The sequence below is a fragment of the Amblyomma americanum genome, chromosome 5, assembly GCF_052857255.1.
Source record: "Amblyomma americanum isolate KBUSLIRL-KWMA chromosome 5, ASM5285725v1, whole genome shotgun sequence".
Taxonomy (NCBI): domain Eukaryota; kingdom Metazoa; phylum Arthropoda; class Arachnida; order Ixodida; family Ixodidae; genus Amblyomma; species Amblyomma americanum.
Window position 1 is genome coordinate 47,465,930 of NC_135501.1, and position 144,179 is coordinate 47,610,108.

At 46.3% G+C, this 144,179-nt stretch overlaps 2 protein-coding genes across 2 annotated transcripts; one reads left to right on the forward strand and one right to left on the reverse strand.

The window, feature by feature from the left end:
- Nucleotides 1–71,087: 71,087 nt before the first annotated feature.
- LOC144132412 (uncharacterized) lies at nucleotides 71,088–88,926 on the forward strand. Its single transcript, XM_077664811.1, has 10 exons — nucleotides 71,088–71,251; nucleotides 79,875–79,918; nucleotides 80,737–80,775; nucleotides 80,906–80,941; nucleotides 82,091–82,187; nucleotides 83,381–83,487; nucleotides 84,569–84,616; nucleotides 84,775–84,810; nucleotides 85,359–85,515; nucleotides 88,813–88,926. The coding sequence occupies exons 1-10, from the start codon at nucleotides 71,170–71,172 to the stop codon at nucleotides 88,815–88,817; spliced, it is 651 nt and encodes a 216-aa protein (XP_077520937.1). The 5' UTR covers nucleotides 71,088–71,169; the 3' UTR covers nucleotides 88,818–88,926.
- Nucleotides 88,927–115,763: 26,837 nt separating this feature from the next.
- LOC144133840 (uncharacterized) lies at nucleotides 115,764–120,216 on the reverse strand. Its single transcript, XM_077666920.1, has one exon. It carries the CDS (start codon nucleotides 120,177–120,179, stop codon nucleotides 115,764–115,766), a length of 4,416 nt encoding a protein of 1,471 aa, XP_077523046.1. The 5' UTR covers nucleotides 120,180–120,216.
- Nucleotides 120,217–144,179: the final 23,963 nt, after the last annotated feature.

The following is a 144,179-nucleotide window of genomic DNA, read 5'->3' on the forward strand; positions in this document are numbered from 1 at the left end:
ACGCTGCCGCATCACTTTTGTAGATAACTCGACCCTGCGCATATGGAAAATCTGCCGAAGCAGCCGAATCGCTTGCGCATGAAAGCGACATCACGTTAAACGGATTCGAATCCAAGGTGGAAGGGTCACTGATTACTGAGTCCGTTGCTCCATGCAGGGGAGCAGCTTACGGCGCTGTCAAAACAAAACCAGGGCCCTTACTTGGGCAACTAGACGTTACTGCTGGTTCGCTGCTAAAAAGCTGCGAGGCATTGTGGGCAAAATAAAGGAGAAATCACTCCTTTTTCATACTCATATCTTCCGGAAAAATTGTTAAATCCGGTTAACTGATTGTTTCGTAACTTAAGGTTCACGAGAACAATGAACCCTGTGAGCACTTGCCGGGGAATCAAAATTTGTTCTTAAAATTCTAACTTCATAAAACGGGTAATCTTTAGATCGAGTTCTAACTGTATTGCGAAATGATTGCAGGTCTGACAACTATTGACTACTGACATCACGAGAGCATACACACTACGTGTCCGGAAAGGATGCAAGCAGCTTGACTTGCATGAGATTCGATTCAAAATCGCCAGTACATCAGGCACGTGTCAACAGGCAAGTGTCATACGTCGAAAATAAAGTCATCGCTATAGCAGGCAAAAGTTAGCATTTACAATGAAGGTAACAATTTTCCTTAGATGACCGCGCTGCATAGGGAGTACTGATACAATCATCTGAGGTCCTAGCTATCAGGTGGGCTTCTATTATTTCTATTGAAGCCCACCTGATAGCTAGGACCTCAGACGAATGTATTAGTACTCCCTCTGCAGAGCTGTAATATAAGGAAAACCGTTATCTTGCTTGTGAATGTTAACTTCTGCCTGCTGTAGCGGCGACTATTTCCCAGTTATGACACCTGCCTCTCGACACGTGCCTGATGTACTGGCTATTTTGAATCTCATGCAAGTCAAGCGTGCTTGTATCCTTTCCCGCCACCACAGGAGAATTTATACTGGCTGGTGGCCGATAAACTTTTTAGTTGTGAGTCAGCGCTCTGTCTTGTGTCCCTTCTTCTCAGTCCTGTCGGTGGGGCTGTTATGAATCACCCTGATTATCACGAAATCGCGAGACACTAATCGAAAAACGGGGGCTTTTGGGGCGAAATGCCCCATTTTACTCCACGTACGTAATAAGCTCGTCTATTTTTCCGCTACTTAACCGCAAGAACGTTGCCTCTACATATTATTTCAACGAAGCTCAAGATATTCGTATCACTGCAGAGTTTAACGGTCGACATTCGTAGCGAAGCTGCACAGCAGCGGTCCGCACTGCGCACCAATGCTCTTAACGATGGCTCCGAAGGCCAGGAATAGGAGCTGTCCTAGGGGTGCCAACTATAGTGCACAAATGAAAAAGCTCTCAGTGCACGGTCTATAAGCTAAACGCAGTAAAAATGCTAGATTACCCTAAAAGACAGATAACGGCTAGAGGATCTTCTTTCTTGTGGCATATGAGAGCAGTAACGAAAACGAGTCCCAATCGCCAATCATGTTCGAGATATTTTTCATAAAGCTCGAAACTTTTCATTTCTTTATGAAATCATTTGTAGCGCCCACAGCTTAGGCACGGATATAGATGATAAATGGAAACTCGTAATTGTGAAGTTCGCTTCCTCAAAACTGAAGTAGAACATTTTTCCTCACGATCCAAATATAAAAGTTCTGTTTACCAAACTAACCGAATTTGCCAAAGTCACACAATATTCGTGTTCTGTTTGATCGAACAAGCTTTATGCGAACCATGTATGCTACATGTATTTCTTCGCCACGGGACGTGCCTGCCAGTTGGATTGTAAGCTTGATCGCACCGCCACTACTGCCAGATCTACATTGAAGCCGCTTACAGTTTGCGGAACTCTCACCCATAACAACCCAAAAGCCCATCCTGAAATCCAATTTCCGTCGTCTTCTCATTAGAATACCTGTTGCATTGTTAAAGGTTTAAGTTTAAGGAAGCTTAACGTCCAAAAGCGACTCGGGCTATGAGAGACGTCGTAGTGAAGGGCTTCGGAAATTTCTGCCGCCTGGGTTTGTTTAACGGGCACTGACATCGCGCAGAACACGCGCCTCTAGAATTTTACCTGCATCGAAATTCTGCCGCCACGAATGCGGATCGAACCCGCGTCCTTCGGCTTAGCAACTGAGCGCCGTAGCAACTGAGCCATCGAGGTGGCTGCGCATTGCTAAGTGCAAGGTGTGAAAGGTTTGTTCAGCCTACGCAGCTTGCGCGTTTTTTATAGAAATTCTGTGCATGCGTGGCAGTAATGGTCCTTTTTCTCTAATATCAAGTTACGGGAGAGTACTTCCTTGACTCAGTCAGAATTAATTAAAAATCCTCACCCTGTACTGCTACAAATGTCCAAATAATCGCCACAAGCAGCAGTGGTTCGGATCTATCTCCCTCCCTCCAGGCAAACGATCACCCCAAGCTGCTAGAAGTAGCGGTGAACTTCTTTTATGGTAACTTATTCTAGGGTAGATGCGTGGCCAGAATCAATGAAGATTACGCTGCTTCTTCGGCGTCTTGACACAGCAGACGATGCGGATTTTCAAACCATTCTAACGAAACCAGTCACACAGCTTGGTATTAGTGAAAAAAGCACCGTTAAATGTCTCGTCCTGCGTTCAGTTCCAGCACGAATAAAGAAGCGATGTAACCGAGAGAGCGATTAATTATTGATGACGAAGTATTTGAGTTCGAACGTGCTTAAACGTTTTATCGCTGTCACCGGAGCTCGAAGTCAGGTGATGGTGCACTGATAGCTGTGCGTGAATCTGTTTACAGCAGTGAATATTACGTCACTTCCGGAACTTGTATGCAGACGTGTAGGTAGTGAATGTAAGAGTTTTATCTTCTGTGTTGACCTTGACATTCGCTTGATTCCTCTTGACGTGGCCAACGTGATGTACTCAATGACCTCGTCACGCGACTTCCTTCAGCGCCTCTTTTTGTTCTTGGTGGTTTTAACTTCACGAATTCAGCTGATACAACTATTTTCCGCATACGTGTGATACGTCATCTGGGCGCCCTTCTTTAATCAGGATTTTTCTCGACTTTACCCTGAAGCACCTTTATCTTCAACCGACTCGCCGCACCTAACATTTAGCTAATGTCTTTGTTACAGTTTTGAAGACTGGACCTGATTTAATTTTTATTACATTTCTAACCTGCGTTCAGTTGCCAATGTAAAATTGCCTTCGACATTCGACCTTCCGCCTTTGCCACGAATTCACCGACATTCATTCGCGATTATAGAAATCCTGGATATATTGCTATCAACAGCGAAGCGAAAAAGTTTATTTGTGACAATTTCGCAGTCTCCTCTTAACTACCGCCCTATGCTCTTAACCAGCGTGCCAAGCAAATTCGTGGACCATATCATCCATTCTCACTGAATGAATTTTCTTGAATTTGAACAGTTTTTTCATTATTCCCAGCACAGGCTCCGGAAGGGCCTATCCTGCGAAACGCAGTTAGCTATTTTCGTCCATCACCTGCATGCGAATCTCGATTTTATCCTTCAAACTGACGCATTTTCCCTGAACTTTGCAAAAGCGTTTAAAAAATTACCTCACAAACGCTTTCTACAAACGTTTTCTTGTTCGAATCTACATCCTAACATATTGCACCAGAGAAAAAAATTGCTGCCTAGCCGTACCCAGTTTGTTTGTGTTAATAACAAAGCCTCTTGTTCACTTCATGTAACATCTGGCGTCCCACAAGTTTGCGTCCTTGGTCTTCTTCTATATTTAATATATATTACCGACCTACCCATACGTGCCTTACCTAACATCCACTTGTTCATTGATGACTGTGTTATTTATCGCGAAGTTCATAACCCCTGCGATCAACCAGCTCTACAAACTAATAAATTAGGTACACGACTGGAGCAATCAGTGGCTGATGGAGCTTAAAACTCGTAAGTGCAAACTTGTGTCTTCTACTAACAAACGTAGTCCTCTGATTTTCCCATTTGTAATCCCGCACGTCACGATTGAATTAACTGACTCGTACAAATACCTTGGCGTAACCTTGAGCAATGATTCAACCTGGAACGTGCATGTAAGAAAAGTCATACCATCAGCTAACAAAAATCTAGGATTTCTCAAACATCATCTACGCCATGAGCCAAAATACCTAGAATAGCCTGCCTAGAAGTTACTTCTCCACCATAACCTGGAAATTGCTCGGCCATCTTGAACCCTACTCAAGTATGTCTGACCAAATTCTTAGAATCTGTACATAATCGAGGCACTAGATCCATTCACTCCTGCCATTCATACAACATAAGCATATCATTATTAAAAGCACAATCTGGCCAGACAACCATTCTTTGTCGCAGTCGAAACGCGAGTATGTGTCTGTTTCATAAATGTTTTTAAAGCTCACTTAATGTGGCGATTTACACCTGTCCTACAGCACGCATTTTGTCTCGCAATGGTCATTCCCTTCAAATTGCCTGTTCATGCACACGTACTGCAAAATATCACTCTTTCCCCGATCAGTATCGGACTGGAACGGTCTTTCACAAGATATCGGCGCAGTTACTTGCTCACCCGCATTTTGCGGCGAAAGCTACATTGGCCATGAACTTGCGATTTGGCTGTGGCACTTATGAGGAGGAGGCACAGAGCCGTTGCCTAGCAACAGCTGCAGCTGGCGGACGCTGCGCGCTCGCCGCGCTGTCTGGCATGACGTTACACTGCGCGCTTCGCCGCGGAGCCGCCCTCACCCGCCCTTAGGCGCTTAACCCCTAACCAACGTATTCAGTGGCGCTGTCTATGGGAGCCACTGAAACCCCTGCACACTCACTGAATAAAAACAAAACCTGTGTCATGGCTGGGAATCTAACCAGAGCCTTTGGCGCTTAAGGCGGAGACGCTACCACCTCGCCATGAGGGCTGAGTGTTTATTATGAATAAAGGCGCATCTAGTGAATGCATGGGTTTCATATGTTAACTCTTTCAATCCTGAAGTCGCCGCGCTTTCGCTACGTATATCCCGGCTTTACAGAGCTCGGCCATAAGCAAATATTTTCAAGTGTATAGCTCCCACATTTATTTGCGAAGACATGCCAATTTGACAAGTTTTTTCTTTATTAAACTGCCCCGCTACATGTAAACCTCACCTTATGTAATAGAGCAAAGCATACGGGCCTTTAAAGTAATAAAGTGGTGTGAAGTCATCAAAAGAAAATTGGATCATTTTCAAATAAAAAAGTTGATGCACACTTTGCTCTGTACAATCTAAAAAGACTCATCCAAATGAACTCTGACGCTCCGTTATTTATTGCATGCTTAGAACATTTTTTCAAATATCATAAAGATTATTTCGTCGAGCTAAGATGCCACATGCATCTTGTGGTCGTCGGGATCCTTACTTTGCTGCGAATGCAGCATATCAGGAAGCCATCACGGAAAGTACAGGTGAGCTTTACTAGCAAGCCTTACTAACTCTCCTTAAAGATGGTGTAAAATGTTTTTAGAATGCGGTCAGTGGTAATCAAACTAATGCTATAGTTTAGTTAGTGCAGGTTTTACGAAGCCTGTAAATAATCCTGACAGCTGCAGTGGTATGAATGGTGAAATTGATTGGTGCTTTTGAACCGCTTTCACTACCCTTGACCCCTTTGTTAGCACTTCTGAATCTGTTTCAACATATCCTGTACTTATTGATGTTGTTAGCATTGCTTCTCTCATTCAAAAGAGCTCTCTTCTGCGCATTCATTGACGCAGTTATAGGAGGCTGTGTGGCTCAACCCACAAAGACCATAGTAGCTGGGTAACGTGGTTGCGGCGTGCTCCCGAGGCCAGGTCATGGACACTTTTGTTGCACGTGAGGATGATACTTTTGGGACGAATTTCTGGGCCCTGTTGCATACCTGCGATTCTCGCCTTCCTGAAGAGGCTGTAGTAACCGGACCTTTGTGCGCTCACAGTTCTTCGAAACGGCTTTTTTTTTCGAACCTGGGTTGCCCATGGAATTACATCTCTCGGAAATTATGGGGCCGGGGCGAATTACCAGAAGAAACTAACGCCATCAGGACACACACCTTGTATCGTTTCGTTTCTCACAGCAGTATATTTCATCATCACCGCCGCTCGCACCATTCATTACATGTGTGCCATTACCAGCAGACATTCATGACAGGTTCCTGCTATAAAACAAGTGGCTCTGTCTCCCGCGCCTAAACCGCGACATCCGTGTTTGTTGCATTCAGAAACTTTAGGTAAAAACTTAGCGAGCACTTTTGTGACTTGGTCCTGAAATTGGACACAAAAATCGACCCATCAGGGAGAAGACACAAGTGTAGACTGCATTGTTTCTTGCACCTTCATTCTCTTCTTGAGTGTGGAGCCTTCTTTTCTCTCCTTTTGCGCCCATTGCCTCGGCTCCTCTCCTCAGCACAGTAACGAGAAATGTTGGAAGATTATCGCCGATTAGCCAAGGTTCCAAGTGTGCGCAATACACGCTAAGACTCAACCCGGGTCTTTATTTTTGAAATATGCAATTGCATGTAGCAGCCTGCGCATTGACCAACTGTTTCTCGAGCTCTTGGTGTGCCTGAACTGTGTGTTGTGGCTAGTCTCGAAATGTACGGACATATTTCCCCACAGTGGAGCTCGAAGGGTGTGAATGAAATTTTCGGTTGTCTTTTTTTTCTTTCCGAAATTCCCCCATAACAGAAGAGGCTTTAAAAAGGAAGCGGTGGGCAACACCACCTTCGGCCATATGCGAGAAATTTTGTTTAAATGAGCAATCGCCCCTATTTTTTCTTTGACAAAAAAGGTCAAGGACTACATTGTGCTAAAAAGACTAGGCACATCCAACAGACTCCTCTCTGACGCATGTTTGCTTGCTTTTATTCTTAAGTCTCCCCAGAAGGACTATCACAGAAAAGCAGTCAGAGGGGTGCAAAAATATGTTTGATCATGCTTTCACGCTGTGCATATCTGTAATGAGCGAATGGCGTGATATGCACCGATATGCCTTTTGGTAAAACTTGATACAAGCGATCATTCCATAATCATAAGGGACCGGTTTTACTGCAAACAGCTTAGTGGTGTTCAGTGAGTTTTCTGGTCGTGTATGACGCCAACGCCTCGTGCATCGAGCCTTTGCCGATGTGTGCATGGTAATGTCTGCCCCAAAGTCGGGCCACATGTCCGATACTTTGCTGCTAGCTCGCAGGAGGCGAACGTGTTAGTCATCCCGGTGACGCTAGGTGGAATCTTGTAGGTGCATTTTGTCAAAGTGTGTCGTCTTTCCCACTATATCGCCTTCCAAGGATGTAAGAGATTAATTTATCGAAAATTTCTACTAGCATGCATCCAAACGGCTGTAACGAAAGCGTCCAAAAAAACCCCCTAAGCACACTGGCTAGAGGTCCTTTTACAGAGCATTACACTTGTATAGCCCATTGAGTTGCCCCCGGCGTAGACAAGTGCGCATGCAAGATTATTTGCGTCGGCTTCCGTTCTACGGGGCTGTAATGTGTCTCGAATGGCTGTAGGTTGTTTTCTGAATAGTCTTCGATGATCCACATAAAACTATATATTGCCGCGAATATTTGCAGTGTTTGTACGTTTTTTAAATCTGCCGCCCCACCACTTTATCGCTTTGTTTGCGACGCAAGACGCGACTAGATTTATCTCGATTGATCGCAGCCAGGCAGAGCTGATTCTACGTTCTTCCGGAATGTTCTAGTAACTTTGCGCTCTTTATCTCGAAAGTTCGCTATCAGCATTAAATTCAGCACGGCCGACAGCGGCGGCCATTCTGTTCGACGACCGCCGAGCACGCTTGTCGCTTCGCCGCCGCCGAGTAATTCAGTCCATTTTGGGTGCAAGTCAGACCAATAAACAGTTTTCTTTTAGAAGACCCTTCTGTCCGTCATCGCTGCTTGGACTGCCATCACCACTACGTCACAATGTTATAAGCTTGCCATGCGAATTGAAAGAAGAGAGCATTTTGAAGATGGACGCATCGGCGTATCATATAAGCGCCGACGAGGCTGCGGAGCGTATGTGAATCGGTTTACTACCTTCCTATACTATACAACGTTTTAAAAACAGCTAAGATAATTTGAATTGTGTACACAATGGCTTCATACAATGTTACGCAAATGAAGAACCACTTACATCCAGAATACATTGTATACAGTCATGACAGTGGGATATCAGGACGCTTCTAAAATTACATAATTATTAACTGAAAAGACAAATTTGTTTTCTGATATGTAGGAAGGCTAGTTACAAAATCTGAAATTTTTAAAATTTTCGTCCGAAATGATCACAATTCATGGCTGAACGGGATAGATACGCCGTGTGGTGATCGAATAAATTGCGACAGAAAGCCCTGTTTACGACCATTCATGGCACATGCGTAGTCCTTAATTGTGTCGCAACGCTTGCTCAATAGTATTTCGCAGCCCAGCTGCTATGATGCGCTCTTTTCGGCTCTCTCGCCAACCTGCTCCATCCGCTCTTGTTATCTCTAATGCTGGGCAGGAACTTTATGTCGGGTCAGGAACACTCTCTCAGGATAAGCTATTAATGGCGAGTTAGATGAGAAGGCATAAGTGCGCCCTATCTCGCTGTTTTTGATAACGGCATTTCTGCGCGCGAATGGCAAATACACCAAGCTTCATTTAACGCTGGATATCGAAATCATTGGGAACTGAAAATCTTCAGTACTGAAATACACAGAGCCATTGAGAAATGGTGGGCTAGAGCCCTGAAACGCCTACCTTCTTATGTAGGAATCGAATCTGCTTAATGACTGTCTACAAATCCAAGGTGTTAAGTTACAGCGGGCCACAACTTGGCGTTGTAAGATCACAAAAGAGACATGTGTTATTCCTACGGCACTGCTAAACACATTTGGTTCTTTGTGTGTGCGATGCCGTTCTTAAGTGCGGACATTCAGAAAAATGTATCATAATTAAGCCCTTCATTCGTGATCTTAGCGCAGAACAAGTATATGGCACAAATACAGACGCAAATCACGGTTTCCACGTTTACGGGACGTGTAATTGCACGATAGCGAGTGTGTGTCGCGCTCGAGCAATCACTGCACCATACTTTGCACACTTCTTGGGGTTTTGGGGTTTTATGCTTTCCTGTGGTGAGGCAAAGCCTCAGCCGTAGCGCGCGTAAACGACGCAAGCTTGTGTTGAGTGAAACATACAGCTTCTTTCACAGCATGGCTTTACGTAACGCGTGGACCATTGTCGGCCAGCTACGTGTTGAAAGCAAGCTCCTGGAACATCAAATGATAGTAGTATGTGGGATGTAACACTTCGAAGCGGCACATTGGCTGTGTAGGATTCCATAGTGTGTTGCTCTGTTTTGATATGATCCCCTTCGGGGTCCTTTACATGCGCTGACATCGCACATCACGGGTTTGTGAATATATATATATATATATATATATATATATATATATATATATATATATATATATATATATATATATATATATATATATATATATATATATATATATATAGTGATTATTTATTTATAATAACAAAAAGGAAGGTAAAAGATGTTTGCTCACCCCGGCATCTGCCATCACTAATCGGCGGCACCTGAGCTGGGGTAGCGGAAATATAGGATAGCAGGCAGTTTGAAGAAGTGAAACAAAAGAGGTGAGGGGATAGCAGGAAAGATTGTGAATTTCACCTCAATCGAAATGCGGCCATCAAGACCAGGATCGAGCCCTTCGACATTAAGAAGAGCAGCCGAATGCCAAAGACACTGCGCTATTGCGGTGAATAGACATTCAGCTCTTTGTCTAAAAACAGCCTTTTAGCTTTAAAATAAAAGGTGATTGTCATCCATGACTTGTCAGTGAGTATTACTTGCACTCATCCATGACTTGTCAGTGAGTATTACTTGCACTCTATAAAACTCCTTTCAAAAAGTGAAAAATTCATCAAGCCCGCCGTTGCCTCCAAGAAACTGTGCACCTTCGCAGAACCGCCCTACCGGCCAAGTATGCCTGGGCTCACGCTGGACTAGGGCGCGTAGATGCTTTATCTGACCTGTTGGGATTTATAACATCGACTTCAGGAGCCAGCACCCCAGCAAAAGTTTTTTCTGAAGATAAAGCGACTCACTTTTCGTAGTTGGGCGACATGTCACCCAAGATCTTCTGGTGCTTTTTGGAGTACCTCCTGTGACGCCTCTTGTGTCCACTGTGCCCAAATCTGCTCGTTGGTATGACACCCGCTGCAATGGTTGAGTCCGCTGCATTGCAATCATAGAGGTTCTTTTCTGCAGATTCCATTGCCCGAGAACTCCTCATAGAAGGTTGGCCAAAGGCTGAGCACGGAATACAGAGTCCACTTAGGTTAGCCCGACACTCATTCACTCTCTCACTTCGATTTCTTCTTCTCTTGCTCAGAGTGCCAGCGGCGGGTATGGTATGGTCTTGGCTAATGCAACTTGGAAGCAACGCTTGGTTAACCCTCGAATGATTATAGTCAGTTTTATATCTTATTTTAAATGATCTGCGCAAATAATTTGTCTAGGAGCTCGTTCAATTTATTGGAACAGCATGGAACCTCCTTTCCTCAAGTCCTGCGTTTTGAGAGCAAAGAGGTCTTCTCTTCTTCATCATCTTTCTATCTGATGGCCTTTGACTACTACAATATCTAGTGTAGTCATTAAAACAGAGTCCCGCGCACCGCCATACCTATGTGATGCTTTCGGTACTTGCTGGGTCCTATTTATTACATAAACGGTGCGAACGCCCAATTGATGGCACAAGCACCAACTACAAGAAGCTTGGTAGCTATCAACAGTAGAAGCGAATGGGTAATAATTTATATGTGCGGCAGATATTGCAACTTCTTCGCCTCTTATTACCCGTAAGCGCTTTCGAGCTTTCCTGGCCTCGGCCCTTCGCAGCAAAATTTAGGTCCACTCACAAACGTTTCACTCATGCGTTGCAAAGGCGGTACATTAAATAATTGACGTACACTTCAAAAAACCCACCAGTTTAATTTGGTCGGACGGCAAATCACACACGAAAGTTGTAAGATGAATCCCCAAGTTAAGTTTTATGTGTAGAGTATTGGTCCAAAATGAACGCACCTAAACTGTTACAATGCATTCATTTTAATTCTTACGTTCTAATATACTTCTTTGAATGCTGCAATGATTCTCTAGAAGCGCGAAAGATTACCTGTTAGTAATGCTAAGCACGGTAGCCTGTATTCCATGTTTACATTTATGTTCGCCTCATTGACAGCGTCGTAGAAATCGGCTTCTTTTGTATCGTGCTCACTTCTCCGCCTGCCACGGCGTCTTAATCTAAGAAGGCAAGGATAACAACGCGCGTTCCTTGTTTGACCTTGAAACTTTTACTTCGCGGACAACGCATGCGTTCGTTCCCTTTTTACGTCACGTCTAACCTTTCAGCCTGTGCGATCGCTAATCAGAACAGTTCATAAGCCTTAGTGACGCCGTGTCTTCAAAAGCAAAATATGTAAAGCCATCAGGCTTAGCGATGCCGTGTCCTCGAAAGCAATATATGCATAGCCTGAAATCAACTCGCCCACGATGCCTGCACATCTCCGACGGTGGACAATAATAGCAGCAATTTTTGCCATTTTAATGCTTGAAAAAGCGGCAGTTGAAGTCGAAACTTGCCAAACGCAAACTTATTCATCGCTCCCTGAGAATGAGATCGCTAGGCGTGCAACAGTTTGGTCAGTCCGTGTAAGAGCAGCCCATTTGTCAAGGACTTCACCCAGCTGTTGTCCACCACCGTTTCCAAAATTACAAAAGTGGAACCCGGAATGTGCCCGCCACATTTTTAACTTTCAGCTGCCGTTCACAATTTCACACATATTCAGTAGTGTAGAAAAATCACACCAGGTTTGAGGCATTGGTCGAGGCCTCAGAGGAAACGACCAAGAAGGTTCGGAATCGTGCATGAATGTAGACCTCTGCGTACACCGGGTGGTCTAGAAGAAACTTTCGAAAAAAAAGGCACTAAATATAGAATGCTGTGAACGTAAATAAAATCATTTTAAGAATAAACTGCCAACCTTGACGAATGAAAGCAACTGTGAATGGATAATAATCAGCCAAGTCCCATAACCTAATAATTAAACATTTAATTGCCCCCCACTGGTTCTTACGGCCAATTATCAGATCGTAGCAGCGGACAAGACCATGTCACATCAGCTTTCAAAGGACAAAAAAGTAATTGAACAACTTGGTGCGAGCAAATCTGCTGTTTTTGATACAATCCCATTCAGAGCACCTCAGCTGTGCAGAGAGGTCAGTGTACATACTAGGGGTGTGTAATTAGTATGCGTGTAATTAGAATCATTGTGGCATAACTACCGTTTCGAGTAATGGGAAGCAGCGAACTGCTAGTGGTGCCTCAGTGGTAGGGGCTTTATGTTATATGGTTTTAGCTATAGCTATCAAAGACGCAACACTGGTCTGCATTGGAGGGTACCGTGCTGTAAGGCAGTGTGACGTCATGCCATAGGTAAATGAAAGAGGACATGACGTCACACTGCCTTATTGCACCATACCCTCCAGTTCAGACCAGTGTTGCGTCTTTGATAGCTATAGCTAAAACTGTATAACACAAAGCGCCATTTTCTTGTGAACCTGACCACGGCGGCCGCGTTTCGATGGAGGCGAAACGCAAAGGCGCTCGTGTGCTGTGTGATGTCAGTGCACGTTAAAGATCCCCAGGTGGTCGAAATTATTCCGGAGCCCTCCACTACGGCACCTCTTTCTTCCTCTCTTCTCTCAGTCCCTCCTTTATCGCTTCCCTTACTCCGTGGTTCAGGTGTCCGTCTAGATGTGAGACAGGTACTGCGTCATTTCCTTTCCGCAACAAGCAATTACTTATTTATTCATTTATTTCCTTATTTATTTTGTTGTGACGACGGGAGCAAATAAACAACAGCCACACCTTATTAAACGAGGAGGGTGAGAGTACGAATGACCGAAAGCCTCCTAGATAATGTATTGAGGCACTGCCTGCTGACCCGTTTGCTGCTTAAGCACTGTCGAGTGGCGAAAGCGTGAAGGTGACGAAAGAGCATTATGCACGCCCGGTTTTGGAACACTCGTTGAAGAAGTCTACGGCGTGCCGTGATCCCACTTCGGTCCAATTATTCTTAGTAGGTACGGAAACTTGAAATCCATTTCGAAGCGTGTCTAATACTGTTAACGCGTGCGCTGTTTCATTCGTTCCAGGAATTGAATACGAGGATGTTCGATTCGGTAATTTCGAATCATTTACTCCCCTAGAGGAAACGAAGCTTTCATTGGTGACGTGTTTTAATGTTCGCCGCCAAGTTCGAACTAGCTGCGCTGCTTTACAATAACATGAGCTTTGGCTTTCTTGCTGGTTTGCAGTGACAAACCACGCTGTCCAAGTTTTCATAGATTAAGTTGAGAAGAGTTGCAGACAAGAACTGATAATGAAATTCATAATAATATGCGAATCGCTGGTGACATTGCCTTGATGCGTAAATGAGGACGAATTTCTGGGCATGAGCAACATTTGAGCAGGAGCAACGATAGTTTCCCATAGGCATCGAAGAACTGAAAGTGTTAAGAGAATAACACGCTGAATACGGCCCCGGTTTCTGAAGAAGACCCCAACTTAGGACCCGAAACGTCCTTTTTTAACTGAGTGAGCTTCTTTATATCCTCTAATGCGTTTCCTTTCCAAGACGAGATTGTTTCATACATTTCAGTTCACTGAACTTCCTGCGCGCCTTATGCGCTGTTTAACTTTTATCCGGGGAAGTGCAACGCAATTCCTCCCGCTCCAGTCTTTTAAGCGACTACTTCTTGTGAGTTTTAAAAGCTCAGTTTGCATAATCCTCTGTGGGGCCTCAACAAACAGGCTGTGTTAATTAAAAGAATAAGATGATAATTCGAAGTTCTTGCTTCACCATGGTTTTCAAATCTACTTATGTAAGCTGGCGGTTCACAGCTCTTTTTTTCCTAGGAGGTTGTCCCGTTTTTTTTTTTTTGAGCACACCTATTTCCAGGAAATTAGTGTTCGATATGAGGGTTTGTATAAGCGAACATCTTCGTCTCAAGCTTCGCTCACTAAGAACTTATTGTAGAGGGTAACATCTCACCTTTCTGGAAACGTTCGGAAAGCGGTATTTTATGCTGCCTTCCATTTGTACTCCTGGAGCATCAGGTGCTTCGATAGATTGCCGGGAACACCCGAACACTAGACGATTTGCCATGGGACTTTCTCGCAACGACTCAAGTGTACTTAAAAGTATTATTTTGGAAATGTGGCAACTTCGATGGAAGTAGCCGTAATGTCTTCACCTCTCCTTTCATTTTCGGTCGAGCAGGGTTGGACAAGAAGACCTCGCGGTATGCTTTACTTGTCATGAGACTGAGGGAGATATCTGGCTGCAGTGCTCTTCGCGGCAGAAAATTATTTTTCATGTGAAGTCTGTCTGCAATGGACAGAAAGAAATCATAACAATGTTAGGGATTGTTTTAGATTCACATGGTACCGCTGCAGGCGCTACTTATATGCGCTCATTTCATTTCTGCTAATGCCGGCTTTGTTTGAATGTAGTGCGAAGACATTTCGCCGATAAGGAGCGACGCAACGATGAGCGTGTCCCAGCCTGAAGCTAAAAAAAATTGATGTGTTATCGACCAGAGAAGGAGCAATTATTTCACGGAATGAACTTCGGCATTGCAATTGGTCTACACAGCAGACCAGTGTATGGTAATTTTAACAGACTTGATCGCCACGAGTGATTCCTTGATTTAGCAAGCTCATCGGACCTAGGATTCCCTTGGGCAGTTAGAAGTGCGTAAGAGTCTTAAACGTGTTGCTTAATGTGTGTTTCTCTGCGCTCCTGGCATTCTAATAGACAGGACCTTAAGGTCGAGGGCTAAACAACAAGCCAGAATAACGATATCCTGGCTGCATTGAAAATAAGAGAACTCAGTGGTGCATAAGAAAAAAAACAAATGATCCATGGCCAGTTTTATAAGAAAGTGAACTCCAAGGGAAAAAAATTGCTGAGGAACAAAAAAGATATAGGGAGATGCGATGTGAAGACGTGCTAGAGGAGGACTGGGTGCGCTGCTGGTGTAAGAGAAGGAAAAATGTATATCACTGGTGCAGGAAAGTCACACAATGGGCGCAGTACAGATGAGGATGACAACGAATATGTTAGAATATAGGCCTTGACACGTGCGCCTGCTTTTCTTTATTTCCGAAAGGGTTTTTGTATTTTGATGTTCACCTTCGAAAGAAAGGGAAGCAAAAAAAACTATACAGCCAAACCAAGGGGAACAAAGCAAAGCGTGAAGGTTACCATACAAAAATACGTTTTTGACCTTGTGCGAATTTATAGTTTTTTTCTTTCAGGTCACGTGGTGCTGCACACGTGCGGCATTGTGAGCCAAGTGCACAGTCCTTAGAACGCAGCAGCAAATATGTTTTACTGTTCCATACGCGTGGAACATATCGCGCAGAGAAGCGTATAGTTGAGCTAGTTGTTACATTTTTCGACTACATAAACTGCGCTGCGACAGGGGACGAAGGAACTACACACGTAGCGCACAAACGAATTTTGAACGGAAAAGACGTGCATAATATATGCTCGAAATATACAACCAGGAACGCATGCGCTTCCCCAAAAAATGAATATCTGGAATCCGATCAGCAACATTTACGCTGTATATTTTTCGGTAAGTGCACGCGCTACTGGTTGTAGATTGAGAGTGTATATTATACATGCATTTTACAATACAGTTTAAATTTGTTTGCAGCACTTGCCCTTCGTTCTTCTTCCCCTGCAGCAGCGCTTTTTTCTGTAGTCAAATGGTGGCACAAATCATGTACTACTGCCTGCAGGAAAAGCATACTGTGCGCAAAGAACGTTAGTTACCTCTTGCTCCGCAGCGGTACACGTAAGTCCGAAGGGGCACGAGCCTTTTGCTGGCAGAATCTCTTCCACCACAACTGTCGTAGTAGCAAGAGTCGAAACGAATATCATGATAATAGCTGTTCGAATATGTAGATATTTCTGATTTTTTTCCATCAACCGCGGTCTTCGCCAGCGCTTACAAAAAAATAGGTTTGTTTTGATTTAGAGGTTACAAAATGCCTTGAAACGACTTTGTAGCGCACATTTTACAACGGGTAGGAATAAAAGGAAAAAAGGTTTAAATAGGTACACTCAAATTCAAATAGGTCTCCCAGAGGAACTGCCGTGTATTCGAGTCCGCAGTTCTTATCTACCTCGTTTTCACTTACCTTTTGTCCTGCTCTTCTTCAGCATGAAACGTTGCATTCTCGTTGTTAAGTGTTTTCATTTCCCTGGTAACAGAAGTAGGCCTCTAGAGAAGCGGCTTATTCTTTAAACAAATACCTTTGCCACAAAGGCTGTCTTAAGCGTTTATTATCACCTCATTTCAGTTTCGTTAGTGCTACTCGTGCAGAAAATACCACGGCTGATTTATCAGAAAACAAGTATTTGTAACGCCATACTTTTACTGGATGGGCTCCCTAAAAATCACAGAAACAAATTCTGGCAAGCAGTATTTTGATCTGATACTTATTGGCTTATAGATGTAATGGAGGCTTATAAATGTAGGCATAGGCGAGCAAGAAATTCCACACACGGTTTTTGCAACAGCAGCTCTTTATGGTGTCAAGCGCCTTCAAATTGTGCTCCCATAAAGAAAGCAGAAATTCAGAAATTCAGCTGTTGCGGAAATTTTTCAGCGATTGCCTAAGAGGTTGCTGACGGGTAACCTCACCATTCCTTCCAGGTCACCTCATCATTCCTTCCGGGTCACCTCAACATTGGGACAGAAGGCACCGTAGGACGCCATCGACGTTAAAGAGGTCCTCTTGTTCTTCTCTCAATACTTCCCCTCTATCATTTACCCGTCTTTCATGTTTGCCTAGATAGCATGAATGAGTAATCTTCTTATCTAAACGCCCGCGAATCCAGTGCACACTCTGCGAAGACTTGTGCACATTGTACGCTCACTCAGATTTTATTGTTGCTTCTTGCTTTCCAGGCCACCTCTAAAATAATCCTACTGCTTAATACCTGCGGTGCGCAGGCAAACGTTGGTCCGCAAAAGATTTTATTTTATTTTGTTTAAAATATCTGTCAATCCCTTTTTCAGGAATTTTTACAGGAGTGGGTAGAAGACTGCAGATTTTTGGTAGAGTCATTCAGATAAGCGTACAAAATGACGACGAGATATGTTAAGCAAATATATTTGATCAATGTAAACAGAATTGAATGGGGCAAAAAGGCAACGAACAATCAACTGGTTTCGGATATATATGATGGCACAGCAATAGAGACTAGCACGTGAAATATAAAAACAATAACATCATACACAATTTCACATCGCAGATTACATCATACATGGCAAACAAAAAAACCATAGGCACAGTAACAATAGCATCACTTTCTGGATGCGGACAGCAAAGTTTGACCAGCAATTTCAACACATTTGTCAACAGTAGGTGGTGCGACCACCGTCTTGGCTAAATCATTCCACTTGCGAACAGCTCGGGAGAAGAACGAAGAACTGAATGTGTTATTAGTGCAAAAATATTCTTGGAGTGTTAGGTAATGCTTATGACGGGTTTCTCTGCCTGTGTAATAGGAAATGCATGTGTTAGAATCCACTTTAATCTTATTATCTTGGATGAGATACAAAAATTTGAGCCGGTGTAACTTCGCACCGCTGGTTAAAGTATGAAGGTTAATCTTGGGCAGCATCTGTGTAGGCGAGTCAGTGCGCCTGTATCTACTGCAGATAAAACTCGCGGCTTTCCGCTGGACAGCATCCAGAGCAGCTATTTGATTTTGGGCATACGGAAACCACGCCACGTTCGCATATTCTAGGAAAGGACGTATAATTGTCACATATGCCAAGAGCTTGACTACTTTTGTAGAATATTTTAGGGCCCGCTTTTAAAACATAAACTTTCGCATCGCCTTGCCTGCCACGAGCAATTACATGAGCCCACTATCCAAGATCTGATGTTATGACGACTCCAAGGTACTTATATTGAGTGACAGTTTTGAGGATGGTACTATGATAGCCGTAAGGAAAACGAAGTTTTGATTTCTTTTTTGTTATTGACATTGAAACTGTTTTATCAAGGTTTATGACCATTTGCCAGGTTTCACATCATTGGGCTATCAAGGCGAAGTCTTTATTAAAGCTAATTTGGTCTTGTTGGTTTTGAGTTTCTCTATACAGGACGTAGTTGTCTGCAAACAACCTAATCTTGTATTCGATCTGACCAGCTATGTCGTTTATAAACAACAGGAAGAAAATAGAAGCTAAAACGGAAGCCTGGGGTACACCAGACAGAACTGGCAGAATATCAGAAGTTTGGGAGCCGAACTGAATAAACTGGCGGCGGTCAGATAGGTAACAGCTGATCCAACGAAAAACTGGTCCATCTCCTAGCACATGTTTACGCTTTAGAAGTAGTTTAGTATGGGATACGCGGTCAAATGCCTTGGAAAAGTCTAAGCAAAGTACAGCTATTTGTGCTTGGTTGTTAATTGCTTTGGCGAAATCGTGTAGAGTCTCAACAAGTTGAGTGACGGTAGACAAACAAGCCCTAAAGCCATGTTGACAGGGACGGATTTTTGTATAATATGTTCCAGTATTTTTGCAGCAAGTACACGTGAGAGAGATAGGCCTATAATTTGACTGACAAGAAGTATCACCCGATTTGTAAACGGGCACTATTTTTGCTTTTTTCCATCCTGCTGTAAGGCATTGTTCCGTGATTGATTTATTGTACACAAGGCATAGACACCTGCTCACATCCTCAGCATAGCGTTTCAGGAAGCAGTTCGGGATTCCGTCGGGACCGCTGCACTTTTTATCGTCTAAATTTAATTACAGTGAAAACACTCCGGCTTGAGTTACAGCTGGTGCGCTTAGCGCCTCGTTTGATGTATATTTTCTGATCTGTAAGCATGCGTAATGTCATTGTCTGTGGCATAGACAGAATGGAAAAATACATTAAACGCTTCTGCTTGTTTGTTTTCTTCAATCGGCAGCAACTGTTTGGCAGCGTAATCATTGTGACTTAGATAATGCCAGAATTTCTGGGGTGAGTCTTTGATAAAATTGGAAAGCGTTGAACTGCAGAAGCGCTGTATTTCTGCTTTGTTTTTTTTCTTTTAGCAGTCTGTTTAAAGAGTTTATTTTTTTACAGAAGTCTGAAACTGGGCATGATTTGTTAGATTTCCTCAACCTTTCAATTCTACGTTTCAAATAAATTAGTTCGCGTGTTATTCATGGGTTATGCTTATGAGTGGTCTTTCCTGTCTGTGGGACAAATTTCCTCAAGCAGTGGATAACATGTGCCTTGAATAGCAGCCAGATTTCATCAATGTTGGCCGAGCCCTCCGAGACTAGTTCGTGGAAGTCGTACTACTCGTGGGCAAGGTAGGCCATAATAGTGTCATCGTCTGCTTTGTTAAATGCATACACGGAATTTGTAGTACTACTTTGACGGACACGATTTGCAATAGTTAGCGTGCAAAGAACCGTTTGGTGGTCAGATAAACCTTCAAGAATATCGACGTTATTTTTTCCTTTCAAGAAGAAATCTCTTACAAAAATAAGGTCTAAGATATACCTAGAAGTGCCCTGTACACGGGTACGTTCCGAAACAATTTGAGCCAGGTTGGAGGTAAACAGAAAACTCAGTAGGATATTGTTAGTTAGATTCGGTGGACTCGGAGAGCGCCAGTTGACGTCTGGGGGATTGAAATCCCCTCCCATTTTTATGGGGCTCCCCATCATGTGCTAATGCATGAATTCCAGAATTTGTTCTATATAAGACACTTCGACCTTGAGGGGGGGGGGGGGGGGGGGGTTCTGTATACTGCGCCAACACACAGCTGACTCTGGCCCAACTGATTCTTGCACCAGACGGCCTCTACACCTGGGACATCTGGCATCACTGAAAAGTTTATGCCTTGTCTTATGAGCAAAGCAACACCACCGCCTCTAGTTGTATCTTTCGGGATGATGGAGTAGCCCGGTAGAGCAACTTTATGATTTCCAACGTCTGTGTGGAGCCATGTCTCTGTCACGCAAATAATGTCAGGTTCAAGGGCGACCAGAATCGCCTCCAACTGTTCAATTTTGTTCAGAAGGCTCCGTGCGTTAATTTTGAGGACAATTAGGGCCGACGGCAATTTCGAGTACGCGTGGCGGTGCCGTTGTCCATGTTTTCGTTTTTTGCAACTTCAGCTAAATCATTTTGTGCATAATCCCATGTGTAAAGCCGGCTATTTATTTTAACTTTATCGTAAGACAAAAAAACTTTGTGTTTCTGGTCACGGTGCACTTTAGTTCTGTCCCACAGCTTCTTTCTGATTTGTCTTACTACAGGCGAAAAATCCTCGCTAATAGAGTATTCCGTTCCCTTTAGCTTTTTGCAATTAGTAAGTATATTGGCTTTATCCAGGTAGTCCAATAATGTCAGAACAACGGGTCTATACTTCTAACTGTCAGACATTTGTTTCCGCCCAAGACGGTGGATTCTTTCCATGCCAGTAGTTTTTATTCCTATCATAACTTCGAAGATTTTTTTGTCAATAGTATCGAGTAGATCTTGGTACGTCACATCTTCGAGTTCCTTAACACCGTATACGATAAGGGCAGACCTGCGGCCTCTGTTGTCTAATCCTTCGACTTTTTTAGTCAACGACAGAACCAGTTGTTCGAGTTTTTTAACCCTTTCTACGCATTCGAAGACCTGTTTTTCCATTTTGCTTATTTTTCCATCTTTTTATGTATTTCTCCTAGTTTTTATTCGTCACCGTTTTTTCGTTCTTTATCTCCTGGATGTCTTTTGCAATCACTTTGAGTGTCTCCTCAATCGTAACGCCACCAGGGCCAGGATTAGTTTCAACATCCCCGGCTAAGAGCAACAGAAACCGCAAGGAAGCCGAAAGATCACAGAACCATTCAAGCAAAGCGCGTGGGTACGGCAGCAAAACTAGGAAGACATTACTACTACGAAAGGTTTTGCCGAAACGCTTCTTCACCTGGATGGCAAATGGAATGGGTTTGAGCGATGCATCATGGCGTTGCCGCCGCGCCCACGGGAAAGAGCTGTAATGCTTTTCTGCATTAAATAAATGCGTTTCAAAGATTTCTACGGTCACAGGCGTAAATACAGGCGAACGTATTCGTACTTTGACGACATAAGGAGCGTCTGTGAAGATATAAAACTTCAATTCAGCGAAATTGTTTCGTCCCAAAAATGAAGGCTTTACATAGCATATTTATAGTGTGTGTGTCAAAGAAGTACAAATTTTCTAAAGAAACGCTCGTCGAGGACTAAAGAAACTTTCTTTAAGAACAAATTCTCAGGCGCAGTGCAGTTAGCTAAATTTAAAAACTCATTTGCTCATTACGAACTGAATTCTCAGTGAACTTACAAATTAGCACTTTGGTAGCCAGCGCACAGTTTTAGTTGCGTACAACGCAATGCTGGGTCGTTTTTTTGAAGCACAGAAAATGTTCCCTAAAGCTCTTCAGTGCAAGGAAAAAGGGTAAACATTTTCCACAAAGCAGAAACAGAAAGCCTGAAGTGCGAAGGAAGTTCATCTCAACGGCAACATCTTCTGAAGGTGTGTTGTTACATACATATCCTCCAATTCTAACCTTCAGTGCTATCGCACCACAGCTTGAAACAGCAGACAAACTCTAACGGCGTACTGCACCGAATACTAAAAAAAACTGAGCACCAGCTTAGTAAACGAACCGTTAAGCAATGTGCTATCAAACGCATACTGTCAGTTTCGGAATGAGTATAGTACTCAAAAGCAATATATATATATATATATATATATATATATATATATATATATATATATATATATATATATATATATATATATATATATATATATATATATATATATATATATATATATATATATCTTTAGTGAGTGAACCTGCAGTCTTTATCCTGCGCGCTTCACAGCGCTCTCCTGGCTTGGAAAGTTCATGGCGTTCATTGAAGCGCGTTTATTCGAAAATAGAACAGCCATACTACAATTTTGGAGCACATGTGCTTTTATTAGTGGTCTTTATCATAAAAATCCAAAGCAGCGTGTTGAAGTTGTGTGGTAAACTTAGGAAATAATCACACTGCTCGCTGAGTATGGAGGCAAAAAAAAAAAATGCCGCTGGGAGATAAAACACTCCGAAACTCTACATGGAAAAAAACAACAAGATTGGAAAAGCAGGATATGTACTTGTTGAGCATTCAATGTAAGATAGAATTTAAAGATTTGTTGAAGTTGTTGAAGCGCTCAAAGAACAGACACTCGCAACTGTAAAATTGCCCCAGTTAAGCAGCCACAAAAGTAACAAAACGCCTCTGGCGACTATGGGGGAACAAGGCATTGCTTGTTATGCGCAGAATTTGCAAGCAGAAATAGAACGACTGCAGAGCGAATAACAGGTCTGCTATGAAATAAAAACAAATGGAAACAAAGAAAGTAAACAACCTGTACTGATTTGAGCACTCTTCATGGCATCAAATTCAATGCTGCCGTAGGAGCAGAAACTCCGCCTCTGACTCATATTCTCTACGCGACGCTGAGCCTTGATAAGTACTGGAAATGGTTTGCGCATTGAAAAAAAAAGTATTTTCTTGTTATACACTCGGAGTGCACAACAACTGTTGAAAAGGTTGCCGAAAAAAAAAAGCCTGCGTTTTACGCCTGAAACAAACATCCCAAAATCGCATACAGCGCTGTCCAGATGAAAAATTACCTGCACTTCAGATGGGATTATCGAAACGAAAAGTACGATGACTAAGGATATGAACGGCGAAAATTGATGTTCTATTCAAGAGCCTTGTAATGAAGCACTGCCAGTGATAGGTGCTGAGTTCCAAGAGTAATCAGGACTTATATCTACCTGAACCTTGCTTTTCACGACAGACCTGGATCGTGAATAAGGACGAGGCGAATAAGAATCTGTTGATCATTAAAGGGGGCGCTCTGCAGCCCTCCGCAAGCAATAATAAACGAATAAAAAATCAGTGGCGAATACACCTGCGGTAATCAGGGGGGTCAGTGCTAGTTTGTCTACTTTGTACTTTTGCAAATGTTGCATTTTCCTTGACTGGCGCTGCCATACATGAGTGTGCGGCGATAGTTTCTTTCTTGGGATAGTTACATTCATCCCCAGGTTTCTGGCCCATGCGCTTCGAAAAACCGGTCGCGCCATCTCGCGACAGCTGGCAGCGTGACTGTGCGTAACTCAAAGGCAATGAAAAATAAAAATAAATACCTAGTCGCGCATAAAAGTTAGAGATTAGCTCTCTCGCCTATATGTTAAATGCTTCTCAAAGTTTCTTTTAACAGAGTTTCATCAATGTAGCTTACATATTGCGTTTACCATGCGCAATGAACTACGAGAGCATGGAGCCTATGGCGAGGTCCCGAAAAATACCCCACTTGACTTCACTTCGTCGCTCACCAAAGCCCTCATTAAAATTACATCGACAAACTCTCAGAGCTTCAGGTAACGTAATGCCCTACATTAAAATAACTGTAAAGTATTTTACATTTGAGTGGAGCAAAATATTTCCTGCGCTGTTTTTCTTTTGATTATGAATCCCCCGCACGGGCAAGAAACGCGTGGCGCCCTCTCTCGGTGTGTTGGCAAGGCGCACGTCCCTGCTACAGTAGCCCTGCTACAGTGTCCCTACTACAGTGCCCCTGTTTTGGTAGGTTCCTCTGGGAGGTTGAGCCGTGCCGTACGAACGCGCACTTCTATGAAAAGTTCTATCGGAGTGAGGCTACGACCATGGGCTGCTACATAAAGTCGTACAAGAAAGCGCGTGCCTACTATGAGGTGTATAGAGGAAACTATAAGGAGACTCTTTTACTTGGCAGGTATATTTATTTAGGCGCATACAGTGACCCCACGACACGGGCATATGTGATAGTGCAATTGCGCGCATTAACAGTGCAAAGCAATGAAACTTCCTGGTACTTTCGTTCAAGCAGTGAAATGCGTAATTTCCGGACGCTCTTACTTAGAGCTCACTCACCAGTACTTGTATATGGTTATTGCACTGTGCATGAAAAATTTTAAATCGTGTATTAATGACTACATTTTAACACTCCAGTTATTAGCCTCAATAGCAGACAGCTCTTCGAAAGTTTCGTCGATGTGGTGAAAGTGCTGCACGGACGCGTTTAAGTGACTGAGTGCTGCACTATAAGAGGCAGCAAACCTGATGCTGCGTTTTATGGCAGTAGGCAATTTGTCCAATGTAAAAATTAGTGTGTGGCAGCTCACAACATTTTTTTCTACGTTGGTACAGTGCCTCTCACGATTCAATTGTTCGCCGTCGATAAGGGCTTTACCATCGCTGTAATCGATGCTAGTTTCCGCAATTATGTCAAAGGTGTACGTAAACCATGAACCGCTAACGAAGATTTCATAGAATGGCATGCTGGGAACTATTCTGAAGAAACACGGTTGTTTGGATCAGTTGGTTGCAGTTCATAATGGAGACAAGTTTCGCAGCATGAATAAAACGCACACAGAAGACAAGGAACAAACAAGACAGGACTGTGCTGCACTCTCAATTGATTTTATTTGGAAAAGCTCGACGTTTAAACACATCCAGTTATCATGAGGTGAAACCTAATCACAATCATCCAAAAAAGCCATTTCATTCTCCACCAATCACAGTGAAGGCATGCTGACGCAATTGTCACTGGCTTTTCTAATAAAAAAGGCTTCGATAACTTCACGCTGAAGCTTGTCCTTGGCGTGACCCAGAAACCGCGCCTTCTTAAACATAGGTTTGCATTTGCACGACCGGCAGTGTATGGCAAGATGGCCGCTGATACCATCTTTTACAAGATTGAAGTGTTCTAGCGCTATTTCATTAAAACAACGCCCTGTTTGGCCAATGCACACTTTTTTACACGTAACCAAGCACTCGAAGGACGGTATATATCGCATCATGACCACGCCTTAGGCATTTTCTTTAGGATGACTGTCCTTGAAGGGGCAGAGGAGGAGTGCGATAATGGTGGCCGTATTGTGTGTAGTTTGCATCCCTTCCTTTCAGAGAATACTGGCCAAGGTTTCGATGATACTTTGTATAAGCTGCATACGCGATTTTGCCCCCGTCGGGTCCTTAGCATATAAGCATATACAGTTGTTTTTGTTGCATTCTTTTCGCTTTTGGATGATACATCGAGTGAAGAATCTCGGGTATCCATTTCTTAGAAATGTTTTCTTTTGCTGATGATGAGTTTTAACAGTGCAATGGCAACCTCGCACCAAGCGCAATGGGATGAAGTGTTTTCTTCAACACAAGGTTTGGTGAAAGACCATTTTCCGAGCGCTTCAGCTCAAAGAAACCAAGCGCCAGGCTTCGAGAGAACTTGTACCCATTGGAAACCAGTGGCTAAACGGCGGCACTGGGGAACGAATCACACACCGTCCTCGAGCCGCATGCTTAAAGCGATATGCCATTCCTGTTATTGCTTCTTTTTAAAATAAATAAGCAAGAATTGGGAATCGTCTTAACCAAAACTTCCTTGAATTTCCCTCTACCCTTCGGGCAAAATTTTTGGCAGTGTTCCTACCACAAAGGCTACGAGAACAAGACGCACGGCTCGCAGCATCAAACGGTGAAGAAGTGGGAGAGGCGGTAACACGAAGTGTCAAGGATGTGAGCAGGTGCTTAGGTAGGGCGAAATTCTTTTTCAAGAGGTACACGGTCACCCGGTTGCAGATTGTAAGAGGGAGGAAGAAAAGAACCATGGGGAGGAGTCTCCTGCTGTGCCTTTGCCTGCCTTTCTTTTTTCCTTTTTTTATTTTTTCTCGAATTGTGGAGCGCAGTCCGTGGTTGCTTATTGAATGCGCTGTGTTTCTGCCCTTACGGTGTGAAGCATGATGTAGTCGGCGCCTCTCTGAAAACGGCCCGGAACGGTCATGGATGGACATTTGTCTCCAGGCTGTCATAAAAAAAACACAACCGCTAATGGGCTAGTCCTGGCAAAGGGTCTCTCCAGACGCTGACGAAAATATGCCAGAGAGAACATCAGAGTTTCTGCTGAAGATCAGTTACATTCTTTAATGCCTTCCACCAACCTAAGGAATTCCACCAGCATTGTTAAAAGCACAGCGCATGGCACAGGTAAAGAGCGGCACAAAAACAAATGTCGGATGACTTAGCGTGGTTTCGCCGAATGCAATTAGGAGTGCTAGCACTTCTGTTTTCAGTGCTGTTTCGGTGTTCGGTCCTGTTGCGCACGGATGCAGTTGATGAAGACGATGATATCCAAAACACAGCGCAAGAGACTAGTATTTTAGGACGCAGAATTTTCGGCTGCGGTGATGTTGCACTTTTCTAATGCAGTAACCAGCAAAACTGATGTGTTCTCGCCGCCCCGGGTTCGAAACTCACTCGCGGCCGTAAAACGTTTCCGATTATTTTATTGCAGGTCAAGTACATTTCAGACATACAAACAGACCACTTAGAAATCCAAAATTTAAGCCTCAGTGCCACAATAAAAATGCTACCCCGTTAGCCCGCTGTTGTTCTACTAGCGTGTGGAGGCAGCGATTGGTACCAATGCGGCCGCTCGACGGAACCGCATCATCGAGTGGCCGTGGTGGTTCTCATCTGCTCACTCACTGAAAAAGACGGCACACTGAAAGGCTTTTCCTTAGAGCCTTTACTTCGTTCCTTGTCATGCAACGTGAGTGCACTGTGTTCTTATGGCCTCTGTACAGTACAAAATAAAGCCGACTTTGTGAATGGGCGAGACCCTTCTGCGACCGCGTAATTGGTGACAGCATCAAAAGCACGTGTTTTCGCTTTGTGTGGCAAGAAATGAGTCGAATGGAGCAAACTGTCCATTTCGCCAGAGATCACTTGGCGACGAAAGGAGTCGAGCACGGTGCATTGAGTCTCCAACGCCACTATATCAAAGACAAAAGAACACCGCTAAAGAGAGCACAAAAAATCAGGAGACTGGGTTGACACATTTGCCTGTCTGGTTGGGTTTGAAGACTTATAGTAAACTGCGCATCTCAGTCTCATCTGCACAACAAGCACAGAACTTGGCAGAAAAAAGAAGAACGCACGATACTCAAAAAAACTCATCATGAAAGGCTACCCAAAAAACTTTATTCAAAAAACCATTCGACGACCAAAACACGACACATGCGCCAAGAAATCAAAGCACAAAGGCCAACGCCGCCACCAAAATACGTCACTCTACCTGATGCCGGAGGTGTCAGTGAAACCATCGCCCGATTCTCGAAAGAAGGGTGTCTCCAGGTTCCGCACAAGCCCACAAACACTGTTGCGCTTTGCCTACCTGTTCATAAAGTCCGGCCGCGGAGAAAAGGAGCCCAAGGCATTGTCTACAAAATTCCTTGCGCTGACTGCGACGCAAGCTACATCGGCGGAACCAAAAACCTCAAAGAAAGAATTTGGCAGCATAAAAACGACGTCCGCAACTTCGCAAGAAATTGCAATCCTGTAGCCGAAAATTCCGAGGAATCAGAGCACAGAATCAACTTCGAAGGAACCAGCATCCTATTAACCGAAACAAATTACCACAAAAGGCTCCTTCTGGAATCCTGGCACATCCAAACCACCCCGAACATCAGCCGCACAAAAGGAAACCTGCTCCTAGTGTATGCCCAGGGACTTCAAAGAAAAAAAAAGTCGCCATTGACAGCCTCCCCACAGTGCGACAACGTGACTAACAGCCTTAAACCCCCTCCCATGCTCACCCTCCCCCACGCATTTCGCATCACAGCTTTCGTTCCTTTGACCCCTTCGTCCCCATCCATACTTAAGAGACGCTAGCTACTGCCCTCAGTAACCCCTCATGAAGGAGCTGAGTCGGCTTTGAAACGTTCGGTTAAACAAATATTTTTGGTTGGAGATGTGTAGTTTATTATGAGACTCGCTCACCACTGGAGAACGGCAGATATCTTTTTATTTATTGTAATTTATTTTAGTATTGCTTTGAGTACGCATGGCGTCACTATTCTTTTCTTCTTTTAGTCGTGATGTCACTGTGCTCGTATACCTCTCAGCGGGGAAACGTGAGCGCGCGCACTGAGAATGCGGACAACGCTTTTTCAAAGACACATGATCTCATCTACCTCGCGTCACTGCAGCCTAACTCACCCAAACGCAAATATTTATCGACAGGTTACTCCCGATGTGCAGCATTCATTTTCTCAGAAGTGAATGGAAAACTTGCAGAATTGCCGACTTATAAGAAGGTTGCTTCCAACCAGCAACCCACGTTAGCAAATCGCGTTTTCGCTTCCTCTCTGCTGACTGAAAGAGTTAGCATGAGGAGAGATGGTTTTCGGCTGCAAAACTGTAGAGGACGCTCGATATTCTGCAAGTGTGCTCCAAGGGCCGTTTTTTTTTTTTTGGTGCACGCGCCCAAAGTCGGCGCTCTTAACATACGACAGAACTGGTCTACGCATGCCGACTGCAGGAGAAGCCGCCGAACCTCGGCGAGGCGCCGATATATGTCCGTGCTAGACATCGGCGCCAGCTAACAACGGGCGCTCAAGCACGTGTTGGAAGCGGGTCCGGTTTACAACAATGGGAGCACAGAGGCGCTCTCGGTGACTTTTCTTCATGGCTTGAAGCTCTTCCAGGTTCCCAAAACTTTTCTTCGCGGTTTAAGTTGTCCTTTCAGCGCCCCCCAACCTATTTTCTTCAGGGCTCGAAATTCTATCTGTCCGCAGAAAGAAGCACCAGATTACAATGAAGTTTTCTCCTCTTCCTCCATCTGCTCGAGAGGGGACCCAGCCAGCACCAAGAACATGGACTGCCAAACATGCCTCTGACGCCGTTCTGGTCTGCTTAGGGCCCTGTCACACTAGACCAAAACGCCGCCGACGCCGACCCTACAAAGACACCAAAGATCGGCCAACCCGTTCGGCAGACCTTGTCTGTGGCAGGCCAAGCTATCACACTAGGCCGACAACGACACCAACGCGTCCGACGACCAAATGTCTTCGTAGTTTGGCATGCTTTGACGCCTGCGACGCCGACAAAACCAGTCTGCCGACTGTGTAGCCGCGAGATCGGGCGCCGAGCAAAAAGATTGACCAGACCTGAACACGATTCCGCTATAGTGCTGTTTCTTTTACGCTCATAACAAGCTCTGGGATAGATGAATGTCAAAAAAGGTATCATTACTGAGGATCGTTTACCAATGCCAAGGTGCTACGATACAAGAAAATTTCATACTATGGCCGCCTGCTGCTGCTGCTGCTTCCTGCGGCTCACCTGACTCCTGCAAGATCGGCTGCTGAAGCCGCCGCGGAAATCGAGCATAACTATTTTATTATGGGACTGGTTGGCAGTAAAGGAGTGACGAGAGAAGTTTCTTTATAACGGCACTGGCTAGTTCCAAAGCGCCCTAAGCTGCGGCATCGATGCGAAACCAGCTAGGCTTAGCGAGGAGTACGGCAGCCGGCAAGCAACGCAGTTCGTCGCCCTGGCGCTCCCGCAGGCGGCGTCGTTGCCAACAGCGTGGCTGCTGCGTAGGCACGCTGTCGTTGCCCGAATATAGCATGCGGCCTATCTGATAGTAGGCATGTTTTGTCTTTTTTGTTGCGAACATGAAGTAAACCGAGCCTGCTCGCCGGCAGGACACCCTGGATCCCGTCCGCTGCCGTAATAAACATCAGCTTAAGATTGTTTTTGACTTAAGCACTAAACGCTGAGACAGAAAAGTGTGACAAATGTATCATTTCTGAGGATCGTTGATCAACACCGAGTTGATGGTAAAAGCAACAACTTTGATACGAGCAAAATTTCTCGCCAGAATCGCCTCGCAAGCTGCCGCTGGCCCGCTGTTGCGCTCCGGCTCGCCTGTCGCCCGCAGCGGTCCGCTAGCTCCGCAGCCGAAGGTGTCGCGGAAATTGAATACAATTTTAGTTGTTTATGGTGCGATTATACTGTTAACAGCAAAGAGATAATAATAGATATTATACTTTATACGATACGATATTATACGATATTGTCACGTAGTGGTGACGGCAGTCGAAGCAGCGATGAAGACGGACGAAAGGGTCTTCTAAACGAACGGTTTATTGGGCTGACTTGCACCCAAAATGGACTGAATCACTCGGCGGCGGCGAAGCGACAAGCGTGCTCGGCGGTCGTTGAACAGAATGCCGGCCGCTGTCGGCCGTGCTCAATTTAAAGCTGATAGCGAACTTTCTAGATAAAGAGCGCAAAGTTACTTGAACATTCCGGAACAACGTAGAATCAGCTCTGCCTGGCTGCGGCCAATCGAGATAAATCTAGTCGCGTCTTGCGTAGCAAACAAAGCGATAAAGTGATGTGGCGGCAGACTTGAAAAACGAACACACTGCCAATATTCGCGGCATTACTCCCCTCTCAAAGAAGCATCGACCCGATGCATTAAAACAAATAATGCGACTAGTAAGGAAAAAAGAAACGGATCTAGCGAAAATAAAGCATGGAAATGCAGCGGCTTTTAGCGCGCATAATACGGCTTCAGACGGACTACATGGACAACTTCTGGTCGTACGCGGCGTCGCTGGGATGCAGTCATTGCGTCAGGGATGACTTCATAATCCAGTTCACCCAGCCGACGAAGAACCTTGTACGGGCCGAAATAGCGGCGCAAAAGCTTTTCACTCTATCCATGGCGGCGAATGGGCGTCCACACCCAGACTTGGTCTCCTGGCTTGTATTCCGCATTGCGTCTTCGTAGGTGGTAGCGTCTGGCGTCGGACCGCTGCTGATCTTTGGTCCGTAACCGGGCAAGCCTTCGAGCTTCTTCTGCGCGTTGAAGGTAGGCGGCAACGTCGACGTTCTCTTCTTCTGTAACGTTGGGCAGCATGGTGTCTAGCGTGGTCGTGGCCTCCCTGCCATGGACGAGCCTAAAAGGCGTCATCTGGGTGCTCTCCTGCACTGCGGTGTTGTAGGCGAATCGACGTAAGGCAGGATGACATCCCAGGTTGTGTTCGGCATCGACATACATAGCGAGCATATCGGCGATGGTTTTGTTAAGGCGCTCGGTCAGTCCGTTGGTCTGCGGATGGTATGCAGTTGTCCCCCGGTGGCTGGTTTGGCTGTAGCGCAGGATGACTTGCGTTAGTTCCGCCGTGAAGGCTGTTCCTCTGTCCGTAATGAGCACATCGGGGGCGCCGTGTTGAAGAAGAATGCACTTCACGAAAAATTTGGTGACTTCTGCTGCTGTTCCGTTCGGTAGGGCTTTCGCCTCGGCGTAGAGTGGTCAGGTAGTCGGTCGCTATGATGATCCAATTATTTCCAGATGTTGACGTTGGAAAAGGGCCAAGCAAGTCCATGCCAATCTGCTGAAAGGGCCCTGAGGGAGGTTCAATGGGGCTCAAAAATCCTGCTGGTCGTGTGGGAGGAGTCTTTCGTCGCTGACAATCTCGGCAGGTTTTCACATAGTGTGCGACATCGGCAGACAGTCGGGGTCAGTAATACTTGTCTTGAATGCGGCGGAGGGTGCGAGTAACCCGAGATGTCCAGCTGTCGGCTCGTCGTGTGAAGCCTGTAGAACTTTTTCGCGGAGAAAAGTAGGTACAACAAGGAGGTAGACTGTTTTGTTCGCTGAAAAGTTCTTCACAAGGACCTCAATCTGCACACCGAAGGAAGACAGTCCTCGCTTGAATGAAGCGGGGTGTGAAGAAACCTTGCCTTCCAGGTACTCGATGAGGCCTTTTAGGTCAGGGTCCGAGCGTTGCTGCTGAGCAAAAGAGCTGGGGCTGATGGGTCCCAGGAAGGCGTCCTCATCGTCGTCCGGCGGCGGTGCATCTACAGGGGCTCGTGAGAGGCAATCGGCGTCAGAGTGCTTGCGTCCGGACTTGCAAACGACGGTGACGTCAAACTCCTGGAGACGCAGACTCCGTCGAGCGAGTCGGCCAGAGGGGTCCTTCAAATTGGCAAGCCAGCAGAGCGCGTGGTGGTCGCTGATCACCTTGAACGGCCGTCCGTAGAGGTAGGGCGGAATTTTGACGTAGCCCAGATGATGGCAAGGCACTCCTCAGTTGTCAAATAGTTAGCCTCGGCCTTGGAAAGGGAACGGCTAGCGTATGCGATGACTTTCTCCAGCCTGTCGCTTTTTTTGAACGTGGACGGCGCCTAGTCCCACGCTGCTTGCGTCGGTATGAACTTCTGTATCGTTTTTTTCATCAAAATGCGCAAGGATCGGAGGGAACTGTAATCGACGCTGAAGTTCCTTGAAGGCTTCTGCTTGCTGCGCTTCCCATTTAAACGGCACGTCTGCCTTCGTCAGTTGGGTCAGGGGCTCGGCGATGCGCGAAAATTTTTTCACAAATCGTCGCTAGTATGCGCACAGTCCGAGAAATCTGCGCACTGCTTTCTTATCGGCCGGCGGTGGAAACTGTTCAATAGCAGCTGTTTGCTGCGGGTCTGGGCGTACTCCCTCCTTGCTAACGATGTGGCCTAGAAAGAGCAGCTCTTCGTAGGCAAAGTGGCATTTCTCTGCTTTCAAGGTTAGGCCAGACGACTTGATTGCGTGTAGTACTGTTCGAAGCATTTGAGGTGCTCTTCAAAGTTCGAGGCGAAGACAACGACGTCATCTAAATATACCAGACAAATTTGCCACTTAAGGCCTGCCAGCACAGTTTCCATTACTCGCTCAAACGTCGCTGGTGCGGAACAGAGACCAAATGACATCACCTTGAGCTAAAACAGCCCATCCGGAGTGATGAATGCTGTCTTCTCGCGATCTCTTTCGTCGACCTCAATTTGCCAGTAGCCGCTCTTGAGGTCCATCGATGAGAAATATTTGGCGTTGCAGAGGCGGTCCAGTGTGTCGTCGATGCGGGGGAGAGGGTAGACGTCCTTCTTTGTTATGTTGTTCAAGCGGCGGTAATCCACGCAGAATCGAAGTGAGCCGTCTTTCTTTCTCACTAGAACAACCGGTGCCGCCCATGGGCTGTTTGAAGGCTGGATGACGTCGTCGCGAAGCATTTCTTCGACTTGGTCCCGGATGGCCTGTCGTTCTCGCGGTGACACACGGTAGGGGCTTTGACGGAGAGGTCGGATGTGTTGATCCATTATAATGCGATGCTTGGCAATTGGCGTCTGTCGCACGTTCGGCGATGTCGAAAAACACTCACTGTAGCTTTGAAGCAGATTGCAGATCTGGTCTTGTCTGTTCCGGTGCAGGGCTGGGTTGATATCGAAAGTGGGCGAGTTCTCTTGGTCAGGCGAGTCTTCTGCGGAGAGGTCAGAGAGGGCGAAGGAGTCTTGTACGTCAGATACTTCGTCGAAGAATGCAATCGTCGTTCCTCTGTTAATGTGCCGGTGTTCTTCGCTGAAGTCAGCAGTACTTCGGCCTGGCCATTGCGCAAATGTGCGATGCCTCTTGCGATGCTGATTGCTCGGTCTAGGAGCAACTGCATGTTGCCCTCGATGATCCCTTCAGCGTTAATGGCTTTCGTGGCGCCTACGGTCAGGATAACGCTTGATCGGGGTGGGACGCTCACTTCTTCCTCCAGGACACTTAGGTAAACGTGATTTTCCCGAGTTTTCATCGAAGCGATGGCTTCGTCCGTCAAAAGCGTGATCAGCTTGGATCTCAGGTCGATGATCGCCTGATGTTCATTAAGGACATCCATACCCAAGATCACTTCGCGGGAGCATTGCGGTAGGACAACAAATGTTGCAGGATAGGTATGTCCTTTGACAGTCACTCGCGCTGTGCATCGTCCTGATGGCGTAATGAGGTTGCCCCCTGCGGTGCGAATTTTTGGGCCGTCCCAAGCCGTTGTGACTTTTCTCAGCTGCGCAGCGAATGTTCCATTCATCACCGAGTAATCGGCTCCTGTGTCGACTAGAGCGGTAACGTTCCGGCCGTCGATAGTCACTTCTAAGTCAGAGGTCCTGGCTCTTGCATTGCACGTCGCTCTTGGCGTTGGGTCACGGCTTTGCCGCGTATGCGAGCCGCTGGTGGGGCGTGTGGTCGAAGCTCTTTTGGGTGGCGCCGTCGTTTTCAAGGCAGCCTGCGTCGTGGTCGGGGTTGCCATTGTGTGCGGCGTCGGTGCAGCGAGTGCCGGTTCTTCATGCGGCGTCGCGGGTGCTGCATCTTCATGGGGCGTGGTCAGTGGAGGATCTTCGGCGTTTCGCTCTTGAGCAACCTCACCTCCAGAGGTTGCTGCCTTCAGTTTCCCCTACGGGGGCTGGGAAACCTTCCTCGTATCGCGGCTGCGTAGCTGCGGCGTGGCGACGCAAAGCGCGAGGTTGACGCGATGGCGAGCGCGAAAAGCGGTTAGGGGTGTGCTCTTCTCGACGCATGTACTCGTCGATTTCCTGCGGCCGTTGCCCGAAGCGTGGTCGTGAAGCGTTAATGGCAAATCCTCGAAGACCAATACGTAGGTACGGGCAGTGACGAAGAATATGGCCGGCCTCACCGCAATGGAAGCACAACGGCCGGTTGTCGGAAGTCCTCCAGGCGTGGCATTTCCTGGGGCTTGAGCGTCGGTCATAGGCTGGGCGGGCGGGCGCTGGGAGGCGGCGTTGTGGAACAAGTGGCTCATCTCGGGGAGGACGTGGGGGTTGTCGTTGGTGCTGGGCAGTCCTTACTGCAGCGGCGTAGGTCATGGCCTCGGGTTCTGTGGCCGTCGGGGTGCCAAGTGCCGTTGCACTTCTTCCCGTACCACGTCCATCAGAGTCGCTGCTTGTGGCTGTGGGGAGGATGGCAGTAATCGGCGTAGCTCCTCTCGGACGATTTCGCGGTTAACTTCCCGCAAGCTGTCGCTGGTGGTGGCAGGCGTGTCCGAACGGATTGCACAGGCAGAGGAAGGGCGATTGTACTGCTGAGCTCGGACGTCGAGGGTCTTCTCAATCGTGCAGGCTTCTTGCATGAATTCCTCGACTGTTTTTGGCAGCTGGCCGACGAGGCTTGCAAAGAGTTGTTCTTTTACGCCGCGCATTAAAAACTGAACTTTCTTTTCCTCGGTCATCCCGGGGTCAGCGCGGTGAAATAGGTGTTTCATCTCCTCGACGTAACCGCGGACGGGCTCATTCGTAAGCTGGATCCTGGACTCGAGGAGTCGTTCGGCTCTTTCTTTCCCCACGACACTGGTGAATACTTTCAATAGTTCTCTCTTGAATAGCTCCCATGTCGTAAGGAATGACTCGTAGTTTTCGTACCACGTGCGTGCGGAGCCATCCAATGAGAACACGTGTCCAATTTTTGCCGCATCATTCCACTTGTTGAATGACGCCACGCGCTCAAATTGATCCAACCATTCTTCAGGATCTTCGCCTAGGGATCCATTGAAAGTTGGCGGAACCCGCGGCTGGTGCAGTATGATCAGTGTCGACATCTTCGGCGAGGTTGCGGTGCTCGTAGCCGCGTCTTTTCTCTGTCTTGTGCGGTCCGGCAGTTTCCAGAACTCAGGCTCCTCTCCCCGGAGACGTCGGCTGGCTCGCTGAGCTGCTGGCTCGTCCTCGGGTGCGAAGCGCCCAGGGCTGGCTTCATGACTTGAAGGGGGCGTCCGGAACATGGGCGGCTACCCCGCACCTCCACCAAATGTCACCTAGTGGTGACGGCAGTCGAAGCAGCGATGAAGACGGACGAAAGGGTCTTCTAAAAAGAGCGGTTTATTGGGCTGACTTGCACCCAAAATGAAATAAATCACTCAGCGGCGGCGAAGCGACAAGCGTGCTCGGCGGTCGTCGAACAGAATGCCGGCCGCTGTCGGCCGTGCTCAATTTAAAGCTGATAGCGAACTTTCGAGATCAAGAGCGCCAAGCTACTACAACATTCCGGAACAACATAGAATCAGCTCTGCCTGGTTGCGGTCAATCGAGATAAATCTAGTCGCGTCTTGCGTAGCAAACAAAGCGATAAAGTGATGTGGCGGCAGATTTGAAAAACGAACACACTGCAAATATTCGCAGCAATATTATACCGCTACTTGCGAAGCGGAGTCCGCTGCACCAGGCAGCAGCGCAGTTCGTCGCCTGGCTGTACCGCGGGCGGTGCCGTTGCCGAAAGCTCGCTACTAGCGCAAGCATGATTTGTCGCTCCTCGTGTATAGCAGACAGTATTTCTGATAATATGGCTATTTTGTCTTTTCTGGTGCGAACTTCAAGACCAAGCCAGTCAGTAATCACACCGCTGCGGGTGGCAAAGCGTACGATTTGAGCTATAGTACCTAAGTCGAGCGGCGCAGCGATGCTTGCTGCTCCACGTGTCCCTACTTGCAGTGGGGCTGCGATTCGTAAGCAGCGACCGGTGCAGCGCGCCGGCCGAGGTTTCGCACATGGGTCGCCTACTTTACTTCTGTCGCGAGTGTCACACTGGGGAGTGCTTATCAGCACCTCTGAACGCAGCGAAGTGCGCTGTTCTCCATGGCGTCGTGGGTATAGCAGTAGCTTCGCATTCCACAGGTTCCTAGATCGAATCCGCGTGGGCGGGAATGTATTTTTTCTTTGTAATGATTTGCCTTAAATAATCTCTTCCGTCCTGTTTACCCGCGAGCGACTGGATTTATTTTTCGAGCCATGCCTTTCTGACACAGCAAGGAGCGCCACTCACTACTGGGCTGCACTCAGCCTAGGTTCATAATCACGATGGTTAATGAGTTTGTTTTACTATGGTGGGATTTATCTAAAAAAGCTAAAAATGAAGCGTCCCGGCCCATGAATTTCGCATAGAGGAAACGACAAAACAGGAGTGAGAACGAGAAAGGGCCAAGTTGGCGGGAGGTCTCGCACGTTGTCTCGCTAGTGTGACATGGGAGTTGGCGAACCATCGGCCAACTGCCGTCTTGTGGGAGACCTGGCGCTGACGCCGACAGTCGGCCGACTGTTTTAGTCGGCGCAGTGTGACATAGAGCTAGACATCACGACGACATGGTTTTGGCAGACAAAATCGGCCGACTGTTGGCCTGCTGTGACAGACCCATAATACTCGATCCACGTGGTCTCGGCCGGCCTTCACAGGGCGTATTGACGCCTGAGAGGCTAGGCAAGGACTAAATTCGTTTTAATAACAATGGTTGTTGGGCAAACGAAGAGAGGAGGGTTACAAAAAAAGCGAGACTTGTTCTTCTTGAGCAAGAACCTCAGGATGTGCGGGTATCAGATATTTGCTTGCGAACTGAATATTTTCGAACCACTTTGAATTAGGGCAAACAAAAATACATGTTGCTGGTAACGGCTGAAATGCGCTAACAGACGGGAGAGAAAAGAACACATACACATGCGCTTGTGTCTGTGCTCTCTTCCGTACCGTTGGCTCTGTCCAGTCGTTTGCATCAACATTCAGCAACCAGCCCGACTTAGCCATCTTCATTGAACAAAATATCGACAGTCTTAAAAAAGTTTCCCACAACAGAACCAAGAATGGAAATAAGTATCAGACCATAACATTACCTCGTTATTGTGGTGGGGGAATACACACGCTTGGTTTTACGGGATTTAACGTCTTAAAGTGACTCAGGCTATGAGGGACGTCGCAGTGGAGAGCTCCGAATATTTTCGAGTATCTGGGATTCTTTCATGTGCACTGACATTGCACAGTACATAGGCCTCAAGAATTTCGTGTCTGTCGAAATGCGATCAGCGCATCCGGGATCGAAGCCTCGTTTTTCGGGCCAGCTGCCGAGCACAACTACTCAGCTACCGCGGCGGCTCCGGGATGGTTTGAGTAATGGCAGCAATAAACTTTAATTTGTATTGCAGTGCTATGAAAACAACTCGTCGGATAAAATTACTCGGTTCTGTTAAAAATTTAAACAGTCCCGTTCAAATAATGCCTACATCACAAAGCTCACGGAATTCTGAGCTACTATTATGGACTGAATGTTGAGAAAGCATTGTAAGGTGCTGAAATAATTTATTACTAGCGGAGCGACGTCAAATGGTGGTACCTGAATAGCACGACAAAACTCAAAAACATGCCTCTGAAAATAAAACGAACAGAATTGCGGTTGCAGCGCGGACAGAACCATTCCCTCGATGCTCCCCCACGACCCCTATCTATAATCGACCACCTCCGCGCCTGCGACAAAAGTGAAAAAGCAAGCCGCGCAACTACGATGCCCAATTTCTGGCTCACCTCTTAACTCCAATATCTATCACCTCCGGTATTCACTTTCTCCGGCCTGTTATCTATCCACTGACAGCAGCTCAATGTGCTGCCAGCTGTCATAGCCTCATAGGGACGAAACTGCATGTTTCCAAAACATCAGACTTAAAGAGAAAACTTATTTGAAAAGGCACTAGAGCTATTTCTGGGAATACTAGCATTGAATGAGTGTCGACAAATTCAGTCAGGCGTGACTGCGTGCAGGCATGACACATACCCGTGTGGCGGCACGTCGCATGTGACCTTACATATCAGGTGACAGGTGAGGTCCACCGAGACAACACATTTTGTGCAGCGTCAAGTCTAAGTGGAATTTTCGAGACACACCCACTAGCAGTGTTGTGCATATTGCCAGCCACTTCACCCACCCAAGTATATTCTTCTAAAGAACGAAAGCAAACGCCATTTGTCCAGGTTAAGTAACAAGCGGTCACGTATGCCTTTCAGTCACGAAGTGCTATGTATAAGCTATGGTTTAGGTACATTTAAATTACTCTTTCTGTCTGAGGCAGGTGTGAATTATTTTAGCTGGTTAGCTGTGAGAATGTGAATGTGGAACTCAGGCATAGAAGCTGCCGTGCTCGATAGAGAAAAGGATGAAATAATTTTGGCTCAGCATTGCAGATAACGTCGGATTAACGAAATTCATCCAACAAATACACAGAAGATGGAGAAAGCCGCCAAACGATTTCGTTAATATTGCCATGAAGAGCCTTTCAAAAGTCAGCAAAACATAGCAAACGGTTGGAAACTATTTTATGCTAAGCAATAATTCGAAACGCCTGGCGATGTCCAGGCTACATCTGACAAGAAAAATCTGCAGAGATTGTTTTCATCCCCATCATTGCGAAAGCAAGGATCTGTGCTACGCAGAAGACGACAATGCGCGGGCAGGGCCACGGGACGTAGCGGATAGAACTTGGCGAAGACGACGCTCTACAATGTACAGAGCAAGATTGCGGTGGAGTTTAATACGAGGCGTGTTCGGCTGCCGCGATAGCCTCAGTTGTAGCATCACAGGCTACAACTTAGGACGTTTATGACAGAACAGACTTTCTACCGGACTGGTTTCAGCTCTTGAGGCCATGTCTATATTTGCCGCCCTTTTAATTGTGTTGCCTTTTATGAAACTAGTGCTGTGCAGCCACTAGCTGAGTGCTTAGTAAATAATCTGTATATGTCCCCTTTATATACATGCATAACCTCGTGCAGTATGTGCCATGTTGAAAACAAAACGGCCATCAATATCCACGTAGTCTTGCTCAGCGGCCTTTGTTTGCGTCTCCGCGGGCTCTACTCCCATTCTTGAATACTTTTTTATTTCCTTTTCTTCCCATTTTTACTATGCTTGGGACAGAGTAGGCAAATATCGGCAAGAGACGGTCCTTCTAGGCTCTGAACCTCCAGATTAGTGATTTTGCACTCATACATTCCGACGGAGTAATTTTAGACAGCCCAAAGGACAGCTCAAACTAAGCATGCATTTGTAACAAAGTACCTTAATTCCCTGCTCCTTATGAGTGATAGAGTTATATATGCTGCATTCCTCGTTGATAAAATCTAGTTGTAACGAGGCTGAAAACGAGGAAGCTATGGTTGACTGCAAGCGAAGGCAAGCGAAGTTAACTATTTTCTTTTCTAGTTGATCGATTCACAAATAACTTGTCACGTATGATGTAATCGAAACAAACTGATGATGTAGCCATGACATTTCTTTTTATTTTAAATTTCTATAAATTAGCTACTAATGAGCATAGTTTGTTACGACGCGGTTGCGTCTGAGCCCTGCCAACATGAATGTGTTCGGCGGAAAAAGGGAAGACAATTTATTGCAGATTTCAGTATATTTCAGTTTCTTGCAGGATTGCTATGACTCAGAGAGTCAAAGAAAACTGTTACCAAGATATGAAAACCATTTGATCAAGAGCCGGCCAAAATTGATAGTTGCAGATGAAATGAATTCATCTGTTAGAGTGAAGACACGGAGCGGGTGGTAGGCCCTCGGTGAAGATCTACATCTCCAGTTAGCAGCAGCAAGCAAACCATTCAAAAATATTGAAATAATTCATAGCAACCGTTTTGATGGCTGGTGGGTACTGGAAACGAAACCAGTAAGAAGAAAACGGTTTTCGCTTTTCAGATTTAGTAGGAATCTAAGCGCATACTAAGCCGTAAGCACTGACCTGAAAGACATGTAACCAATAACGTTTTAATCTTCTCACGTTTTCCGCTTCGGTTCTATTTTATATATTATATGGGCTTGCTATTTGTTTTTTTTTCTTTTGTCAGTGTTACAGTACGTTTCTCCTAGTTTTCTGGCACGGCTCTGCCTTGAGGCTCCTACTTTATCACCACCCTTTCCTTTTCTTGACGCGTCGGGCATTCTCCCGGACGTTTGCATAGAGCATGCCTCGATTGCGCCGTTTATCGTTTGTAGCAATTTATTTATGTCTTCTTAATGTTGTATTTTCGCCTCTTAAGTGCACTTGGCTTTGACGTTTAGGGGCCTTCTCATCTGTGCATAATTTTGACCGAGAGCTTGTGCTCATGTTGATTCGTATCTGCTGAGCTGCTGTTTTTTGTAAATCGTCCCTGACTCCTACGTGTTTTATGGAAAAGCCTGTGATCAATACGGCAGTCTTGCAATAAAGGAAGTTGGCGCTGCTTGTGTGTTGTCTATAGTCTTCACTGAAGCATGTCTCTCTACGGTGACGAAGCTATAGCACGCGAAGATAAAAATCTAGCATGTGCTCTAGAACGCTTCGAGGACAAGTGGTAATTCAGGAAGAGTTTTGTTGGGATTCAAGGCACAGATTTAAAACTTGGACCTAAGTCTTACTTGGTTGTCTGGGCTAGTTTAGTGAACTCACAAAGAAAATTATTCGGTGGTCATAAACATCTCCTTGGAAATCAGCGTCGAAGGCGCAGCTAGGGTGTCTGCATTGGTAGAAGGGAGGCAATTTTCCTATCTTTTTTCAATCTAAGAAAGTAAGAATGGTTGGCTAGGGCGCACAAGCATGTGCATGGAACTACACTTAGAGAACTGTTAACAACTTAGAAAACCAGGCTAACATGGCCGAGAGGTGAGACCCCATCGCTTTGTCTCCCTGAGCTGACTGCCTCCCCGAGCTGACTTCTCGTGGACGCAGGAAGCGTTTGTGACATGTGAACAACATACCCTCGAGATTGCTGGAATTCTTGCTCTGTGAATTCCGCATAGCAAGAGAAGAAAGACTGCAATGCATAACGAGGTCCCTTTAAACGGGAGAACAGAGGTGGTGGAGGAGTGTTTTCTAACCGGCTCCGTGGAGGAAGCACTTTTGCACCTTCAGTTGCAATCCCTTGACGTCGCGTTGTTTCGACTGGTGGAAGGTCTTCCTGAAAGCACATGTGCCCTAGGAACTGCGCTGAGCAATGTTCGAACAAGGATACAGGCTCGCTATCTTGTTAGGTTAAGATTTGTGCAAGAAAATGCGGTGTTTTAAGAAAAATTAAAGGAAAGGATTGACACGTCATGTGTGTGTACACAGGCTGACTCATTCCCATGTGCAGGTGTGTAACAGAGTGGCTTCCTGGCTAACAAAACTAGGAAGGATAACCGATTCATCAAGCATAAAATGTCTCTTTTTTATAAGGACATGACCTAATGTCGGATCGAAATGGTAGTGTTTCCTTGAGGTGTCGGCGTCGGAGGAAAACCGAGTCCCTGGTGGCGTTTGCGGCTGGGCGGGCAACGCAAGATAGGCCTGCTTCGTTCAATCGAACACGCTAATTCTTTTAGATAACTATGCCCGCATCTATATAGATAGTGTAGCGGTGCCGAAATCAACTTTTGCCACTTTAACAAAAGGATCACCGTCGCTGCTTTGACAGGCCTTCTCGCTTAGCAGTGCTTGCCCCTCGTTGATGAAATTCAGCTTTAGCATTGAGCGATAACGCACATTCATTTTTTGCTTTATGTACCTCCAGCTGATCGTCGATGCGTGCGGCGCTCTCTGCCTCGAAACTTTTGTCGAAAAAACCGTCCCAGTCTTGCAGCGTCCCGATATTTCATTTTTTTAACAATGACCATAATGAGCTTCCGAATACAGTTGTAGCGCAAAAATCATCTAGCTCCCACATTCAGCAGAATGAAGCGAAACCTTCCGAAATTCGTTTGACGGTACTAAGAAAAAGTAAACTTTGCAACTAAGAGCGCAGAGAGGGATTGAGACCGACGCTGCCAAAAATGGGCATTCGTTGTTTTCGTACGCTTCATACCAGTGAGCCAGAGCCGTGGCATCCCGCGCTATGATAAATGCTTGTTGGTAGGAGTTACCTTATATAGTCGTCATCGTCATCTTTCATCGCTTCGTTCTATGGTTCGCAGGGGTCGTGCAGTGAAAGCGCACGAATGATCAACGATAAAGTAAGACTTGTCTTTGTCACCCACAGCAGCTTTTATGTAGCCGTAAAAAAAGGCCAGAAGCGAACCATTTCTTGTGTGACGTGCATACTTGCAGTAGATCTAAGAGCGTTAGCTCTTACTCATCGTGTTTCTCGATTTCCTGGGGAATTTTCTAAGTCCGAGGAATTCAAGATGGCAGCCTTCTTAGTAAATCAATTTTGCAACCCGTTTTGTGATTAACTGGCAACATCATGAGTATATCGAATTCGTGATTGATTGGTTACGTCAATTAGAAATGCAGGATGTCAAATTTGTATTTTCATTGCTGTCCCCTCACTTTAATCTCATTCATATCAATTCTAGTAAACCACACAGCTAAAGCCCCAACTCGATGCACACATCCTAGGCGTACGGCGGAGCGCCTACGCGCCCAGCTCCGCGGTGCGGCGGGCGTCGAAAATGGCATCCACGTCCCTGCTCCCTGTGCTGGCGCGTTCCCCCTCTCGAGCCGACCGAAGGAATTTCAAGCGATAGAAAGTGGATTTGGGGGGCGCTGAAAGGACAACTTAAACCGCGAAGAAAAATTCCAGGAACCTGAAAGAGCCTCAAGCCACGAAGAAAAGAGTCCCCGAGAGCCCCGCGGTCCTGCTATTGTTGTAAATCGGACCGCGCTTCCGACGCGCGCAAACGCGCGCACTCAGGCGCGGATATCTGACATGTCCAGATAACCGCGCTGCTCGGACCTGCGTGCGCATCGCGCTTTGCGCATGCGCAGACAGGTTCCAGCGTACGCCCGTGCGCGTAGGCGCTCCGCCGGTACGCGTAGGATGTGTCGATCGAGTTGGGGCTTTAAGCCCAACTCGATGGACACATCCCACTGCATCTTGGCTGGACATCCAAATCTGGACATAAAAAAATCAAGCTGGCGCAGAGGTTGAAGAGACATGTAGGGAGACATCCGCATGTTTCGTTTCACCTCAAAAATCTTGCTTTAATCGACCGCCAGGAAGAAGGTGTTTAGATATTCCAGCGGGAGATCCAGTTCACAGACCAACTCCACTGACTGCCAGTATGCTGGTGGAGCACGGTGAAGTGTTCGGACAAAGAGATTCGGTGTAGCGGGACACTGGGAGTAACTGCATCGTGGTGCGCCAAGCCCTCGTGCCCGAGGGACAGTACACTGGCGACAAAGTAACTTTCGTTTTGGCAGATGCTTTCACCAATCAAGCACCTGAGGCGGATGTGACCCTCACATGTCACCGTACGCTACAGGCAAGGCTACTGCAAGGCGCCTGCGGGCGCTTTAACGCCCTTTAATTGGGAGTTTCCTTGGTCCGCACGTTTTATTCTCGCATGGTTCAACAGACTTGGCGGACCAGGGGACCACTTCGACCCAGGATGAGAAAACCGACGTTCATTGGCAGCTGTAACGGCGAAAGCTTCCGAGCCTAGCCTGGATTCCTATTAAAGCACGTTCCACGTGTGTCGATCGACGTTCCGCAAGCAACAAGAAGACAGCAGCTTAGAAGGGTTTCGGAAAAAACTGGGGCAAACCTTCCCAGGGAAGACACGGATGGCGCACACCTTCCATATGGTTGACCGCCTGCTGTTCCGTACTTATGAAGTATACGCTGGAAAATTGATTGAACAAGCGGTTGTTCCAAGGAACTTGCGCTCCCAGGTCCTTGTGCAGGTGCATGAGAGTGCGCTTGCCGGTCATCAAGGTGTAATAAAGCTACTGCAAGAGTATTAGGCGAATATTACTGGCCAGAGGTACAGGGCGACATCAAGAGATTTGTGAGATTCATGCGATGCATGCCAGCAAACTGTCCCTAAAGGAAAGTTGAGCATCGCCCCACTAGGACGCATGCCTACTGTTACCACACCATTTGAGAGGGTGGCTATAGACATCAATGGGCCTTTAACTCCCACCTTATCTTGAGGGCACCGGCACATATTTACGTTGGTGGAATTTCCTACCAGGTTTTCTGATGCGGTAGCCCTACCTGCCATCGACTCAGCAGCCACTGTGGCTGGAGGCCTTCTCGAAATGTTCTCCCGGTTTGGGTTTCTACTGGAGGTGATTTGCGAACCGGCTTCGTGCTTCACATCTACACTGATCCAGAAAGTAACGATGTGCTAGCTATCCAAAACTTGAGTTCGGCACCATAACATTCCATGTGCAACGGGTTGGTGGAGTGGCTTAATGGCACCTTGAGAAGTATCCTACGGAAGTTGTTCCTAGACCACTCCAAGGCATGGGACCGTTACCTTCCTCCACTGCTCTTTGCTTACCGAGCAGCACCCCAAGCTATCATGGGGTTTTACCTGTTTGAGTATATATATAGTCGCCAAGTCCGAGGGCCAGTTTTCATTCTAAAAGAACTCTGGACGGCGGAAAATATACCTGACACCGTCAGAATAACGTATGCCTAGGCGCTTGATTTGAGAGAGCGTCTAGAAGGCACGCTGTAGCTCACACACCAAAATTTCATGAAGGCACAAAGGTCGCAAAAGATGTACTATGATATGCGTGCCCCTGGTAAGAAACTGGAGGTAGGGGATCCAGCGCTCATCCTTCTACCGACATCGCATAATAAGCTCATTATGCACTGGAAAGGACACTCTGTCGCCACATGCAAGGAAAACAAAGTCGATTACTGGCTTGACTCGCGCTCCATTAAGCAGTTATTCCACATTAATATGCTGAAGCGGTACGAAGAGCGCAACCCGGTGAATGCCCTCCAAACGTCATCGTTCGTGGTCATTGAGGAAGTTGAGTCACAGACCCCTCTGCCAACCTTCAGTGCAACACTTCTTCCTAGTACTGGAGTCATCAGGCGAGCTGTAAGTTTGAATGATGCGCAGTTAGTCGAACTACACACCTTGCTGGAAGCCACGGCGACGTTTTTTCAGAGGTGCCGGGCCATACTATTTTAATTGAGGGTCACTTGGAATTAACAACGAGTGCACCCATCAACAACCAGCAGTATTCATTAGCATATGCATTGCGTCAGGGTGCCGAGAAGGAGGTTGCAGACATGCTGAAGCTTGGGCTTATCGAGCGCTCACATTCCTCTTGCAACTCTCGGCCTGTCTTAGTCAAGAAACCTGACAAAACTTTATGTGCGTGTATGCACTTTCGTTGGATAAACAGCGTTTTGGTGGATGATGGTGAGCCCATCTCATGGACTGATGTCATGTTTGGCGAGGTCGGCACCAGGACGATTTTTTCAAAACTAGATCGCACCAAAGGTTAATGACAGGTGCCCCTCAGCGACGCGTCCAGGCCTGTGACTGCTTTTTCCACCCAATCGGGAACTATCAATTCACATTCACGGCTTTTGGGAACACGATTTTTTCCGCAATCTTTACTCGGCTCATGGCAACCCTTCTCGCAGGTCTACCTGACGTGGTTCACAACATTGATGATGTCCTGATTGCTACCTCAACGTGGGTGGAGCACTTAAATACTCTCTAAGAGTTATTTAAGTGCATCAGAAAGGCAGTTCACACCTTCAAAGCGCAGGAATTCCAGCTTGGTATCAACAGCCTTGTCTTCTTAAGGAATTTCTTTAAAGAGGGTGGGATTCGCAAAGAGCTATCAATTGTCGTTAGATTGGATCAGGCAGCTAAACCTGAAACTAAGAAACAGATTAGATCTTCTTTCGGCTTGGCCGGGTACTACTGATACCTGATTCCTCACTACGCCGCCAAGGTCCAGCCCATGGTTGAACTGACACGCAAAACAGAGCGTAGCCGTGTGAGCTGGTCTCCCGAGTGTGAAAAGGCATTCGAAACGCTTATATGCGCTCTCGCATCAGGACCAGTGGTGCGGGTGCCAGATCATTAAGCGTTCAGTCTCCGTACCGATGTTTCTGGGAAGGGCTTAGGTGCGATTCCGTTACAAGAACACGTACCCTGCATACCCTATCATATGCCAGCAGACAGCTTCTTCAGCGCGAAACACACTATTCCACCACAAAAAGACAATATCTGGCACTAGTGTGGGCGGTCAGCAAATTTCACATTTTCTTGTATGGTCACACTTTAACAGTTCAGAGAGACCACCAGCCTTTTCAGTACTTGACACAGGTGAAGCACTTAAATAGCCGCGTCCTCCAATGGAGTCTGGTGTGAGAAAATCATTCGTTCCGGGTTCAACTCATGAAAGGCTCTGAAATGTTGTTGCCGATTATCGAAGCCGGTCATGACCTTGTGAAGACTTTGTCGTCCTAAAATTCTTTTTCAATAGTGCGGTTCCGATCTTTGTGTATCAACATCCCTTGCTGTGACTGTGAAATTAGGTTCTGTGTGTGTGGGGGGGGGGGGAATTCCAACAGCCAGTGGTCAGTGGTGTGTGTGCAGTTGGCCAGTGATGTGGGGCGCGGTTTTCCGACAGTGCATCGGCGCTTCATGCAAAAGATTTTCGTCGGAAAAAAGCTTAAAACAGGGAGTAGGGGTAGGAGGCGGGGAGACATTTTTGCGAAGACACTAGCGCCTCCTACATTAATAGTGGCTGCATCACGCTCGGAAAAAAAGAGGAAGAACGGAGGACAGAACGGGATGGTTGGAACGGCGCGAGCAGCAGAGCACGAGAGGAGAGCGGGGAGGGCCGCGGAAGTTCGGCAACTGATGACCCGAGCGACCAGACTTTGGAAGCCGTCTCCGCATGGTTTAGCGCAACCGGGAGCCTGCCGTCACCCTCCTTCCTCCTGCTGCTTCAGATGGTGGTCGCCGTATCGGGCGAAGCCAGCTGCTTACCACCGGCAGTTCCTGTCCGCACTGCAGGCTCTTCGTGCTTGCCGATCCGTGATCACAGCCTGTTGCCTCGAGGCAAAGTCTCTCGCTTGCCGTTCATGGGCAAACCAGACCTCAGCTGCGTCTCCTCTCTTGCGCGACTAGGCATGAGTAGTATCGTGGCCACTGCTGCGTGAGCTCCATGCCCCGTATCCGGCCGCAGCAAGGTTAGGCCTGCGGCAGCGTTTCACTCCGCCGCATCTCCAGCAAAGGACAGCTCTTTCTCGCACTGCCCTCACGCCACCGCTGCACCACGTTCTGCCCGCTGGCCTGGACTCCACAGATTAGTGAAGTTCTTTTCTATCAGCTTATTTCTAGTGTTCAGTTGTCTCTCAATGTGCTGTGTGTGAATGCCTGGGTAGCATCTTTGGTTGGTAACAACTTTATTCAGAAGCCCTGGAGAGCTTTCGCCGACGGGGCCTTCGGTCTCCCACGTGGGGACGTCGAGGTGTTGCCTCGCCGTCGCCTCGCGGGCCTGCTGGACGGCCCAGAGTTGGTCACCGAGACTGGGGCTGCGCAAGGCAGCGGCCCACCGCGGCGGGAGGGTTCCGGAGTTAGCACCTTCAGGGTTTTTGCTACAGTCCCAGAGCATGTGGGGTAAAGTTGCTATAGCAGTGTGGCAGACCTTGCTTATATTCGTCGGTTATGTTCGGGGGTAGAGTCTGTGGTATTGTTCCGGGTTGGATTAGGTGAGCGTCTGCAGTTGTCTGAGGGCCACCGCGTGCGCCCTGTCCAGCTTGCCGTTGGGCGGAGGCAAGGTTCGGCGGGCCAGGCAGAGGGCCTTAGTAATTTCGTTGTATATGGTCAAACAGTCTTTCGTGTTGTCCCATGGATGACGGTCGCCGGTGCGGTTCGCGAGCTCACGCGCCTTGGCGTGTGCCGTCTCGTTTCGGTTGCGATATGTGTTCGATACTGCTCTCATGTGCGCCGGGAACCACTGGATTCTGGTTTGAAAAGCCTCCTCCCACTGGACTTTTCGATTGCTCAGGATTCGGGCCGCTGTCTGCGAGATCCATCCTTTGGCGTAGTTTTTGATCGTTTGTCGCGAGTCGCAGAGAACTGTGGTGCACGTCGGATCCGTGAGGGCGAGGGCCACCGCCGCTTCCTCCGCTTCTTCTGCGCGCTCGCACGCTACACTTGCTGTTATGCGCGTTTCGCCACTCGAATCCACGGCCGCAACCGCGAATCGCGAGCGTTCTGCGTATTCCGCGACGTCAACGTACCTTGTCCCCGTTTCGTCTGCGTGGCTGTGTAGGAAAGCTCTGGCCCTGGGCACTCTTCTTCCCCGGTTGTGTTCTGGGTGGAAGTTCCGTGGAATCGGGTCGACTCTTAGGGTTTGTTTGATCGCGTCCGGGACAGCGATTTTCTGGCCTTGTTGTGCATGGTAACGGATGCCGACACTTTCCATGATCTGGCGTCCTGCACTCGTGCCCGCTAATCATTCTAGTTGTGAAGTGCGCTGCGCCTCGGCGATTTCGGTAAGCGTGTTGTGAAGCCCGAGCTGACGCAAGCGTTGCGTGCTGGATCACTCGGGTAGACCCAGTCCTATCTTGTACACCCTGCGGATTAGGACGTTGATCTTGGCTTCTTCTCCCTTGTACCATTTGTGGAATGCCGTGACGTACGCTATATGGCTAATGACTAAAGAGTGTATGAGTCGTGTGAGACTCGTCTCCCTCATTCCGTTTCTTCTGCTGGTGACCCTTTGAGGATTCGCATGGCGTTGGCCGTCTTGTGGTGTAATTTAGTGATCTTTTCGCCGTTGACGCCATTGGCTTCGATTATCATGCCAAGAACCCTAATTCTGTGCACTACCGGTATGGTTGCTCCGTTGCTCTTGCGTAGTCTGATCTCTTCGTATTGTCGTCTGGTCGTTGCCGCATTCCGACCACACCCGGGTGGTCTGCCAGTCTGCGTAGGGCGGTAGAATAGGAGTTCCGACTTTGTAGGCGAACATCGTAATCCCGTACCCACAAGGTATTCCTCTATTGTCTCGATTGCTAGTTGCAGTGCCGTTTCGATGTGACCGTCGCTGCCTTCGTGCACCCATTGTGTTATGTCGTCGGCGTATATGGTGTGCCGGACGTATTCGAGTTCTTGTAGCTTTTCTGCTAGCCCGATCATGAAGAGGTTGAAGAGCATGGGTGAGATGACGGAGCCCTGCGAAGTGCCAGTGCTTCCCGGCGTTTGCCCTTCTAGCTGGATATCCCCTGCCAGTAAAATAGCTCCCCTGTCCGTCAAAAAATCTTTAATGTAGTTGTACGAGCGTACACCTAGGTTTTGCCGCGATATCTGGTGTAAGATCGCCGAGTGCGCGATTCTATCGAACGCGCTTTCAAGGTCGAGGCCGAGAATTGCTCTGGTGCCTCTCGTCTTGCCGTCAAGCACCTGGTGCTTCAGTTGTAAGATTGCGTCTTGTGTGGATAATTGGGGGCGGAAACCTATTATGGATGGTGGGTATGCCCTTTTCTGCACTAAGTGGGCTTGCCAGCGGTTAAGCAGTGCGTGCTCCTTGATCCTGCCGACGCATGACGTTAGGGATATGGGGCGAAGGTTTTCGAGGCTCGGCGGTTTTCCGGGTTTTGGGATTAGTATCATTCTCGCAATTTCCCACTGTTGAGGGAGGCTGCCGCGCTGCCAGCACTTATTGATGAATGCTGTTAAATGTTCTACGGATCGGTGGTCGAGATCCTTTAGGGCGCTATTCGACACCCCGTCGGGGCCCGGCGCCGATCTGCTGTGGAAGTTGTGCGGCGCAGTCCTGATCTCTTCTACGTTAAAGTCCTTATCCAATTCAGCGTTCGGATCCCCCTCATATGGGCCGTGTTGTACGGTCGAAGTGGGCGGCAAGTACTTCGCTCGTAACCGGACGGTCACTGCATCTTCACCGTGCTTCTCGAGCTCCTTGTGTAATAGACGTGCGAGGCAGTTCCTCTGGTTGGACTTGGTCTTCGTTCCGTCCAACAGATGCCTGAGCATGTTCCACGATTTCCCGTTCTGTATTTGGCCGTGGACTGCATTGCATAACTAATCCCATTGCTGGCGGTTGAGCTTTCGGCAGTGCTCCTCGATGTTGCGGTTGATCTCCGCTATATTCTTTCTGGGTCTCCAATTGAGTCTCTGTCCCTTCCACCTGGCCAGGACAGAGTTCTTCGCCTCGATGAGATGCGCCAGGCGGCTGTCCATCTTGTCCGTTTCAACCTCGGTTTCGACGGTCTTGGTTGACGCTTTGGCGTCAGCAACCAGCGAGCGGGTCCAGGCTTCGATGTCCGTGACCGTATCTGCTGAAGACTCTTGTTGGTCTCGTTTATTTCATAAATCTTCCCAATCGGTCCATTTGAAATTTCGCTTGCTGCCGTGCGCCTTGTCCGGAGTCTGTACATGTATTTCGATGATCATGGGGTCACTACCCAGGTCAGTCGACGTGCTCTTCCTCGTGGTAGCCGTCGTCCCGGCATTTTCGGACGAACGTCAGGTCCGGTGTCGTGTCTCTGGTAGTGGAGGTACCGATTCTTGTCGGGTGCGCCGGATCCGTAAGTAACGTGAAGTGGAGTTCCTGCGCATCTTTCCCAAGTTGTCTTCCCTTGGTCGTGCTGTAGCCGTAACCCCATGCCCTTGTCTGCCGCGTTGAAATCTCCCCCTGCAATCAGCGTCCGGGACCCAGCAATCTTTAGCGTCTTCTGAAACAGCGCTCGGAAGCGTTGGCGGCGTTTCGATGGGCTGCTGTATACGTTCAGCATGAATACACTTTGTTTCCTCTGCTTCGTGGGTATCATTTTGATGTGATTTCGTGGTCAACGAATGTGCATACACCCCTCCCCTAACGAGAGTGCATACACCCCTCCCCTCGATTTTGCTGCCTTGCGTTTTGTAGCCTGTTAACGTAGCGCGTTTGTGACCGTTTCTTGGAGTAATATATCGTCCGGTTTACGTGTTGCGTGCCTGATGTGTTGCTGTAGAATGTCCTTTTTTCCGGCGAAGCCGCGGCAGTTCCACGGCCATATAACTATCCCTTGGTTATCGTTGGCCATGCTGCTGCTGATGCAACTTACCCGGCTGCCCTTGGTGGTGGCTCGGTCCCGCATCACTGCTCGCCGGTGCGTGTCCGTGTTGCGTGAATACGGAGTGATTCAGTATTATCTGCATGTTTCCTTCAAGGTTAGTGGTCCTGTTTTCGAGGCCGAGGAATGTTGCGTGTAGGGTCTCAATGATACTTTGCATGGTGCATAGCATTTTCTTGATGTCTGTAATTTCCACTCGCACCTGGCTCTCGAAAGCGCCCTCGTGATGTTGTTGTATCGCTTGTTTCTTGGCGGGCGCGTCCGCGTCAGGTACGCTCGCCAGTACCTGCTGTTGTGCGTTCTGTTTGTTTTGTTCCATCCCGGCGCGCTCGCGTCTGAGTTCTCGCATCTCTTGCATTAGCTTTTGGACTTGTTCGCGCATTACCGCGTTCTCTTTTCGCATTTCTGCGTTCTCTTTCCTTAGCGCCTCTAAAATATCTTTTTCGGCTTTTTGATTCTGCTCTGGGACTGCAGGTGCTGTTAAGACCCCCTCCCGCGCAATGCCCCGGACAGTGTCCGCCCAGCTCACCTTGTGTCCGGCAGTTGGCGTCCTGGATCTCTATCTTGTCGGAGCGCGGTTGTGCCTTTGACGACTGCGGGACCGGGACCGGCCACGCGATCGCGACGTGGATCTGGGTCTGTGTGCCTGGATGGGCGGGAAGTCTTGCTGTGTCAATTGGGCATGTGCGTTTTAGCGCTCCCATCGTCGCCTGCAAATCACATACGGAGTCTTGTGCCTTGCTTTGCAGGCCTTATTGGCCGTCATGTGAGCGCCGCCGCAAATGTTACACTTGTGCAAGCATTGGTGCCCCTGGTCTGGGTTGCGGCCTCGGCAACCCCTGAAAATGCGGTTGGCGGGATTTGGGAAAGCATCCATTCGGTTGCCGAGGCGACCGCACTTGTAACAGATGTCAATTTGCTTGCGATACAACGTGCAACGAACGAGTGTTGCGCCTTACCTGACGAGGTTGGGCAATTTGAGTGCGTCGAAGGCAATTACAACCGTGGTCGTAGTGCCTATGCGTTTGGCCGCCAGTGCCAGTGGGTTTCTCGGGTTTACGGTGTTCTCGTCCAGTGCTCGGTGTCCGTCCTCAATGGGGATGCCACGAATCACTCCCTTGGTTGTATTATCGGGTGCCGTTTCGTACGCGTTGACTTCGTGCGGTTTTCCTTGGATGTGAATTTCCCGCAATTTGGCATAGCGGTCCGCGTTCGCTCGTTTCGGTGTGCTGACGACGACGATGTTCTGGTGCGAGTTCGCACAGACCGTGTCTTCCGCACTTTTGTCTCCCGTTATGTCGGCGGCCGCGAAGATTGCGGCGGTGACCGTCGGGGCGCCGACCTTAGTGATGTCGAGGCCGCCTTTTGGTCGAACCACGATTTTAATTTTCTCCTTCGGTAGTCTGGGCATGCGTCCCGCTTTCATAACCTTTCCTTTGACATGCTTGGGGTTCGTACCTTGCTGGCCGGTGCCCGGCGCGTTCGCTCTTGCATCGATGTCGTGCGTCGAATTCGCACCGTGGTCTCGGGGTCTCGAACGCCGCGCTCCGCCGGTCTTCCATCCGGCTTCTTCGGTAATTTCGTCGGCGGAAATGTCTTCCCCCATTACTTGCACGTTCATTCTTGAGTCACGTTCGTAAGATTGTGCCGTTTCGATGGAGAGAGCCCGTATAAGTGGCGCCGCGTCTGTCAGCGGCGCGCAGCGGTTGCGGCGGCTAGGCCTAGCGTCTGGCGTACACGCCTAGACCTAGCGAGGCTGTGGCGGTGTCGGAGCGCAGAAAGTGCAATATCTCTGCGAATAATGGTGGCCCATCTCAAAACTGGGTATCCGTCGATGCCTCTCGACTTCACGGATCCGTTGGTGAAAGGTTGGCGATGAAATGCAGTTCAAATCGCTGCGAAATCATTTGTAGAAGACAGAGCCGATGTGAACGCGTCCGCTCACCTCGGCGATCGTAGCGCCCTTCAGTAGCATTTTTCATTATAATTTTTCTCTCTCTGTTCGTGCCCATGATCAGCCTGGGACAGTTTTCTTGATATTCCGGTGTGATAGGTACCCCAACACAGGCTCGAACATTCTCCGGGGTGGGTCTCCTCCGAGGATCAAGAAAACTTCACCAGACTGAGCATGGGCGCGAACACAGAAAGAAAAGTTATAATGAAAGATTCTACACAAACATTCACTCAAAACACAATCACAGACAATGGAACACTAGAAATGTGCTGAGAGAAAAGAAGTTCACTAATCTGTGGAGTCCAGCCCAGCTGGGAGAACGTGGCTGCAGCGGTGGCGTGAGGGTAGTGCGGCAGATGGTCGTGGTGAAGCCCTGGTGGTTATAGCTGTCCTTTGCTGGAGATGCGATGGGGTCCAGCACTGCGGCAGGTCTGACGTTGCGATGGCAGGATACGGAGCGCGGAGCTCACGCAGCAATGGCTACGACACTACTCATGCCTAGTCGCACCAGAGAGGAGACGGCTGCCCAGGTCTAGTCACCCGTTAACAGCAAGGGAGAGACTTTGTCCCGAAGCAGCAGGCCCTGATCACAGATCGGCGAGCGCGAAGTGTCTGCAGCACCGGTAGGAATCCCCAGTTGGCAGCAACTGCTGTGCCCAACATGGCGCGCTTCATCTGAAGCAGCAAGAGGCAGGAGGGGGATGGCAGGCCACCGGTTGCTCTAAACCGGGCTGAGACGGCTTCCCAAGTGTGGTCGCTCGCATCCTCCGCAGCCGAACATCCGCAGCCCTCCCCGCTCTCCTCTCGTGCTCTGCTCCTCACGCCGTTCCAACCGTCACGCTCTGTCTTCGGTCTTTCCTCTTTTTTTACGAGTGTGATGAAGCCGCATTTAATGTAGGAGGCGCTGGTGTCTTCGCAGTCATTATACGCTCCTGCAATATGTACTGGCACAGCGCAGGCAATTCAGCGGTCGTTAGGGAAGATGCCAGATCCATACACACTGTCCTATTATAAGTGAAAGCCCAAAAATTGTTTATGAAGCGGCTTACACAGGAACCGCTTTTTTAAAATAGAGCTAGCTGCTGCTCTTTGTCAAGCAAACATTGAAGAGAATTTGCTTAAACGTGAGTGTAAGGGCAAGCAAAATTATATTTCAAACGTGCAGGCTAATGTGCTCTCCTAAATCATCACCCAGATATGAAGGACGCCCAGACTTCAAGTGACTGCGTCCACAAAATGAGTGTAAAATAATTTTCTAACGATTTTTCGTAGTAGCGTGTGCTATCAGTTTCAAACTTCGATGCTTTAACTTTAGTATCATTTGGTCGCAACTAAAAGAATTGTTTTCAAGGTCTGTGAGGGTTATGGAAGAGTTATGAAATGCGCTATGCCGATATTCAGTTTTTTTTAGGTCCACAATTCTGTATTTCGGTATCTTGCTTTAAATGCTAACACATAGAAAGACACCACGGCTGAATCATCATCCGGGACGCAATGCGAAGGGAAAGAAGGAAACGGTGGAGGTTACTGCACCAAGATACCTCTGACATTTAAGCTGATCGCACGTGGCGATGTATTGTTTTTTATCTATTTTTCATTGCGTACGGAGCAAAGCACGTCCGGCATAAAAAGATCGGTGCGCAGTGGCTACAGTGCTGCAGCAACTATGATTTACCGTTTTTTGCACGTGGAGCATGACGTACACTAGTGTCTGCAGGAAATGAGCACAACGTGCTATCAAGGTTAGCAACCTGTTTAGACGGTATAAGCAGAGGTTTGTCTACATAAAGCCCAAGCGCGTTGCTCGTATAATCCCTTCTGTCTGAGTTACCGCGGGACAAAAATCCACACAGTCGTGATGATAATAGCCGTTTATAAACGTTGTTTCTGTTTTTTTTCTTCGGACCAGTCAGATGCACGCTCACCAAGAAATTTATTATGGTTTAGAAACTGCAAAAACCTTCAAGCCACCTTCACGTGTAGCTTTGGCGAACAAATATAGGAAAAACTAAAATACTCCCAATAAGTCTCGCAGAAAAACTACAGTTTATTAGACCGCACCAATTTTATGTAGCCGTTCTTCGTCTACCTCTTGTCCTGCTCTTCCTCGCTTGGGAAGTTACATTATGATGTTGATGGATTTTTATGGCGCAAGGGCATCAATGGCCAAATAGAGCCATGGTACAAAGTATTTTCGAATTCTCAACGTGCGGTCAAAGACCCATTTCCCAAGTATTTCACCCTAAATAAGCCGAGCACCAGACCAGGAAAAAAACTGTACCCATTGTATCACCGGTGGGTACCCGGAGGCACTGGGGATCGAACCCCGCACCTCCCGCAAGCAAGGCGGATGCTTAACTACTTGCCCCCGCGGCGGTGGGAAGTTACATTATCCGTGTGAGACGTTTTCATGAAGTACATCACCGTTCAAGGAAACATCTTTGTCATAAAGGGAAAATTGTGACCATATTCAGTTGTGTTAGCGGCATGCTCCAAGGAGCTAGCATGACTATACTCTATCAGAAAGCTACCATTTCACATGACCGACATTTAGCAGATGCGCTCGCTAACATTCCGGATGCATTTTTAGCTCACAAGGGTGTGTAGAAGTTCTTGGCGGCCTTATTTGTGTTCATGTGTGATAAGCAAAACTACCGACAAATTCTGCCCCACCGCAATGCCTGAAGTTATCAACACCCTTCAGTTGGTGCTCTTAGAGAGAACCAAAAGAATTTAGGAACACCCTGCAAACACAGCTTGCTGCTGCTGCGGAAATTTATTTAGACCTATTTCACTTGCGACCGCTGCATGGCTACACACCGTTCCTCAGTTCACCTGACAGAAGACCTAGTAGGAGGCTATGCCCTTAATAGAGGTTCATCTTTCCCTTCTATAAATCTATGCGTAAAATGAATAACGTATAATTCTCACTTAACGCCCGCGCACACATGTAGACATGCACGCTTTCCACTCTGACAAAGACTTCACTGCTCCTTATTGCTTTCCAGATGGCTTCTCCGCTTCTCATTCTTTCAAAACTCTGCGGTGATTATTAAAGCGTTGGTGCGCAAAAAGCGAGCCGGCATGCTTATAATGCATTTATGTCTTCCAATAATTGTTTCAGTGATAAATGCAATTATAAGTATTGATCGTTGGGACGCTATCCGAAGTAGGTTTCTGGTTCTGAGGCCACTGGCTAGTTAAAAACCGCGGAGAAGTCGGTATCAGAACAATTATTAAATCCCCAAAGCTTTCTCTTGTGGAAGAATATCCGGTGCATTGTTCAGCAAAGAATTGAAACACAATTCCTGAATCTCAAAGGAGGGTCAGTACAAAGGCAATGCTCTCTGGGGATGTGTTGAAATGCATTTGCCGTCCATTTCGAACTGTCTGTGCTATCGTACAAGGCTGGTGGCAGCACGTAATCTACCATGCCATAAAAGAATAATCCTACTAGAGGTTGGCGGGAGCTTCTACACAAGCGTGCCACCGACCAGACATTGGACACACACTGGTAGCTCATTGGTGAGTTCAGTACTTAAAAGATAGAGAGACAAAACCTCTGCAGCGGGTGAAACGGTATTTTGTATGATGACCACTTGATAGCAACGCGTACTCGCGAAATGCTTCGGGACCTTCAAAGCAGCTATAAAAGGGCTATGCTAAACGACAAAGGATACACTATACCACCTGTGATGCATGTGAAAGGCGATAACCTAGTCCGACAGCTTTATCTCATTGCAGCAGTTAAGCGCTATTGTTTGGAGACCCGTATTAAAATCCAACATTAGACGCTAATTTTTTTTCCGCTTAATAATAAATAATTATTGGTTTTGGGGGAAAGGAAATGGCGCAGTATCTGTCTCATATATCGTTGGACACCTGAACCGCGCCGTAAGGGAAGGGATAAAGGAGGGAGTGAAAAAAGAAAGGAAGAAGAGGTGCCGTAGTGGAGGGCTCGAGAATAATTTCGACCACCTGGGGATCTTTAACGTGCACTGACATCGCACAGCACACGGGCGCCATAGCGTTTTTCATCCATAAAAACGCAGTCGCCGCGGTCGGGTTCGAACCCGGGAACTCCGGATCAGTAGTCGAGCGCTTTAACCACTGAGCCACCGCGGCGGGGCTTTTTTCGCTTCGCGATGTTAAGGTTGCTACCACTTCGTCGGGATCACATATTTAGTTGTAAATATAGTGGATGTTGAGTTAACACTTGCCCGAGTTGTAACAGTAATGTAGGAGATAATTCGTGCCAGTCATTTACGCACTTCATCACATTGTTTTTTTTTAAGAAATATTTTCCGATAAAAAAAAAGGTTGTGGAAGGATTGTCGCCAACCCTTTCTGCTATGACATAGGAATGCGTTGGGATGGCGGTCTACTTTTCTCACGGTTACCCTTGCTTAAAGTACATTGCAGGGTGCAGCACAAAGCAACACGAGTGCATGCAGCTGGTAGAAAGTGGCACATTCCTGTGCACTGGTCTTCGTTGTAATCGACGAAGCGCAAGGAGAAACAGAAAAATGACTTAGAACATTTCAGACGAAATTCAAACATGTTACACACTGCTCCAGGGGAAAAAACAACTAAAAACACATATTTTTGGCCTAAGGTCATTACAGGCCGCAGAATTCCTTGCGAGAGAAGCAGCCGAACAAGTGCTTTATCAGGTTTCTGAAAATGGTGCTGACGATCCAGTATTACCACTAGGTGGTGGGCGTATATAAGAGGAAATATAGGGATAATATAAACACAGAGAACCAAAGTAGTCGGAATTAAAACAAGGCAAGTTGTTGGGCGTGTTGGTTACGATTTTCCTTTACTGCAGCGCAACGAACGGGATATAGAAGGACACAGTCAGGGACACAACAAAGAGCTGTGTGTGTTCCTGCATGTGTCCGGTGTTCTGTCCCTGTGTGTGTCATTTAATGTCCCGTAGTCATGGACCAGAATGAAAAACAAACTCAAGTTAACGATGTAATGTATGAATTCAAAAGACGGGAATGGACTCGGATGCTACACGAAATACAAACAGATAATCAGCGGCCAGGTGTTATAAAAACGCGGATTCTAATAGAAAACAATGTAGCTGCATAGCAGAAAGAGAGTTTGTATGAAGAAATTGGGAGATTTTCTTGGAGGAGAGCGCATACTTTGATGCAGGAGTGGTATGGATGTATATTACTGGTAGAAGCAGGAGACACGCAATACGATCAACATGTTGGATGATGACGACAGTGATTGTAACGGTGATGTTGAAATATACCCTGACCCGTGGATCTGCTGTTTCCTTTGTTTCCGCTCCTGCTTCGGCGTTTCTACATACGTCGTGAAATTCACAGGTAGGTAGAAAATCAATGTAGCTGGATCATTATTCGGCCTGTAATGCATGGGAGCGAGGAGCGTATAGTTGGTTCCTAGATAACGGCGCCGCAATGACGATGTCAGAAGAAAACGAACAGTACATGCGTTCATTTAACACATTCGTATATTACACATGCGCATGCTTTGTCGATCTAGTACTCTCATTCTCTAGCAACATTCATCACCTCGCCCAACATTTTATTCATGGTAAGTTATCAAATAAAAATATCTCTAAGTTAAATGACGTTGCCAGCATGTGGACATATGTTTTCATCTCAGTGCATGTAGGGGCTTCGGCACGCACGGTGAGCCAGGTGCGCAGTCGCTAGAACGCAGCAACAATTAGGTAGTACGGTTACGTGCATATGTAATATAGTGTACACTAGGTCATGCAGTAATTGCACACTATGCTAGTAGCGGTTAGGAATGTGTTTCGCTTGTACTGACGCACGTTTATCTAAATGGAGCACCAGCCTATTGCTGATAGAATTACTTCTGCAAAATGCTTGTAGCGCAGAAACTCGAAACAGGTGTAAAGTTATTTTTTTGTGGTTTTGCGGGATTAGCGTCCCAATGCAACTCAGCCTTTGAGGGACGCAGTAGTGGAGGGCTCCGGAAATTTAAGCCACCTGGGGTTCTTCAATGTGCACTCATTTAAACAATACATGGACCTCATAAATTTCGCCTCCATTGGGATTTTACCACCGCGGTCGGGATGGAGCCCACGTCTTTAGGGTAAGCAGCCAAGCGCCATAGACACTAAGCTACCGCGCCGGCCTCAAGTTAATAGTTGCTTAGTTTAGTTTGCCAGCCTTTTAATTGGGTTAGTTTAATTCCCAGAGTCACATGACCTGGAATGGTCGAGTGGAGTCTCTTAACACCCATCTGTCAAGGTGTGTTGGTTTTCTCGCCAAATTCTTGTACTTTCTTCCAATATCAGTGAAGCTAATGTTCAATAACAGCCTTTATGTGTCGCATTTGGTGTAGAGTTTTTTGATGTGGGGCGCCACTACAGAAACAAAAATACGTGCAATCCACAGGTTGCAAATGAAAGCAGTCCGTTATATTTCCAACGTTGATTTCCATGCTCCCACATATCACTTATTTTCATATTGTCAGATTATTACGGCTAACGGCGTGTATGATTACAATTAGCCAACAAGACAAAAATTCTCTGCGGTATGGTCACAGAGGGTTTCTAAACTTAACTTGCTTCACACAAACTATACCGGCCTACACTTCCTCAAAAGATTGCCTCCTATCTAAAACCGCAGATCCTGTAAAGATTACAAAATAGCCTTCAGTTGTGAGTCAGCGCTCGTCCTGTGTTTCTTCAGCTCCGGTCTTCGTATTTGAGCTGTTTTCCTTTCAGTAAAGATTACTTTGCCAGCAATTCGGAGCGCATTTACCTTAGATGAAACTTCATAGTAATATTGCTAAAATCTATTTTTTGTGAACATATGGCATATGCTTCATGTATATGCAATAATTTTGTAAGTATCACTTCATGAAAGGTTTATGGTTCATCGAGGTTTAACGTCCCAAAGCAACTCAGCCTTTGAGGGACGCCGTAGTGAAAGGATCCGGAAATTTCGACCGCCTGGGGTTCTTTAACGTGCACTGACATTGCACAGTACGCCGGCCTCTACATTTCCGCCTCCACCGAAATTCGACCGCCGCGGCCGAGATGGAACCCGCGTCTTTCGGGCAGCAGCTGATCACCGTACCCACTGGCCACCATGGCGGCACTTTATAAAATTTTGTAATCTATTGATACCTGCGATTCTACAAATGAACTGCACATATTTATTTCCTTCTGCGTGCCGTGTAAAAGGGGCTCCGGGAGTCGCTGAAGCAATTTAGACCACTTTCGACGCGAACCTGCCCACCTCTATGATGTAAATAAACGGCTTTAATTCACATGATTCGCTGAACCGCATACATCACGTGATCCTTCTCAAAGAAATTTAGTGTGGTTAAGACGATGAAAGAAGCCTGCACACTCCTTAAGAGCCCAGGTGTTCGAAATGCATTGAAGAAAAATGCTGCCCATTGCTTTACTCGAGAAGAGTATAATGCACACGACCATTCATACCTTCGTCTACGTCATCTATATTTTGTTCATGTGTTCTTCAAAGTTGCATCCTATGTGTTGCCGGTTCCTCTTCTTGTGGAGATAGCACTACACAAGGCGACAAGTAACTCACTGTGTAAACAAACATCTTAAGGAGCGCTTACATGGGAAGTAATAACTTCCCTTCATATTTGTTACCACTACGCTCCCGAGAGCTGGCGTGATTAACAGGTTAGAAAATTTTCGACACAGCTGACTTATATTTAATACACTTCCCAACATTCAAGAAATTGAATTCAAGCATGCCACTTTCTTATCAGACATGGCCTCTTCAGCGTGCTTGAGGCTAATATTTACATATTGGCCTGGACATGTAAATACCCACAGGTTGTATGCAACGGCAGTGTTTAATGATGTCAAAATCATCCATTGACGCACCATTAAGACGTAAAAAATTTCATGCACAGCCTGTAGACTCCATGCAGCTGCTGCCGAAACTGATTTTTATCAAGTACTCATGCGGTTCCTGTCGAGTTACTGCATCGTTGCTCTCTTGTTCAGGCAGGAGGACTCATAATTTTTCGCCTTCAAGTTCTTTCAGTTCTTCATCGTCCCCTTCCAAGTTCCTCTCTATAACACTAGTGATTTGCCTCTCTCACTAAACGCCCACGTATTGACTGTACCCCTTGCGATGACAAGCACTAATTGTACCCCTATACCGACTCGACTGCTCCATATTGCTCTCCATGTAAGCATTAAGTTTTTCAATCTTCCAGAACTCTGCTGAGCTAAGCAAAAATGGGTCCATAAAACTTGTTGGCAAGCACTGCAGTTCCTGCCTTCATTACGTGAACCCGTTGCAGTCGTAAGTGCTGCCAGCGGTATTAATACATGGAACTTTATGGCTTTTTACAGATTTATACAATCCCTGTAGAGTACGAAAGTTTAAATGTAATCATTTTTTTATTTCTTGAGGAAAATTATAGCAATATATGGCACTTGATATAAAGGTTCTGTCAGCGAAGTTTTGAAAATTTTAGATGCCTCATCGAAAAATAAATACAATTTCTGAAAAACCGAATTGAACTAGCCGTTGACGTACGCAATTGCGAAAATAATATTTATTTGCTACTTAAGAGCTCCAGTTTTCTCATTGAGGCTATTCATTATCCATCTCGAAGCTGGACCACTGGCGACTTCGTAGACGATGGAGGTGCAGGTGCAGTTGCAATCTTTAAGAGAAAGAAAACTTCCTGGAAACGGTGCATCACGGGAACATCTTGCGCATTTTAGTGCACAAAACTGAAACTATACGCACGAAGTGTTAAGCAAGTCCAGCACCAACCCAACGTCCTCTGGGGTGTGCTGGAATGAATACGGAGTAAATTCGAAACACCGCGCTATCGTACCACACCTATCGGCAGCAGATAGTCGCGAATTCCACATAGCACAATATCATCGGATAGCTCAGAGGGAGTTCAGAAGCAAGCGTTCCACCAATTTGCCAATGCACTCATGTTGCCAGTTTAGAAGTGAGATTTGTACTTGAAAGAAAGATATGTCAAACATTTACACAGCGAGAAAGTGTAGGTTTCATGCTGAACGCTTGTTAGAGCGGCATATTCGGGAATCGGGACAGGCTTGACAAGGTTCACGGAGACTCTGTAAGAGTTTTCCCAAACTCCGAATTAACATGATGACATTCAATGCTGATGGTCGCTATAATCCTCGTCAGCCGCTGAGTTGTTTTTCCTGCCCTCGGAAACACTTGTTTTCTCTGAAAATTCACTCTATTACCCTTAAAGCATTCGGTTAACTTGAGCTCGCATGACATGCCCTGCCCATGACCATTTCTTTTTCTTGATGTCGACATGGGTACCATTTACTCAAGATTGTTCGATGACCCACAGTGCACACTGCCTGTCTCTTATGGTCGCACCTGTCATTTTTCTCTTCAAAGATAACTGAGGTGTCATAAGTTCAAGTGAAACCTTTTTCGCCAGAGTCTGAATTGCGCCGTAGTTTGTTCCCCGTAAAATAGAGCTTGTTTATTCTTCTCTATGTATAGATGCTGTTAAACTGCTTTAAGAGATCTACGAATAATGATATGTTACGAAATTATTCACGGACAGCGCTACGCATCGGGGCAGAAATTAGCTCACCTAGTACATAAACCACTGCAGAACCTAATTAGAATTATAAGACCGCACTGAAGGCGCAGCGCGTGAAAAGTTAAGATGGAACGATAAGAACTAACGAAATTGAGGAATAAGCTCAAATAATGTACATTAAAACGGCGGAGAACGCAAATGAGCATTCACGATGCTTATAGGGAGACGAAAAGATTTCCTTGAAGCCAGGCGCGCGCAGTCTTGAAAAGCATGGCAGAGTCGTAGACGATTCTGTCAAAAATAACTATAGCGGAGGAGCCCTATAGCAATTGTACTATGGCAATGGGAATTAATATGAAGACCGCTTAGAACAAAAACTTCCGGCTCTATTTAAATCGTTCTGCGTCATAAATGTTCATATTCGTAATGCAAAAAGGAAAATCATAAATGGTGCCAAGCATTGAGGCCAAATACTTTGTTCTTATGCACTACATGTGTAGAAAGGTACTGAAAAGGTTGTCCTTGACAAAGGAATAATTTTACAAAACACCCCAGAAATGTGCGATTCGCTTGAGGAACTGTCGAAATCAATTATTTATTAGTTATCTTCACCTCCCATTTCACTACTTACATCAATTATACAGGTCGAGCAACTAATTATACGCAAAAAACAGTAATTGTAGTCATGGAATAATAAAGAAGTGAATCCACTCAGGCAATGGGGTTGACTGTGCACCCATATCATGAGAAACTGATTCCAAAATAATATTAATAACAATCTGATGCCCGTATGAGGGAGGCGCTGCCCAGCACTCTGAATCACATATTCTGCTAACAAATATAATTAAATCTTGAATACACCACCGGAAATTCGGGTGATCATCACTTGTTGGCTCAGCTCTTTTTATTCTGTAGTAGTTTTTCGCAAAAAGAAATCGTGAAGTAATTTCTTCACACCACGGTGGACAGCGGAACCACGCATTTTTGCAGCATACCACATCTTGTTTCCTTTTTTTCCTGGCACCATGTTTGGGTGTGTAAATCTTGCAATGTTGTTTTCAGGAGGGTTACAGCCATTCGTTTTTTTTTTTGTTTGAAATGTGCTGGCATGGACCGAAGCATTTGAAGTGCACTTCGAGAGCGGGCAGCGCTCAGAGTCTGACGTACTTCCTTGACTGTGTCCATGGACTTCTCAACGCACCTCATGTGCGGGGTCACCGCTGGCTGCTTCATCATAACTGTCGAGGGTACTACTGCCAGGCACGCAAGAGGCTGCACCATGCCGCGACTTGATTTTAGTTGTTTGCCTTGAATGCGGTTTCATGGCATTTTACGCTGTTCTGCTGTGCCGCCGTGCCTCATCTAAAAACATTATTAGCACGAAGCCCCGGCTGTGTGAGCAATGTGCTCACATGGTCGCGGACGGTGAAACTTGACAAATCGGTGACTACTAATGCAACACAGTGGTCGGAAGCTTTGGCTTTAACAGCTAACGCTGTAAGCTAACCTACATGGATGATTCGGGATCGTCGAGTGATTTCTTTACATGCTCAGATATTTAACTCACACATGAATGGTGATGACGCATATTTATGGCGCAAGGGCATTTGTGGCCAAAGGGCACCATGGCACAATCTATTTTTTATCAACTGAAAGTGGGTTCCGAGACCCATTTCCCAAGCATTTCACCCTAAATAAGCCGAACACCAAGCAGGGAAAGCTTGCACTCATTGTACCATCGATACGTACCCGGCCGTACTGGGGATCGAACACGACATGCGAGGCGGGTGCTCAGACCACTAGACCACTGCTGCGGTAACTCAGACAGGAAGCTTGAAAATTGAAGCAAAAATGGTTTTCGTAGAGATCACCCAAGCATTGCACCTAGCTCACACAAAAATTAAAAAAAAACAATTTTAATACCACTTGACCGTTGATGGTGTGACTGCGAAGTTTCAGTTACTAGACGTCAACACTTACATGCACCCAAATCACTTGTGGGTGAACTCTGCCAATGAAATGAACGAGAGGTGGTGGGTTGTTACCTACCGCATTAATCTTTAAAAAATTCCCTGTCTCTCTAGGTCGTGAGCAGAGGTCAGCATGAATTGCTTTGTAGTATCGGCTTAGCACATTTTAGGGACTGAACCTCGCTACAAGGACTCGTATCGGTAATGCAACGATCTGTTCTCAGCTTCGCTCGGGTGGCAGTGTGCAATGTCAAGAATTCTATTTTCGCTTGCACTCTCTGCCTACAGCGGGATTCGCGCCGCGCCGGAGAATAACGCCAGGACCCGCACGAGCTTAGAGTGCCTTGTCGTTCGCAATACTCCGCTTTCAGGGTGGGGACACCCTTTGTGCCACCCCTCGCCACAGTTTCTCTCTCGCAGCGGTATGTTCGGTCCCAAACGCCGGTCGCGTACTGCGCGCTATGCGTGTGGCATGGTTAGTATGCAGTTTCCTGGCGAAAGTAATAATGCGACTGAACTGCAAATAGGCAGTACATAGCTGCTTCGCTCGTGGAAATAATATACTGGCACTTTTGAGTGTGTATTATGCATGGTGCAGTCACTCAGAATACACGGCAATCGAAAAGTTGACGGACTGCTGTGTGCCCCAGTGACTGTCTGCTATAAAAAAGGACAGCTGTTATTTGGGCTTCTTTTGTAGTCATAACTTATAGTTCTGTGGTCACCTAGTTTCGTATAATTATGCTGCATTCTTTGTTCGAACGTAAGGACTGTTCACGAGGCATCAATTTTCTCAAATATCCCAACAACGCATAGGATGACCTGCGAAATATAACAATTTGCTTTGCAGTTAACACCCGCTTTTCCAACACTCTCTGGGATCCTTCTCTCTTATTACTGCACCGTAAGTGGAGAATTTTACACAGCAACCAAAAATTTCTCTTCAGTACGGTCCCTCGCTACACTACTCTGGGGTTTACAGCTGAGAACCGCTTCCCTTAGTGGCTAGCTGCAGAACGAAATCACACAGATGGTTGAGTTTCTCTGTGAACGGTGTTAACTGCTCGTAGAAAATAATAAACCATGGCCCGCTGTGTGAATGTTATAACTATTGAAAAGGTGCCGAGTTCCTCGGCAGGTTACCTGTGCAATATGATGTACTTTTGACGCGCGAAAGCTTTTTGGACTTTGTGGAATGTATCTTTGTCAAATTTTCATTTATGTACACATCATGGGAGGCGAGTTCTTCGGAAGAGAGATTAGTGTGGTTGATTAATTGGTCTTTTTTGTATTTGTTATTGATTTAGGGCTGGTTCGTGGCGATCTAAAGCACACCTAAATTCCAAAGCAGCCGTTGCTGATATGCTTTCCCATTTTTCTGTGTTGACGCTAGACAGTTAACACATTGCTGGTTTGACAGTGACGGTGCCGAAAAACACATCTTTCACTGCCGATTCATAATAAGGTGTGTGGCGCTGCGTTCCGCCAACCGAAATTTTTCCTCAACGCGTACGGGTGCAGGTGCAACAGAAAAAAAACGGAGCACATGAGTGGTGTCCAACCTTGGAAAAACTACATGCCGGCGAGCTCTACGAGCAGATGCGCAGCAGAGAGCGAGGGTGCATCGCACATCCGGCTTACCTGTTTCAATGACTTGACCCCCCGCCTTATCGCCAGTTCGCGCGAAGCCGCCCTGCTGCTATCACTGCTCGCTAGGGGCGGTTTCAATACTTCAAGCAAAAGTTCATTGTTTTCACGCGCCTTCCAGGAAAGTTGGCATTGGCGGCATGCGCCTTCTGCTTCGTCAGGAATCGCACCATTTTCAGTCTCCGTGACCGCCATGGTTCACGCTTCACATGGCGGCAAGTTTGTTGCGCTTTGGATTATGAACGCTCGTGTTTGGCTAGTACGGTTAAAATTTTGATTGGCTGAAAGGAACCCATGAAATAAAAAAAATATGGATTTATTCACTCCGTTGTGTATATGATACAAACAGCTGCTCAACGACATAGCAAATTCGCTAATTGAAGACCGCTTGCTTAAAAAAAATTGGCTTTGTTGCACGGGAGAAACTAAGTGAAACCAATTTTCATAGAAAACAACTTAAGGTTTTATCTGAATGAGTAGTCCGCGATCGGTTATATATTGCAAACATGCAGGGAGAAGTCAAGGGTCGGGCGGAATCCCGTCTGGTCGGGATGGTGCAGGACAAAAGTGGAAGACACCGACCAAAAGAACGGAGAAGAAAAGACGTTAGGGCCCCGGCACGGGACCAGTGTTCAAAATACGCGTTTCGGTGCGGAGCTGAGACTTCTTCCCGTCTCCATTCTTTTGGTCGATGGCATCTACTGTTATGCAGGAAGAAATTAGTTGCAGGTTAGAGACAATTAAAAAATAAAAAAACATTAGAGAATGTTTACTTACTGGAAAAAGTGGGGAAGCACGGATTTTTGCTACGCAGAAGAATACGATGAGCGGGCAGTGCCTCGGTACGGAGGGTTCAAGCTAGGCCAGCTGCGGACACGCAGAAGACGATTTTGCTCGGGTCAGAAGCAGATTATTAAAGCCGCGTAGAAGACGACGAAGAGCGAGCAGAGCTATGTGACGGAGCACTCGTGCTGGGCGAAAAGACAACGAAACAAACAACACTAGATTTTTGGTCGAGGTTGCTACCCATCGGATTAGTGCTGGCGCACTAAAAAACATACCTTCCAAAGGTGTGTTTTCACGCAAAGTCAAAGTTTAATAACGGGTGAAGCACCCGCTCACACTAATGACATTTCCCATGCGCAAAAGAACACACCCGTACAGAGGGTCGACGTATCCGGGTCTCTGTCCGACGTTGCCCCACTCCTTTTTTGCAGCCTCCTAAAGGTCATGTGAACTCGAGCTGTGGTTGATACGAGCTAAATTGGTCTTCAACGTTGCCCAAACGTTCTTATTTATGTTCCTATCGGCGTGCTTTGACGTTGACTCCAGTAAACGCATAGCTCGTTCTTGTAGCAAAGCTTTCACTAGTAGAGCAGTCTGGACAGGGCTGAAATCTCGCTGCAGAAAGAAAAACATTAGCGTGAAAATGCCTGTCCGAAGCAAACGGAATGAAGCAATGATCGAACACGTCGCAGTAGCTGGATTCGTTGAAGTGTCATGAGAGTGTAACGAGACAGCCGAGGCCTTCTCAGCTGATAGCTCCCCTGATAAATCAATCAATTTATTTTCTCTTCTTACAATACTGATGGAGGAGGGGGGTCTAGAAAAAAGCCGCCAATGAGCAGCTTGATGAGTCTACAAACCTCATGTTCAGCAGGGAGGCAGAGCTAGAAGTTACACAATTTTAGAACGAAGACAAAGACATCAAGGAATCACCAAAGAACACTCATCGCTGGTCCTGTCGTGTTTGTTTCTTTTTCATACCCGTATTTTGCACCGTTTTCTTTCAGAATACTGAACCAACTAGCCTAATCTAGAGTTCTCTTTGAATAAAAAACAGAAATGCGTACACAGAAGTAAACATAAGCCATGTTATTTAAATACACGCGGTGAAGTTCTCGCCGCGGACAGGAAAACAAATCGAAATTAATAAGAGGATAACTGTTAATGAGGGATAGAAGAGTGTAATAAAGGCATTCTTTTGTTAGGTTCAGTCGAAGTATCGGCACTATCCATTCGTCGCCATCTCTTCTTGGATAGACTAATGCTTTTTCCTTAGTTAAGCTAATTTCCTGAGGTTGGTTATATTTTTTCTAATTTGTGTTTTAAAGATGACACTGGGGCGATATTTATGCAGAACATGTAGTTTTATCTCTCTAGAACGACTAAAGAGGGTTGTGCTCAGATGTCGGATTATAGCTGTTGGAGATAACTTTATTAGATTAAATGAATACGTTCAAGATTAGTGAATGTTGCAGTACCCAACATTAACTGGCAATAATTTAAATGTGAGCTGAAGATTGAGTTGTCAATTATCGTTTTAGCTTGTGTAGGAAGGAAATATTTAAACGACGTATTGCACCAGTGATTTCAGCAATTTTTTTACCACGTGATTAACATGACAGTTCCATGCCATACTTAAAGAAAATATTACCCCGATGTATTTTAACTGCTCGAATATTTCTAAACCACGCAAGTTTAAAATAATACCTTCGTGCGGAGGCATGAGTTTATTTTTCGACCTGAATATGACCGCTTTAGGCTTGCACACGTTTATCTGCATTAAATTTTCTGTAGACCAATCCTCCAGAGCTTTCATTGTGCGTATTACACTCATAGATAAGGTCATGAATGTCATTACCAGCGAAAAATACGCTCGTATCTTCAGCATCAATGACAAACTTCGCATTATGGCTAATATGGACAATATCACTTATGTTAATATTAAACAGCGAAGGCCCCAGTGTACTCCCTTGAGTGACACCACATAAAAGAAGTTTCGATTCAGATTGCATACCATCAATCAATACCATTTGCTGCATAAATGATAAATAACAGTTCATTATTGATAGTGCTCTTCCTGTTATACCATAGCACTGCAATGTGTTTAGCAAGATTTTGTGATCTACCAGTTCAAAAGCCTTCAAAAATCCACAAAAATACAACGAAAATGACTTTGTTTTCGAGCTGTGTTATTATGTATTCTTTACGTTGTAGTAAGGCAAGCTCTGTTGATTTGCCTTTGCAGAAAACAAACCGAAATGGAGTTAGCAGGATAATATTATTAAGGAACTTTGACATTCTTTGAAAAAATATTTTTTCAAAGAAATTTTAGAACACTGGCTGAATCGAAATTTGTCTTTAGTTTCCAAGGACATCTCTATAACATCTTTTGCAAAGGACAACAAATTTTGCTAATTGCATTCTTACGGGAAAGACTGCAGAGGTAGAAGACAGAGGTTGAAGACAGGAAAGACACAGGTTGAAGGTATGAGCTAGTATGGGCGCGATTATATCAGCTGTATGCTTAACTGGCCGTATTTCAATGTCGTCAATGTCCCCTACATATTGTCATCAATGTCATCTGTATGTGTCATCAATGTCGCATTTATATTTGCATGTTCATGGCACGACTGCCGATGATTACATGCGTAGTGAAGTCGGGCAGTTATCTGATTTGCGAAAGAAACATGTAGAGGTAATCACCCCCAACGGAATATACAATTCGGAAAGGTATTTCACTCAAAACCTTTATGGACAGAGCAAAAACAAAAAGACAAATAATTTGCGGCTTACACATCTTAAATAACTGCTGCGAGAGAACTAGCCAAAAAAAAAATAGTTTGCTCTTTCCACTCAGCGGGCGAAAGGTGGTGAGAACGGTTCAAAAACCTAAGCGGGACAATGCCGGACGCTTTTCCTTTACGGTGGAGGTTTTGAAGCTAATGCATTCTAAAACTCCCTGAACATCGGCCGCATTCTGGGGTGAAGTATATACACATCAGTTTTGTTGTCCAGTCCACTGGCATCGTACACACTGTGTGGTAAGTCTGGACGGTACAAATATCGCAGGACTTGCACCGCTGTCAAGTACAACTTATTCTGTGCCACCTGTAAAGCGTAGTACAGAGTATAACTATTACTGAATGTGTACTGGACATTGTAGTGTCGACTGAACTACCACGGGCAGGTTCCCACAAGAACCGCGCCCTCCCTCCTACGCGCCCAGTCACACTGCCTGCTCCAGGATGGATATCAACCTAATATTTGTTAACAGGTCACGACACAAATTAGTTACACTACCAACACGTGAGCGCCAATTGAACGCCTTCGTTAGGTTGCGAACATGTACAATATTATTGATGAAGTATCATGATCGCAACACTGATGGATGCGTCAGCCCTGTTTATCACGGGAAAGAGGACGGAAATGCGTCACCGTTCCAGGAAAGCAAAACTCGCTCATCCGTGCTGCCTGTTTTGAACAGCTCATTTATGATAACGCGAAGGGAAAACGCCGAAACTTGAACGCAGGCTACCCTCTGTAGAAAAGCGGATGCGCTGACACAAATGACCGAGGCAACCTTGGCACGTGTGGCTCGTGGCACCAGCTGCAGTTTGCGGCATCACTTCGTTGAGCGTATTAAAAATGCCTAGCCATTCAGGCTATATAAAGCGATCACAGCAGTCTTGTACAAACAGACACCATAGCTCGGCTAGACCTGTATTTAGGATTTTTTAAATTAAAATCTCAGGATGAGTTGCCCAGAGGCATTTACTGTTGCCGCCGTCGCACTGCTTGTCCTTGCACCTGCATCGACCCTTTCTGCTAAACCAAGTAAGGAATCTTTTTTATGCCTGGTTGAATGTTCAGAAAGCGTGAGACGTCTTCCAGTTTTATATGCGTACTATTTCATGTTTTTCGTTGTAACGGAACGACCGGACTTCTCTTAATCACTATTAAAAGGGGTGTAAAGTGTGTCATTTCCATACTCTCCAAAGGCACAGAAGCTCAGTATCACACTATAAATTATGTAGCTCGAGGTTTAAGCTGGAGAATTTCTTCAGATAACAGCATTCGAGCCCGCCTTGCGTGTCTGTTCTATAGCGCATCAAGATTGCGGTGGATTTTGGTCGCGGCAGACTTCAGTTAATATACCGAAGCCATATTTAACGTTCATTTGTTATTTGCCGCTGTAAATGACCTCATAAAGGTATTTTACGATCTCCTTCTGCGTGTAACCCATTACATGTAATGATCAGTGGCTTATGGGTCTATATAGGCTAATGAAAACCTGCGAGTGATCTGGAAGACAATATAGGAATTGTGTCGCTGTGCCTTGTAGCGACCAGCAATTGCGCACTATAGTGAGAAAGAGAGCTTCAGAGCACTGAAAAATTACCTGGCATCAAGTTTAGGCCCGATCACTCATGTTCTGGACACCCTCTGCTCCAAATATATTGAAGCTCGACAGCCACTTGCCTCATCTACCACTTACACCGGCCATACCAACCTGGAACTCGATGCGCCAATAAATTATGATAAGGTCTTCGCGACTGCCCGCGGTTGTAGCCACTCTAGAACCCCAGGTGCCAAAAAAATCCCTAACGCAATGCTACGCAAACTGTCCAATGATCCTCTCAAGCACTTACCCAATACATCAATGATGAACTGTGGACCCAAGGCAAAATACCCCCTCATTCAAAACACGCAGAAGTTATACTCATCCCGACACCAAAAAGCCACCATCCCTCTCTGCTCTCAGGCCCATATCGCTCACCTCCTGCTTTGGCGGGATCTCACCATCGAAATTCAGGCGAATCATCAAAACACGCCTCCAAAACTATATTGAAGATCATCTCTTGCCCCCTTTTATGCCCGGCATTCTACCAGGTCTTTCTACGCAAGACGCCTTTCTTCTTCTCAAACACGAGGTCCGCACAGGGATACCTCCTTTCGGAGAGCTCCTTCTTCTAACACTTGATATTATGGGCGTCTTCGACAAGGTTTCGTATTCTGCAATCCTAGAAGGTGAAAATTAGATACACTGTGGATCTCATATCTTCTAACATATATCCACCTTCCTCACTGCCCGCACACCCCACAATAGGTATCGGATGTAATAGATCATGCCCCTTTCAAGCACCTGACAAAGGCACTCCACAATGTACTGTCCTATCACCACTTATATTCAATATATATCCATGGCCCCTCTCGCCCAACCTCTCCGACATCCGATATACCATCCATGCGGATGACATTACCTCATCAAGTAGAGGATCCCTCGCTGCCAAAGAGCTAGCCCTCAAAACAGCCATTACTGTGGTTAAGCAATTTGTTCAGGCCAGCGGGATGCAGTGTGCGCCGGAAAATTGGAAAACATGTGTATTCATGGTCACCGCTATCGTTCCCTCCGCCCAATCAGCTCGAAATTCACAACCACCCTATAGAAAAATTACCACTCATCCGAGCGCTTGGTCTCTAGGTACAGCATGACGGCAAGCCCACCCGCGCCTTTGCCAGACTACGCACGTCTGGGCTCAATATCGCACGTATGATACGACGTATCACTGGACATCGCAAGGGCACGTGCGAGGATGACACAATCCGCCTCGTCACGGCCCTGGCCGTGAGTCGAATCCAGTAAATTCTCCCATACCACAATATTGATCACACCACCGAGAGTAGGATCGATATCCTTTTCCGTGCCCTCTTTAAAACAGCTCTGGCCTTTTCCATGTGTACATCCACTACTAGACTGCTTGCACTCAGGATTTACAACACGTTTGCGGAAATCCAGGAATCTGTTCTGAACTCCTACAGACTCGTCTCCTCACCACCTTGGCAGGTAGGGCCATCCTTTCAAGGATAGGCGACGCGCAAGCCACCAGGACCATGGCCCTGACCGGACTTCTTACAAAGGCTGTCCGCTCACGCCTTTACATGGGCCCTATCTCTCGCCTTATATGAACCACTAGTAACAGGCCCTGCGCCGTCAGGCCCGTCTTCGCAGCCTCCGCAGGCAATACAGCCAGGACTCCTCGTCTATGTATGTGGATATCGGCTTCCTCTGCACAACCCAATAATATGCTTGCGCTTCTGTCAACCACGCCAACACCCCTTACCTTAGAGAGTCCTTCACGGCACCGGATCCGGCGGCCGTAGAAGCCATTGCAAGAGCCATTACCATCAAAATGAGCGACACCCAACATCACGGCAACCATATTTTTACAGACTCTCAAGCCACCTGTAGAGCCTATATGAGTGGACGTGTCCTGCGCACGGTTCTCCGCGTACTGGGCGGCCATCCCCAGTATCATCCCGTTAATTATCACCTGGGTCCCAGGGCATGCAGGCCTCGATGGCAATATTAGGGCAGATGCCCTATATCGAGGTTATACCACCCGAGCGGGGCACACTGACTCTACTCTCTACCCCTCTCAACCTATTTTACAACCCGCCTAGAGACCCTCCGCCTAAACAGGCGTCTGCAGCCCCCCGCCACATAAGGCACTTTTTCCGGAGGACTCCTACCACCTAAGACGCACCTACCGCGCACTTTCCTCAATCTCCAGCAAATACACCGCATTCCCCCAATATTATACGCAGATACATGTCCCTGGTATGGCGAACTTCCCACATTCACGCACATTACATGGACATGCTCAGCTAAACCGAACCACTTAAAGCCGCACAACACGGAGCTGGAGCAGTGGGACGTGACGCTGGCCGGCGGCGCCCTGGAAGACCAGGAGACGTTAGTCGCCATCGCCAAAGAATCGTCGGAAGCCACTGGTGTCTTGGACTGAGTGCCCCACACCCAATCCGCTCCGGTCTCTTTTCTAGAAAGAAATGTTAATTCTCTCTCTCTCTCTCCAGTCCACTCGGAGCGCACATTCGAAGCCGAAAACCTGGCAAGGACTACTCCATGGCACTAAAATGCATTGTGTATTAGATAACGCTACGCATTGTCACTAGACATGTGAAATATGTATTTTTTAAAGAAAAGAATGTATTCGTATGTTTTAAAACGTGGCAGACATGATTAAAAAACACAGCACTGAGCAGGGGACAAGACACAAGAGAGAAGCAAACAGGACGAGCTCTTCCTATTTGCTTTTCTCCTGTGTCTTGTGCCGTGCTCAGTTTTATGTCTTGTAATCGTGTCATACGAACTATTCCCTTATCGTTCACTCGTGGCAGACATAACTTATACCAATGCTTCCGTGTTTTTTTCGTATTTAATAAGTTAAGAAAATATTACACGAAGTCTACAACAATATCAGTCCGGAACCAGCAGAGCAGTGCATGCCGCTGATATCAAAAACGTAAAGGCCATGAAATTTGCAAGCATAGGACAAATATTTAAATTAATGTTTGTCGTTCAAGAATCTTCACAATTTCGTACATATATGCAACGGCCAGGGAAAAATCTCAATGACGCTGTCCTTCATTCGAGAGTACTCCGCAGCAGCAGCTGTCACCGGTCATGTATTGCGAGTAATTTTACCTAAATGTTAGTCGCAACAACGAGCCATCGATAGGACCATGAAAATTTGTGCTAGGATGAGACCCCTTGCGTTACATCACTCCAGGAGCATGGACATTGTCACGAAATTCAACACGAGTTAGCAATGTTCGCGTCTTTTCTGTTCTAGAAAAGACACTGTAGGTGACAAAATCCAGAATGACTTGCGGCGTCGGCGGTTGTTTTGGTGAGCGGTGCGCGACAGTTCGAAAAAATTCCGGGTTGAAGGCTGAAGCCCCATAAGCCCCCCCCCCCCCCCCCCCCCCCTCCGCGCCCTGGCTTAAAGGGACTTCTTTTGGGTTCACCATCAGCGTTTTTGTAGTAATATTAGTAGGCGGCTTAACCGGAGGGAGCTCACCGTTAAAAAGGACGGTTTGGCGACAGCGCAGGGAAGCGTAACGGGCGGGTGTTTTGCGTGGAACGATGTGGGTATAAAGAGACTAGACCTATAGTCAACTGGAGGGTCCTTAACGTTTAGGGAGACGGATATGCGGGGAGCGGAAAAATGTGCCACTCTAGATCTCCTGCTATTCCTGCGAAACGCTCCGCCAGAGGAGAAGCTCACTTTCGCGGGGACTAGAGAGGGCTGCTAGTTGAAGAAAGTATATATGGTCTAAAGAGTTGTCTATAGATTTCGCTTATCAGTGTCTCTATGAAGTTATTTACCTCTCTATATATAAATGAGGATACCTCCACAGATGTCGCTGAGTCTTGCGCTACACAATATTAACCTGCCAGTAAGGTTCTTCGTTCTGCACAATCAAGAATCCGAATCTCAAATGACGTATTTATAGGAGGTGTCAAGCTGCTTTCTGAAATGTCCATAGAATGTCAAGAATATCATGTTTCTTGAAGCAGCACTGATCCATGCCTCTATTCTTCTGTAAAATGGTGCACAAAAAATAAGGAATTTGCTCTACGATTAGTTCATGAATGCTAAAGAGAAGGAAACGCATCCGCTGCGGTGTCTCAGTGGTTAATACGCTCAGCTACTGATCCGGAGGGCCGGGATTGTATCCCGGCCCCAGTGAGCGCGATTCCATGCAAGCAAAGAGCAAAAATCAACCGTGGGCAGTGCGTGGTCACTGCAAGTCCTCCTCCACTATACGACGTTCCTCATATCTCTTGTGCCACTTTGCACGTTAAACACCATACAGCATACCATATAGCATACTACAAAAAACAAAAAGTGCGGAACACAACATAAAAGACCAAGGAAAGCGCAGAAAGTAGCGTTATCCTACAAGCGCTTGTAGTTTTTGTATTCCATATTATCGGTAATAAAACGAAACTCATAATAGAGTGACCCCGTCAAAACAGTAACCTGTCGCCTTGCATGCTTAGCATAATTTTCTCCTTGAATATGCCAGATATTAGCGTCCTGCGGACTGCACTGTGTTTCGTGTGAGTCAATATGGCTTCAAAAGCGAGTCATGGCGGTGCTATGTGCATCTGCAACCAGCAGAGACAGTGAATGCATCCAGCTTTGAACACATAGCGAAGAGTATAATGAACTCAAAAACAGAGACCCACTCGCCTGCGCGCCCCGCACTTCGCCTATCCGACAATAGCGTTTTAGATACGCGCCAACAAGAGTTATTGCGTTTTCATTTCTTTTTTGCACTCTTACGCTTATCATATTTACTGCAACTGCGGTTTGGATATCAGCAGCTGTAAACCAACGCTGCTGTCTGAATGTTTCCTGCGGCTTGCGTCCTTTTTTCAAGCACTGGTGTTTCCTTTTTTTTTCATCCGTAACATTTCCAATGAATGTGCTGAAGCACAAACGTAGATCAAGGAACGAAGAACCAGGCTGGCGCCGAACACGAAGTCCTTGCGCTCGATTGTGCACACAAAGCATAGAAGTGCTCACACTGAACCCACCGTTGTGGCTCAGTGGTTAGACTGCTCAGCTACTCATCTGGGTGCCCAGTTTCGAACCCGACCGCGGCGTCCACAATTCGATGAATGCGAAACACAAAGGTCCCCCTTGTATTGTGCGATATCAGTGCACGTTAAAGATCCCCAGGTCGTCGAAATTATTCCGGAGCCCTCCACTTCGGCACCTCTTTCTTGCTTTCTTCTTTCACTCCCACGTTCCTCTCTTACCTTACGGCGCGGTTCGGGTGCACACTAAGATGTGAGACAATCACTGCGCAATTGTTTTGGCTTAAAAACCAAACTCAAATTTTCACTGACATTAAAACTCGGCATCTGCGACAGCAGGAATGGACTGAACTGACCTTGATATCCGAATGTCCCCGGCGAACATCAATCGTTACATTTGCTGCAACCTTTAACCAGTGTTTTTGTTTGTCAATTCGCTAATGCCGCACGTACAGACAGGAATCTAATTGTCAACTTATTTTACTGTGCGTAAAATTAAATTTATACGAACCGTTAAGAAATGAAGAAAAATGACACAGGAAAAATAGTGACCCCCCTGTGCTGAGCTAAGGATTGTTCGCCTGTGGTTTGTGTGCATGCGCGAAGGCTCTAGGGTTTGCGCTTCCTCAAGAAGTCGACTCCCGCTAAGTCAAAGTGCCTGATAAACCATAGACGCAGACGCCTTCATTTTTGACACCGTTCAATAGGCTTCAAACATGTCTTTGCTCATCTTAGCCACCTACGGAAGCAAGACAGCGGTGTTATGGAACACATCTGCGTTTAGCCGGCTTCCCTTGGGTTGTTTTATCGCCTGTTGGTCGGAACATGTCGAAGACAAAAGCAGTAAAATGCAACAATAGGACTGAACAGACATTTGGAAAGAGCAAGCTCACGATTGTACCTTATGTGCACAAAGTTTCCCACAATATACAGAACGTGTCAAAAAGGCATGGCATCCATGTGGTGTTTTCAGCACCAGCGAAGATCGCAGGGCTCTGCCCCAGGATCAGTGGCGAGGGAACTCGACCGCGTGGATGCGGAAGGAAGGATGCCGGAAAATTGGTGAAATATGCCAGGTCGGTCGTCTACTAAATTCCGCTGAAGTGTAGACGAACCTACATAGGGCTGAAAGACTGCTGTGTAATTGGCTGCGTAAGGGAGCATTCAGAACATATAAAAAAATGATAGGGGTTTAGCGTAGTAAAACCGAGTAGACGTGCGAAAGCAACAGTTCATTCTTCAATTAGAGGGGGCAATTTATCTCCGCCTTAATTGTTTGGCGTGTTATCTTCGGTGTGTTAATGCGCATATATGCCGATTTAGTCACTTTAGATTTACATTCAGAGATGGCGACGAGTCCTTAGACCACTACAGGTGCAGTGGCGCAGCGGTTAAGAGATGCCCCACTGCACTGGCAGGTGGCTGTCTCCGTCGCAGCCACAGGTGCGAATTGTGCGACCCATGTTGTTCTTCCCATGAAATCTCTCGCGCAGCTGGCGCGACGCTCCTCCAAACTAACTTGCCCGAACTCAGCCGAGTTACTATCCGAGCTCCGGTAAGCTCGGGTAGTAACTCCGGCCACCTAGCAACGGCACAAGATTGCAAGCTCGTAAAGCCGAGAGGAATAAAAGCACGAACAGACTTTTCACAAAATTGTAAATTTTCTGATTATTTCCTCACTGAATTTGAAAACCATTCTTGGGCATTATACGTCAAGAGAAAAATTAGTTGAAAACAAAAAATCTCTGGTTGTTGCACACAATCATGAAGTAATCATAAACTCAATCCTCCTACGTTGTTGCCTCTGATATTGCTCGCGACTGTAAGCACAGCGAACGTATCTATGGTGACAAGGTTCTTGGTACGTTTTGGTTAGCGTATAAGTGTTTTCGCTCTAATAAAGAAGGGGCGATCTCACCCGCTCATTGCAATGCATGCAAGGATTGCGAGCGACAACCTACGAACATCAAGTTATATGCAGAAGCAGGAGCACAATAGAACGTGAGGTGTAGGAATCATACCACGTTAAGAGAAAGGCTGATGCTCCTACGTGACACTCAAGTTTCTTTGTATATTTTGATTAGAAAAATTGCCCTGCGTTTTTCAGGACACGCCCGCTGGCGTGACTAGTATTCCTCTTTTTTTGGTGTGTGTATTTTCCTCACTGCCTATATAAGCTCCCACTTTCAAAGCAATAAAATCCGTTGGAAGTTCGCAATGTCTGGTCGATTTGGTCTTCTGTGTCAGAAATTTGTTTTAGAGCAATCCGCTGTCGATTTGAGAGACTTTGAGAAAAAAAGGGCATGGCAAAGTAAGAGACGGAAAAGGATTTTATTCTTATTAGCAGCAGGTAGGGCTAGCATGTAGGAATAAAATCTCACAGGGCAGGTGTTTTTGCCATGTCTCAATACTTCACGCAGGGCTTAGTATCAAAGATCAATAACCAAGTCACCCAATCTGCAGCATTGAGACAGCGGCTGCGCTGCGTGGGTGTAGAATGTGTGTCCCTTCTGCGTTTACATCCCAAAAGCTCGGAGCGTGAGCTGTGCCACGCCAGCTGGAGTTATATAGCATTAGTGCCGGGAGTTTGAACCACCCTCGCTCATCTCCACTCGAAACTAAGCCATAAAATAGTACAGATCTTCAGTAATGTTTTCACTAATGCAAGTATACACAAAAAAAGATGCAAGCAATGCAATAACTGATTCCAGTTTGGTGCACATCCGGTTCAAAAAGCGCGCTACAACGCCGACACTACAACAGACAAACGGCGGGAAAAGAAACGAAGCTCGGCAATACAGAGCTCGTCATCTTGTAAGACGCTTAGCTGCGCACGCAAACGAGCCTTCTATAAGGCGCCGAATGAGAAAGCATCATGAATAAGAGGTCTCAATTTAAAAAAGTAATGATCGCACTGTTGGTTCGGCACACAATATCAATCCCCTTTTTGTATTAAATTTAGGTTGTTCGTTTTTTTTATTATGCCCCGTATTTCAATAATCTGATGTCATATGAGTGTTAAAACACATTTTCCTTGTCCTACAGAATGCATCAATATCACCTTGAACAACGTACTCGACATAGCAGATGTAAGTATAGTATAGCAGCTCATATTTCTTTCATAGAGACGTTAACAGTAATTTCGGCGAATCCAGGCGACAAAGAAAACTGTCTTTCAAAGCGCTGTTTTTCGAGCTTCTAATTTTATAGCACCTCAAATTTATATTCATATGGACCTCAGTACCTCATTATTAACTTTGGTGCGTTGCATTTCGCAATGTTTTATCTCTTTGCACTTTGTGACTTCAGCTGGAAAATGTCATCTCTAAACATATAAAAAGTTGTTATTGGCGGAATCATACAGTGGAAGAACCGTAGCGTCCTCGACGCTATCCAAGATTCAGAAAGCTAGCGTCGCGTCTGCACTTGTTTCTCGATGTTTTCTGCTAAACTTTGTAAAAAAAGATCACAGCGAAAAAAATTGCTGCCATTCTCTTAATTACCTATGCTTGACAAACTTGCAGTTTTAAAGGAAAGATCTTGCAGCGCACAGATTTGTGCGTATGAATTATCCTAAAGCGAGAAGGGCTGAAAGGAGAAGCGCACATGCGCAATTTCAAGATGATTACTTTTTAGGCGGACCAGTACTGAAACATAAATGATGCTCATGACATGCGGCCGCGAATGCAGTCAGACGAACCGTACACAACATTCGCACCTTTTGTGCTCCCGTGGATGTCGGCCATTTTAAACCTCTGCAAAGCTCGTCTCTTGTTGCGCGCAGTGAATTTCAGCAGCTTAGAACAGACGGCCCTGTGCAGAAACGTTTACCTTCTCAAGCACTTTGCACTAGTGCTCGCCATACTGTGGTTAACTTATTGAATGCATTTATTCACTAAACTTTCAGTGTCTGGGCGGAAACACCGATTACTGCGACAACCCACTGGTAAGGGTATTTGCCTTTACACGAAGAGCGTAGTTTCTTGATATTCTGAATAAGGCGATAACCCTTCAATCCTATTTTTGTATTATCTGCCTGATCAGCATAAGCGCATTTATGTGATTTTCTTTTGCAGACTCCCGTAACAACAGTTGTTAACAAGTTCACTAGCGTAAGTGCAATTAACCTTTGATTTTTGTTGCTACAGTGCTGTTTTTGCGATTGGAACCGTTAATTTTATTCTCAACAAATTTATTATTGCTGTTTATTTTTTTCTTTTCGGACATAAATTTCTATACTCGTATTTAAGCGAGAATATTGTGATTAATAACTTGCACGCCTACTGCAATTAAAGCAGCGGAGGCGGATGTGGTTGATTATGTTTTTTCTATAACAGTGTGGCATAGGAAGACAGAACGCACATGTATTCCTCCGCATTGCACTCAGACTGTTGTCCGGCTGTTCACTGGACCAGTCCTCCACTCTCTCTTTGTTTTCCGTCGTGAGACTCGGAGGGTTTTTTTGCATCTTTCTCCAACACTGTTACGAATGTAATGCGCGTACTATTGGCGAGGCAATGTTTTATAGGAATTGTAAACAATAATAATTAGGACTTATACACGCAACCTAAGTCGAGGATACGGCCTACGGCATAAAACAATCCAAGGGCGCTCGGCTACTGATCCGGAGTACCCGGGTTCGAACCTGACCGCGGCAGCGTTTCGATGGAGGCGGAACGCTGAGGTGGCCGTTTTCTTTGCGATTTCAGTGCATGGTAAATTAGTTGGTTCTACCGTGCACTGCCATCCGAAAGAACACGGCCGCCTTAGCGTTTCGGCACCATGTGGTCGAAATTATTTCGGAGCCCTCTACTACGGCCCCTCTTTCTTTTTTTTTTTTATCTGAATCCCTTCTTTATCCTTCCGCTCACGGCGCAGTTCAGGTGTCGGCCGATATGTGAGACAGATACTGCGCCGTCTCCCTTCCAAAAAAACAAATTTTAATTTCAATAATAAAAAAAGGATCTGCAAAAACCTTAGACAACCTGTCTGGTGACTTATGGGTCCAGCGTGGGGGTGTCATCAAACTCGTAGTCTTTCTTGCAAAGAAATAGACTGTATGTTCTGCATAAGATGTTGCAAAATTTCATCGTTTGACTTGCTCCTCTTCATGGCACTATATGCTTAACGACGTTTAACTTTTACTTTTTTGTTTCCAAAGAAAGCAAATAAGTAAAACTGAGGCTTGCCTTAAAGGTACAATCTTTTCAGAAGAAATGAAAAATTTTCTTGTGGCCTAAAGTGGCGTCGATTTCCTGCAGTGCGCTTTGCAAGGTATCATTAAGTACGGATCAACAGACGGCATTCTGTCAGCACTTCAAGGCGTCGGAGCAATTCTCCTCAACAGCCTTGGTTTAAGTAAGTGTTTCTTCGTTTCCTTTGTCTCAATTCTTTTTTTCAATTTTCGTACTCAGTTGACTTGTAGCACACACAAAATAGAGTTTTACTGCAAGTAGGTTTTGTTACATTACACCCGACAGGAAAACTTTCATTTGTTTTTTGAGCAATTTACATCATGGTGACATTCGGAAGTAATTAAATCCGGCTTCACTTCCCGCATTCATGCCGTCGGTGCAACGAGTGTTCTTTCAAAAGTCAACGTCGAAAGCGCATGAGTTAGAAAGGCTAACCGGATTTTATTCTCTAGCGGCCATTTAGTCACCTTGGAAATCATTATTTATTTTATTTCGATTTGCGGCAACCCCAACCGGGGTTTTTACAGAGCTGGGCGCACTTAAAAACATAGACAACTTCCAGATAAAACAGTTATAGACCAGTAAGCAGTAATGCAATGAAAAGGGTGGGTACATTTAATGCAAAGACAAGAACAAACAAATTCGATGTCATCAGTTATAGAATGCAAGGTATATATCACCAACATTTTAACAATATATAGACAGTTTTGTAGCGATATACTCAGGACGGCAAGCTCCAAAAATTTGACTACTGTCGGCACATAGAGGCATGTATGAAACAATGGCTGCTCTTCTATATATAGTTTACTTTTCATTATAAAATAAGTACAGCTGTCTCCAATGAGGGAAAAGTTCACTGAATGCAAGACTTAATTCTCAGAATTATGCAACGAAAAGCTAAAGCTCCAACGTCACGAAAAATGTGTTTGGATATAAGGAAGAGTCCCTATTTCTTGTCTATGATTTCTAACCCGTATTTATTTTCATCTATCACGACGTGACACTAACACCACCTAATACTACAAAGTTCTCAATGTGACTGCAATTGAAAGTATTCACGGTGTGGAACACAGTGCGAAAGATGTTTGCCCTCCATCACATCCTGTTTTTTTTTTGCAAATTGCTTGTCGTTATGCAGTTTTCTCTCTCTTATATTATCCGCAACTACCTAAAGAATGTCTGAGAGGGCGTGATTATATCACACGCTCAGAAAAAGAAGAGAGTGTGTCGGTTACGCAATTAAATAAGATAAATTGCCTCTCCGAAGTTTAACATCATTTCGAAATATTGCCAGCAACTGGTGTGAATTTTGCTGTACTCGGTTTATATTTTAAGTAATTTGTTTGTGAAACGCAGGCGACGTCGTTCCGAGTACGACGACAAGTGGACCCTGGTTAGCTACCAGCGAAACGTGTAAGGATCCCATCCACATTAACACTGGCGACATTGGACTGCTTGGCAAGGTATGAGAACCGAATAGTTCTTCAAAACATAACGAAAATAATCATGAATGTTTGGTCTGATCTTGTTCAGTCTCGGAAAATTATTGGGTTATTTTTTAAAGGTAGAAAGAGACCAGTATCGCTAATCCAAAAATTGTGAGCTCAAGTGTACTCTTCCTAAAACCACAGGAATCAAATGGCCATGGGCTCTTTGTGGAGTTCGTGCGTTCACTTATTCAGAACTCACAGGAAAGGATGCACAGGGGGCGTCGCAGAAGCTTTTAAACACTTGTCGTCCAGGTTCTCTATAAAGTAAAAAATCAAAAAGGCAAAGTAATGCGAAAGGAAGGCAAGCGATGGTGATTAGGGGTAACGGAGTGCATTCTAAGAGAAGGCGAACATAGGAGGCAGCGGCAGAAAGCGAAGTGCATAGGTAAAGTTTGCAAGTTTGGACCGATCTCAGCTTCTGAGAGACTCAGAGGATGTCTGTCAGTTTTATAAAAGACGTTTCCCCTATTGCTCTTGAGCGCGCGTTTAAACTTCAGCACGAAAAATTTCCGAGTTACTCTGAGCGTTACTGACATTTAGAGATGCCGCTTTCCTCCAGCCGACATAATCTGGCTGCACATGAAGATTAGGGGAAACAGTCTTGCTGATGGATATTGCAAAATTGTTCGCTTTTCTGCTCAGCAGAGAAGTCCGAGCAAAATTAAAGGGAACACCGATGTGTAGCCATCGATTTCCGGGCTTGCTCCTGTTATTTTCGCTGCGCTGAAAGCCATGTGCGATGATGAATGCTTGCGGGGTGTATTACGCCGTGTTCACGCTTTCCTGCGCATTCACTATACTAAACCTCTGCAGAGTGCATGGAAGGTGTAGAGTGGTTTATACGTTTTGTAGACGACTGCAAAACGAGTGTTGCAATGAATAAAACCATCGACACCATAACAAGCTGGTGATATGCGCTATGACGCGCTTTTAGAGTAGCTATGTACTAGTGTTAAGGTAAACGTGATTTTAAGGCTGACGCACGTTTCCAAAATGGGTATTGTTGCTTTGTGAGAGGCCATACATTTCGTGTGATCATTTTTTTCTTTTCTAGTGCGTTGACGACTTGGCTGTGCTATGTCAAGGAGGTGAAGTTGCCGAGGTAAACTTTTCACTGCTTATTTATAATGCCACTATTTTTTTTTACCGGAATGTTTTTAAAAAAATAAACTGCACAACAATTATTTTTCTTATAGATATTGTGCGCTTTTCTCCACTCACAAGTACAATTTTTGTTTTATTTCCCTCTCTTGCTTAAAGGATGATGTTTATCAGGAGCTGTTTGAGACTCTGGAGGTGAGTGATGAAGCAACCTTTACCCCCCCCCCCCCCCCCCCAAACTGCGAGGGGATGGATGGCTGTATAGTACTGTGCGATACACTCTTACCGTTCTCTAGACCATAAGCAACTCTAAATTATCGGCACAATTTGCTGCGATCGAATCTATCTTTAAAATTTATAAGTAATGAACCAAGTTTTCTATAAGCATATATCTTATTATAAGTTATTTGTTTTAAATAAATTACTGCGAAATTGAACTCCGAAAAGAAGCCAAAACTTGTTTTGCAGAGAAGACATATCACAACGCTCCCAGATTTCTCACCACGGTTTAAAAAAACGCTGCTCCTTAAGGTAAACACGCCGCCGTGAATCTGCTAGTCTGTATTCTTAACGCTGCTTTTAGGTTCACCTCAAATACAAATACGCGATTGCATCGCGAGTACCAGTTCAGCACTGTGTTATCAGCTAAGTTCGCGCCGTTTTCTGATGTCCAACTTTCTAAACCCTTGAAAGCAATATGTAGGGTTAAAATAAAGGTGTTTGCTCTCAAAAAAATTTTGCAGTGCTTGTTAAACACGCTTTCGAAGCGAGACCTGAGGAAAATCGCCTTGGGCCAAATATGCACCATTGTTGAGGGGTTTGAAGAGCTCGACATCGGTATTGATATCGTGACACTTTTGACAAGTTCGGCAACAGGTCTGCTAGGAGGAATCACTTGTGGTAAGTTCACATTTTGCTTTCAACAGCCTTTTTTTACTAATATCCTTGTCTTACTAATGTATGAACATAGCCAGTATATTTTTGATGCCCGGTCACTGGTTCAAAAGTGGCCGTTCAAGCAAAATCAATACTAAAAGCGCTCCTTGTGGGCGAAGTGTGAAGAGGTCAAAAGAGGGTTTGACTACATGCCAATGGGAGCGTGCTGCTGATTCGCACGCACTTCAATCTCTCTGCCCCGAGGGGGTAGTCTGCGATGCGAACGCTTTATCATAGCCAGCGGCAACACTAGACGAGCTGCAATGAACCATGCGATTAACGACGTTTTAGGTATTTTGTGATGCGAGCACCCCTTCGTGGCAAGCGCCTCATTCATTGGCGCAGGCGTACTTTTGCCGATGGCCTAGCAACGGCGCTCTCAGCACAAAAAGTGGGACGGTCGGTATCTTTTGATCTTGGCGCCGATGACCAGGCTTAGAAAATATAGGATGATATTTTATTAAACAGCAGCAATACAGCGATTTTGTATGGCTGAAAGTCCAGTCTTTTCAAGAAGAAGATTGCTTTTCAAAAGCTGAGACGCCACAACAGTGTAAGGTCCTGTTTTGAGCCATCCTATAAATTTAATTCTGACTAGTCGCATGTACTATATTTTTCTTGCTTTGAGCAGCCTGTTTTTTGTGTACTCTCCAGGCCACAAGCTGATACGTTAGTATATACGCGGATGCTTAGCGTGTTTTGCGTCGAATTTTTCCAGTTCGTGACCTCTAGCTCTTTGTCGTCGCTTAGAGTGTTTTTTATCCTTTTCTGCTATTCAGAGCACTGTATCGTGAGTTTTCTAGTCCTCTTTCGTCAACGTGAGCGAAACCTCTTCTAGTTTGGTTTATGCGGGTTTAACATATCAGAGCTACTCAGGCTATGAAGGGCGCCGTAGTGAACGGCTCCGGAAATTTCGACCACCTGGAGTTGTTCAACGTGCACAGACATAGCACAGTACGCAAGCCTCTAGAATCTCACTTGCATCTAAATTCGACCGCAGCCGGGATCGAGCCCGCGTCTTTGGGGTCACCCCTGAGAGACCCAACGCTCTTCTGCAGAAATGCCTTGAAAAAACTTAGCTGCCCATCGATGTTAATCAGTCTTCTGCAGCTGTACTTCACTCAAGATTGTACTCTGCAAATCTCAAGTTTCAATCAATGTCAGTTCCACGCCCAGTTGCGCTCTCTCATTTCTAGTTTCATGTGAGCACCTAATGTTGATCTCCCAGTCACTATCTTGTTTATTCTCTTCATTCATCATTCCTAGCATGCTTTAAACACTGAACTGGATTTCCAAGAGAATATTCCCGCGCACAAGCAGTTCTTTCCAGTTACCTCTTCGCACTTGACCCATGGTGTATCCGCCCTGCGCTTCCTCGCCACGGAATTTATCTTCCTTTTCACTGCAGTACGCTCTTCATTCTCTTGCACGTTTCCCATGTTTTCCTAATTCCTCCTTACTCAAAAAGAACGACTTCCGTGACCCAACTAATTGTTCCTCGAACCGCAGACCGCCGAGAGGAGCAGGGCTCCCCCAGACACCTACGGCAGCAGCCCTGCTCTAATGTACAGCGTAAAACACATTACAAGACAGCGACAACATACACAGCACAGGGGCTTGTGACGTTTCAGTTCTTTGTGCGGCACCGCATGTTTTGCCGTATAGAAAGAAAGGGATGAAGCCACGAGGATCTATAGTGACAGGCTTCTGGACATAAGCTCTGCAGCCGCATTCTAGCCCCCACCCCCCCCCCCCCCGCCACACAAAAAAATAAACACCCTTTGAAGGCCCACTAAGCAGGCCGAGGAAAAAGAACTATATATCGCTTTGCTGTCAAACTATGTACGTAGCCCGTAGAGAGTCCTCATTTTCGCTTTCCTATGTTTGCAAGAACTCAAAATTGAAGTTTCGCGCCATCGAAGTTGTTCACTCATTCCAAACGACCAAAATTTTAACGCACAATGCTGACCTTCTTTACACCAAGCATTTTTTATACACTCATCTCCTATTCTTTTGAAGTTCTCACGGCATTATGCTGATAGAATCTTACTTATCTCCGCGGTAGAGACGGGGTTCATAACCTTACGGGTTTCCGTAACTGCAGCTGCACGGTGACCCAAGTACCTTTTGGTCTTGACTTGGTCACGTCATGTTAGCGGCTTTAAGCCTCTGCATAAAACGTGCCTGCTGAGTAACGTAACCCCTTTTCTTCTTATACTACACTTACCTCGTAGGTTGTCTGCCAATTGGCATGAGGTCACCTACTTCGATGCCCTTAGACTTACCCTAAAGCATCACGCCGGAAATGAGCGCAATGCTTATTTTAAAGCGTTGGCTCTTATTTGCTCGTTCCTTACTTCACGGAGTTGTCGTCCGCTGCACCCCATGCACATTGCCTGGGTTCGCAAGTGCGGAAGTCAACAGGGAAAAAAAATTTTCTTCTCCATTTTTAAAGGACAGGAGGAATACGGAAAGAGGGTGGGAGGAAACGAGTGGCATGGTGATTTGGGCGTACGCCTCGGCGGCGGGAGGTGGTTGGTTCATAGCCCACCACCGGACAAGGATTAATGCAAGTGTCGCCAGGCTCAGTGCACGGATTTCTTAGCCCAGTGCTCTTCAAAGAGGCTCCATACAGCAAAATGCGCCATTTAGGGGGCGAACCTATTCTCGAACATCTTATCCTGCTAAAATGGTTCGTGTTACCGTGTTCAAAAGGAGGTTGAAGTTCGTACGCTGTATCCAGGGTCCTTTTCCTGCTGTAAGCAATCTTTCCAAAGACGTTCACTACAGAACATCGCTGTAGTACTGGGCAATTAAGTCCGGATCCACCTCCGGATGTGTGACATTGCTAGAAATAAAAAACGTTTCTGAAAGATCATCTGCTGTTACACGGCAGCTAATGAGCAAACTTCTGAGTTGCGTACTCGTTATCGTCGTTTTTTTTTTTTTGCTTGAGACATGTGACCGCGTGTACTGTTCGACACTACACAGACTACAAAGTCTTAAATTTATGCGTTTCACTGCCGCATTTGTCTATTTGTAAGCAGAATGTAATAAATGTACGCTCAATGCAGGAATCATGCTGCCATGTGCACCAGCGAAGAAATGTTCACACAACACCCGAAACATTTAATTTTTTTTGAACAAAGTCTGCAAGTTTGGCTTTTTAGTTGTTTAATTTAATTGTCGCTATTTTAAACACTACATCACTGCTGCTATTTTATGTTCTTTCTAATACAATTCTCTCTTAAAACAATTTAGGTTAGAAGAAAGACTGATCCTTCCAGACAGACAGCTGGTCTTAAGGCGTGAGCATCGACGGCTTGGACGCATGGATATTCGTATGTTGCCAAATAAACCATCGTTTTTTTACCACAGTGCGTGTCTACGTGGTTTCCTTTCGCCGAGACGTATTTTTGAAGAACTATGACACTCTCTTTATACGTGGTCTTATCTTTTCTAGCGTGCAAGAGTTTCACTTGTTTCAGGGGCTCGAAAGATGATGGGAGCATTAAGATGGACACCGAGGCAGTAAATTGAGCTCAAATTGTGCTATCTGTCAATGTGTAAGGGGCTATTTTGACAATCAGATGAATTGAGTTAAGAAAAATTAAGCTAGGTACGTTTTGCACGAATAGATGGATGGATACGGCTGAACCCTTTAAATCGGGCGGGGGCTCAAGCCACCTAGCTATGACATGAAATTTTACTTTTCTCTTGATTTTAGCCACCAATAAGACAACCTTCGCTTGGTTATTTCTACCCGCTTAAAATCTACTTTCCCTTCACTGTAATTAAACCCCAATGCCTTGGATAAAGCAGCCCCGCTGCTTTCCACGGTAGAGTGAAGCCCTTTACAGAAAATTACAAGAGTTCAGCCATTTCCTCCTCCTCTCCGCACGCAACGCACAACGTGTCTATCTCGTGGTACCTGACTCTACATGTCTTAGTCCGCAAAACTCCCGTACGGGCCTCCAACAACAAAGAGCTTCTCCTACAATTATTACAGATATTTTCTATGGCAATTTCCTTCTTAAAAATTCTGTATGTTCCCAGTGCTGATTTCTTCAGCGTCCCTGTTTTCCACAGAGCTCTCTCTGTTACTTTAACTTTTTTCTTAACCGATAATTTCTGACTTGCCCCCTACTGCTGTCCAGATATTTGCTTGTCAATTTTCTAGTTCGTTTTCTCAATTTCGCATCAACATTCCTTATATACAGGTATATGAAAACTTTCCTAGCTCACTGATTTTCCCACATTTTTCTCAATCGCTCCCCAAATGCTATCTTACTGCTAGCTTCTCTGCTCCCAAACGACGCCCATCCCATATCACCCTGTACCCCCTGATTTGATGTATTGCCATGTGCTCCTAAAGCTAGCCTCCCTATGCGACGTTGTTTAATTTCTAACCTTGCTTGAACATCTGGTCTCACGCACAGGACCGTATTACCGAAAGTCAGGCTAAGAACCATCACCCCTTTCCAGATCCCTCTAGCCACTTCATACCTTTGTAACTCTACAGTTCCCTATTTTTCATGACAGCTGCATTCCTACTAGCTTTATTCATTGCATATTTTTCATGCTCTGGCAGATACTCAGAACCGTTATTTATCCACACCCCAAGATACTTGTACTCCTCCACTACTTCTAGCGTGAACTCCTGTATTCTATACTCGCCGGCCTCATCTTTAAATATCATGACTGCAGACTTTTCTTACTAAACTTGAAACCTAATCTATCTCCCTCTGTACCACATATGTCTATCAAATTCTGTAAATCTTCCTTGTTGGCAGCAATTATCACTCTATCATCGGCGTATATTAGTCCCGGTAATGACTGTTTAATCAATTCTCCTTGCTTGAAAAAAGAAAGGTTGAAGCCTAGTCTTCTCCTCTCTAGCATGGCCTCCAACTCTTGCACATACAACATGAACAACAAAGGAGACAGAGGACATCCTTGCCTAAGCCCCCGCTGTATCTCTACAGGCTCTGATAAATTTTTCTCCCATTTTACAAGCACTCTGGTACATTTATATATATCTTTTAAAAGATGAATTACTCCCTCTTCCACATCCAATGTGCCCAGTATGTCCCACAGATACTCTTGATTAACGTTGTCGTAGGTTTCCTTAGTATCCAGAAATGCTAGACATAGGGGCCTGTGTTGCTTTTCAGCGATCTCTATACACTGCGTCAATGAAAACAGATTGTCCTCCAACCTCCTTTGTTTCCGGAGCCCATTTCGTAGCTCCCCTAGCACCCCTCGTTCTCCACTCAAGCTTGCAATCTGTCCTTTATAATTGTATCACCACCCTGTAAACCCCAGATGTCAATGTTATGGGACGGTAGTTACGTCAGCTTTGTCCCGCTTTCCCTTATATATCATGTTCATTCTACTCAATCACCATTCATCGGGGACTTTCCCATCCACTATCATTTTATTCACTACCTGCATTAATGTTTGCTTGTATTTTGGTCCTAGCTTCTTTAATAACGTAATCAGAATACCATCTGGCCCTGTTGACGTGCCACTAGGAACCTTCTTCTCTGCCCTTTCCCACTCGCTTTCTTCAAGTGAAGCGATTGCAGTAACCGGTCTATCCTCCTTTCGATAAATTATGTGCAACATTTGTTTCTTTAAATTTTTCTGTCATCCTTGTTCCTATGTGTTTTATCGCTTCATCCCCTTCTAGTCGAATACCCTGATCTGTAACAATAAACCTTTGCTCGAGCCTAGTCTTATTACTCATTGCATTTAGATGCTTCCGTAATTTTTGAGCTGCTTTTATATCCTTTTTATTTACTTTTGACATCGATTGGGCAGCTTTTCTTTTCATTTTCTCATTAATCAAATAGTATGCTTCTCTTCTACACGTTATGAAGGTATCTCATTTTCTGTCTACTTCAACTTCTGGTTCCCCCCTCTTCTTAGAATATCTGTGTTCCCTGGATGCTTCCTAACGTTTCTATATCGCCCTCTTGACCTCCTGATCCCACCAACTATTGGGTTTGCGTCTTTTCCCTTTTAGCTTTACTCGCACCTTAGCTAGCTCTAGCTCCAGTAACCGAGTTAATTTGGTATAAGTCCATACTGTTTCACTAACCTCAAGAATTACTTTCTCAATTTGTTTGGCTGCTGCTTACAATTGCATTTCGGAGTAAAAATTCCCCTCTGAATGTTCATCTCGCTTCAGTCCTACTTTGGTTTCTCTTCTGAAACTCAGCTTAATACGCTTGTGGTCACTACCTAGACTTCTGGAACCATGTTCATCTATGCTCATTACCCCTAATCTATTATACATCCTCTGTGACAGTGCATAATCTATCGTCGAGTGCAGACTCCCTGCCTCCCATGTTATGAGCCCTTCACACTTCTCTGTACTGTTGCATAAAACTAAATCATGCCTGTCTCACATGTCCTGCAGCATGTTTCCTGTCGAATCTGTGTACCCATCCAGGTCTTCAATATGTGCGATCATGTCGCCTAATATAATTATCTCGCCCTGTCCTCCTGGCTCATCAAGGTCGCTTGCAATACATTCTAACATTTTCCTGTTTTCCTCTTTGGCATTAGCTCCTGTCCACAGGTATACAAAGCCAAGGAGTGTTTGCTCCCCTGCCACTTTTCCTTTTAGCCATAAATGTTCCTTGCATGCCCGTTTATCCCAATAGAAATTCTTACTTTTATGAATGAATGCCCCAATTCCACCTTCCTTTCTGCTGCCCTCTGTTCAAATGCAATATTCCCATGTGTAGTCTGGGTTACAGGGTGGTTGTTCCATGTCTCTAAGATGCGTTTCCACATAACCATATACTATTATTCCTCCTGCCTTAACTGTTCTTCTATTTCCTCCCATTTCAGTTTATTCTTGCCACCTTTCATGTTAATGAAACATATATCTGAATTAACTTGTCCCTGGCGTATTTGTCTATTACTTCTCCTATAGTTCCATCGTCCCTTTGATCTCGCTTCTTTCTTCTCTTCCATCTTGTAAAACAGCGCCGCAGACGGCACAGAGCTTCATATAAAGCTGAAGCCGTGTATTAAGAAAGGAGCGCCGACATAAGGTTGTTGTTAATACGAAGACGTTTTGACTTCCATACGGAAGCCTTGATTATTTCCATACGGAAGTGATCAAGGCTTCCGCATGTAACCCGAAACGCCTTCGTATTAACAACAACGTTTAGCCCGCGCTCTTTTCTTAATACATAAATTTTCTACTCGACCAAACGAGTTTTTGTCAAATGTTTGATTTCAAAGCTGAAGTCAGAGCAAATTTTTGGCATTGGCAACAACAAATGCGCTCATTAATCCTGATTTCAGTAGTGCAATCTTTGTTTTTGTTTATTATTATATTCTTACGATAATTACTGGAAACAGGCAGTGGTGACATCCCATAAGAGGCACCAGTAGAAGAAATGCAATCTCTACAAAGATTACTACTACCACTGCTACTACTCCTATTGCTTAATGTTCTTGATCCCATCCAAAGATCAGAGATGTTCGTTGCCATGATATTTATTTTATGTTTTCAGAGGTGAGGTATCAAGGAAGTTTCCGTGTATTTAGGGAACGAGGCGTAAATGAGAGATGCTCTTCATATGCTAGCAAACCCAGTAAGTCGGCTTCGCGATTATCACACCGGTTTGCAAACATACTCAGGCAAGGAAAAAAAATGATATCCCTTTGTCGTACGTCTCTCCGCTAAGCTGGAAAAACAAAACGGAAAGAAATGGTCTCGTTAACGAGAGAAACGAATTAAAAAATCCGCCAAGATAAGAACGAGTGCAAACGAGGATGGAACTTTTTTTATTACATAACACCATTGATGTCGTAATCATAGACCGCTTTCACAAGAATGATGTGTGCGTCTCGACAGGTTTCAACGTGGATCCCTCAGGCATCGATATCTACTGTCAACATAATACGTTAGCAGTACAAATTAACAGGCCGAAGCTAGTTTCTTTTTATGAATTGCAAATTTCAGAGCAACAAATAAGCTTTTTGTTTCGAAACGAAATTGAGGAGAGCAATGAAAAGCAAAAACATCGAATTTTACTAACAACGAAAAATGAATATAGCAGTTGTTAGTGTCCCTTCAAGGCTGATGTAGATAGAGTAGTACAGCGACGACATAACAAGCTTTGATATCAATTCATTGTAGAGGTTTAAGACCAAAAGGGAATGCACGTACTGATTACAGAGGCGGAATGTAATATTAAAGAACAACGTTCAAAAATTTTCTATCCAGTTTTTGTTAAGCCTACACTGACTTCCCTTATGACAACCGACCTTTAATTAGGTAGTTATTGACTGCCTTTTTTGAGCTTGGAACAGAAATTGAACACCGAGATGCAATGGCAGCTACGGTAGCTTGAAGCTTCGGTAGCGGACACGACGGCCTGCTATATGTTCTGCCAATATTTTACAGCATCGGTTTCTACCAGACGGTCTGCAGCTCCTGTGGCCAGTCTTAGTTCTGAGAGCAGCTGCACCTGTTGCGCAATCTCGGCCACCTGTGAGAGAAGCCATTACCCATTCGATGGCCATGAGTACCGTAACATGGACTGGGGCTACATATTTCACGACCACATCGCCTACCCTTATTCGGCAGCTTCTAGAGTGGAGACGATGGATCTGCTATATCTTCTGCCTATATTTTACAGCATCGGTTTCTACCTCAAGGTCTGCAGCTCCTGTGGACAGTCTTTGTTCTTAGTGCAGCTGCGCGTGTTGCGCGATCTCGGCCATCTATGAAACAAGCCATTACCCATTCGATGACCATGAATGCTGTAACTTGGACTGGGGCTACATATTCTACGACTACATCGACTAGCTTTATTTGGCAGCTTCGGTAGCAGAGACGACGGCCCTGCTATATCTTCTGCCAATATTTTACAGCATCGGTTTTTACCAGAAGGTGTGCAGCTCCTGAGGCCTGTCTTCGTTCTGAGTGCATCTGCACCGGTTGCGCCATCTCGGCCATCTGTGAAAGAAGCCATTAAACATGAGTGCCGTAAAATAGACTGGGGCTACATATTCACGAACACATCGCCTAGATTTATTTGGCAGCGTCAATAGCAGAGACGACGGCCCTGGTATATCTTCTGCCTATATTTCACAGCATCGATTTCTACCAGAAGGTCTGCAGCTCCTGTGGATAGTCTTCATTCTGAGTGCAGCTGCACCAGTTGCGCCATTTCGGCCACCTGTGAAAGAAGCCATTACACATTCGATGACCATGCGTGCCGTAACATGAACTGGGGCTATATATACCACGACAACATCGTCTAGCGTTATTCGGCAGCTTCTGCAGCGGAGACGACGGCCCTGCTATATCTTGTTCCTTTATTTTACAGCACCTGTTTCTATCGGAAGCTCTGCAGCTCCTGTGGCCAGCCTTCTTTCCCAGTGCAACTGCACCGGCTGCGCCATCTCAGCCGTCTGTGAAAAAGGCCATTACCTACTCGATGACCCGGCATGAAGTCCAATCGACCGGGGCTACATATTCCACGAGAACATCGTCCAGCGTTATTCGGAAGCTTCTAGAGCGGAGACGACGACCCTGCTATATCTTCTGTCTATATTTTACAGCATCGGTTTCTACCTGAAGGTCCGCAGCTCCTGCTTCCAGTATTCGTTCTGAGTGCAACTGCAGCTGTCGCGCCATCTAGGCCGTCTGTGAAAGAGGCCAATATCCATTCGACGACCCGGCGTAGCGTCCCATCGACTGTGGCTACAAATTCCACGACAACATCGTCTAGCGTTATATGGCAGCTTCGGCAGCCGTTCTTCGGTAGCTACGGACCTCCCATCATAATCATCCTCCATCGTAACTGTTTTTTCTCGTCTTCCCGATCCTCAGTGCTGAGTAGCAGGCAAGATAGTCATTTTCCGGTTTTACCTCTCTGCTTTCCCGTCAATAGGTCTTCTCTCTTTCTCTCCCTCTCTCTCGCTCGTTAGTGCAGACGGCTACCCTGGTATATCTGCTGCCTATATTTTCCAGGTTTGTTAACGGAAAATTATTACCTGTTCATTTTGTTGCCACCTTGCTTTAGAGCTAGTGCCTATTTTCATTAGCATGTTTTCAATTTTAGAGCCTTAGAAATGGAGAAATAACGTCAAAAATTCTTTGAAGAATTTAAACGTGACATGAAGCAAGAGTTTCGCGATATGATAGAGTATCGAGCTAGACTTCTGGAAAGATATCAGATGAATTACGACCGGCGTGAGCTATATTAACGACAGCTGTGAAGAAATGAAAAGTTCTGCGTAAAGAATTGCAACAGACAACAAAGAGCTGAAGGAAGCAATAAGAACGCTGGAAGAGGAACGTGAAGCTCTGTGTGCAAAAGTAGAGGAACAGGAGTCCGGACTGATGCAGAGTTAGCAGCACTCACAGTCTTTCAACAGTGAAATTAAAGGAGTGCCACAGCTATGCGATGAAAATTTGCTAGAGGTAACGAAATAAATAAAGGAAAATTGGCATCCCTCTGACTGACCCTGACATTGAAATTTGAAACCTCCTAAAAACAGCAGAGAACGCAACCTCCCCTAGCATAATTGTACAGTTTCAACGCCGAGCTCAGCTTAATTCTTTCCTGGAAGAAGCAAAAAAAAGAGTCTTACGGCAAAAGACATGGCTGGAACCGGCCAACCATATTTTTTTTGAACACCTGCGTCAGGCAATGAAACGCCTCTTTGGCGCTACAAATGCTGCAAAAAAAACTCAAGGATGAAAATACGCTGGGATGCGTAATATAAAAATCTTTGCTAGAAAACCTTACACCTCACAAGTCATTCCCACCACCCGCGAAGATAACCTGTCCACGATATTGTAGAGTGCCTAAACTTATCTGTGCAGCTTTTTAGCCATGAAAATCGGTTTTCTACAGCATGATATTCATAACTTCGTTATCACGGAAGAACCAGCATTCTCCTATTTTCACGTGATCGTTCGCTCCTTACGAAATAAAGATGGCGAAATTATTGCTATGCTAGACATTTTCGGAGGATCATTCACGGTGTTAAAGCTTACATGAACATGGTATGAACACGAATCGGCTCAATTTCTCCCACCAGGTTTTCAGCGTTTCTGTCGCAAACTTCAGGACAAGAGAGGTGGTGGTGTCTCTATTCTAGTAAAAGGTAATGCTCTCTGTGATACCCACCACCGATTCTGTGTAATCCCACCTGATTTCCGAGTACTCATTTTGCGCCATTCTGAGAATTTATTTTGCCTGGTGTACAGGCCACCATCTGGCACATATATATATATATATATATATATATATATATATATATATATATATATATATATATATATATATATATATATATATATATATATATATATATATATATATATATATATATATATATATATAGTCAATTTGTAAGTTTCTTAGACGAGCTTATTGAATACGTTACGGAAAAGAAAGTGAACATCTTTTTGGGGAGATCTGAATGTGAACATGCTTGTGCCTACGCCTACCCGGAAAAAACTGAGCCTTGGTCTTGCTGCATATAGACTACGCAATGTAAGCACACATCCAACACGCATCACAGAACAAACCCCTACTCTATTAGATGTATTTTTACGAATGTTAACACTGACACAATATGCGATGATATTTATACTGGAATCTTCGGCTTTAGAAAGCGTAGTCTACTGAAACGGCTCTTCTAACACAGAAATAAATTATAATAAAAGCATTCATAGAAAATAATATCACCATGGGCATTTATATTAATTTTGCCAAGGCAATTGATCGCATTATTTTTACTATTCTACTTTTTAAATTAAAGAGGTATGGGGTCCGTGGCTTTGTGCTAACTTTAATAGAATCCTATTTGTCAAACAGAGCTCAGTGTGTAGACGTACATAAGGCAACTTATTTTCTCCCTAGAATTGTGAGGTGAAATTGCGTTATGTTAGAAATTGCGCGCTTGAATATTACGCCGCGTATCGAGTAAATGTCTGGTGTAGAAAAAAGTAATTTTCCGATCGAGCAGTCATGATAGCTCCTGAGAGTATAGAGACTGGGCTCATAGCGGGGTAGATGCCACAGGCTTTACAAAATTATTAGCATCAAAGGGACACTACGGTGGAGCAATTGCCGGCAGAATAGCAAGGCTAACCCCACCTGTAGCATTCAACACCTCAACTCTACTCAACTCATAGCGCTAACACAAATGAACAGAGCCATCATTGGCAACATTGGTGCCCCTTTTAATCAAAATAATTTGTTTAGACATCAACCTTCTTCATGAAAACCTGCAATACAGAGCGGCACTCAAAGTGACACTTTTGAGGTTTGAGGGAGAGGTTAGCAGATCTAATGGCTTAAAGGACAGTTTTGAGGCGGTGCAGATGTTCCGTGAATGTTGCGGAAGAAGTGATCACGTCTTCAATGTCAGCAAGGCATGTCTGGCCCTTCAGACCTGGGAGCGCGGTGCCCATCATTCATCGGAATGTTTGCAGGAGCGCAGCAGACCCCGAATGGCAGGACGCGGAATTCATAGACTCCGTCCAGTGTGACGATGGCGGTTTTGTCACGGCCCGTGTCATCTTCTATTTGCCAGTAACCGCTCTTGAGGTCGACCAAAGAGCAGTATTTGGCTCGCCAAATTCGGTAGAGGGAGTCGTCGATATGCGGCAGTGTATATAAGAAGTGTTGGAGTTGCCGAAAAAAAAACTAATTAAATACGTTACTCCATTCGCTAAAAAAAAAATGAACACGTAGGTACCCTATGTTTGCTAGAAAAAAGGGGAAGCGTTACCATTACCTCTACTGAAAAAAGTGCCGCACGTTACTTCGCCGTTAATCCATGGCCATCAAATATTATCAGTGCGTGTTCGCTGCAAAAGCTTACGATAACAATTTGATTAAGCTCATATGTCGCATAAATATTCTAGCCCAAAGAATTATTTTAGCTGAAATCTCGTTTTAACAAGAATATCTCGCAGAAATGTGCAGGAGCTTAGCAATGTTATAGCGGCGTAAAATTCCCTGTAGAGTTATATACGACATCTTCTAAGTTTGTGGCACACTGTGAAGCCATTTTCTGAATGTGACACTAAACATAACATGACACTTTATCATCAATTCTAACTCCACAAATAAAGCATCACTAAACTCTCAACAAATTTACAGTTATTCTGAAAAATGTGATGCTCCAATATGCTCGGCAAGCTTCCATTATTTAGAGCTGTGCTTCTAAGTGGTTTGGGAAGGGCAGGTAGGAGACGGCAAGTTTTTGAATGCGTGTTCGCGCACGTGTTTCGTACTTTATGAGTATCCTGCCTTTTCTTTTAGTTGGGTGCGTCGTGAAGGGTAGATGTTTTTTGGCATGCATGTGAGCCGCAACGAGGGTCGTCGAGAGCACCTGCAGATTTTGTTTATTTGCAACATGACTTTAGGGGCTCTGCGCTTTTTTTTCTAAAAAAGGGAGTGGAGGGGGCAAAATTGCAATAAAAAGCAACTAGAAACGTGACACCTAACGTTAACGAAAAATGTTAACGTAAGTACGTTACCCGTTCCAGTGCCGAAATGCTAACAAGTACGTTATTAAGTTCCCGAAAAACAGTGACGCGTTACCGGTAACGCCGTCACTTTAACGCGTTACCGCCAACACTGGTTATAAGTTTTTCCTTGTAACACTGTTAAGCTTCCCGTAGTCGATGCAGAAGAGCAGTGTTCCGTCTTTCTTGTTCACGAGGACGACCGGAGACGACCACGGACTGCCTGATGGTTGGATGACGCCGTCTGCGAGCCTCTCGCTGACGAGCCATTGGATAGCATCTCTCTCCCGAGGGCGCAGACCATGGGGCTGCTGATAAATGGGCCGAGCGACGGCATGCGTAATAATGTGGTGTTTAACTATCGACGTTTGTAAGCCTCGGGTACAACTCTGGAACGGATGGTGCCGGTTGCGGCTCTAGAACGAACGTAGCGACCAGTACCCTGAGTGCGCGCTGCACTTCCTCGCGGATGACGGAATGGCCAGGGAGTCGACGCCAAGGGCAGTCGTTGCTTGGAGTTGTGGAAGCGCCTCGCTGACCACGGAGCGGATGAATTCACGAAGGGAGCTAGGATTAGTCCCGGTATCATAGTCGACCTGGTCCAAGCTGGTCTGAGACCGCGAATCTGGTGCCGGAGCATCTTTTCTTCACTCATGGCCGGGTCGGCGCGATGGCAAAGACGCGTCACATCGTCGACGTACATTGCGACACCCTCTTACAAAATTTTAAATAATTCATGATGCAGCTTTGTTTTCGTTGCTTTGTTGTTGTTTTTTTAGAGCATGTACGCAATATTCAGTGCCTGAAACCTAAGCAGAAATGTTTGCGTAGGATAGCCAAAAGTGGAAGTACAAATCAGTATACAAAATAGTCGTTTCCGCGGACGCAAACTTCCAGAACTCTGCAGGCAATTTTACGGACGGCGTTATGAGTAAATAGGCGCAACACCGCTGACTTCACAGCGTAATATATTGTGGGTAAAATATATGAGATACTGCGAGACGTATCGCAGAGTAACTGCTGCTACAGCCCACACCAATTCGAACTTTTCGTGCGAGCGAACAGCTCGTTTTAGCGGCCTGTGTTTTTCCAGTGCCCCCTAGATAGAGAAGGCCTGGTCACTATTTGTGACGAAAACATAGTCGTTGCGGAAAATTGAGTCACGGCTAGGGAACGACCGGCCCTACAGCTTGCCAGTAGCTGCCGGCTGTGTCGTATCGTACCGTACGCTCTTATTCAGTGCTTTTTATGCTGGAAAGACTTGTGTGCAGAAAGTCTTCCAGTTGTCATGGAGAAATAAGGACCCAGTGCATATTTAAGGGCTGCCCGTTCGGAAATGACGCGCGCACTTCACGAAAGCAAGCGACGAAGTAATATGGAATTAGGCCTACTGCACGCCACACGACGCCAGCGGTGTTGTGTGCGCGTTTGTGTGTGCGAGTAGTTATGAAAGCGCAGAAAGGAAGTGCATTATTTGCCGCTGTGAATTAATTCCATTTCGCGACGACACAAGCACTCCACGTTTCACGTTTTAGGCAATTACTTCAGAATGAAGGAAAAAGCAGCCTGACTGCACCGGTGTCTGCCCGCTGGCTTAGGCTACTGTTGACCGCGTAAATTAACGAATTCTTTGAAACAAGTTTGTAGACAAATTACCAAGGTGTGAATGGTGTTACGTGCATTCGGCGTTAATGTACATTGCGTGCAGTGCTTGTGGCTTCGAAACTGCCCTGCTTGTTTTTTGAAGTATGAGGCGAGCTTCAACACTCCGCAGTTTTCGTCCGTACGCTTGTTAGGTACTCTACTCGGGCTTTGTGTTGCGTTGGGATATGCGAAACTCGCATGTTTTCTATTTCCTGTGTGATGAATATCTGAATAATGATAGCCGTTGCAATAACTGACGCGAACGCATATTTTGTTGCTTTTTTTTCGTTTATCGCCCGTTTACAACCTGGTTTGGGAGTGCTACACTTGGGCATTTTGTTTGCTTGCGTTATCCACGTCCTTCCCAATGCACATACCTTCAAAATTGAGACGCAAAGCGGAGTAACGCAAAGGCTCTTCGTTGTTAATATAAGAATGCGTGATACCCGTGAAACTGTGCTTATATTTCTATGTACGTCCTGAAAACGCTTCTATCTTCCTAATCACGCTCCTACTTGTCACAGAGAGGGTTAATTGCATATCTTGTGGTTTAAGCGTACCTGTTGAGTTGTGGCAGGAGGTCTTTAATTATGTCACGTGATTTGTTGCTGTCTTTAATTTTTTTCAATACCCTGAAGGCCCAATGCGGGAATTACATAGGGGGGGGGGGGGGGGAGGGGGATTCATCAAAGAAAACTTGACAAATATACAATACAGCATATAAACGGCTGAAGACCGAACAGAAATAAACAAATCAAGAAGCCAGGTACAAGTTAATAGGAGGGGTGGGGGGAATGGCTAGGAACATGTACTGAAAAATGCACATGAAGCAAATCAACGAAACAAAAATCGCACCTTCAGAAGTTACAAAACATGGCATCTAACATTTCATGGAACATTACGGCCGACACGCACATACTGAAGCAAACGAAAAAAAACGCACATCATTCCACATTGGAATTTTCTAATTATGACCAAAGAGCTGTTCAAAATGATGGTTTTCCAGTGATAGCCGTATTCCTAGAAGGAAACGAATTCCACTCTTCAATAGCTAGTACCAAAGGTGAGTATTTCTGTCGCTCTGTCCGAGCGAAAATGGTTGTAAGCTTCTTCATATGATGTACCCGAGCCGATGTTTGTGGTGCCGGGAGATGTGAGCTTATAAATGATGTGTTGCTGTGGTAAAGATTATGGAAAAAAGATAAACAGCTGAATTTTCTGCGCATGACCACAGGCGGGAGATGGAGCAATATTTTCAGTGCTGTTACACTTTGATACCGAGAGAAACGGGAAAGGATGAATCGAGCAGCCTTGTTTTGCTCAGAATCCAACATCTTAAGAAGATAGCTATAATGAGGGTTCCAGATCACTGACGCCTATTCTATTGCAGGCCTGATTAGCATGTTGTATGCATGTAGTTTTGCGTCCTGGTTGGCTTGGTGTAGTCGGCGTTTCAGAAGACCAAGTTTTTTTAAGGCTTTAGTAGTGATCAGTTCAATTTGAGAGCTCCAGAATAAATTTCAGCGAAAATTAACACCGAGGTATTTTACCGACGCTGCAGTTTCAATGATAGTATTATTAACTGCGTAAAAAGCAGAGAATAGCTAAGTTGAAGAAGCAGAGAATAACTAAGTGATTCTTGCAGTTGGTATTAGACCGAGCTTTTCAGCGCAGATGATTGAACGGGTTTGTACAAGATAACTTTTCAGATTCCTAAAGAAGGCACAAGCAGAGAAGTGTGTGGAATGGCTTTTCCGCACTTCTTGAGCTGTCCCGTCTCGTTTGCCATGCCGGGAGAAATGAGGGCCAGACAATTGTCGGCGAAAGCGACGAGCTATTGCGAAACCGGTAGCTACATTCATATTCCGCATCACGGGATATGGCGATAAGATTGAGCCTCGAGAAGCGTTTCGTCGCAGCAACGGTATACCGTCTTTTTTCGCATGACGTGGTGCAAAACGCGGCTCAGGTCGTTTTAATAGCGAGATGCGATAACCATCCGCGGTAAATATAGTCTTCAAGATGGTTGACGCTTAAGCCGCGGCCGAGCAAACTACGCACGCTCGCCACCACGAGCAACGACTACCTCTGTTACGTCAGCCGCGTGGAGAGGAAGATATGATCAGGCCTTCGCTATCTGGGGTCCATTGGTTTTTCCCTATGACATTGCTATAAGTAAAGCACCGCAATGAAATAGGTTCATTGCAACTAAGGAGCTAAGCATGAATTGAGGTTCAGAAAATATGGCCAGCAACAAATGCTGCAAGCGCTCAACCTGCCCGTGGCCCTCACGAATCCGCCCGAGTGGTTCGTGATCTTTACGGCGTTGCGTTCTGGGTTCAAGAATGAATGGAAAATAGGAGCGTCCCCTTTAAAACAGCGTAGTGGCAGCTGACACCTGTCCAGGTTTTTTTATTTTTGTTTAACTGTCTTCTAAACTGTTATTAAAATTCGACATTTTCTTAAAATTCTTTTTTAATCTTCTAACATTATGTCACCTCAATGTCTTTGAGTCACCAATATTTAAATTGCGAACTCCACCGCAGATTAATTTACATGACCATAGTTATCTCTAAACCATAGGGCCTCAGGAATAGTGACTGTGCCTGCATTATATCCGGACGGGTGCCGTCACATTTGAGCATGAGGTGTTCAAATGTTTCTGCAGATTTACCACACAGCAGATGTGTCATCTTCTTCGATAAATTGGTGTCATCTTAGTTAGAGGCCCAAAGTTTGGCGTGCCCCTGCTGGAGGACGTGCTTACCACTGACTGCATCACCAGGCGCCGACGTATACGTTCGTACACGATATTCGTTCGCCGCTTATTCGAAACACGGCGGTGCGCAGAAGCAGTGGCGCCCGCGCCCGCCGCCAATAAAATAAAACAGAGTAGAAGGGACCCCGGAGAGTGCGCAACCTTGCGTGTGCTGCTTCCCTTTCCACTCTGCCGGCCGGCACGGCGCCAAAGGTGACATGGCCGCGCGCGCTGTTGATTATTGGAGAACGACCAAGTAACTTCTGCTCATTGTCGACGGAGAGGCCGCAGCCTTGACCGCGCTAAGCGATGCCCTCTCCCCTTCGCTCTCGCGCCGGCGGCATGCTAGAAAGATCTGTATGCTTCTAGAAACCGGTTTTGCGCTCGACCAATGGGGTCGCGCGCCCGGAGTGAGAAGGAGATGGACATTGTACAGATGATTCTGCGTGCATATGCGTGCCTGCCTTGGCGCGAAGAATTAACAGACGCAGACCGCGCCTATAAATGAGGGGCTGCAACCGCGGTCAGCCCGATCCGCCTTTCCAGCTTCAGTGAAGGCGCGCGCTCGTCTTCCGCGAGAACATCACTCCCAGCCTTGGACCAGCAAGGCAGCGTGCGACAACCTGCGGGACGGCTCCATTGTGTACCTCAGGTCGTCGGACTGTGCAAGTGCCCGGTGAACAAATTGTTTTTTGTTCGTTTGTCTGCCTCTGTGTTAGTGCACTTCATATACAAACCTTTTGTTGTATTCAAATCTTTCTCGAGTGTTTGCATGTTGCACAGTATTGCAAATTATTTTTCATGTGCCCGTACCAGTGATTGGGAAGTCCTCTGTATAGTCTCTTAGCAGTATTAACTTTGTATTGTTCAACATTTGGCTCCGACCCATTACTGGTAGCCGCCGCGGTGGCTGAGTGTTTATGGCGCTCGGCTGCTGGCCCGAAAGACGTGGGTTCGATCCCGCCCGTGGCGGTCGACTTTCGATGGAGGCGAAATTATAGAGGCCCGTGTACTGTGCGTGTCAGTGCACGTTAAAGAACACCAGGTGGTCGAAATTTCTGGAGCCCTTCATTACGGCGTCTCTCACAGCCTGAGTCGCTTTGGGACGTTAAACCCCCCTAAACCAAACCAAATCACACCATTCTCTGGCTTGCGGCCAGCGAAAGCTGTGCACCAAACGACCACCCCCCTTGTCACTTAGTAGCTGGTGTCCGAGTGAGCTTGCCACGCTACGTCGAGGGCATCTACTTTGTGACCGAAACCGCTACCCCCACCTGCTCTAAGTGTTCGTGGGAGTGTAAGTGCGCGAAGTGGTGACATACAGATAACCTCTTCTAACGCCGCACTCTTTCGTGCTTGGCTGAGAAATTTGCGGACGCCTTTGTGTGTAAATTGTAGAATGGTGCTCTGCTCTCCTCTTACTCCGTCGTCATCGGCCATTGACTCCCCGTTCACGCATCTAAGATTGCAGACGGTGCTGAAAGTCCTGTGACGTAGTTGTGCACCTGGTAGCAGAATGCATCTTGAAACCGCGCACAAAGACATGGGACGAGGAAGGAACCAACAGGACAGAGCGCTCAGCCTTATTGGTTTCATCCTCGTCGCTTGCATTTTTCAGTGGTTTCAAGATGCATTCTGCTACTAGTCACCAACTAGCCCGCCTCTCTCTACTATACGTGCACCTGGCTCCGACGGTTGCACCAACCAGATGTTGCAAAACCTCTCTCTTGATCCCCAGGTGGTAGGAATTAATTCGGAGCCCTCCACTACGGCACCTCTCTCTTCCTTTCTTCTTTCACTCCCTCGTTTATCCCTTCCCTTACGGTGCGGTTCAGGTATCCAACGATATATGAGACAGATCCTGCACCATTTCCATTCCACAAAAAACAATTATTATTATTATTATTATTATTACGCTGTCAGGCGCTTCTCATCTACTTTAATAAAGTTTGGAGACCAGCACGTTCCTCTCTCACAGAAGGTGGCTTCATTTGTTTCCGTGTTGACACTTGAAAAAGTGGTGGCGAACCTGGCCTCGTATCGTCCTATGATTCTCTGATATTTTGTGGCTAAATGATGGAAGTGTTGGAAAGTTGTCAGTTGACGTGGGTGCTATAGAAAAGCAAGGCACATACATCGTGCATGACTGGGTTCCGCTCAGGTTTGAGTGCGCAAGGTAGCGTTATGGGTCTCAGAAGCCACATTGAGCCTCGGAGAACTCTTGCATATTTACACTAAATATTTTATTTCGACTTCACTAACGATTATAATAGCGTCATTCAAGACTTTATAGTAAATGGTTCGCAAGTTGTCGGTCTACAAAGCTATCTTCTACAATTTATTTAGTCGTTCATCTGTCATCTTTCGATACCAGTGCAGTCAGGTAGCTCTTATTCACTTAAATGGTTATGTCTCGATTTATGCCTAAGAGAAATCCTCTTTCCCGCGCGGCTTTTAAAGCTGCAATGGCTTATAATTCCGAGGTCTTAATGGGCAATCACAGGCAGCTCCTTGACCGCAGCGGTGGCCAAGTCGTTTAGCATCTACCTCGCATGCGGGAGGTGCGGTGTTCGATCCCCAGTGCATCTAGGTACCCACCGGTAATATAATCGGTACAAGCTTTACCCTGGCCTGGTTCTCAGCTTGTCTAAGGTGAAATGCTTGGAAAAATAAGTCTGTGACTCCACCTTGGGTTGTCTAACATATTGTTTTATGGCGCTGTTTGGCGATTGATGTCCTTACTCCTTAAAAATCCATATTAATCTTTGTCATCGTAGGCAGCTCCGCATACGGATACTGACCACCCCCAGAATGTCACCAACAAGACAATCGATGTGACTGGTTGAGTAGGTGTGCGTAAACCGGATGTTTGGCTGTGCGGAATTGAAATGTCAATGAAATAGACAAGTTGTTGTTCTGTGTTTGTCCATATAAAAATAAATGTCATTCAAAAAGCTCTTGTTAAAGCACGGCCGAGTTGGACAATATCACCGATATCCCCGGAGAACGCTCGGACCCAAAGAATGGATTAGGCGACAGGTGTGCCCACGCAGACAAACATTTAATAGCCTCTACATGACATAAACACTAGCACACAGACCTAACTAGCAAAACTAACACAAAACACAAAAGCTATCAATACACACCTCTCAGAAACATTACTACATGCGTATGCTACGAGCGTTCTGCTGTTCGCGTTCTACCTTTAGCGGTCGGTGTTCGTGCTCACGGTTGGTTAGGTAGAGATGTGGCGTTGGATGGGTCCAGTAGCCGGCGCCTAGGTGGCGTTCGACGTGCTTGGGCTGACATCGCTGGTGGCGTCGTTGGCTGCGTCGTACAAGCTCCCGGTCCAAGCTCCTGTGGAGGTGATGCCAGTGTTGGCGTTGGGGGCACCATCCGGATGGGTGGCAACAGCGCTGGAGACACCCGTGGCCATAGCAGGTGGTAGCGTCCCCAGTTAACTCGCGGAACGGGCTCAGGAACGGCAGGAAATCCACGGTGCGAAGCCGTAGAATGCAAGCTCACTGAAGCAGTAGCCGGCGTGGCTTTCTTCAAAACTAAGCGTCCCAGACCCGCAGGAGCCTCCGCTTCTCTGTTCTTCCCCCCGTGCCTCGCTCTCCCTTGCCATTTTATAGCCTTGATGTTAGCCCACGTAAGCCTTGTTGTCGTCTTCGCCTGCTTCTCTTCTCCACCAATCATCTCTTTCCACCTCAAAGAATGCTTCTTCACCTATCATCTCTCTCCACCTCACCGAATGCTTTGTCTTCAACTTCTTTAGTCTTCGGTTAATCCACGTCGTCTTCTTCACACCTCTTTCCTTCATAATTTTATTTTAGACTGCCTATTATATGCGACAGACATGAAGAAAGAAATTTTGACTTTATGTTATGCTTGAAAGTGCTGGAATAATTTAATGCCAATCTTGTTCCCTTAGCGGTACCACTTAAATGTAGACAATATTGAAGATCAAATTGGAAGCTATTATATTCGAACACAATTTCGGCTAATGTTTATAAGACGTTTCGGCTTGGAGATGCATAACGTCTCTGATGTTCATAAAGTAATAAAAGAGCTGCAAGCCGTCGGCTTGGGGATTGTTTGTTTATAATGATATTACATCCATGAACACAAGAAAAGCTCCTTCAGGTAATTTTATACTGTCTATCTGGCAGAGAAAGTGGTTTGTATCTTTGATGCAGGATGAATTTGTTGCCGGAATGTGGCCAATTAGTGTGTCAATGCATGGTGTCATTTGCGCAGCGGCTCCTCGTTGGTCATGCATCGACAACGGTGCTCATTTTTTATTTTGTTTGTTTTCTTTTCGTACACTTGTCGTTGTCACGCTCCTCATGTCCCGCGCACCGCCTTCCTCCCGCTTTCTCGCGTTCTACCATGTCGTTTTTTTAATGCGTAAGCATTGTATGATAAAGTTGGCGGTTTCATGTGTCACGAGCTTGTCATCACGGTGATGTATTTTTTTGACAAATTGAGTTGTAAGAAAAAGAATGGTTGCATTAGATAGAGCATCAAAAAATCTCGGAGGGGAAATAATGAATTGCGTGTGGGTAATTAATAAATTGGACCCTAAAATGTCCGAAAAGTAGGCGAGGCCGGAGCAATAGTGGCGCCAAATTGGAAAACACCTGAAGTGCGGATGGAACGAAGTGTGGCGAAAAATTTGAAAACGAATCATGGCGCCAAGTTTGAAAACTCAAAATGAGAAATGGTAGAACTTGATTAACGAATACAATTTTTTTGAGGCATTCAGGAGTCGTCAATGCTTATGCTTTCTTTCAATGTGGGTACCGGAGTGATCTGTTATTTTTTTTCGTCACCCAATATGTCCCTGTCTACTCTCCTCACGCCCATTCTTTACTAAATTTTTTAAACTGTTGCTGCTGTTTACGTTTTACGTTTCTTTTCGCTCCCCTCTGCAGCTCACAAACTTAAAACGTCAATCTGACGCGATACCACTGCAGTCCTGAAGAAGACCGCACCGCGGTCGAATCCGACAATAAATGTGTCTTCGCAGAAGTGCCCACCTCACAAAACTTGTGGGTATATATATATATATATATATATATATATATATATATATATATATATATATATATATATATATATATATATATATATATATATATATATATATATATATATATATATATATATATATATATATATATATATATATACATGCACGCACAGGGCGTTCCAGCTAAATTGGACCAAGATATTTAAAAAAAAACGCGTTCTTCGGAACAAAAATCGCGTGGATGCTGTTAGGGTTTATTTAAAGTCTCAGTAGAATTTTTTGCTCGTTTTACTTGAATACTTAGTCGACATAAACTATTTCTTTTTTAAACACAGCTTGAACCGTTTACGCGTCAAAAGAAAAGTTGTGGAGCTCCAAAAATAATGCCCAACCCAGGCACTTCCAACAAGATAGCCTTACCGTCACCATTTTTATTCGGAAAAAAAGAACGGCCGCGGAGTTGAAAAAATACCACGTGACAGCGCGCTCCGTGCTCCAGAATGTGCCGCGATTACAACGCTCTGATCCGTGATTTGTTAAAAACATCGCCAGCGCCGCACCTTCTCTTCGCTTACGAGAAAAGGCTTCTATCTTTGCTCGGCTCTGACGTTACCGGCGGCGGCTGGCGACGCATTGTACAATCTGCTAGCGTTAGAGCGCAATAATCACCGCAGAATGGGGAGCCGGCTTTCTTTCAACTGCCGCCCGAACCCACTGGCGCTTATCTTGAAACCTACCACAACGCGAAGCTCTGTCATGCGCAGCGCGAAAGGCGCGAAGCGATCTATGTTTTTTTACAAAGCACTAATGAGAGCGCTGAAGTCGAGGCGCGATTTGGGCGCGTGGATCCCGCTGTCACGTGGTATTTTTTAAACTTCGCGGGTTTTCGGTTTTTCCGAACAAAAACGGCCACGCTAAGTCTATCTCGTTGTAAATCTCTCGGACAATATTTGTAGAGCTCCAGAAATCGTCTATTGACGCCTGAACATTTGAAGCTATATATAAAAAAATAATTTATCTTGACTAATTATTTAAGTAGGACCATCAAAAAAATGGTACTGTAACTTTACATACGCCTTAACATCCACGTGACTTCATTTATGAACGCTTAGGTTTTTTCAGTCCTGGTCCATGTTAGCAATGGCACCCTATATATATATATGTTGGTACTTGCAAAAAAAATACAGGTACATAACTCTTGGAAGTGTCACTAACGTAGACAAACGTCTGGCACAATAATTGCACGGTGAACGAAACCAGCACCTAAAAACAACTCAATTCTCAGTGCTCAGTATGCGAACTTCTTTTTTAAGAGTAGAATAGAATAGAACTTTATTTACATCACTCTACATGATGTAGGAGGCCTGCAGAAAAAGCTGCCAGAAGCCGGCTTGACAGGGCCGCAGGCCCCCAGCTTTGGCAGTACTCAGTGGAGATAAAACTGCACTTGAGTCCCAACGAAAGAACTAGAGGGTACTGTGCATAGAATAATATGAGGTGCATGCATGATAAGAGTGGCATTGCATACAACTACACTTCCATGTCATAAAAAAAGAACAAAGATGCGTGCTACATTTTGAAAAACTTGCGCAATGTTTGAATGTAATTTTTTCACTTTGTATATTTCGAGCTTCTAAACTGTTCAGTATCCTTGGCAGTTTGTTCTGCAACATTTGAAGGCAGTGTGTTGTTCTGCTTGTTTTAACCTTCCATGGCTCCATATGGCGTCTATTGTAAGATTATACATTTCCTTGTAGTTTATCTATTTCCTGAATAAAACCATTATTATATTTAGCATCTCGTTTGAAGTGTTTGCAAAGCTAGTATGCGTAATAATTTGTGGCTGGAATAACGTTGTACTTTGTGAATAATGCACGACAATAAGAATGCACTGGAACATTTTCTACAGCTCTTACAAAACTTTTTTTTGCAGGATGAGCAGCCTTTCAATGTAAGATTCAGTAGTTGATGCCTATACCAGATGGAAATAGTTCAGTCTAGAGGAGAAAAGGCTATTGTAAATTAACATCATAATGTGGCGATGAACTACATGACGATTTCTAGTAACGATGTCAACTAATTGTCACAACTTTTTGCCATGGAATCGACGTGGACATCCCTTTGCATTGTCTTGAGAAATGACGCCAAAGTCTTAAAGCTCGGCACAATCTCTATGATAGTTAAACGTAGTAAAATTTTATTTTGTGTATCGATGTGTTTGTTGCTACTATGAAACAGAACCGCTTTTGTTTCATCAGCGTTTATCCTCAGGCTATTTTTTTGTTCATTCATCAATCGTCATTAGCGCCATATTGGCTGCAGCTATTTTCTGACCTCTTGGCTTCTGGCAGCTTTTTCTGCAGGCCTCCTACATCATGTAGAGCGATGTAAATAAAGTTCTATTCTATACTACTCTTAAAATAGAAGCTCGCATACTGATCACTGAGAATTGAGTTGTTATTAGGTGCTGGTTTGGTTTGGTGCCTTTTTTTAAAGTAGTTTTTCATCTGCCTCCTCCCATCATCATCGTCCCCCATCGTGACCTTCTTTTATCTCCTCTTCCCGTCCCCCAGAGCAGAGTAGCAGGCCAGATATTTATTTTTCAGGCCAACCTCTCTGCCTTTCATATCAATAAACCCTCGCTCTCTCTCCCTCTGTCCTCATGATTCTCTTCTAAAGAATATACTTTTGTAATCTGCATAGTTTATTAATACAGCGGATGGAGCTATGCTGTACACATCGTTCACATACAGGTTCAAAAGAACGGTGCCCAGGATACTCCCTTGTGGCACGCCGTATGAAACATGAAGTGGCACGGACAAATAATCACCTATGGCTACTATTTGGGCAGTCTTTTTCGATAACGACACTGGCTTTTCCGGGAAAGCCATAATGTTCCAGCTTTCTCATCAGCACTGCATGATTGCTAGTGTAGGAAGCTTTAGACAAGTCGACATACAAGTCCAAAACTACCTTTCCTTCTTCCAGCTTGCTTGTGATGTGTTCCTTTTGGGTCACAAGTTCAAGTTCTGTGCTGAATTATTTCGGAAATCCGAGCTGAAAGTTGTGTAGCAGCTTCTGTTTTCCTTAAAAAGTTGTCATTTGTTTTAAAATGGCCTTTCCCAAAGCATAAGAAAAGGTCGAAAGCATTGATTTTGATATGGGACGGTAATTTTCCATATCATTCCTGTTACCTGTTTTGTACAGTACACTTACTCGAGCAACCTGCATTCTATGCGGAAATATGACCTGCTCAAAACATAGATTAAATATAAGCACTAGACATGAAGCAAGAATGTGGGAAACACATTTTATTGCCGTATATACCAAGGTAGCACATGCCAGCGGGCCAATATTAGAAAGCCACTGGCAAAGCGTGGCCCTAAGTAGGCCCAGAGTTGCCAATAAGCATCGGATATTGGCTGTGCCATCATCAAATCATGGCTATCATGGACCATGTTAGCCAGAGTTCTCCCTGTCTTTGTCAGAATTGGCTAAGCCATTTTCAAAACCTGGCTCTCATGGGCCACGTTAGCCAGAGTTCTCCTACTCTTTGCCAGAATTGGCTAAGCCATTTTCGTAATCTGCCTATCGTGGGCCATGTTAACCATAGTTCTCCCAGTCCTTGCCAGAATTCGCTAAGCCATTTTCGAAACCTGGCTATATTGGCCTTGGCTTGTCACCAGTACCCAGTGTTAAATGCATATGGCAGGTGTTGGTGAACATTGTACCATCTCTTATACTGGGTAGATAATTGATTTTATTGTCGAGTACCATCTCGGCAGTTTACAATTATCGAACGCGCTAAAACTCGTTTGATCTCCCGGGCTGGGCTTGTGCGAGTTCAAAAACTTCAAGTTTATTCATCTTTTTCTTACCGAATGCTTTCGCAGTTTATGCGTGAAGTTGGGTAAACAACGAATATTTTCCGACTACGCAGTTGGAGATAGAGGGTAGTTATGAAAAGAAAAAAACTCAATGAAAGCGAAGCAGTCAGCAGATCGCGCCTGCCAGAGGGAGCTCTCGTACAGGAGAAACTAAAGGAGTATTGAGGCGCGGCGCGGCGACGTCTGCCGCGGGCTCGGTCGCTGATCAGTTCAGTTCTAAGGTGCTTCGCAACAATTTACAAACGCATTCGGATGCATTCCAAACGCATTAGCTCGCTGTATGGTAATGGTGCTGCTGCCATCGACTCTTTCTCTGTCCGTTCGCTGCAACTAACCACTTAAATTCCTTTTAGAATGTCTCATAAATTTAGTAGTTAACGAATTCGCGTTGGCATGACCCAGTTGTAATCATTTGTTTAACTATATATGGCTTAGCCACGCCGCTAATAAAAAAATATACTTTTTTTTAAAAGTGCACAGACAGAGCTCACGCTGTCGCCTTTTTCCGATTTCTGGGCATAATAACCGGCCTATATTTATAGAATTTATGTATTTGAAAGCGTTTTGTCGCGGCATGCTTGCGCGAGTATCTTAAAACCAGCTATTGAGGGCTTCCTTCTAAAAAAACAATGAATTTCATTTCATAAGTTTTTTAATTCCAAAAGCGCTTTTTTCTTCACTCTACAGAATTCAGTGCACACGGCGCTCTGGGTGCCTGCTTATTGTAGATCCTAAATGAAATTTAATAAATTAGTGCATGTGCATTCCCTAAGCCGACTTTGTGCGTTGTATGGTAACCTCCAGAAACGAAGCAGTGGCCTCGTAATTTACAATTATAAGTTGCGAACGCGCAAAATATTAGGCCGCCGCGTCATAAACACAAGCGTTCACGCGGAAAGAGATTCCTACGCATCCGTACATCGTTCCCTGGGATCGCGCCTTGCCCTGTGTTTTTCGATTTGATTTTTCCTTCCTTTTCTGCAGATCGTAATGCTTCAAAATGTTGTTTTTTGTGCATTTTATTGTTCTGTTGCGTAAGTTGCATTGAGGGCTATGGCTCTTGCTGACGTCTTTACTTATTTGCACGAAAATTATCTTTTTTTTTGCTTTCGAACATTACATTTATTCATGAAAAGCGTCGGAATTAGTTTGGAGCCCCAATTCAACGCGATTTTGTTTTATTTGTTATAGCTTTTTGCAAAAATTTTCACACCAACAAAAAGTTGGAGGATTCTTCGACGAGCAGCGAATAAATCTACTGACAAATGGTTTTACACGCATGTTAACTAACCTATGTGGTTTGTCACATGTCCCGTATGCGAATTTGCTTTACCGCATGTCCCGTATGCGAATTTGCTTGCATATTTTTTTTATTTATTGTTTTATGATGCTTCTCCTGCCGCTTTGCAAGAATACTTTGACGCTTCCGCGTTTTTCACACCCTTGCCTTCAAAACTGCTTTTGACTCATTCTGCGAGAATTCCAAACTCTTTCACATGTTTCGGCCCCCACCCCCTTTCTCTTTTCAAGTTGCTTATCTCCCAACTCATCTCCAGGATGTGCCCTTTTCAAGGCAGAATGCTAACCCCCTATTCCGCGATGCACTTTCATTTTTTACTTACTTTCTCCTACCTGTTTCTCCCGTGAGCAGCTATGCGCTGCGGCTTTCGTGCAACCCCCCCCCCCCCCCCCTCCCAGATCTTTCCTCTACCTTTAAGCTGGAAACTTTTTTTGGCGACCACAAAACTGCGTAACAAAAATGGCTCTCCCCCTGCAGCCACCACACCCTTCTTCCCCCATTAGCGTCGTCGTCCCTGACATTCGTCACAGCGCTATGCATCGCCACAACACATTCTTGACTGGACGAGTCTTGCCTTGTCTGGCACGGCGGCGCCCAACCGCACAACCAGCGCGACGAAAGAGCATACACACTAGAGCTGGGTCCGTTCGTAGTCTGCGCAAGCGAAAACCCACATCCATGGAGGAAGGAACACTCAGGAGAGGCCCTTCCTATACAACAACATGGGAGAAAAGTGTGGCGGAAGTGATGTGGTTTTTATCGATCGGGAGGCCATCTTGTCCGGGCAACCTGTTTACAAACTGGGCGGCAGCAGCGGGCCGCGGCATGCCATTTGAGGTGCGGCGTAGGCGTATGTTGTTGCGTTGTGTCTGCTCCGTTAGCGGACCCAACGGGTAGCGAAGAGCCGATCGTCAGAAGTCGGGCAGCAGGCACTCGGGCATCGCGTTTGACGACGATGCAGAGACGAGTCGAGCAATAGAGAAAACTAACAGAGATTTATTTACATGGTGATCGAAGTGATTTCGGTCCCACAATGAGCACTGCGGCTCGTTTTAAAGGGTCCCGTGTCCCCAGGTCCCTAGTTGGGGAACTTGGTTTAATGAAAAGCGTCCAATCACTACCCTTTTGGGTCACGTGCACTTTCTTCGGGAACCACCCACCGAGACGTCCCCGACACACCCTCGCCACTTCCTGCAGCAGCGATGACAAACACGAAAGGCGACCCAGGTGGAAGGAGCGAAAACAAGGCACAAGTCGGAGCAGCACTTGCGAACAGAGTTCCGCACAATGGAAGAGGAGGCGTCTTCAGAACGGCTGGTACACAGGTGGTGGGGCTCGCTGTAAACAACAGCAGCCGCGTCCGCCGCCGGGCACGGGCCACCCAACAGGACACCCAGACACACTCTCGCCGTCTCCGGCAACTGGTTGTAATGGGCTTTGCCACTTAGCGCACGACCCTCTCGGCGCCGCTTTGCCGATGCACACAATTGAAAACATACGCGCGCCGGGAACCCGAGGAAGCAGCTTGGAGCAGTTTGGCCAGACCAGCGGATGTCCGTCCGAAACCCACTGTCCCGAGGCTCGGGATATTTCGAAACGTAACAGCTTCTCCGGCGGCGTCCGAGATCCCGATGGACAAAGGTCAACAATCATTGTTCAGAGGGATAACTGGGGCGGATGGTGTTCACCATGTGCTTCACTGATGCTGGTACTCTGTTTCTTCAGGAAGTCTCTGCAGCTGCCCCTTTTTTTTCTCAAAATGACGGCTTCTTGTTCTCTGCAGGCCAGTTTACTTCCTAGGAAGGCAGCATCAGTTGAACAACACAGAAACCACAAATGCAAAGCAAGCAAGTGCCATGACTCTCTCCCTGAAATTTACCAGGCTTCTTTTCAACCAAAACGGTTTTAATCCTTGCACAATTACGGCAGCAATTGAAGCAACCTGAGCATTCTTCAAACATACAAACAAAAGTTGAAGATGCCCGATAAAAAGAAAGTGATAGTACGCATAAGTCAGGAAAAAAAATGCACACAAGCCAGAATCTCCGAGGCTATCAGTTACACTAAAAGCAGCGACTTAAGCCATCGGCATTGCCGTTCAATTTACCTCTTTTGTACCGAATGTCAAAAGAGTATTGCTGCAGTGCGAGGCTCCAGCGGAGCAGTCGGCCGTTTTTAGGGGACATACTCTGCAACCACGTGAGAGGACAATGATCCGTTTCAATGGTGAACCTGGAACCGGCGAGGTAGCATGCAAGTTTCTGCACAGCCCACACAAGACAGGCGCATTCCTTCTCCGAGGCGCTATATGCTTCTTCTCGTAACGTAAGCTTGCGGCTAGCGTAGAGCACCGGATGCTCTTCCTCCTCCTCGGCTCTTTGGCACAATACCACGCCCATGCCGCGGTCACTGGCATCGCACTGTACCACAAATGGCCTTGAATAGTCGGGTGCCTGCAGCACAGGTTGCCCCATTAGCTCCCTTTTCAAGGCTAAGAAAGCCTTTTCCTTTTTTTCGTCCCAGCGGAGGATCTGCGGCTCGGTTTTTCTGAGAGCATCAGTGAGAGGACTGGCAAGCTCTGAATAACGTGGGATATAGCGCTGGTAGTATCCGGCTACTCCCAAAAATGACCGCACATCCGTTTTAGTACGCGGCTGCGGGAAATTACTGATAGCTGTCACCTTCACCTCAGATGGTCGACGGTGGCCTCGCCCCACTATGTGACCCAAGTAGGTCACCTCTGCACGTCCAAGCTGGCATTTCTGAGCTTTCACTGTCAGACCCGCGTCGCGAAAACGTTCAAGAACCGTTCGCAGGTGCGTGATATGCTCGGACCACGATCCCGAAAACACCGCCACGTCATCTAAATAGGGCAGGGCAAAATCGTGCAATCCCCTCAAAACCTTATCCATCAGGGACGAGAAGCAGTAGGGAGCGTTCTTTAAGCCGAAGCTTAATACTTTAGGACGGAATGTCCCTACGGGCGAGATAAATGCCGCATATCTGCTTGCCTGTTCGGTAAGTGGCACCTGCCAATAGCCCCGAACGAGATCGAACGTAGAGATATACTGAGCGCTGCTAACTTTCTCAATTCTCTCCTCGATGTTGGGTATGGGGTAGGTCTGATCCTTGGTTATGAGGTTTAGCCTCCTATAATCAATACAAGGACGTGGTTCCTTGCCAGGGACTTCCACCAAAATGAGCGGCGAGGTGTAGTCACTCTCGCAAGCCTCAATGATGTCGAGGTCAAGCATTCTTTTAATTTCAGCCTCCATAATCTCCCTTTGCCGCGGCGATACCCGGTAAGCTTTCGAACGTACGGGCTGAGAGGAAGTAAGCTCGATGTCGTGAACTATCATCGTAGTTCTGCCTGGCTTGTCCGAGAACATGTCTTTGAATTCGCGCACGAGTTCTGTTAAATCTCTATTTTGATCAACACTGAGCTCAGTAGCCTCTACCATGGCCTTGATCGCTAGGTCAGTGCTGCCCTCGTTTTTCGGAGCGCCTAGTTCCGGGAAATCTAACGGCGTTTCTTCAGGAACATTCAGCGACATGTTTACTATCTTTTCTCTTTCTCGGTACGGTTTGAGCAGGTTGGTGTGGTATATCTGCTGTACCTTTCGCTTTCCAGGCATGTTTATTATATAGTTCGTGTCCGACAGTCTCTGAATGACTTTCGCTGGGCCCTCCCATTGAACTTCTAGTTTGTTTTTCTTCGAAGGCCTCAGTAGCATTACCTCGTCTCCGGCTTCAAAACAGCGTGATCTCGCCGTCCGGTCATAATAGTGCTTGGCCTTTACTTGCGCTTTACTCATCTCGCGTCCCACCTGCTCCTGCGCTTTGTGCAGTCTTTCAAGCAGCGCGAGCACATATTCAACCACCGTGGGGTCATCTCCTCGGCCTTCCCACGATTCCCGAAGGATGCGGAGTGGAGATCGCAGGGAACGGCCGTAGACCAGTTCCGCTGGTGTGAATCCAGTGGCCTCATGAGAAGCGGTTCTGAGGGCAAACATTGTGGCCGGCAAGCAGGCATCCCAGTCGACTTTGCGTTCGAAGCACAGTGCCCTCAGCACGCGTTTCATAACCGAATGCATCTTTTCCACTGGATTGGACTGTGGGTGGTACACTGAACTATTTATTAGTTTAATCCCGCATCTCTCCAGGAAGGTTGTTGTTAGCGCGCTGGTAAAAACGGTCCCCTGATCCGACTGTATTTCCGCGGGAAACCCGACCCGCGCGAAAATGGACAGGAGTGCGTTTACGACCTCCATTGAGCTTAATTCTTTCAGCGGCACTGCCTCAGGAAACTTAGTAGCGGGACAGACTACAGTTAATATGTGACAGTAACCAGACCCTGTTTTGGGAAGGGGGCCAACCGTGTCAATCACGAGCCGTCGAAATGGCTCTGTGATCACCGGAACGAGCTTCATTGGGGCTTTCGCCTTATCTCCTGGCTTGCCCACCCGTTGACATGTGTCGCAGGTCTTTACAAAATTCTCTACGTCCCGAAAGCATCCCGGCCAGTAGAATTCCTGCAGCAAGCGGTCCTTCGTTTTCCTGAGCCCTAAATGACCCGACCACGAACTACCATGAACCAAGTGCAAAAGATCACGACGGTAGCGTTTAGGCACGACTAACTGGTCGAACTGTACCCCTCTGCGATCATGATACCTACGATAGAGTACCCCGGACCTTTCTTGAAATAGCACATTTTTCTTTGCAACACCTTCTTCATCCCGGCACCTAAGATTCTGCAGTGTGGAGTCTGCCCTTTGTTCAGCCATCAAGGACGATCGGTCCACCCCTAGCAATCTTTGCAGGCTATCAGATGCCGGTGTTATCAGAAGCTCACCAGAGGCCTCTTTAAGCTCCATACAATTTTTGCTACTTTCAGGCCTGCCCAGAATGTTTACTTCTTCAGTCGCCGTTGCGGGGACCTTTCCTGACGCGTCAGGAGGCTCACTTTCCACCGTACCAACGCTACTTGACGCTTCCAGCGGCATGGCCTTAGCGGCAATTTTTCGTGCTTTCGAGCGAGTTAGCGCGTAGACAGTCCCCTCCCCGAACACGAGGTCCTTCTGCCGCAGCAGTTGATCTGATCTGTTTGAAAACAGATAGGGGTACTGCATCGGCAGGCTGGCTGACACGGCAGCCTCCGTATGAAGTACTCCAAAGGGGCCTTCAATGCTTATGTTAGCAATAGGAAGGCACACGCTATTGGCTTCCACCGCCTGTTTAATCCAGGCACACTCCCCGGTGAATTGCCCTGGCTCTACATACGATGGGTGGACTACGTCCATTGTAGCTGCCGAATCTCGCAGCACGCGACACGGCTTTCCATTCACTACAAGATCTCGGATGTAGGGCTCTAGAAGCTTCAAATTTTCCTCGTTGCTGTCCACTGACAAGCAAACAACTTTTGGGTTTTTGCACACCGCCGCCATATGTCCCGGCTTTTGGCAGTTATAGCACACCGGCGCCCGTCTCTTTTCAAATGCTTTCTTTTGGCGCTCTTCTGCTTCAGGTGCTTCCTCTTTTATCCCCGCGCCCTTTTCTGAAGATTCTACACTCCGTGCCTGCTCCTTCACTATGAAAAGTTGCCCCCTCTCTCCAGATGCTTTCCTGTTCTGGTATTCGTTCTTGGGGCTTTCCCTTCTGTCGAGTGCACGGCGTGAGACGAACTCTTCTGCCAGGTCAGCTGCCTTCGAGACAGTCGTAACGTCTTGCCTGTCTTGCACCCAGTGCCTTATGTCTTCAGGCAACCGACGGTAGAACTGCTCGAGGCCGAAGCATTGCATCATTTTCTCGCTTTCGTCATACGCCTTAGCTTCTTTTAGCCATTCTCCCAGGTTAGCCATCAGCTTGTACGCGAAGTCTGGGTATGACTCATCCCTCTGCTTCTCGGCGTTGCGAAATTTTTGACGGAATGCCTCAGCTGACATTCTGTACTTTTTCAGCAGACTAGACTTCACTTTGTCGTAGTTGTCTGAATCTTCCTTACACAAGCGGGCAATCACATTGGCAGCCTCACCTGACAATAGAGTCAGCAAGCACTGTGGCCACGTTGCCCTGGTAAACCCTGCCTTCTCGCACGTGCGCTCGAAGTTTACCAGAAACAGACCTATGTCCTCTCCTTTCCTATAAGGTTGCATGAGGTCTTTCATTCTGACCGACTTTTGCTCTCCTACGCTAGGTGCTATGCTCTTACCGCTTTCGTTTCGAGCCTTTAGCACCTCCAGTTCAAGACGCTTAAGCTCAAGCGTTTTCTCTAAGCGTTTATCATTTCTCTGTTCTGCTTCCCGCTCTGATTTCTCTCTTTCCGCAATTAGCTCCAGACATTCTGAGAGCTCATCGTCGTCTGCCTCAAGTGCCTCGATAGCCGCGATGATGGCTGGCTTTCTTGTTTGGTCCCGGACATCCAAACCCAAATTTTTGGCCAACTCCAGCAAAAGCGGCTTTTTTAATGCTTTCAGATCCATGGCTGCCTCTAGAGCTGCAAGATTTTCACTTTACCAGGAAATATTTCAACTTACTTTGAAACAAGACGTCAAAGATAGCCACAATATACAAAACCTTTGTAAGCTAACTAAGTACAAAGCCTGGTGAAACCTCAGTGAAGAAAATCCCAGCACTCACCGAACTGTGCAACCATGATCCCAGCGGAGTCGATGCCGACGCTGCCAACCAGTTGTTGCGTTGTGTCTGCTCCGTTAGCGGACCCAACGGGTAGCGAAGAGCCGATCGTCAGAAGTCGGGCAGCAGGCACTCGGGCATCGCGTTTGACGACGATGCAGAGACGAGTCGAGCAATAGAGAAAACTAACAGAGATTTATTTACATGGTGATCGAAGTGATTTCGGTCCCACAATGAGCACTGCGGCTCGTTTTAAAGGGTCCCGTGTCCCCAGGTCCCTAGTTGGGGAACTTGGTTTAATGAAAAGCGTCCAATCACTACCCTTTTGGGTCACGTGCACTTTCTTCGGGAACCACCCACCGAGACGTCCCCGACACACCCTCGCCACTTCCTGCAGCAGCGATGACAAACACGAAAGGCGACCCAGGTGGAAGGAGCGAAAACAAGGCACAAGTCGGAGCAGCACTTGCGAACAGAGTTCCGCACAATGGAAGAGGAGGCGTCTTCAGAACGGCTGGTACACAGGTGGTGGGGCTCGCTGTAAACAACAGCAGCCGCGTCCGCCGCCGGGCACGGGCCACCCAACAGGACACCCAGACACACTCTCGCCGTCTCCGGCAACTGGTTGTAATGGGCTTTGCCACTTAGCGCACGACCCTCTCGGCGCCGCTTTGCCGATGCACACAATTGAAAACATACGCGCGCCGGGAACCCGAGGAAGCAGCTTGGAGCAGTTTGGCCAGACCAGCGGATGTCCGTCCGAAACCCACTGTCCCGAGGCTCGGGATATTTCGAAACGTAACAATGTTAAGTGGGCTCACCAGCAACGAGGCAACTCAGATTTGAACTTTCTCGGTCGATAGATGGCAGCACTTAACTACCACCAAAAAGGAGGGAACTTCTATTTCCCCTCCAGGTGTGTAAATTCTACCGCGACACCCCCTTGACCACTTCACGGCAGTAGTAGTTCTTCCGCGAACAAAGTAGGGCCGAGAACTTTCTTTGTATATCCTGCCAAAGCTGGAAATAAGGATAAACCCTCTCAAGGGGTGGTGGTCAGAGAATGGACCTTTTTCCAGTAACCCACCACACAGCTGACACAACGAAAAATACGTTTTTGAGTTTGGGTCCCCCTAAGCTCCCTCGAATCTTTTCTGAGAAAATTCACTTACAATGACAGGTGACAGCTAGGATGGAGTATACAGCCTATGCTGGTTTCCAATAGCCAGAACAGATAAGTGTGAGTCATCTTTTGACACACCTTGGGAACACCTCCCCTTCGGCACTTCGGCCGGCTATTCCGTATTACGCGTATTCCCCCGTCCCCACACACATTGCAAGCCTAGTGGCCGTGTACGAGTGCGGACGCCGATTCACGACTCAGTGAAAAGTTTTTTGCGCTCTCATTGTTCGCGCTGCCAGTGTTTATTTCGCATTGTCCTTGCTGTTGTTGCCCTTACTTTTCGTTTAACAAGACAACTCTGACCAGTGCGTGTTTAGATGAACTTGATTTTAGGTTAAAATCAGTTGCTGGGCGAGTTGGTACTTCATGCTAACATTCACAGCGCAAGACGAACACGGACACGAGGGGAGACACCACAAAGCGCCGTATTCAACAAAAGTTTATTGCTGTGCGAGCGACTATATATGGTGTACAGCGGGCATGCGCAGCAACGAAAAGGTACAATCATGAGCATCTGGTAGCGGCGCCACATCGCAAGCGAACACATCATTTTCTGCACACGACAAAAAAAGGAAAAACAAAAAGCTAAAAAACCTAAAAAGCAGTGCGCGCACAAGAACGTCGAAGCCATAATACTCATTCCGAAATTCGCATGATATGACGCTCCTTATCACTTAACAGCAATGATGGAGTGCTGACACAGTGATCCCTTTTTTCTGCAATCTCTCCAGCCTCAGCAATCTCCCTGGCTGTTTTGCTTATGTTCATGTGAAGGATGGTGGTTCCTCCCAAAGAAGGACCACGTTCCTTGCACTGTTGGCAATCACGGCAGTGTATGCCGAGATGACGAGATGCCCCGATGACGTTGTTGTTATGTTCCATGAGCCTCTCGTTGAGGCACCTGCCTGTTTGGCCTATGTAGGCTCGTCCGCAGGGCAATGGAATCGAGTACACCACGTTTCTCGCGCACTTCACAAATGGCTGCCTGTGCCTAACACCGCAGGAATTGCGGACAGAGACGGCGGAATTCACCTTTTTGCATAGTTTAGAGAGTTTCTCAGGTGCGGAAAAGACCACATGAACTCCTGCTCTTTTTCCTATTTTTTTGAGCTGGTGGGCAATGGTGTGCATGTACGGCAATACCGTCATATTCTTTCACCAATCTCTGTCAGCTCCATCTTGGTTACGAACCACTTCCGTGCTCTCTTTGAGCAAGTTCTCTGCAACCGCTAACAAGAGCGTGCCTGGATAGCCAGAGCTGCTCAACCTGGTCACCTGGTTAAGGAACGCAGACTCCAGTCTATGCTCGCACGATTTCTCGAGAGCACTGCAAAAGCATGACTTAACAATCGCATGTTTCACTAGTTTTGAGTGGGCTGAACCAAAAGGAAGAACAGGTTTGTGTCCTCGCGGTTCATAAGCCCAGCATACATGGTTAGCAGAAAAATAAATACCCAAGCCAAGAAATCTAAGCAAGTTCATTTTTTCTCAGGGCTCTGTCACTCTCAGCGACCAATGTCGCATTGTATCTTTTGGTAGCGGTGGCCTCATGCATGGCCAGGTCACTCGGTTTCTGCATCCGCCACAGGGTAACCCCTCCCGATCTTGTGGCACAGTTCGGCGTCTTGGCACCGCCAAGTAACCACAGCACAAGGATGTGCAAACTCTTGCGCTCGAAATGGCAACGTCAAGCCCGTCTCCTCAAAGACCATCTTCGGTTGTGGTCTGCCTCAGGCGTGAGCCCTGCGAGCGCTGCTTTTCGTTGGCGGAGACTCTCCCTCGAAGTTGACAGGACGACGGAATTTCTATGGCAACAAGCGCTTCCTTCGCTTCGAAGGATGCTTCCACCAAGAGTGCCGGTTCACGGGAATACAGTCCACATCATCGGTGATGTCCAGCTACCGTCTTATGTGCGACAAGTGCTCAGCTGCGGACCCACGTTCGCTGTGGTGCCAAGGAAGACAACCGCGGAACGTTTGGCCATGGTGAGGCAGGTGTCAAGTCTTGCCTCTGGGTCGGAGGATGGGAGATGCCTCTCGGAGGGTGTAGATGTTATAATCCAGCCTCATAGATTGCCCATCCAGAGAACTGTCTCTTATTTGCGGGATAATTCCTTAGCACTCCTTACCGCCGACAAGGAAGGGGGCTTTGTAGTGCCTTCGGAGGTCATGTATAAAGCAAGAGCAGAGGAAGCTGTGTACTCGGTGTTCGATAGAAGAAATGACGTACGTTTAGAGCGTGTAAAGAGTGCGGCAAAAAGGTTATGCAGCTCCATGAATTTGGATAAGCTTGTTAAATCCATAGACAAGGCGGAAAAGGTAAGCTTGGACCTTTTCTTTGCTGCAAAAACTCATAAAGTGGACTGCCCTCTGCGGGTAATTATCTCTGAAAATGGAACTTGGCAGAAGTCGCTTGCAAGGTTTCTGCAGCAAAATTTAAATCCTCTTACCGTTGACGACCCTTTCAAGGTGAAGAACTCTGACGAGGTGATCCGATTTCTTAAGGACAGGCCCAAGGCGAACCTGTCGGCTTTCTCAGTCGACATTAAAGATCTTTATTATTCGATCCCGCAGGACAGCCTACTGACCAGTGTAAGGAACTGCATAGACAGACATGGGGTGATTCTGATTCAAAACAGTAGTGGTTTATCTGTCGATAACTTCCTGGAATTGCTTTCAACTTACCTTAAGTCAACAATCGCAGTTTGGGAAGGCACCATCGTCACTCAAAAAAACGGAATATGTATTGACTCCTGCGTTGCTCCGATTTTGAGCGACATTTTTCTAGCGGAGCGGGACCGGGAATTGAAGCGTAGAAGTGAAGGGTCCAGTGTTGTAGGCATCTTCAGATATGTGGACGATTTTCTCGTTTTCACCGGCGCAGAAGATATGTCCAATCAGGCAAACTTGTTTAGTGTTCTGATTTTGTTTTCGGAATGCCTTCAACCACTAATCTTGACGCATCAACTGGCTGTGAACAGATTCATCAGATTTCTTGACTTGGGTATTTATTTTTCTGCTAACCATGTGTGCTGGGCTTATGAACCGCGAGGAAACAAACCTGTTCTTCCTTTTAGTTCAGCCCACTCAAAACTAGCGAAACGTGCGGTTGTTAAGTCATGCTTTTGCAGTGCTCTCGAGAAATCGTGCGAGCATAGACTGGAGTCTGCGTTCCTTAACCAGGTGACCAGGTTGAGCAGCTCTGGCTATCCAGGCACGCTCTTGTTAGCGGTTGCAGAGAGCTTGCTCAAAGAGAGCAGGGAAGTGGTTCGTAACCAAGACGGAGCTGACAGAGATTGGAGAAAGAATATGACGGTATTGCCGTACATGCACATCATCGCCTACCAGCTCAAAAAAATAGGAAAAAGAGCAGGAGTTCATGTGGTCTTTTCCGCACCTGAGAAACTCTCTAGACTATGCAAAAAGATTAATTCCGCCGTCTCTGTCAGCAATTCCTGCGCTGTTAGGCACAGGCAGCCATTTGTGAAGTGGGCGAGAAACGTGGTGTACTCGATTCCATTGCCCTGCGGACGAGCCTACATTGGCCAAACAGGAAGGTGCCTCAACGAGAGGCTCATGGAACATAACAACAGCGTCATCGGGGCATGTCGTCATCTCGGCATACACTGCCGTGATTGCCAACAGTGCAAGGAACGTGGTCCTTCTTTGGGAGGAACCACCATCCTTCACAAGTACATAAGCAAAACAGCCAGGGAGATTGCTGAGGCTGGAGAGATTGCAAAAAAAGGGATCACTCTGTCAGCACTCCATCATTGCTGTTAAGTGATAAGGAGCGTCATATCATGCGAATTTCGGAATCAGTATTATGGCTTCGACGTTCTTGTGCGCGCACTGCTTTTTAGGTTTTTTAGCTTTTTGTTTTTTCCTTTTTTTTGTCGTGTGCAGAAATTGATGTGTTCGCTTGCGATGTGGCGCCGCTACCAGATGCTCATGATTGTACCTTTTCGTTGCTGCGCATGCCCGCTGTATACCATATATAGTCGCTCGCACAGCAATAAACTTTTGTTGAAGTCGGCGCTTTGTGGTGTCTCCCCTCGTGTCCGTGTTCGTCTTGCGCTGTGAATGTTAGCTTGATTTTAGGGAGTCGAGACCGGTTCAACTGCAGCGACACCAAGCGTCGAGCGAGCAAGCAGTGGCAGCCTCCGAAATTGGGGCCGCCATCGCTGTATAGGAGGCGCGACGGCGCACGTGATAAGCAAGTGATAACCAAAAGAGCGAACGAGGCACTGGGTGTACAACTGTTGGCAGATTATCTTAAAGCGTTTGGCAACGCTGGTCAAACAGGTGTTTCCTCCCGACCCATGACTGTGTGATAGAATGGTGCAGGTGCAGCCCTTTGTCCAATTCCTCAATGGCGTGGGCCGTCTTGCTAACCCCCGTCGATCGCTTTGTCATGGTAGGGAACGCTGTGCAGCTTGTCAAAACAGCGCGCCAGCTCAACGTCACGCACCATAATCTCTAGCAAAAAAGGAAAGCAGAAATCCTTTCAGAAAACAGCCTAAGCAAGAAAAAAGGGAAGAAAGAGCTCAAGTCCGTCAAAGTTTTGAGTAAAAATCTGCGCGCACGAACAAAGACAACCAAGAGGTTGGTGGTAGAGTGTAGTAGCGACAAAAATATGCTGATGCCAGGTGGAGCCACGTCGCACTGATTACATATGGCGCGAATTTCAAATCCCCGCAGAAAATACATACACAACTTTCAGAGCCTGTAAAACGCAAACACTAGGCTCGATATGGATGAAAATTGCGGCTTAACAACCCAAAGAGAAAAGGGAAGGAAATGTTGGGGACGAAATTTTGATATCTGGCTTAGTTTTTTCACAAGATTACATGAAAGACCGACATATCTAAAAGTGCAATTTTTCTGGATATTTACCTCTGAATTGTAAAAAAAATGTAATGAAATCTGTCCGCAGCATTTCCTCTGTTCACTAAAAAGAAAACGCTGCCACAAACCTCATGAAAATCTGTCCATTTTTAGACACGATACAGCTTCTGAAAGTTCCCATGTATTTCCTATGGACACTGTCAGTGGTGAACCCTCTTAAGTTAGAAGCCCACGGCGCCGATGTGTCCCCCCCCCCGCACCTGTTATCAGGAGCTGTCATGTCCGGGGGAAATAGAGGAATGCATGTCCAGGCGCGACGCTCCGCTTAGCGTGCCTCGTTGCCAGCTACGGAACTAATCCTTTTCTAAACTGGCGCTGAGTCAACCATGTCCCGCGGAGGACATTCCTTGGCTGTCAATCCGATGCGTGGAAATCGATGGAATGCACATGCAGCGAGCGGCGTACGCGGAGTCACGCGCCCTGCACGTTCCAGAAAGTGTGGGGTTCACTGGGCTCGGACCGGTGAGCCCTGGGCTCCGCCCACTTGCACAAAAGGTGCCACTGCACTGCGGTCGGTTAAAATTGGGCGAGAGCCAGATTACTCAAGCTCCGCCCAATTATCGAAGGGGTTTTCCGGCGGGAAACAACAACTTTGGACGAGCGCGCCTAGTCTCAAGCTCGGCCGTTTTTAACAGCCTTTTTTAAACTGCCTTTTGCTCATATGCCTTTTTTTATCAACCCCGTCTTCAATAAATAAATTTTGTCTTAAGAAGTTGGAATTGCTGCTCCGACCGGCAACGTGTCGCCGGACGAGCGGACGAATACCCGAAGTGCTCTTCGTACCGCTAACCGCCGTATATTCTATCCCCGGCCAGCGTGCCATCATCGTCCACCGCTCGCGAGGAGCGACCGACTAGCCCAATCCGGACATCCCACAAGGAGGAGGGCATAAGATAACTGCTGGAGTTTCTGTTTTTGGTGGTGCTCACAGGCTGACGTTTGCCGGCGTTCGCCCATATCTCAAGGTGGAATTGAGCACATAAAATCTTTTTGCGTGCCGAGATTTGAACGCGCTCAGCGACAACGATAGCACGGGCATTTCATCTACTGCGACAATGCTCGGAGCCGTCGGGAAACCGCCGCTGTTCACGGAGGACTATTCGCGCTGTTCGTTCACCATTGGTTCAATACGGCGTGCGCTGCAGAGTGTTCGTCGGCATGTTGTGCGAACGTTTCGTGTCTTGAGCGTGCAGTGTGCGTGTGCCATTCGCGCTCCCGTTTCCATCGGCAGTGGAACCTCGCTGCTACTTACACGTGTTCTTGCAACGCTCCAGCGATTGCAACTGGTGTTGATAATACAACTGCCAATTTTGTTTTCCAGAAATTGCGCTTGTGCTAGCGGCTGGGGCCATAACATGGGAGTAGAGCGCTATTGTAAAGGAAGCAGCTCCGCTAGCTTTGTGCTTAGTATTCAGAAACTTTGTTGCATACCCGTTTGAAGCGTATAACGTCTGAAGCGTCTGTGTTTGCCTCTGTGGCGTGCAGGGCTCAAGTGTATTCGTTCATATTGAGGTTAAGTCTTTTTTAGACCAGTTTCCTCTAGCAGATATTGCAATTGCTTTTCTTGCACAGGCCATGGTCAGGCAATACAAAAACGGTTAAGCTCTAACTGAACTTGGAGGCCTTTTCTCACACGTGTTTAATGTGCCCATGTTCTGTGAGTGTGATATTTGTGGTAAAAAGCACTTAGTGAAATGAGGATCCACGTATGTGCATTGAATTTCAATGATGCCTGTGGTTATGGTGAAGAAAAATAATTCCATGATTTCATTACGTACAATAAATTCACTTTCATTGCCTGTATTGTTGATGACAAGTAAAGTGTGCTACTATGCAGTAACATTACAAGCTAGTATTTCATCAAGTAGCGAAAATTGGTGCGTACAGCAGCAGTTGTGCACGTTAAACATGAAATACAGCACTGAAATAATGCACAGCACTGTGCAACATACTGCAGCCACTGGGTACTTCTAAACATCTAGAAGCAGTCTGAAAAGCTGCGGTCATATATATTATGCTCCAAACTTGATCTGTCGATGTGAAACGTGCGGTGTTGCAGTTCTAAAATGCATGGATTTATAAATCATTCTTAAAGAGGGCCAGTCCCATTTTAAACGTATTTCTTGGACAGTTTTTGTTGAGAAAAAAGGGTTCAGCATGGTTTTCCTAAGTAAAATATCTGGTTTTGGGAAAGGAGTGACACCCCCAACGCCATATATCCTTTCCTGCCGTGCCACTACTGGCACTTCAGCCCTCTCTGTTTCTGTCACCTCTATGAGTGGTCCCTGGAGTTGTGAATCAAAAGTCATTGTTGGCACGGCCACCTTTATGAACATGTTCTGATACTAAATTTTGCATTCAGGGTCAAACACTATAACTTTTTAGTATATTTTCCCATCCTCACTGCTGTATGAGAAAGGATTCCTGGCATGGGCAGCCACACAAAAACATGTTAGAAAGATAAATACTGGATTCAAGATTAAAAACAAAATATTACAGGATTTTCTCGTCCTCACTGCTGTAGCAGAAGGCCCTGTTGACACAGCGCCCAAGCATACGCAATGGAGACAGGTTGCAACATTCAAAAACAAGAGCAGCATTAAAAGGCAGGCAAACACTAAGCTGGGGTGTAACCATGCATGGCAGCATTGTTCACGACTCAGCCAAAAGCAGACACGTGCAAGCTCATTCAGCATAAAACTGAGAGGGTTGTGCTATCCACCACAGAGCGTGATTAAAGTGTGGCCAGTATGTGGGCCACTTTTATGAAGCATAGCATGCAAACAGCCCGTCTTCAAAAACCTTGCTCAGGGACGTCATGCATGAAGCTCTAAATTCACTCTAGGAAAGAAAAATTTTTCTTTACTACCTCATGGGCACATTTGACAGCTGTCCACTCAAAAATCATTATTCTCTCAAATACAAAGTGTTGGAGAGGGCCATTTAAATATAAGCCCCGTGCCAGCAAGCTGGAAACAGGAAGCTTCCAAGGAGAGCATTGTACTAAAAATTTTCAGTGTGCTTTAGTTTAAAGGCAGTACTTTTCATTGACATTATCTGGCATTGCTCGAACTTGAGATCCACTGCCTCCATGGTTTCATTTTCCTACAATCTGTGATTTCACTCTTACACAGTTCCGTAAGAAACAAACTCCACAGCGACATATATTACACAAGAATTTCTTGCACTTGAGGAAAAATACAGTACCTTCACACCTTTTATACAGATGGCTCAAAACAAGATATTTACCTTGGAAGCACAGTGATAAAAGAGAATTGGAATGAAATAGGCTTCCACAGTGCGCATCAATTTCCACTGCAGAATGTTACGCCGTCTGTGTAGCAATTTAACAAATAGTTTACGAGAACCTCACAAACAGTATTTCTTACACAGACTCCTTATTTTTTACTTACTGCTCTCCACTCTAAAAATGCAATAAATGCTATGGTTGGTGAACTACACAACATTGTAGCAGCCACAGCTCTAGGGCAAAACATAAAACTATGCTGGGTCCTCAGTCATATCGGAGGAAAGAGCAACGAGAGAGCAGATATGGGCGCTGCTCAATCTCATGGCAAGGAAATAAAAAAGGTTTATATGACCTTTAAGGATTGCATTCGATTAGTACAAATGGTAGACAGCTTGGAACAATGAAGTAAACAACAAACTGCACTTGGTAAAGCGAGTTCTAGGTGAATGGAAGTCATGTTTGCACCGGGAGCGTTTCATTGAAGTTAATTTATGTCGTCTTGCTATAAGCCACATTCACATCATGCACAATTTTCCTTTGACAAGTGAAGACAAGCCGATTCGTGAGAAATGCGGAGATGTCCTAACAGTTAATCATACTTCATACTCATGCACAAAACATGAACAGATTAGGAAAAATATTTTACTTAGTCTTGCAATGAACACATTCCTTTACACCCATGCTTCTTTTGTGTGAAGATGCAATTGCTGACTCGACATGTGTTTTTAGCTTTATAAGACAAGCAGGTTTCCTCAGCACACACTAAATTTCTAACCATTGATTCGCCTCATTTTTTTGTACACCTTAGCCACCTTCTCATTTCTAAGAAGGCTGTGGTTTTGTATTACTGGTTGGGAGGCTCAACTACCTTGCCCAGCCAAGGATGCCTGCTGGCTACCCGACCTTCTTTAAAGCTCTTAATATTAGCCATTCATAAAATTTCTTTTTTCATCATTAGATAATACAGTTAATGTTCCAAGTGCAGCCTGCAAGCAACATCCACCGTCGCAAAACGACGCAGGCAAAAGCGGCAAAAGACACTGCGTACCATGGTGGGCCACCGTAATAAGTGAAAGTTCCTACCCGCGCTTACCGCAGTTGCGATAAGTGCCTTCGCCGAATGCTACTTGATTATGGCCGTGCTAGGCCGGACTGTTTCGTTCGAACGAGAGAGCGGGGATGGTGCGGAGACGACGCGGCAAAGAGAAATAACTGGAAGTAGCCGAATGTCTCGCACGAACGCTTCCGACGTCTCCCGTACATGAACAACGGCGAGAAACCAAGCACCACTCGCACTGAAGTCTCTTTATGCCGGCCCCTTCGCGTGGTTTAAAATGCGCGCGTGCAGAAACGTAAACAAGAGCGCGGATAAAAATAAACAAAAGCGCGACCAGACAATATAACGCGGATCTCGTTTCCGGCATCAAAAAACGTCACGTGACGGCCTCTCCTCTAATTTTTCCTTCCTCCATGCCCACATCTGATACTATATGAGAGCTCCGACGTGGTTCGCTACACTGGCCTGCAATATCTTATTTGTAAGTACTACAAATATTTTATCTTGAGATACGTTCGGAAGTTTGTGTGATTTTGGGAGTAAGTGTTGCTTTGGCTACATGCGGCTTTACTTTTTCTGGCAGGAACAGAGAACGAGACAAACATGAGGGCGACTTCTATGTACCTACTCTCATTGCCAAATGTCTGGCTTGACGCCGTGCGCAGTGAATATCTGCCCGAATGGTAAGAACTTTATTTTTCTTCTTTCCTGCAATGAATTCACCAAGCATTCACTACCTTTTTGAACAGCAGGTTTTAATTCATGTGCCCTGAGATCCGATGCATTCAGGAATGTTTGTCATGTAGAGCTTACGAAGGAAAGGAATCGGAACTGTTTTGTGTTCCACTTATGGTTAAAGCTCTTGCCAAGTTATCTCTCAATGAAACAAAGGCGTTACTCTGGTCTGTCAGATGGTTGTTTTCTGCGATTTTCAAGTTAGTTTCGAATCTGTATTACATGCAATGAAAGCGACTAAGATAAATTGCTGGATTTAAAAAAAACAAAGGTATTCCGAGTTTTTCTTCCATCCAGCGTATTTATTTTGAACCCCATCCAAAAAAACGAGCTTTGTTCTAAACTGTTGTTTCGACTCTATATGGAGGAGACGCCGCAACCTGTCCATCTTTACCCGACTAAAATATGCGCTCTCAATCGAGAGATACCTAGTTATGATATTAAAACAAAATAATACATTAACTTCCTTTCAATATCACATTGCCTTGTTTTTTGTTCACGTTGAATATCTTACTGGAGGTGCGAAACGGCGCATTAAACTGAAAACCTCAAATTGGTACAAGCAAATTAAATTTCAGTTTGGGCAAAAAATGCAGTGCTAGTTGTTACAAATTATCCTGTAAAATGTTTGTCGAGTGTTTTGATGCCGACTGTGGCTCACAAAATTCAGTGTTACTTAATCATTTCTGTTTTTGTCGTGTGATGGCCATATTTAGGTTCATCATGACGTCAGTCCTCTCTTTGCAGGCTCGACGCATTGTGAGGTCATCTTGCAAGTGCTGGACGAGGAATTTGAGTGCAGTGGAAGACTCCTTTTGCAAGAGGAGTGCAACGATTACATCAGATATGACTTATCAGTTCAATGGAGGACAGCTTCCCTAAGCACTTTATGGATGTCTTAGCCGTGCTACAGCAGATTGCCGAGCTGTGTTGTCCAGCCTGAATTATCGGCACGCAGCAAACATGAAAATAAATGATTTTCCCACAGCCTCTGCCACCATGTTCCTGGGTCCTCTTTTCCTTTAATTTCCGGGTTGATTGGTAGCAGCGTCAGTCATTCTGCGTGCGCTAGAAGCGCGGTCCTTGTAACTCGATGCAATAAACCGGTATTTTTCCTGAATTCTTAGGGACCATCATTTATGAATATTTGCTAGGTTGAGTAGTACATCCACAGGTCATCATTGGGCATTGGGTTATGTTAATGATAATAATAATAATAATAATAATAATAATATAACTGCTTTTTTGTGGAAAGGAAATGGCGCAGTATCTGTCTCATGTATCATTGGACACCTGTACGGCGCAGTAAGGGAAGGGATAAAGGAGGGAGTGAATGAAGAAAGGAAGAAAAAGGGGCCGTACTGGAGGGCTCCGGAATAATTTTGACCACCTGGGGATGTTTACCCGCTGCGGTGGCACAGTAGTTAGGGCGCTCGGCTGCTGATCCGCAATGCCAGGTTTCGAACCCGACCGCGGCGGCTGCGTTTTTATGGAGGCAAAACGCTAAGGCGCCCTTCTGCTGTGCGATGTCAGTGCACGTTAATGATCCCCAGGTGGGTTATGTTGCATGTGTCAATTTTTGAAAGCAGGATACTAGTGTTTGAAAGCTGGCTATTAATGTTTGAAAGCTGGATACCAATGTTCGACAGCTGGATGCCAGTGTTCGAAAGCTGGAAAGCCACTCCAAGGCCTTTGCAAGCCCATGTCGCGGAACGAACACGCCAGGCCTTCGTTTGCCCCTCGATCTGTCGAATGTTGGCCCAAAACCGGCATGAAAGTGGGGCAGTGTGTCAAAGCGATAACGCTTTGCCTAAATGCCAATGTAGGACCGCCGTTCCTGCCAGTTTTTGCCAATCGTCGCTCAGTGTTCACCCAATGCTATTGTGCTGCCTGGGTATGTATGCCGTGTTTTTATGTTGTTTAACTGACCTTTGGCACATAAGAATATGGGTAAATGATCGATGTTGAGACTAGCAAAGCTGCATTAATCCCGCTTGCACCAATATTGGTAAGAAACACATCTATCAAGGAGGTTGAACATGCTGTCAGACTCGTTGGAATATCAATTGTGTTCCGAACACCATGAGTGTTGAACAACACAGCAGAGTTAGTTTGCAATAGAGAGTTCAATTTGTTAATATTAATGTCACCACCAAATATAACATTAAGATAGTACATACTAATGAATGAGAACAGTGTTTCAAAGGTGCCATTTTTCTATTTGGTTGCCGATAGCAGACGACCAACACGTCGTTTTGCACGCGAGCGGATACAGCTTCATGATCTGCTGTATGTGTAGAAAATTCTTAAAGCAGCTCACATTGAAGCATTTTCTTGCCTAAAATGGACGCTCCTCTATCCCATCAAGCGGAGCGTTTTAAATAGTACGTAAGTTTCATACCCAGCAAGTCAGAAAACGTCGTTGTCACTTGACCATGCCTCGATTAACATTACAGAATCTAGTGACTCATTCAGGTCCTCGAAATGTTGTTCCAGACCTAGCTTCTTATTCTGTATTAATCCTACGTTCAGTTAAAGCATTTGAATGATTTAAAAAAGGGTTTTTTATGCGTTTTGTAAAGTTGTGCGGAAAACCGTAAGACGCCATTTCCATAGACTTTCCGCTTTTAGGCGAGCTTATCTAGGTCGTCAATGCTAGCAACCAGTACTGCCTTCTGCCCGTCAGCATTTCGTACCAGGAATTTTTCATTCCTATGCCACACTTATTTGTAATTATTTAACCCTGCCCAGTTCTTAACTTCAAACAGTAGCGCACGGGCTCTTTTCAACAGGTTTTCCAGTATAGAGGTATTGTCAGTTTCTTTCTGTTTTGCAACCACGCATCCTTTTCAGCCTGCCTTGCGAACAGACAAATGATACCTGGCGTTTTATCTTTCTTTGCTATGCAAGTGGTGAATTGCCACAACGTAACTTTGTGAGAGCTCTGGAAGTTCGTTTTTGGCATTCAGCGCATATATATTATCAAGAATATTTTCGTCCTTGGTCTCTTGGATGCCACGGAATTCAAGCTTGAGGCGGCGGTTCCTAGATTCAAGGTTATCTAGTTGATTCTTTAGCAGGGCGACTTTATCCTCTCGTGCGTCGACCTTTTCCAACGTCTTTTTCAAATATTTTACTTCACGCTCGTTGCGCTCAGTGCGGGAAAGCATATCGTCATACTGGTCGGTTAACAGCTGCAATGCCTCTTCAATACCGTCAATTGTTTCCTTAAAAGGCAGCAGTTGGTCCAGCTTATCACTGATCGCTTTCATCCAGATCTTCAGGTACGTCTCGATCCCGCCATTAGCTATTTAAATGGCGATTGGGCTGAAAAGCAAGTAAAAATCCAACGTTCTAACGTAAGAGGTGACAAAGATACAATGGAGATGTTGGATGCTCTTCCATCTGATAATCCGTAATGTATGAGATAAAAAGACAAATTTATTTTCAACAAATGCATTTTAATTGCTAGAATATGGGTTTCCAGACGCCGAGCAATATTAAGAAGCCTTACTACGTATTGTAGCTGATTAAATGGCTTTAATACAGGTGAAAGCTCGGTGGATGAAAGCTGGTCGCCAACGGCCCAGAGCGAAGATCAGACTGTGCGCGCCTCTCTCTTCTTCCTCGAACCCCGCGGCGTAACAATTTCCCCGGGTGCAGATGATTCTCGTCCCCGAGAAAGTTAGGTAGATCGGCGATGGCAGCGCTTCAAGCGAGCGACATGAACAACTTGTGTCTTGCGGGAAAGGCGTTTATCCGTCGTCACTTTGGCGATGACGCAATTCACGTCAGTCAGTTGGTCCAACACGACGAAGGGGCCATCGTACTTGTACAGGAACTTCTCACACAACCCTCTTTTGCGGATTGGTGTCCACAGCCTGACAAAGTCTCCTGGATAGTATGTCACGGCACGATGACGCAGGTCGTAATGCTCTTTCGAACGGCGTTGCGAGGCCAGGGTACGTAAACGGGCTATACGACGGGCTTCTTCGGCACGGCATATTATCTGGCCAACCGACTCGTTTTCGTTGGGGGAAAACGGGAAGATCGTGTCGAGAAAATCGCGGGGAGTTCTGGCATAAAGCAAGTAGAAGGGAGAAGATCCGATGACCTCATGATTGGCAGTGTTGTAAGCGTACATCACATATGGCAGCTCTGCGTCCCAGTTTCGATGATCAGACGAGAAATACATGGACAACATTGTCGTCAGAGTGCGGTTGGTGCGTTCGATGAGACCGTTGGTCTGCGGGTGGTAGGGTGTGGAGTGTCGGCAGTCCGATCCACAAAGCCGGAGGATTTCTTCCACGACATCAGCAGTAAATTGCTTTCCACGATCACTTATTATAACACGGGGTGCGCCATGGCAAAGAATAACAGTGTGTAGGAGAAACGTCGAAACAGCATCAGCCTTTGCGGTAACGAGAGCGGCGGTTTCCACGTATCTGGTGAGATAGTCTACACACACAATCACCCAGCGGCGTCCCTCAAAAGACATTGGGAAAAGACCTAGAAAGTTAATTCCAACTTTTTCAAAAGGGGAAGTGGGTGGTTTGACGGGCTGCAAAGGACCGGCCGGTGGGGTGGTTCGTGGCTTAAATCGTTGGCATTCTTCACATGTTGCAACGTACTCGCAAAAAACACAAGGACACAGACTAAGGCAGACAACACGAGCGACAACACGACTAAGGCAGACAACACAACAAAGCGCTCGTGTTGTCTGCCTTAGTCTGTGTCCTTGTGTTTTTTGCGCTTTTACGTTCAGAATGGAAAACCAACTCGCAACGTACTCCTTGGTGCTCTTATAAACTTGTGGCCAATAAAAACGCTGGCGAAGTCGGTGCAAAGTGCGAGAGAAACCTAGATGTCCAGATGTGATGTCATCGTGCATAGCGTGCAAAACTTGCCGACGGAGACTTTTCGGAACGACCAAAAGCAGGACAGCACCATCAACGGAGTAGTTCCTCTTGAACAAAATGCCATCTTTGACAGTAAAGGGCGTTGAATCTACTCCTCCTTCTGCCGCTGCTATAAAGGGCTGCAGTGAGTGGTCGCGACGTTGCTCGCGCCGAAAGGTCGCCTCACTGGGGAAGGTCGGCGCGAGCGAGGCTAAACACCCGTCGAAACAGTCTTCATCGGCGACTGAAGTCGGCAATGGGTGGCTGGACAGGCAGTCTGCATCAGCGTGACGGCGGCCGCTTTTGTACGAGACAGCAAAGTTATATTCTTGCAAGCGCAGTGCCCAGCGCGCCAGACGACCAGATGGATCGCGAAGTCCGATGAGCCAGCATAAGGAATGATGGTCTGTGACAATAGTGAAGTGGCGTCCATATAAGTAGGGTCGGAACTTGTGCACAGCGAACACAACTGCGAGACACTCCAATTCGGTGACAGTGTAGTTACGCTCACATTTTGTTAACGTGCGGCTGGCGTACGCAACAACGTTCTCAGCCCCACTATGCAGCTGGACAAGTACTGCCCAATGACCGACGCCGCTGGCGTCAGTGTGAACCTCCGTCACATCAGAAGGGTCGAAGTGCCACAGGAGGGGTGCTGAAGTGAGAGGAGATTTGGGGAGATGGAACGAGGACTCGCACTCAGGGGTCCACACAAACTGCGAATCCTTATGCAGAAGAGATGTGAGGGGGTGGGCAATTTGCGCAAAGCCAGCAATGAAACGATGAAAATAAGAAGAGAGTCCCAGGAAGCTCCGAAGGCTTTTCAAGGTGCGTGGAGTTTCGAAATCGCAGACTGCAGCGATCTTCTGCGGATCGGGCCTAATGCCATCCTTGTCGTTGAGGAAGCCAAGAACTAGAGCTTGCCGGCCCACAATATGGCACTTCTTAGAGTTGAAAATGAGTCCCGCTTTGCCAATGCATTCGAGAACAACACGCAGTCTGGCATTGCGCTCCTGGAAGGTCTTGCCGAAAATGATGACATCATCCAGATAACTCATGCATATTTCCCATTTTAACCCGCGAAGGATAGAGACCATAATGCGCTCGAATGTCGCGGGGGCGTTGCACAAACCAAACGGCATCAAATTAAATTCGTACAAGCCATCTCGGGTTACGAAAGCTGTCTTCTCACGGTCGGATGGATGCAGGGGAATTTGCCAATAGCCAGATCGCAAATCAACGGAAGAGAAATATGACGCGGAATGCAGACAATCGACGGTGTCGTCAATGCGAGGTAGCGGGTACACGTCTTTCTTGGTCAACGCATTTAAACGACGGTAGTCAACGCAAAATCGCCAAGAATTGTCTTTTTTTTTGGACTAGGATCACAGGTGCGGCCCACGGACTAGAAGAATCGCGGATAACTCCTTTCTGCAGCATGTCGACCACCTGTTCTTGAATTAACTTGCGCTCATCCGGAGATACTCTATAAGGTTTCTGGCGAATAGGGGGTGCGCTTCCAGTGTCAATTGTATGCTGCAGTCAAGAGGCAGGGAAATGGCTACCAGATCCGTTGGAGGCAAAGTCGAATACTTGGATATGAGCCGTCAAAATGGTTTTCAGGGTATTGCGTTCCCTAGACGGGAGCGAATTGTTGATCATGCGCTCAAGCGCAGCACCATATTCAGACTTTGCTTGCGCGGCGCCGCTGCAATGAGAAATAGTTTCAATGGTTGGGGGTCACATGGTTATCAAATCTCGCGAGTACGAGATCAGAAGGAAGACGAGCAGGCTCTTCTAACACATTCACAGTCCAGAGGTTTGCATGACCACCCACTGCCTCCAGGATGGCACGTGGCACCAACACATTTTTCTTCTTCCCGTTCTGAACATCTGGCTCGACGACTATTGAGTGTCTTCCCAAGAAATGGTCCGGTGATTTCACGGGCACAAATGTTGCCGTCATCGGAGGCAGCAGCACGTCTTCTGTCAGGGAGAGAACTCCTTCATGATAACGGGACAGGTTATCCACTAATGCCGGAATAGTTTTCGACTTCAGAGAAATCTCACCGCTCCCAAAGTCAAGCGTTGCACCACACTCGCGCAAAAAGTCAACACCGAAAATAACGTCATGTGTGGTACGTCTCAGCACAACGAATTCTGTTCTGTAGCACTCGTCACCTAGTACAACTGAAGCTGAGAACAGGCCAACCGGAACTAGAGTTTCACCCCCAACTCCACAAAACGTACCAGTTCTGTCCCACACAAACATAACTTTGTGTCCAAGGCGGTTCCTAAATGAAAGACTCATATCTGACGCAGCGGCACCAGTATCAACCAAAGCATCCGTCTCAACATTGTCAACACACACTGACACTTTGTTCTTTAACATGATGATACGACGAGCTATTCTCGAAATTGGCCGTCCGGCGACCTTACCTCCATCGGTCGCACCACCTAGTTTCCCAGCGGTGGAGAAACGCAGCGGCGACGTGGGGATGGTGAACTGCCTTGCCGCTGCGGCGGCGGAGTGATACTGCGACCGAAGACAGGGGAGTCATTGCGTGCACCTCGGGGGGGAGAAGGAGGCCGATAGAAGCTAGCGGGTGGCCGCTCCCACTGGGCGTCATTCCTGAAGCGTGGTGCGCGTTGTGCAGGGGGTCGAGAGTGTTGTCGACGCGGGCAAAAGCGGGACATGTGTCCGCTGCATCCACAACCGTAACATATGGGCGGCTGGCTGCTCTGGTAGCTCATATCAGGATCCCGTGGAGGTTGAGGAGAGGCGACAGACACGCGACGGGGCGCACCACGAGGCACTTCACCAGGATGGGACGGACGCTGCTGGAAATAAGGGTGCGACGTCGATTGCTGGCTCCGCTTTCGGTGCCGGTGGTGTAACATGGTCCGTTGCCATTTGGGGCAGCAGTCCATGGCGTAGGCTGTTCCCATGATGGCACGGACCTCGATGGCTCTTGGTAATGTACAGTACTCACGGATTGAAATAGGACATTCGGAGCGCGTGGCCGTCGCTTCATGGAGCGCCGCCCGTAGACGCTCATGGAACCAAGGTGGTGCATTGTGGTATGGCGTGAGAGGGAGAACATCTACAAAGCAGAATTGTTCCTTCCAGTAGCCAATCAGCCGGCCTGTGGTTTACCACATGCCTGCGTGGCACTGCAAGGCTAGCGCTCCGAATGTCCTATTTCAATCCGTGAGTACTGTACATCAAAATTTGTACGTGGCCGCTGAGCAGCCAACTCCTCGCGTACTATCCTCCTGACTATAGAAGCGATGTCTTCGGAGTCGGGGACGTTGATGCTGGCGACGGTTGTGACATTCGAGAGGCGGCCGAATTTGGGCGCTATCTGGCGTGCTTTAAGCGCCTCAAATGCAGGACACTGCTTTGTGACATCTGCAACTGTATCAAGGGTGTCGCGTGAAATAAGGAAGTGATACACGTCCTCAGCAATCCCCTTGAGAAGGTGTCCGACCTTATCATCTTCTAGCATTTGCCGGTTGACAGTGCGGCAAAGTTTCAAGGCTTCTTCGATGTACCGCGTGCATGTTTCGCCGGGCATCTGGGCTCTCTGAGAAAGTTGCTGCACAGCGCGTTCCTTCTTCGCAAGAGTGTCTCCGAAGGACTTACTGATTTCTTCAACAAATCGGCTCCAGGTAGTGAGAATTTCCTCGTGGATGTCAAACCAAGTCAGAGCCGTGCCAGCAAGGAAGAAAATGACATTGTACAGGCGGGCGGTAGAGTCCCAACGGTTGTACTTGCTGCACCTTTCATAATGCCGAAGCCATTCTTCAACGTCCTCTTCGGTCTCGCCGCGGAATGTACGCGGCTCTCGCTGAAGGAGCAAGGCCGTCTCTTGGTCAGGTCGCTGTACCCGAGTCTGCATCGCTTGCGTGGTAGGCTTTGGGAGGAACAGTTGAGGCCAGAAAGGTAGAAAACCTGCTACACTGCGGCTGCGACGAGGTACTGGCGAATCCAGGACGTATTTACCCAGCACCTAGCACCAAATGTAGCGGATGAAATGGCTTTAATACAGGTGAAAGCTCGGTGGATGAAAGCTGGTCGCCGATGGCCCAGAGCCCAGATCAGACTGTGCGCGCCTCTCTCCTCTTCTTCTTCGAACCCCGCGGCGTAACAATATCATCAAAATGCTTTTCGTGGCATTAAGTTTCATTCTCATAAAATTCTCCTATTTCATGCTATGTAGAATGATTAACCGAAAGGTGTGGAATTGTACCTTTAAAAGATTACAGTTAGGGTGGGGACGAAGGAACTAGTAACATGGCGACTGCTTCAACAAATTTACAAAATCGCAGAGCAGCATATTTTTCACATGAAGAATTTCCTATCATGTTTGTGTACAGTCAGTGAGTCAAAAAGTATTATCGGTACTGGAAGTGATGGGTTCTTTCCATCCAACCAGGTGGCCCCCACTCGGTGCTGAAGGTGACCTCTTGGGCTCGTGGTGGGCCCAAAGGTCCTGCTGGCCACCTCTGGTCCAGAGGCACAAGTCTGGGAGTGTGCAAAGCAGCGTTCTGTTTCGATCAAGGGTCTAAAATTTGAACGTCTGTAGTACGCTTTACTGCGTGAATAACGAGGGTGAATCACTTTGGAGAAAAATACCGCGGACAACTCGTTGCAAACAGCTATAGCCCTATCGGAACTGTAGCTAAAGTCAATGTGCAAAGCTCAGCCAAAATATTTATTCCACTTGCCTGTATGGGCACGTTCTCCACCAGTTGCTTCATATATAGACATGCATTGCTTTTATTTGTATTTTTCCACACGCAGTATCTCCTTTGTTCTCGAGCTGACCAATAAGAATGCAATCTAGGCAGCGGAAACTCAAGGCCATAACCTCAGGACATGCCGAGAGAAGACGCTCCTCGCAATGTTCTTCTCTGATAATGTGACCCCATTGACATCAGTTGTACGTCTGAATATGTAGAGGTTGCTCGATCTGTATCAGAACGCTGCCTTCGCGACTGTGCAGTTTTTGGTAACTTGTGCCATAACCAGGAAGGCGCCGCTCCCTTTTTGTCATGGCGATAGAAATCGAGACCACTGGGCCTCCTTTAAAACCTGGTGGGTCGGCAGCGGCCGCCCAGTGAACGCGCCTCTACCACTTAACTCAAGCGGCGAGGACACTGGGGTGTACTCGGCACTAAGTGATGACTCCTCGACCGACGACGGGCTCATGCATCTCGTTAGCAAGAAGGCCAAGCGCAAACTGCGCAGACATGCTGAGTCATCCTCATCCAGCCCGTGAACGGTCATCAGAGCTAAAAATGCCCCGGCGCAAACCGTCTTGTTTGTGACACAGGAACCATCCGACAACCTAAACATTCTGAACAGGTGAGGCACCTCTGTGTATCCGGAAAGCCTCCTACCAGAAGGGATCAAAGACGTAAGAATAAACCGCTATAAAAACGTGACTGCTATTGATGTCAAGGAGCGGAGCGTACGAGAAAGTCTGCCCACAATCGCCAAACTTGACAATATCAGCGTTCGCCCACTTATCCTTCAAGGCAGCGGCACTACGGCTGGCATATTTACAACGTCGACATCGCCATCTGTGGCGCCGATTTGCCCACATTAATGAAGCCAGTGACAGACAGCATTTCAATAATTCATGTCCAGCGCCTTGGCAAGTCTAAATGCATCAAGCTTACCTTCCAGAGTGACTGTATACCATCATACGTGAAGGTTGGGCATTTTCGACACCTATTTCGACCTTTCGTCCCGAAGCCGCTACAGCGCATGAGGTGCATGAGCAGCGGTCACGTGAGCAGTTTCTGCAACAACTTCATCGTGTGCCCGAGATGCTCCGAGCTACAAAGCAGCGACATTTTCTGAGCGACTGCCTTGAAGTGCGCAAACTGCCGTGGCTCTCACGACTTTTTCTCACAAGACTGCCGCCGTCTTAAACCTGAGCAGGCGGTACTCAAACAAATGGCGCGAGGTCATTCTACACTCAGAGAGGCCACTGCAGAGGTGCGTCGACGTCGTTCGCGCCACCGAAGGTCTTCAAAGAAGGAAACTACGTTTTATGGAAAGCTCACAAGCGCCAACACAGCGTGTCCGCCTTCTCCAGCAACGGCACTAAATCAATGCAGCCCCGTGTCTGGTGACGCCTGCCCTCCTGCTTCTGATAATATTCCACCACCATTACCGAAGCATTACACGCCTACTGGATCAGCGACGATGCCGTCAACACAGTGTCCAACGCTTACGACAGCTTCAGACAAAAGCCACGATCTGTACTGTGGACAAGATGCACAAGCAATTGAAACGTTCACGTCCTTCATGAATGTCATGCGCGCTGTGCTTTCCAGCCTACGCACGCCAGCAGCACACAACGCATCGCAAGTACTGTATGCGCTACATCCAGTTCTTGTGGCTCAGCTGAACTGCAGCCCTTTGATGTCCAATTGAGTTGTGCACCCAATAATCTCCACGTGACCGGGTAGGACTGCTGACAGCATTTTGCGATAAAGAGACGCGCTGTTCTGTTCTCTGGACAGGTTGGATCATCGCCCATTAAAGGGAAGCTGAAGCACTTTTCGAAAAAATTGAGTTATATGCAGCATTTTATAATTTTTAGTCCGCTGAAAAAGAAAACCGCATTTGAAATGGGCGGAAATAAACGCAAAAAGCTGTTTCTTTGGAAGAAAACGGGAACCAGCATCTCAGGGCGCCGAGCGAACGCCGCGAACCCCCGGGATCGTCGTGACGTCATCTACGGGCATCTCCGGCCAGCACCGACTGTGTTGCTGCGTAGCGCGTTAGTTCAGGTGGCTTGAGAACTGCCTTTTGCAAATTGGATCCGTCGTTCACCAAAGCGCGGGCCGAAAAGCAGCAAGCAAAGCAGGACGGCCGGCAGACTACCCGTGTATGGCGTCACTTCCGCCAGTCACGACCCCCCCTTCGGCGCTTCCGGAAGCGAAGAGGGCGTGTCGGCGGCGCGTTTTTAACAAGCGATTGCGGCTCATTTTGCGAACAGAATCGAGAAAAAAATTACACACATGATTTTCAAAGTTCTTTCTTCCCAACCACAGCGTTTCATGCAATTTGAAAACCGTTTCAGCTTCCCTTTAACAGAGGATGAGATCCTCGAGCCGCGGCTCCCGCCGTCGACTGCTCTCAAAGTCTACTACACCATTCGTGAAAGCGACTGGCTTGAATGGCAAACTGACTGCGCTCCTTACCCCTTCGCATTTCTCTTTTCAATCCCCTCATCCCTCCTCCTCAATACAGGGTAGCCAACCGGGGCACCCTTGCGGTTAACATCCCTTCCTTCCTTATTCCTCTTTATCTCTCTCTCTCTGCCACCTAAAATGCAGTTCATTTTACAGTGAGAGTTCTTATACTAAACCCTTTCCGGCGGATTAAAGATTCACAGCGTAGAGTGCCAACGTCACGTCGCAGTGAAGCCTCCTTACTAGGGCTGCACCAGACATGTTATCTTGAGCTCCACGAAGTCGTTGTGGTAGACTTGCGGCAGCACGGAGATATCGTTGGCCGAGTTTAGCGCGATATGCAGAGCAGCGTAAACAGATGGCTAATCTATTTCTGTGACTTCTCCATCGCACCTTCCTTTGAAAGTATGATTGAGGAATTCCCTATATCATTGCTCTAGGTTATTTCGAAACATCAGCAAACCCAGATACTATCAAAGAGGGCAACAGTCATCGAAACCAGGGAAAGCACAAGAGAATGTTTCTAGATTTGTTATGAATTTTCGGCGCTAATAATAGAGAAATCAATAGTGTAATTACTTAATGACTGAAGGATAGTCGA

Excerpts from the sequence above, each read along its gene's own strand:
- LOC144133840 (XM_077666920.1), bottom strand. The coding sequence starts at position 120,179 with ATGGATCTGAAAGCATTAAAAAAGCCGCTTTTGCTGGAGTTGGCCAAA.
- LOC144132412 (XM_077664811.1), top strand. The coding sequence starts at position 71,170 with ATGAGTTGCCCAGAGGCATTTACTGTTGCCGCCGTCGCACTGCTTGTC. Across the intron at positions 71,252-79,874 it reads GACCCTTTCTGCTAAACCAA|AATGCATCAATATCACCTTG; the intron begins GTAAGGAATCTT and ends CTTGTCCTACAG. Across the intron at positions 80,942-82,090 it reads TTGTTAACAAGTTCACTAGC|TGCGCTTTGCAAGGTATCAT; the intron begins GTAAGTGCAATT and ends GATTTCCTGCAG.